At 37.9% G+C, this 122,029-nt stretch overlaps 3 protein-coding genes across 12 annotated transcripts; 1 reads left to right on the forward strand and 2 right to left on the reverse strand.

The window, feature by feature from the left end:
- Window positions 1-17,687: 17,687 nt before the first annotated feature.
- BMAL1 (basic helix-loop-helix ARNT like 1) lies at window positions 17,688-72,909 on the forward strand. Of its 7 annotated transcripts, none has more exons than XM_067296152.1 (19): window positions 17,688-17,698; window positions 45,823-45,915; window positions 46,624-46,771; window positions 49,578-49,598; window positions 50,631-50,669; window positions 50,998-51,039; window positions 52,020-52,177; window positions 54,514-54,593; window positions 55,584-55,676; window positions 56,910-57,027; window positions 58,724-58,873; window positions 59,695-59,941; window positions 64,559-64,665; window positions 65,016-65,166; window positions 65,742-65,830; window positions 67,769-67,877; window positions 69,654-69,747; window positions 71,465-71,567; window positions 72,202-72,909. In XM_067296152.1, exons 3-19 carry the CDS (start codon window positions 46,632-46,634, stop codon window positions 72,360-72,362), a joined length of 1,902 nt encoding a protein of 633 aa, XP_067152253.1. In that variant the 5' UTR covers window positions 17,688-17,698; window positions 45,823-45,915; window positions 46,624-46,631; the 3' UTR covers window positions 72,363-72,909. The 7 variants fall into 7 exon arrangements, with proteins under 7 accessions (XP_067152253.1, XP_067152251.1, XP_067152254.1 ...); XM_067296150.1 differs by lacking the exon at window positions 17,688-17,698 and adding an exon at window positions 17,717-17,736; XM_067296151.1 differs by lacking the exon at window positions 17,688-17,698 and adding an exon at window positions 17,730-17,740.
- A 347-nt stretch (window positions 72,910-73,256) lies between these two features.
- Window positions 73,257-102,424, reverse strand: BTBD10 (BTB domain containing 10). 4 transcript variants are annotated; one of them, XM_067296155.1, is made up of 9 exons: window positions 102,344-102,424; window positions 94,610-94,768; window positions 81,425-81,618; window positions 80,448-80,733; window positions 78,614-78,716; window positions 77,728-77,848; window positions 76,603-76,800; window positions 75,109-75,219; window positions 73,257-74,379 (listed from the first exon to the last, which is right to left on the reverse strand). In XM_067296155.1, the coding sequence occupies exons 2-9, from the start codon at window positions 94,708-94,710 to the stop codon at window positions 74,069-74,071; spliced, it is 1,425 nt and encodes a 474-aa protein (XP_067152256.1). In that variant the 5' UTR covers window positions 94,711-94,768; window positions 102,344-102,424; the 3' UTR covers window positions 73,257-74,068. The 4 variants fall into 4 exon arrangements, with proteins under 4 accessions (XP_067152256.1, XP_067152257.1, XP_067152258.1 ...); XM_067296156.1 differs by having other exon boundaries at window positions 94,610-94,734; window positions 102,344-102,407; XM_067296157.1 differs by lacking the exon at window positions 94,610-94,768.
- Window positions 102,425-107,970: 5,546 nt separating this feature from the next.
- Window positions 107,971-109,154, reverse strand: PTH (parathyroid hormone). The gene is made up of 2 exons (XM_013957858.2): window positions 109,060-109,154; window positions 107,971-108,244 (listed from the first exon to the last, which is right to left on the reverse strand). Exons 1-2 carry the CDS (start codon window positions 109,143-109,145, stop codon window positions 107,971-107,973), a joined length of 360 nt encoding a protein of 119 aa, XP_013813312.1. The 5' UTR covers window positions 109,146-109,154.
- Window positions 109,155-122,029: the final 12,875 nt, after the last annotated feature.

Consider the following 122,029-nt stretch of genomic DNA (forward strand, 5'->3'; position numbering starts at 1 on the left):
CCATGATAGCCTTTTCAACTTTCTTCCCCAGAACTAGGCTGCATGAACAAGCTAGTATCGCAGATTGCTTTGCACAACTGGGTTCTAGCAAGTTCAGAAACTGCTCTAGCAAACAAGAAATTCACACTGATTTTCTACAATAAGCACTGCTAAGGTATACCAGCAACATGGAGGGTCATCTGCTTTCAGGGTGTTAAAGATCACTTGCCCAAGGTGAACAATGAGAATGGAAACTTGTAAACGTATTGCCAAATAACTAGAAGAAAGCTAATACTGTTAAATTTTCCTATAATAAACAAAATTTTTTTACTTCTATTCTTGCTTCTCTGAAAACAACCTGCAAAGGGATCATCTTTGGGTCTCGGCCTCTCACAGCATTGGAGGGTTTCAGCTACGTTCTGGAGTTTTGGTCTCCAGGGCTGGCACCACATCACCTCAGAACTTACGTCATTACCCTGGGCATATTTCAGTAAGTCCCTTTCTAGTAGGTAGCAAAGGATCCTCAAAAAAAAGCAAGCCTATCACCAAAAATACTCAAAATCTTAAAAAGATCTCATGATGAAAATACAGGTAAACCCCCAAAAGTTTGCTTTCCAAAGACTGAGAATACCTGGACAAGTGAAGACAGGTATCAAAGCAGGTTAGAACAAATAAATGTTCTTGTGGGCACCACATAACAAAATTCTTCCAATTGAGAAAGTAAATCTTCTAGTAAAAGGTTTATAAATACTAGAAACAGCTCTTTATATAATCAGGCTTATAGAATGGTGAGAAATTATGCCAAAGAGGGACTTACCCCAAACTGAATAGAGTCAGAAACCCCAAGTCTCACTGATCATCTGAAGCACTCAGAATGATCAACTCTAACCTCCCATCCCCAAGAACAAGTACAATACCTGTCTTTGCTTTGAGAGAAACAGTCTTTGACTTATCTGTGTCAGGACTCTTGCTAGCATAGGCTTAGACAGAAAGACAGAGATGAATTGCCTCCTTTATCCCCTAAAGAATCATGTTGTTAGAAAACATTCTTTGACATGTATAGAGATCAGAAATTCTGATCAGCAAACAGTGAAGATACCACTCTGATGAGGAAAATTTATACTTATACATATAGATTTACAAGCTATTTACAAGTTCTACTGCAGTCAGCAGTAGGACTGAAAAATATTAATAATTTAAGAAACATTTCACACTGATGTAGTTAAAAATTAGGATATTTTAATCAAGTATTGGTGTATTGTGATTTGCTGCACAGTAAGTTTAGAATGAGTTAATTTGCAAGATGCATTTAAATTATAAGGAGATATAATTTTCCCATTCTGGAGGCAGAATTGCTTTTACCATATTCCATTATAATTTATCATGCCAATTTACAGGATTCCAAAATGATTCCATGTTAATTAATTATACATCTACTTCCTACATAAATAAACATTTTCTCTTAAACTAAACTAACTCAATTTAACTATTTTATCTAGGCAACAATGGACTGGAACCTTCTGAGTATCTTGCACTGTAATTCTTACAGATATACCCACAAGCTAGTTTGAACCAGATTGCTCAGATTTCAATAAAAATATAGTCTCAGAAAAATGGAGCTCAACATACCTAATGTGGATCAATACTCGGAGAGATGACCTAGACTGAGCTTTACACTAATGCAGCCACAGTGTTTTTTAAATATGAGACAGCTAGATTACATTTAGCTTAGGTATGGCTACATGAGTTGTAATCACACATTTGACTGCTGCTCAGTCATCAGCTTTGAAAGGAACTAACCTCTCCCTCTTCTGCTCATAGTGTATGTAAGTTGAAGGCACACAGGTGAGTCCAGTCTTCCTTTCTGACAAATACACTGAACAGACAGAGGTACTACTGTTGCAATATATTGGTACAAGAAACATATTCTTTTGGTAGATTTCAAACACTACTGCACCTATAAAAAGGTTGCTAAAAATTGTATCCACGGTGAAGGGAGTAGTAGCCATCAACTTTATGACATATAATCCTTATTAGAAAAAACACCCTAACTTTTATTGGGAGCAATCTAATGCATCCACACTTGGAAGCAGAACTTTGAAACTGGCATAGATACAATCCTGAGATACAAGAGATGCCATTTGTTGGCCTTGGTTAACTCTAGTGAGGTCACACAAATCCTGCGTTGTCATACAGTGTCATTTCATGATTTTGCTTTGCTAGAAGCTTGCCATCAGTGTTCTCAGGGCTGTTGGCAGCACCTGGTCAGCTGCAAACCAGGGCCTTGCTTCAGCTCAGCTACAATTCCAAATGCATTACAGACAAAATAGATCTGTCCTTCACCAAGGACAAGTTCTGGCATTTCCTACTTGCAAGTACCTCCTTCACAAGTTCAACAGGCTTTTAACAGTGTTTCCAAGAACCGCACTGGAGATCATTCAGTCTGATTTAGCAGAATTGGCTGTAAAAATCACCACTGGAGCCCAAACAGGCTGTTAAAAAGTCACCTCTGCAAACTCTGTTCTTTGCCACTATTGTGCTCCCTTCTAGTTCATCTTTCTTTCACTTGGTGGCACTTGTGGCATCCTGCCATAACCTACTCAAGTTCAGATCCACAAATCTCACTCCCTGGATGAGAATACCAGAATTAACTGTCAGATTTGCAGCACTGTCTTGACGTTTCCTATACATAATTATCATTGTTCCACACATATAAGAAGTCATCCAAAAGTCATAATTGCCACCTAAAACATCAATGACACACACGCATTATTTGACAATCTAACACCTGTAACTACATAACAACCAGTTACATTTTTGACCAATGTGAAGCAGCCAGCACAATTACCAGGCTAAAGTTTTATTGCTCTATTTTTCAGTAATTGCTCATTTGTGTACTTGGACTATGTTTCTGCTCAGAAGTGTTTAGATACATTATATAACCATACAACCATCACCTTTCATACATAACATCTAAAGATTATCAGTGTGTCTATGCATCTCACTGGGTTATTGTGAACATTCATTAATATCTATAAGAAATTTTAAAGATGAAGAATGTTGTGTCATTACTATTGTCTATTTTTTAAGTGAATAGATAGCATACAGTACTTTCTTTTTGATCCATTTTTCCTATTAATGTGCTCCTCTCTCCTACAGTGGTACTATTCAAACAAATAGGCATTTTACAGTTTGATATGATGACCACAGAAGCAGCTTATGCCGCTATTCATTTGCTGATTCAGCAATTTTAGTACCTCCAGCCAAAATAAAAGCTCCAAAAGACAAGAAAAGAGGAGGTCCTCTTCTCTTCAGTTAGGAAGATGCTAGTGCCTTTGTGGTACATGCTGACACAATAACTCTACACAGTTAATTACAGAGAGTCCCATTCTCTTTCCCTGGCAGAGCCTTACTCCATTGTTTAACAGGATCACTTCCTGCAATTCTAGTCAATGCTGCTATCAATATACAGAACCTTTTTAGTATATAAGATTTTCTCTTTGCATTAGAGACATTTCTCTGGCTTTCTTTCATCACTCCCTCTCACTCCTCTGCCCTCAGCTAGTCTCCATCTGTTCTATCCAGGGAAGATCCAACCTCTCCTTGTTTCAGAGCTCTTCATTTCAGGAGACCATAACAAATCACAGCTACAGAAGTGTTTCCTTTGTAAAAACTCTCAAACTGCTTTACTCTTATCTAAAGAAAGCCTCCCAGAACAACACTGCTCCTACCAGCAGCCTTCTCCTATTAAGGGTATACCATCTCTTACCTGCTCATAAAAGGCCCAATTCTCTGTCACATAATTTATTGGGAAGAAGCCAGGTTTTGACCAGAGATGAGTTCTGAAACTCAGGAAGGGCTTTCTGTCAGTCTTCTGTTTGAAAGAAACATAAAGTTTTAAGATCTGAAATTCTCAGTCTGATTTTGATGTGTCTACATCTGTGTTCTTTGAAAAGTAATCATGCTTCTCACCTCCATTTTTCATATCTATAAAAACAAATGATAGTATGTATACTAATAATTAATAGTTGCCTGGGATTATGTAATTATAGGATAGGTCTGAACCTCAGTGGTTTGCTCTAAATCCACTGCCTTCAAAATCTACTGCAAAGTTCAGTCAAAATTAAATGGGAAAGAAAAAAAGACTCTCCAGGGTTTTTAAAAGGAACCCATACTTAAAAAATGTGACACAGGTGTAACAGTTGCAGAAGACTTAAGCAAACACTTACTGACTCTAGCTAGAAAATTAACTGAAAAAGTTGATATTGTAATGTTGAAAAAATCTTTTCATTTATATATAGTCTAATTTGTTAATTTTATGCCTCTTACAGCAAAAAAAAAGATATAATAACTCTGCCTTTTGGGACTAATAGAACTCTTGGGACTACTAGTAACCATGGAAATACAAAGAGCTAGTCAGAGTCCAACATCAAACTACCAGAGGTGCTGAGCACCAGAAAATATGATGAATTTGGTACACATGAAAGGTAGCTGATTCTGTACCAACTGCATTAACAACATAGAAAGCAAAGTTCACTAAGTCTTGTAAACGTTTAAAAGTGCACAGCATTTACTATAGCTTCTCATGGAAAACTAAGGAAAATGCCTTTAAAGGTTTATTTGTAAAGCACACAATGGATCTGAACTGGTTTAAAAGCAGAGACAAAATGATGCTGTGAACAGGAATAGTAACAATGTGCATGAAAAGACTAAAAAAGGCCCAGCTGAAGAAGAAGGGTTTTCTCAGACTAAGATTGTAATTATGGAGATAATGCAGCTGATGACCAGAGACATCTGAGTTAGTTTGTATCAAGCATCATCAAGAATGTTTTCTCATCACCTGGAGAAAGCCCCAAATTTAACAGACACAGAAATATTCAAGACAAGCAATCACTCAGTTTATAGTAATAAGGCATGTGTATGTTTAACTGCTGATTCTGTGATAGGCCAAACCCACAAAACACTGTTTAACCAACCACAATTACAGTCCTTAAACATAGGCATCCTCAAAAACAGACATCTTTGAGAAAAGGAAAAACATATACTCCTTGCTGTAATAACCAAGTTATGACCAATGGCAGTAGGAAAATCTTTTCAACAATACATCTCCATATATTACATCTACTTGGAAAAGACAACTACTTATATATATGTAGTAAAAAAATATATACATATATGTGCACATCACTTACACAGTGCTGTGACCCGAAAGAGACAAAATTTTTCAGCGTGATCAGTGGCAAGCTTATGCAATGTGGCCAGACAGATCCTCTCTCACCCTCACAAACCTTAGAATCATTAGATAAACTGATCCAGACCTCCCTCTTCATTTTCCTTTCTCACTTCAGGCCAAAGACACAGTTGGAATCAGAATTCTCTTCCAGTTCCCCCACTTAAGAACTTCAGGAAGGGCCTGACGGACTTCAGGAACGCCAAACTCAGCTCCAAGTCAGCAATATTTATCCTGAAGCATAGTATTTACATTACCAGACTATCAAAATGGCAAAACCACATTTCTCAAACTGAGCTCAGCAGAGACTTGTATATAGGCTGTAAAATCATTTAAAGAAGACATATGAATCTATAAGACTGACATCCTTAAGGAAAACCTGTTCTGGCCTTTTTTTTCTGCAGGTTCTTAGGATTCTGTATATCATGCAAGATATGTCATCATTCCTTTTCCTGGACCAAGAAGGGAATGATAGATTAATTTTGTACACTTTTATGGTAAACATTATTTTCTTGTCGTCTTTGTTCATTTGTCTGTTTGTTTGCTAAGGAAGAAAAGCATAGTCTCTTAGGCCATAAATATATTGCAGATTTCTGTCTGTATGACTATGTTGACCAGGGTTGTAAATAGTTGAGATATCATTTTAATACAATTCTACTGGTAGTTATACTTGCAAAAAAAAAATTAATAAAATGCCTTGGACAAGATTCTGGGAATCCCAGACACAGCATTGTAACACAACACATTATGATTAGGACTAATTGTATGCCAAAAATAAATTAGAGAGACCTTCTGGGCCTACGTTAGCTGCATTGATGAAATATGCATTCTCTGTTTCTCACATTTATGATCTGCTGTTTCATCATACTACCATCTGTTTTCCCCATTTATCACAATTGTTTTTTACGTCTTGATAAAATTTTAAATTTAGTATCTGGTTAGTGTTATCAAGAATGAAGCCACTGTCTGGATAATGTTTTCTTGGAATTCCTTGGTCATCTTATTTGTATCTTCAGTTCTAGAGATACTTGAACTTCAAAAAATCCATTCCATTGAAATCCATTCTTGAAATGAATAATACAGATAGAAAGCTAAGCACTATAGGCTTTCAATAAAATGGATGTTTCTAAATGCCTAAACAATTTTTGAAAATGGAACAGCTTCCTATGCCATTGAAGCACTTTCAGAAATAGTACCCCTCTATCTATTTTGCTGGTACAGTATCTAGCGTACTAGAACCCACTCCTAATGTGAGTTACTACTGCACTATACTGTATTACTGCACTATTGCTTTAATTACTGCACTACTGCACTATTACTGTAATGCTAGTAATATGTTATAAATATTATACAAAAATTATTGTTTATTACAAAATCCAAACGGACTCCATAGGGTTACATGAGATATAATTTACAGCAGAATGCATTCCCAGTGTTCCGAGAGAATTTTGGCTAAACTTTTTATTTCCATCCTGTGTGTCATGAATGAATTTTTTTAGTAGTATTTGGGCACTCACTAATTCAATATTCATTGGAAATATGGAAGGCTATAGACAGGAATGTTCGAACAGAGGCCAAATAATAGAAGTCTGTTTTTTCATTAGTGGCAAAAGCTTTGTATCATCTAATTAATTTAATTATTGATTATCTTAAATGATTATTTGTGGCATTTTAGGACTTTCATCCTCTGAACCTAAAGCTAGTATACAACATCACAAACAAAAAAGACAACATGAAAAGAGAATTAGATGTGTCATAGCAATAGCCTGGCAGAAAGAACATAACAATGATTTGTATTTTTATCCCATGTTTCAGGGGAGAGTCTTGAGAGACTTTAAAAATATTTAAAAAGAGCTTTGAAGCAATACCCTAAGACAAGTAATATTATCCCCATTTAACTACCAATAAACAAAAGGCCAGAGAGACAGATTCAGAAACACATTTAAGTAAATAATTCACACCAAAAAGAAAGGATTTAGTCTGAAGTAACTTACTGAGTTTGTGGTAGTTTTCTCAAAGTCTTCTTCTGTGTCTTAGGCATGAAATCATCCCATAAACTTTAGTGTGAGTAGTGAATATTTGCTTAATAAATAGGAAAGTATGTACTACTAAAATACAAAAGGAACCTAATTGTGCATTGACAAACTAGGAACATTGACAATCTTGTAGCTCTTTTTGAGGACTGCATTTCATTACTTGCTATTAACTTAATTGGCACACTTACAGATACTGTCTCTGGCTTGAACAATAGCTTTGCATCCAATTCCCAACACAACACATGGAAACCTGAAAAAAACCCACAAAAGAACATTTTCTTCTTCCACCTGAAGACCTGATCCAAAAATCTCTTAGAGGAGTCTTTCAATTGACTTAATGAGCTGTAGATCAGATCTCTAAAAATCAGAGACATTAAACTCATGATCTGAACAAGCTGTACGATGAAATGAATATATTTATCCACCTTTACTAATTCTTTCATGCTCTGCATTAATATATACAGAATATATATTTTTTAATTTTTTCATAAAGATTTTGAAGTCATGTAACACTTCATGTACCAACAGCTGATATTAAACCATAAATAATATGTTAGAAAACAGTCATTAAAAACTGGAGTAAAAACAGCCTGATGAAAATAACTGTATTTATAGTGATTATGTTATATTTAAATAAAATTATACCAGGGATGATATAATGCCCTATAGTATTAGATTATTTCTATAATAGCCAGTATTCTTGTATGTGTTATGATATGTTTTTTAAATTATTTTTGCCATAATTGCTAGGTTTTATTTATGACAGGCTTAGCACTTTTAATTCAAAATTAAAAGAATTATGTAGGAAAAGCTTCACATTATTTTTTTGCCATCAGTGTAATTACGTGTGACACAGCATGAGGATTACAGGAACAAACCCAAGGAAATTCAAAATAATTGTCTACAAGCTGCTACTTCCACCTTGGAGTTTGAATTAATTAAAAGATCAAGTTTAAAGTACCAGTAGAAAAGCACCTATCTATAGGATGATTATTCTCTTAATAAAAAGTCAAAGAAGGCTTTTAGGACAGATTTTTTTTTCATAGAATGAAAAGAGTTCTAGGTATCATACTGACTCTGACATGGAGGCAAGCTCCGTTTGGTTCAGCTCTCTGACCCAGAGAGCCACCTGACCACATGCACGCGAAGAACCACTGAGGAGGGTCTTATTCTGTTGAGTGTGGCAAGTTTGCCTGTCATTGAGTAGTGAAGACTTCCCCTATAATCTCACATGTTGCTTCTCAATCTTTGGTCCAAGTGTTGGTCTGTAGGACACCTGAAGATGATACAAATATTTTATATAAATACAGACACCTTCCCACGCATTCAAGCAAAGAAATGGGGGAAAATACAAGTAATAAATGAATATGCAAAGTGTATACTAAATTTCATTAGCTGTAAATGAAGATCATTGAAGTAACTGTGGATAAGAAGTGCAGCTGACCACTGGCATTTTTTGATTAAAAAAAAACAGACAGTTTTTTGTTTGTTTGTTCATTAAAATGTGTTGAAAAGCACTAGTGTAATAAATCCTGGACAAACCTGTAGAACTTAGAGCAAGACATAATCATCTGCTTAGACCCGACCACCTGCACTGCTTTTGGCCTGTGAACTAGCCTGTCGGTCCCTTGATCATCTGGCAACAATGAACATTTCAGTCATGCTCCCTCCACTCACTCTGACTGACTCCATGTCCAAGCTGAGGCTGCATTATTTTATTTCCAGGAAACTTCCACAGGACTGGTTTAAGAACAACACAAATATTATCCAGACTAGTCTTCCTCATCCCTTCTGTGCTTGTCTCTAAACACACATTCATGGATGGGTGGATAGGTCTTTGCTACGTCTAGAATGAAAAATATAATACTTCCCCTTCATGCTCTTTCTGATCCCACTGTGTTGAAGAATATCTTTCCCCCCTTCATTTTGTCTGAGAACTAGGGTTTTTTTCAGAAGTTAAAATAAAAAAAATAATTGCTTCCAAAGAATAAAGAAATAATTTCTATCAGCAAATATAGTTTTATAAAGGTCCTCATTTTAAAGTTTGTGACCAGATATTGATATACGAACATCAGATGGAAATCAAAGAAGTGCAAGATACAATAATAGCTAAAATTTATGCCACTCCCAGTAACACCCACATAATTAACAATCATGTTTCTGAAGTCACTGAAGTGGGTGCAGAGAGGGTGGGACCTGTATCAGATGTGGTAGCTTTGCTTCAATCACAAATTTACTGCAACACAATAAAGTCAAGGTGTACATCTGGAAAGACTCATGGCAAACTTCATTTCATAAGACCTGCACACTCAGAAGCACATATGACAATAAAAAGCAGGCTGGAACTCTGGGCTAGCACTACAAGATCAGTCAGTCCAAATGATCCTGGGGTTGCAACTGTTTGGGTAACTTCAGGAAAAACAAGGAGTGGGTGCAAGTCCAGCATTACTGTGGAGCTTCATGGCTCCAGAAGCGGAGATGACTCCCATGATGCAGAACCTCCTGGACACCACTGATGGAGGAAAAGAGGAGAGAAAAGTGCCCTTCATTAAGTCCTTGGCATTAGAACCCAAGAGGTTGTAGGAATAGTCTTGGTGAGAATCCATTTAGTATATAACATTGGTGCTTATGATTTCAACAACCAAGGTCAGCTAAACATACGACACAAATGAATGCCAGTCCACTAATGTGTGAAATAAAATGTGAAAAGAGAAGTCATTTTTAACCTTACTACTAATCACTACCTTTTGTAGCTAAGATAATTCTACTGAGAATAGGACAAAATTATCCATACAGTACCTGTGCAGTGCGACATTCTGGTACCTCCCAGCTTTGGTTCCCACTCTTCACATGCGCAAGGGCAGAGTTTTTGAGTGTCCAAGTCGGGCAACTACATCAGGGCTCCAGGGCTGGTGAGCCCAGGGACTGCCTAAGAAGATGAAAAAAAATGGGGACAAGCACTGGAAGCTGGCTGAACAGGTAGCTCCACTTCACACTGTGAACAAGGGTCCAATGCCTGCACATAGGCAGTGCCCATATTTTGTCCTCTCTTTTCAATCATCTTTCTCCCACACATCTTTAGGCACAGGTGTCTTTACCCTCTAACATTACTATTCTGTCATCTTTTAGAAAAGACTGGCATTTGGCATTCTCAAAGACAGAAAAGGACTCAGTTCCCTCTTTGTATAAAGAGATAGATGAAGTCTTAGAACTTTATGGCAATAGGCAAATTACTCGTATAACTGCTAGACTCCAGAATTAGGTGGCAACTTGGCAACCATTTCCTACTTATGCAATGTAAATATTTCCAAATGGATCTAAACCATGTACGTAGCTTGTCTTAGTATATAATTAATTAACATACACTGTCTTTTCTGTTATTTGTGCTAGTCACTGGATTTTATCCCTGACACACCTTACTATGGATTCCTTTTAGTTGCCTTTCTCAGGCACCGAAAGAGCACATCCTTTATCTGCATTTTATGGCATATGCTGTATATATAGTTTGATCACATCACAGCAAAACATTACTATGGACTAACTTTAATGCTGCCAATGCACTGACTTTTTTTGACATGAAAAGGACAGAAAACGTACATGGAAAAGACAACATGCTAAGATGGAATATGAGTGACAGAGCACAACTATGAGAAAAGATTTTACATGATTATATTAAGTATCCTTTCGACTGTAAAGATGTCAGTTAATATAAAGCTCTAATGTGCCAGCTGCTGTCCAAATGGCAGTCCCTAGGCTGAGCTGGTCTTAAAATAGAGCAGTTGATGAGTAAAATGGTATCTCTCATACAAACGTCACATTTTATGCACTAAGACTTTGCATTGTCAAATATTCCTGGGGTTGTTCTTTTATCCAAGAAAAATCTGCAGCAGAACAAAAGTATCAAATTGTTTGACTTTTCAGGCTTTAGAGTGCAGTTGTTATTTTCATGCCACACTCATAGAAACTCCCTTCTAGTCTGCTTTGTGATTCATGAGTTTGGCCAAATAACTTTCCTGGCACTCAGAACAAGAGGGAAACCTTTCCTTAGTACTTCCTGTTTTTCTATATAAACTAATAACAAGACGGAGTCCTCACGCCTTTCCCATTTACTACATGCCAGACACACCTTTTGGTCGATATACCTATAAACCCCACAAAAAAGTCTGCTTTTATTCTGTTTTCTAATACCAGATATCTTCTCTGGCAACAAAAAGTTTCTTTCTCTAATATTAACATGTATCAAAACAGTATTAATAGACTACTTAACATTTGTCTGTTGACAATGGAGAAATCAAAGCTCACTGTGAACATAAAAGATGTATTGTTTTTTTTTCTTTAAAAGATAGTTCCTGTTTACAACTAATCACAGCTTTGAAAGAATGTTACCTTAAAACAGTCAGGAGTACAGAAACATGTAATGCTGACGGAAATTACAACCTTTGACATGCATTTACTGCAGGCCTTACTCCAAATGCCTAATGAAATCAGTATTGAAATCAATGAGAGTTCTGACTGCAAGAATTAACTAAAGACTTCAGAATAACTTCTGGTATATTTACAAGATGAAATGCAAAAAAAAAATTCTGTCTCACCGCCATATTACATCTTTTCAATCTGAACATCCTAAAGGAATGGATTCAAATTATACTATCTTTTATTAAGTCCATGGATTGTTAAACAATCCGTTTTTATTAGTTTTATCAACACTAACTGAAAATAGAATCAATCCACTAATTTTTATATATTCCATAGCTTCTTTTCAGAATATGTGTCCCTGGCATTCCCTGTATTTGGAAAATAAATAATATGTTTCATGCAACTGATCTGAAAAAAAGCAAGTGCTGAGCAGCTTACTGAACTCTTTAGAAGGCTGTCAGCAAGGTACTCTACTTCTAATTGTAGCTTTGAGTGTGATTTAGTATGCGGGTGTAACCTTGGCCAACTCATTTAATCTCCATGCCTATTTTTCCAATCTAAAAAGGGGATAATAATACTTCCTTAATTAATACAGCCTCTGAGCGTTAATTAGTTAAAATAACTCTTCAAATATTTAGGTGACACTTTCAGTTCCAGCTATCCCTTTTTCTATGCCTGATTCTGCTTCTTATTTATCCCTTAAAACAGTCAAATCAAGGTTGGTTCAAAACCTTTTCTGATCAGTTCATTACCAAATGGGAAAAGTCTTCTTCTTACTTTCTACCTCACTGATTCTTGTCCTCATTTCAAGTCAAAGCCGCCTAGGTACTGCCTTGTTCTTGACTATTCTGTGGAATGTAGGTTATGGATTTGACAGATTTTGCTTTTCTTATAATGAAGCTTTATTCCAATAATAAAGTAAGCTTTGCCCCACTGAAGTGCTCTTATTCTCCTGAAATGCAGGAACTGATGCCGAACAGAATTTCTTTCAGTGCTTCAAACATACCACTGCTGTAGTGAAGCTGCCACCACTGTCATAAGGAAACAGGATGGATGAGAAACTAAAAGAGCTAGCTATAGAATTTCTTGCTAGTAAGAAAGAATCAGACTACTTCGATTCAAAGATGCAGTGACAATGGACCATACAAAGCTGTTACACCCCCTTCCCAAAAAAGACAGTAAGACTCCACACTGGATCTTTGTTTCCTCAATAAATGATGAAGTCATGTGGCCATCAATTTCAAGAGAATCTTTGGTCAGATGAGACTAATTCTATTTTAACAAAATTCGTAATAGAAATTGTTTTGTAAGGAGGCAAAAATCTTACAGCAACTCACTCTAGGTTTATATATGATGCTTAAACATGGTGTTGAATCTAGATCACTGTAAGAATGGTTATAGTTGTTTTTAAGTATCAACAAAAATGGTAAATAAAACTTTAGTATATACTTTGATAGAATTTTAGAAAACAGGAAATAAAATAGGAAGACAAGCCTCTGATGAAAATTTTTTCTTATTTAAAAAGGCTGTCTTTCTATAGGCTTTAAGATTTTTAATTTAAAGTATTCTATTCAATAAAACATAAATATTTAAAGTTTTTAACTTCAAGTTCAGATACTTCCAGTCTCTGAAAGAAACAACCCTGATGTGGCCATGAAATTAATTCCATACCTTTGTAACAGAGCAAAAAATTTGAAATCACTTTGACCTTTGCTAAGTTTGAATCCAAATAAAGATACAAATGTTTTTTATTGGGCCTTCCATAAAGATTGAAAAAATATTGTAGAAAATTACTTACAATTTCTGGTCTTAATCTCATTTTCCTCATTAGATTCTTCTTCCTTTTCCTGTTACATTGCCAGATACTGGATTGCCAACTCTTGAGAGTTTCTATTGAATCTCAGAATATTAATTGGTGTTCTTAGAGACCACAGGGCTGAAATCAACAGATCATAAAAGAATCTTCTTTCTCTTTTTCCTCAAATGAGCTTCTAGCTCCTGTAACTAAGACAAAGGTTTTAAAGATGAAAAATGGATTTTAAAAATCTCAATAAGAAGCACAGGAAAAAGTCAGTATTTGTTACTTTATATTTAGTCTTAGGATTTGTAATGCTCAAACTTGGAAATACTGTGGCAGGAGTAAGTAAGCAGTTTTTAGTGACAAATGTTTATACAAACAAAATCAGAAAAAAATTACATTCCCCTGCCTTAGGTGTTGTAATATATTAAGAATTTGGAGAACCTTGAAAAGAATGATTAAGCTATTGCTCATTGAGACAAAACTTCTGTCTTAAAGAGGAAGTTTAAACGAGCCATACATGAGTTGTGACAGACTATAATAAACAGATCATCACTGAGAGTTTTTTGGCATCACTTTGCAACCAGTACTGAGCCATAGCATTCTGTTTCTTTGGTTCTTATAACTGAGTTGAAGCACAGCATTACCTTTGTATAAGAGGGTGGGAAATGTGGCTCAGTATGTCTGTTTTTTTTTAAAGTATATACAGAACAAGAAATCCAAGTATTCAAGTTATTAAGTCTTGCTAATTTTCTATGAGCTATAAATTCTCCTGCTGCAGATAAGATCATAGACTGGATGTCACAGTAAATTTCCTAGAGTCAAATGGAGGAAGAGATTGGATAGAAGGGTAAGACAGGCAAGTTATTACTGCAGGTCAAAAGATCTATAAACAAACAGCAGGTGTTTAAAATGTTGTAAAGCAGCTAGATACACATTTAGGTGCTAATATATATAATATGTCTTGGAAGACATTACAAAAATAAATATGTAAAATAATATTTCCAAACAATTTTACAAGAACTCATGCTCCAAAGACTCAGAGATTTGTCTCCTTCTGCATCTCTAATTGGGATCATGAATCATGATTCAGACAAAACACAACTAAAACATCAAAGACATAATTTGGCAGGTTACTTCTGAACTTCTGAATATCTGTTGTTACACAGACATATCGGGGACTGTTTGAAGGCAAAGAAAAATGCTCTCAGTTTTTGGGTTATGGTTTGAGAAACTAGGCTTCTTTTTGTACATGTAATGATACCTAAATACAAAAATTAGATGAAAACTTGCAGATTCTAAAATGAAGCCACTGATATATAGCCTCACTATACCTTAAATAGGATGTATTTAATGGAGATTATACCCACTACTCTTCTTAATACAAAGACAAAAATCTAAGAATAGGGAAGTGATTACTCTAACACTCAAATGTGAAAACAATGAAGAAAATCCATAGGTGGGAATACAGGCTAGTAGTTTCAATAGTCTATTAATAAGTCCAATTTTTGGTACAATCAACACACAGCATACTCTCCTCCTATTTTTAAATAGTAATGTTAAGCCAGAAATTAGTCTAAATTCCAGTGTTTAAGTAGGGTGTAACTATTAATGCATACATCATTAAAGAGGCAGTTAAATTTCTGCTTAAGACCTAGTTTACTATCTTCTCTAAAATAGTATAAATCCTGAAAATTAACCAGGTCAGAGTAGATCGGACAAATCAGAAGCACTTATGCACAGCACCCTGAGCAGAACACACCACCAAGCAGGTCTTTCTAGCATGGTCCACATTTTGTGGTGTGATCTCACCTTCATGTACTCCTTCAAGTACTCCCCTTTAAGAAAAAAGTACCTATCGTACATTTGATCAAGCCTCACCTCTTCTATTTACTTTCTGTGCTTATAAATTGGTAGTAGAAGGGTGAAGCAAACTTTTCTGCCAACAGTAGTAGAATGCAGACCTCATCAAATATCAAACTGTCATTTCTTAACTCTTCAGTGATAAACTTTGCATGCTTAACATTTTAAGGTGTAATAGTCATCTATAAAATGCCTTATTGATGTACAGAGAAAAATTCCCTGCATGGAACTTAAAGATAAAATCTATTTTAAAAAAAGGAATAGAATATGATTGGTAAATATCATCATATGCTGAAAACACAGATTTGATTAACCAGATGCTGTTACTTTCTTTAATATCTCATGAATAGAAACTACAGTATAAAAACAAATCAAAATAATCATTTACTGGGAAATTATGACATATGGCCTGCTAAGCTGCTTTCCTACAGAAATAGCTAAAGATCATTACTCTTGGCATCATTCCCCACCACAGTCACTGGGCTCATTAAAAGAGACAGTATGTGACTGAGTGCATAAGGAAGATTCTTTCTACAGGTGGATAGAAACAATGATGAAAACTACAAAGACTTGTGAGAAAGAAGTAGTCAAGGAGATTTCTCCACCTCCATAACTTCTGCGCACTAAAACAAATTGAAGCAATAACAGCAAAACAGTCCCTGAGAACTGATGCCTTGTCTCCTTTCTTCATGGTATACATTTTCATTTGGTTAATATATGATATGCGATTTACCTTGTTCTGCTGGAACATTGTTCCTTGAGTAGGAATATTGTGATGTGAATAGGAAGTTGGCATCCAGCAGGGGCCACTTGTTGGCTGTGTTGAGTCCCAGATCAGTTAGGTGGAAACTAAACCTTAACGCTGTCATAGGATGAGTTCACATCCTGTGATAGTGGATTAGAACAACCACAACTGCATTGCAACTAGATAATACTGCAATCCACACTTCTCTGGTGATATTAGTAAATATACAACAAATATTTGTGATGTGGCATCCCAAGACAGAAAATGACAACATTAAGACAATGACAATGTGACAATGATAATCTGATGTAGTAATAAAACAATAACATTTGAATGTTTGCATTTGATTGCAACTACTCTCTATGTTCTTGCAACACATCTCCTTGACATGCCAGCATCATCATGTAGATGATGGTTTTCTGACTCAATTATTAGAATACATCTAAGTTCAAACTATAAAATGCTGCAGTGGATGGCTTTACCATGTTCTGTCACTGGCCTTTTTAAATGCTGAATAAAATTATTGCAGCTTACAGTTTCAGTATTAGACAGTCACATTGAGAGATGACTTAGCACTTATGGTAGTAAAACTGATGGCAGCATTGTACATGTGCTTCTGCAACATTCTGAAGGGTGCTGTTAGGCATGAGGTCTCACAAAATATGATATGCAGGTGATGCAACAGCAACTTATTGAAGTCATATCGTATTCAAGAACATATACATGCAATACAGCAACATGAGGCAGATACAACACTGGGACTTGCTAATGCAGGTGGATGACATTGGGAGTGACCTTGCAGTCCGCAGATGCAGCAGAGGCGGTAGAAGGAGCATAGCGTAACAGGACGACCACAGCCACTTCACACTGGAGAAGAGCGAGGGCAGGGAGCCCAGGCCAGCAGAACGAGGTACATGCTTGTCCACCCCAAGCTGGCAGCACTGCCGCTGGCCAGCTGTGAGGAGTCCCTGGCTCCACGAGGTAATGGGAGGCCAGAGGCGGCTCCCCCACACCGGCTGGCACAGACCCTCACTTCACCACTGCAGGGGATGCTGGGCCAGAGGGTGGGGAAGGCAGGCCTAGAACAGGCAGTCACCACGTTGCAGCAAGGCCGCGTGACGTCACGGCAGGCCGCAGTGAGCTTGATGCCTCAGAGGTGACGTCACGGCCCGGGACGATGTCACACAAATGACGTAAAGCCACGGCTGAGTCAGAGCGGCAGCACTGGGGCTGCTGAAGGGAACGAGGGCGACCGGCTGGCACAGTGGCGCGACGCTCCGCCCGCCGCCGCGGGCGCCACCGCGGAGCGCCACAGGAAAAGCAACGGCCAAAACCGCCACACCACGAGAGCCACATCCGGGTCCCCCACGCAACAACCGCCCGCCGCCGCCGCCACCACCACTGCGCACGCGCCTTCCTCCGCCTCTGGGAGGCGGGACTGAAGCTTCCAACAGCCTTTCTGATTGGCTGCCGTCCCGGGGGCGACCGGGGATTAGCCACTGTTTAGGAGGGCGGGCGTTGCCAGCCCGCTGGCCGGCCATTGGTCAGGACCGCCGGGGAGCCGCTCGCCCGTTGGCGGACCGGCGCGTCCGGTCCGGGGCCGGAGGAGGGTGCCATTGGCTGGAAAGTAGGTTAGTGGTGCGACGTTGGGTGGCAAGCCAGGCGGAAAGTAGGTCAGGGACGGGGGCTGCCTGCGCCGGGCGCCGCTGCGAGCGTGCCGCGCGCTGCCGAGGGAGGGCGACCCCCTCCCCCCGCGGGGGCGCGCGAGCCCGCGGTGAGCCGTTAACGGGCGGTGGGCGACCGTTGGGGGGGGCGCGCGCGCGGAGGGGGTGGGCGGCCCGCGCTCCGCGCTGGGGAGGCGGTGGCGTCGCCCCCTGCAGGGTGAGGGGAGGGCAGGGAGCGGCCGGCCCCTCCGCTGCACCCCGGGCCGCCGCCGCCGCCGGCCACCCCCCCCGCCGCGGGAGCTGTGCCCTCCGGCAGGCCACGGGGAGCTACCTGCCCCGGGGGAGGCGGGGGCTGCGGTTTCCCCGGGTGGAGGTGGCCGGGCCCGGGCGGCGGCGGTGCCGGGCAATGTCCCTCGGAGCCGAGACGGGGCGAGGGGGGCGAGCGCAGCGGCCCTGGCGCGTGCTGTCTCGGTGTGGCGGGACCCGGAGAGGACGGAGCGGGCGCCAGCCGCGGCCGTTTGCAGCCGGCCCCGGCCCCTAGGGCAGAGCCGGAGCCGCGGGGTCCTGGCGGCGGCGCCTCCTTGGGAGGAAGGAAGGGGCGGGAACGGGGGTCCCGGAGCTCGGTGGAGGCAGTGCTAGCTCTGCTTCTCCTTCCTATCTCGAGTTCGCCTTGTCTAAGGGTGAGTGTGTGGTAGCTAAGGTAAGTCACTGAGCAACGAGAGGTTGGTTCCCCTTCCCCTGCAGCAAGGATGGGACTCCTCGGCCTCTGTCCCGCAGTTGATCCCTTGCATCTTTTTCAGTCAATCAGGTGCTTTGTGATGAAGCCCGCTTTATGTGGGGCGCAAAGAGTGTGTGTATTTAGCACTTCAACGATGGTGGTGGCTGGGAATTTCTATGGGTTGTGAGTCTGTTGCATGGAGGCCCGTCCTACCTGCAGACGGCTGGAGACACATGGAGAGTCACTGTGGGATTTCTTGCTTCCTAACAGTATAGCCTAGTTAGCTCCTCTCCTTATGAGATGAATGTTTTATGGTTAAGTTAGGGTCCTAAGGCTACCCTGACTGGTGCTGTTTCTTCTCGTCTCTCTGTGTCTGACAGCTGTATGTGTATCTTATGCTGAGAGCGAACATTTTTCTTTGAAAGTGAAAGTAGAATACTGACAACAGTTAAGGTGGCTTCCTAAGATCAGGATTTTGCTTTTTTTTTTTTGGTGAAACAAATTGTGTTTTTCACGGTTGAGGTTTCTGTTATTCCAGTGCTTCAGTTATACCAATTTTATAAACATCTTAGTACCTGAAAATCTTGTTGTAGTATTTTTGCAAGAAGCAAGTGGGTATGTTTGCTTGCTTTTGCAACAAATGTACTATTAGCAGTTTTTAAGTACTCGCTTAGAATCTGGGGTATAAAGGGCCAACTGCAGATAGCTATCATCTTTGTAAATGATTTTGAACTCTAATTTCTTTGCAGAATTCATTCAGGCTTTAAATAAAATTTTTTTCCGAACATTGGTCCTTAAACATTACAAACAAATTAAAAAACAGCTTCATTTTGAATAGGTTAGCATTGAAATAGCCTGTTCTGCCTGTTTAGTATGGATTTTTTCTTTTCTTGAAAGGGTTTTGTAAATGGGAGCAACTGATAATTGCACAGACTGCAGCCAGGTGGGGGGGGGGGGGGAAGAAAGTTGTTTGTTTGCTGTAATTGACTATTAGTACTGGCGAACTGTCTTTGTAAATGATCTAGCAGAAGGCTGAGATTAAACTCTGCCCCCGGAAGAATGTGGATGTTTTGTACTTGCAAGGGTATGCAAATGTAAATAGCTATTTGAGGTGTCAGAAACTGTAGAGCTCTCATATGAATATTTTAAACCAATATTTGCCTATTAAGAGGAAAGCTTTTCCATCTTCTAAGCTTTGTGGTTTTGTATTTCTCATGACCATTCATGACCTTATGCCTAGCTGGGGAAATGGACTGTAAAATAACCCAATAAAATATCATTGTTATTAGATTAATATACTGTTTCATCCTGTATTCTCTTTTACACAGCCTATTTCCGTTGTCTGTCCCCCATCACAGTTTTGGAGGATGGTACCTAGACATGAAGGCCTATGTTTTTCATTTTCTTTTTTTGTGTTCTTAAAGAAAGAAAAGTACATCTAGAGACTACATGGACAAGAAGGGAACACCAGAGAGAACCTAAGAAAAACTGCTTTATTTTGTTCTTCCCTACAAGGTCCTATGGGGGTGTCAGGAGATTAATTTAGCTGTAGGTGGGATTCCACAAAGCCAGAACTGAAGTTAGGGTCTGCTGCCAAGACACCTGCCCTATTTGGAGGCCTTTGCTAAGGCCAGGAAGGTGATGTTTGTAGGGGCAGTTTGTTGGAGATTTTTTTCTCCAGATACTTGTTTTTGAAGATTCTTTTTGTTAGCAGGAAGCCAGGGACAAACATGGAAATAGTGGAGAGTATTATCTTGCTAAAGTAAAGAATAGGATCAAATGAACATTCACAGGGTTTTCTTGGCAGAGCTTATCTATGCACAGTGCTTTAATACTATGTAAGACTATGATGATGGAGCTGAGACCTAATATGATAGCTGCAGGCTGTGTGCTGCAGATGAATAAGACAGTTCTTAAAAGTGAATTGCTATCAAGCACAGTGGAAATACCAAGAGACCTGTAGGTTAATCAATTTAGACAATTACAAAAACACTGGTTTCATGCTCTACTTCAACATTAAGTTGTTTTCAATGCAGACCTAATTGTCTATATGATAACATTTTAATAGGGGCTATAGGAAAATCTGAAGGAATTCATTGTTATTAAGTAACCCAAGCTGAATTTGGCAGATCAGTTAGTGGTGGGGGTGCTTTTTGTTTGTTTTTGTAGTTCTGTAGCTTGTGTGCTTTTCTTTTTTTAACCTTTATCATCAGTTTTGCCCTTAGTTCTGCTTTTGAACAAGGGCATAAAAGTGGTAAAAAGCAGGTAGGTAAATCTCTAAGTATTAGAATGCTTAAAGATCTTGGAAAAGTTAGTTTTCTTCAGTGGAAAATGCTTAATGACATATAATGAATTACTGCAAAGACAAGCCCCAAAAAAATCAAAGAATACTTAGGCTTTCCATGCTGACATTTTAAACATGATTTGAAACTTTCACTTTGGGCTATCATTATACTTAGAAAGCTTCAGGCTAATTTAATCAATTATTACATTGTTTTGTGTTTTTTTTGTTTTGGTTTGTTTTTTGATCAATGTAGTAATTGAGATGATACTGACTGGAACTCAGCATCAGCTGTTGCATTTAATTGTTGAAAGTTCTGCTTGGTTGTCCCAGAGAAGTTAAAGTCTATGTTTTGGAGGTACTTGAAGATGCAAATAAGGTGTTTTGTGGTATTTTCAGAAGCACTTTGCGCGGAGAGAGCTGTGCAAAGTTCAGTCTGGGTCTTTGAGGCATTTTTAGAGCTAGTGTGGGTTTTAGTGGATTAAAAATTAGTCCAGAGGTGTACTCTGCTTGTTGTGTGTGTGCATATATATGGTTGTCTTGCATTGTAATAATAAATATGTTCTAGATTTAGTTAGATTGAATGCACAGTGGTCATTTACGTGGTTTAAGCAACAACAAAACAAACCTGTAAATCTTTGTGTATGGCTGTTGTATACTTCTATGGTATTATGTAGGTTAAACCCAAGACACTGAAACAGAACACAATGATACACTTAAAATGAGGATGCTTCTCTTTTTAAGACTTAGTGTATTGAGTAGTTATTTAGAAAGCCAATTTCAGTTTTCTTTGCAAGGTTTTTTTGTGGGTGGGACGAAGATATGCCAGTTGTGATTATTAAATTGTTTTTACATGTAGGTAATCACTTCAAATATTGTCGAATATTCTGTGATGTATATTTAATTTTACATTGAATATATAGGTGGATAGCTCACTAGTATGAATGGCATATACTACCTGCATTTTTTTTACCTCAATTTGTTGGAAAAAATGCAATAAGGCTACTTATCCAAGGCCCAGACTTCATCTCCTTGGAAACCTGATCTTTTACCAGATGTTGAGAAATGTAATTTCTCTTTTAATCCATTTTGCAGAAGAATGCAGATCAGACATCATTTTCGGGTTTTGGTAGTCTGGAATATTCTTTAACTAAAAAAGTAGTTTGAATTTCATCTTTTGCCCCAAAGAAGATGGATGGTTTCTGTTGCTTTTGGTATTATTTCAGACTTATTTCAACTGTTGCTAAAATTCTTGTGGTAGATGTATAGTTCAGTTCGATAGCTGGATGATAATGTCTCTTTCATGTGTGCAGTGAAGGATCATCCCTGCTCCCCCCCCACAAGGATTCATCTTTCTTTTCTGTGTTCAGATCATGTTTTCTCACCTGCAGTTGCAAAAAGATATTTCTTAGCCAATGCATGCAGAATTTGTAACCTTTTCAGTCTCCTGCCATTTGAGAAGCTGTTATTCAGTGTCTCTGATGTCAGACGCGCTTCTAGGCCAGCTGTTGGTGTCAGAACAACTTGTGACCCTGAGCAGAAGCCATGCTGTAGTTTAGTAGGTTGTTCCTTTGTAGGAATGGTGCCAGCAGGATACTTACAGAGCAAGAAATATCATTCTCAGGAATTAGAATGGTGAAATAATGTGCCACATTTCTCGTGGGCTAAGTTGTTGGTGTTCTCTACTAACTTTTAAAGAAACCCATTGAAATGAATGTAAGCAGTTGAGGGTTTTTTTTTTCACCTTTATTTTGGCAGTGTTTTCCTTGCAAGCATTAGTAGGCTTTATTATTTTCCACAGACAAGCAATTTAGTTGCAGCTTGTGTAAAAGAAATGGTGAACATGTTGTTAAATCCTTAATGGTATTCACTTGATATGGCTACAATGGAAATGTATCTCCCAATGAGCAGTTGCTGTATCAGTGGGGAGGATATGTTTGGCAGTTTCTAAGCAGTGTGTATTGGCATCACATCTCTCAAGTCACTTTAATAGGAAGTCATTTTATAATAATTCATATATGCTGATTCCATTGCAGCTCTTTGCCTTAATTACTTTGTATAGAGCTGGGCCTGTTTAGCTTGGAGAAGAGAAGGCTGAGAGGAGATCTTATCAACGTGTACAAGTATCTGAAGGGAGGGTGTCGAGAGGATGGGACCAGACTCTTTTCAGTGATGCCGAGCGACAGGACGCGAGGCAACAGGCACAAACTGAAACACAGGCAGTTTCATCTGAACATGAGGAAAAACTTTTTCACTGTGAGGGTGACAGAGCACTGGAACAGGTTGCCCAGAGAGGTGGTGGAGTCTCCTTCTCTGGAGATATTCAAAATGCGCCTGGATGCAATCCTGTGCAATGTGCTCTAGGTGACCCTGCTTGAGCAGGGGGGTTGGACTAGATGATCTCCAGAGGTCCCTTCCAACCTCAGCGATTCTGTGATTCTGTGATTCTGTATCAGCTAAAAATACTTTAAGCTAATGGAATCCATGTATTTTAAAGATTTGAAGTAGTTGTGACACAAGAATACTTGGGAAACTGCAAAGTTAGTCTTGCCTGTTTAGGACGATGTAATTTTTGGAGGGATAATGAAGTAAGACTATCAGAGCTCTCAAAAATGAATATGATTCTTGATCTGAATTGCTGTTTATCTTGGAAATTTCCTTATAGGTGGCTTTGCCTTTTCTAGTTTGTCTAACAAAAAAGAACAAGGTCAGAAAAAGTTTGATAGAAATTATTAAGCAATGTTGTAGTGCAGAATATTAATGGAGGGACTGTGAAGCAAGGAGGCAAAGTTACTTCATAGAAAAGCAGGAGAAAAGAGACTTAATATACTTTTAAATTTTTTGGAAGATTTTTTTTTTCCTGTCTTTAAAACCATTTGTTTTACTGTTTCAACTTATGCTGTCTTTTTTTTTTTTTTCTTGGTTTCTTATGAATGGGTTTCTTTTTTTTTTTTTTTTCCCTTGGAACATTATAAAACTTAGGACTTCTGTTCCAGTTTGAAGCAAAAATTTATTTTAAGAAGTAATAGAACTTTTATCGCTCCTGTTGCATATATGCATTGTAATTTTGTTGAAAGCAACAGCAGGATGGCTGTGGATTGAGTTCTATTTTCATTTTGCCCTTTATTCTGGGACCTAACTCTTCTGAGATTCAGACTTTCTGTCACAGTTTGCTTGTTGATGTGTTAGCTCTACTATAACTTTTTTAGGCACTATTTCTTTTGCCCATAGGTTTGATTAGCCTAGTCATTTTTTTTCAAGGATATAATTGGGGTTCAGCATGTAAAAGCAAAAGTCAAATGTTAGTCTTTGAGGCTTTTGTTCAAGTGTGACTTCTGGCCCTCTCTTGCCGCTGTTGAGTTCTTCAGTGTGCAGTTTTGCAGTTTGAAAGCAGTTAATCTGTCTGATTCCTTGTACAGATTTAGTCCTCCATCTCACTCTATCCAGATGTGCATGCACCCACCTGTCCTGGCAAGGTGTCAGGCTGCTCCTTATAGAACTGTGCAGTAGGTATTTACCACTGTGCTTGTCCTGGCTGGCTGCTCCTTTCAGTTGATATCAAAAGGCTTTTCCTCTCCCAGTTCAAGCCCAGCTCACTCTTTTTAGGTTCTCGGATGAGAACGAGTAGGAATCTTTGACAGAGAAACTATTTTTTCCTCTGTTCCCTTTCCCAACATGTGTTGTTGCCAAGGGTATAATTTAATGTAATGCTTGGATTTGGTTTTACAAATTGGTTTGTTATAGATGAAATGAATTAAATGAATAATAAAAAAAAAGTGACTATCATCACTGTGCTCTCAACATACTTAAGGATATTTGTATGTTATACTAGGGACATGGCCTCAGTTCAGAAAACCAGAAAATCACTCAAGTTTCTCTTCAGAAGACTTTAGTATCCAGATTTGTTTGTTTTAAATGACTGTATAAAGCCTCAAAACAGTAGGTAAACTTGCTATCCTTGACTAACCATATATTGTAATTTTAATCTATAGCTAGCTTATTATGGCTTTAAGTTTTGAGAACTCTAACATCTTAAGTTTTAAAATCGAATTGAAGCTTTATGATGTCAAATGCTGTCATAAATTTACATTTACAGAGCCTTCATTTAAAATAACAGTATTTAAGCAGTGTTTAATCTTTTAGTGACCTCTTATGTGAAATTAGGAATTTATAAGTGATGTCTGTTGTGACACTTTCACAGTGCCATTTTCATGTGTGGAAAGCAGTATCTTTGTATGCTAGAAGTTGTGCAAGAGCTTGGAGGTTTTTTTTTTTTTAATTATAAATAGTGTTGTATACTTAAGTTTCTCCTCTTTCTCTTATTTGGAAATACTCTGTGGCTGCTATAACCAAACTAGCTGATGATTACTTCAGTTTATTTTAGAAACCTGTCAAGTCAGTCCAGTGATTTCTGTCACATTAAAACATTAGACTTGCTAGAAGAGCTCCCTGACTGTTGATTATAGAATGACCACAGTACCTGTTGGATATGTTAAATGCTTACCTTGCATTTTGGCTCCGGATACCACAAGTTATTTGTATTTTAGAAGTGAAAGTTCTGCAACTAGATATTCCTGTTTCTAATGAGAGAAATAGAAGCAGTGAGTTTACCCTGATCTATGCTGGATTTGTCTGTTTCATCAGTTTTAGAATTTCTAGGGCTTTATATGATAGGTTTCCCCCCTATCCCTACCCCTCCATGTCTGAGTGATGTGTAGCTTGGTCAGCCTATCTGACTGGGCAGAAGTCTGAAGAAAAAGGGGTATTTCCCTATCTTATCATTAAAAATCTAGTTCAGCCTGTTTAAGATATCCTAGCTGGCAATATGGAGTTCTCAGTTACTGTATTTGGCTATTGTTTGTTGAATGAAGTAACTCCTGTCCTAATTTCTCTGACTTTGCCATGAGACTCTTCCATAACATGCCAGTTTCATCTTCCTAGATGGACTAGTTCTCTATTCATCTTGCTCTAATGTTATTGTCGTCATCAAGTGTAAGATCAGGAAGAACAATATAGAGGAGAACTTCAAAAGAGTAGGCCATTGCAATTTCCTAGAACTCTGCCTGCTCAAAATAAAGGGATATTGTTCTACTCCTTTTCAGATGAGCAGTTATATTCTTTAAATGAAAGTCTTGATTTAGTTGACATGTTTCGCTTGTAAAAAAAGCTACCTCAGTTTTATCCTTCCCTAGATAATTATACTGCGTGTTGGAGTCTTTTGAAGAAATAATCTGAACAAAATACCATTAAAGAAACCCGAGATATACAAGAGTTTCCAAACTTAATCAAACTTAATGTATGAACTAGAAACTGACATACAGCATTCTCTGCCGATCACCTTACCAACTCTGAACAAATTTTGAGAAGTGTGTATGGCTGATGCCAGCATGCAGGTTCTCTGACTGTGTCCCTTACATATATTGTTCCCTCCCGGAATTCTAGTTTGGCTTATGAATTCTTTGAGCTTTTCAAGGATCTGTGTGGAAAATGCTACTGTCTAGGGCAGTATCACCACAGCTGTGGTCAGGCCTTTGGACAGAACAAAAAGTGAAAACCTGCAGACAAAAAGAATTCTCTGTTCTTGGTACCTGATGGTTTGCCCTGTAGTGCCATAGGTGTCCTTAGTAACATCTGCAGACTGCTAGGCATATTTAGACAGTAGTTTTCAAGATTATTTAAGCAGTATTGCTACTGACAAGGTAGCCCCTATCTGCACTCCTGCCCTCCATTCCTGTCCCTGTATACTGTTCCTCTGCTCTGTGCTGGCACATGTGTTTGGGCAAGAGCACTGGATTAGGGAATCTGATTTGGCTCAGGGATAACACCCTCCCCCCCCCCCCGAGATTGATTTCACTTGACTCAGCTCCCTGATAACATGTACTTTGTGGCTTCATAAACACTTGTGCTAATGTATGTTAGGAAACAGCACAGTGGCAGCTCACAGAATGAGTAGCCCTAAGGAGAGGTGGGAGAGGCAGTGAGTGTGAAGACTATGTTTCAGTAGCAGTGCTGCTTTAAATATGTTACACTGCAATCTCAGTGTGGGAGAAGAGGATATATGACAGAATATTTTTGGATAGGCTCTGCTGGGTCACTTCTTCTGTGAATCTACATAAAAAATAACAAATGCTATTTTTGACACAGGTATCCAGAAGCCAAGAAAATAAACAACTTTTTACTTTATCTCTAGAGCTACGAAATAGATGTTTCCAAGTCTTTAATGGCCTGAAAATCCGTTTTCTGTATGGTTGTGATACACACTTTTTTTTTTAAGATTTACTCAATCTTTTTAACTTTATACAGAATATAAATGGAAAGTAAGAAAAGCTTCAAGTAAACTGATAACAAGAGAATCTGTTCCTTCTACTTAAAATAAATTCATGACCACTTTTTTTTTTCCTAGAGCATATTATATTAGTAAGGACCAAATAGTTGCACATCTTGGAGAGAAGCAGGACAAAAAGCCCTTCATGCAACAAAACGGTGAGGAAAAAGTGCCTATTGGTATCTCACTGGAGACCTAATTAGCATTATAAAGTACTGGAGATCTTCTGTCTCTAGATTAACTAGTTATTATTCAGTCTTACAAAGCTTTTGAGGTCCCCCCCCTTGAATGCTTAATTTAGTTTAGGAGAGTTCCAGGTGCTTCTTAGACAAAATAAATGTGCCTTTTAGAACAGGGTTTGCTCAGGCAGGTGGTTGAAACTCTGAATTCATTCATAGTGCTGTAAAACTTTTGTAATCTAGTTCCTTTGGCATTGCTTTCAGATCCATACTTTTTTTTTATAACAAATACTGTGTCTGTCACCTGACTTATCTTCCAGTTTTAGGATAGTTCTGTGGCTTACTACTCCCCTATAACCCTAAACATACTGGAGTGATGGAGTCCCTTGAAAAAAAAAAAAGGAAGATAGTGTTTTCTAAAATTTATCAGTGAGAAATACTCTTCCATTCTTCTGCTTTTTTTTGGGGGGGGGGGTGACTTCAGAAAGTCTAGTAAATGGTCTTTTAACTATCTGACTAAATATATATGTGGTCTGACTCTCTCTCTCTCTCTCTCTCCCCCTCCCCCCCCACTCCTCTGGAAGTGGTTGGTGTGTGGCTTTTTGTTATCCTTTTATCTCAGTTTCATGAGTGTAGGGGTATTTTTTTGTTTTTTGGGGGGAGGGAATGTTTTGGAATGATGATGTGTTGGCAGCTGGATCAGAGAATGATGTTGGTGCAAATTCTGAGGCTTGCCTGTAAAAGCTGACAAGTGGATTTTGGAGAAGCACAGCAAGTAGAGAAAGGAGCTTTCATGGCTTTTCAACTTCTGCAAAACTCTTGATGGGCTAGCAGATTTCTACCTTAAAGAAGAAATGTTAGGGATAAATACAGTTAACTCTAACTTCCCTTTCTAGCAAGCATAATTGCATGTTGCAGTGAAGTACTATAGTTCTCCACCTTCAAATACAACACAGCAGATCCTCTTTAATTCCTCCCTGTGATGTCATTTGGCTGGATCTTTGGCAATAGTATGCAACTTTCTCTTAAATAATTCTTTATGGTGTAGCTCTGTATTTTCCATACATTCTTCCAAAAGTGTGCTCATCGGAATCATTTCTGTGTCTGATCTAATCACTGTCTTCCATTCTTAAAAGGTGTGGTCAGTTATGGCTGTTGGCATCCTGTATTGTTGTTTTCTTCTTGTCTTGGTAGCTTTCTCATTCTCACTTTTCAGTCTGTACACACCAGTCTCTCAGTACAACTGTATTTTGACCTTTCTAATGTGTCGTTCTAATTTAGAACAATAGGTTCCTTAAACCAAGCTTACCTGGATTTTGAATAGCACTCATACAGGCTTTCTTGATTGTACTTGTGTGTATTAGAGATTTGATTTGTTTTAACTCGGGTGTTGATAAATGAGCCTCCCTGAATCACCTTACTGTGGACTGAAACATGCAGAAAACTTATTTTTTTGATGGAGTTGGTTTTAATCTGTTTTTGAATCTCTGAATCAGTTCACTGAGATTAGATAAGGGCCAGTTCTACAGGGGAGTGCATAACCTAAGGATGAGAGTGGGCAGTTAACATCTCTTGGAATCACACCCTCAGTAACAAAGGGTTAAGCATTTAGATTTTCAATTTCTCATCTAATAAGAAAATGTAAGAGATCTCACGTGAATCCTGTAAAGAGATCTATGCTGTACTGTAGAAAATTCATGTAGCCCCATACTAAATAAGCTATTTTACTGATTCATACTCCTTGCGATCCTAAGCAAGAATTAGTCAGTAGCATTGCTTCTGGTGATTTCCACCTGGGTTTGAACTTGGTGTTCAGTATTTTTATTGATTATATAATGGAAGAAGATACCCTAAGTGATGAAAGGACCGAGTGAAGCAAGGTAGTGATGCAGCAGCCTATGCTGCTTGATTAAGTCTTGCTCAAGAAATATACGTGCTGTTTCTAACTAGCTGCTCAGCATAGACAGACATGTATCTATATATCACACTTGCAAGTTAAAGACTGTCTTACAAAGCAAAGTTTGAAATGACTGAGGGGAGGAGGATTTTATTGACTAGCTGTTCCCAGTGCAGTGTTACAAAAAGTTATACAAGTGAATTTTTGGCTTTATAAACAGGAGATGTCAATCTGGATACAAAGGAACTTTAGTCTCTATGTATGATGTTAGTTATGTCAGAATTTTAATACTTTCCTGTACTTCAGAAAACTTTTGTAGAAAACTGAAAATGGGTCAAGGGATGAACTTTGATTTGGAAACACAACCTCACAGTGAGAAATCAAAGAAGTGCAACCAAATGTAGTTAAAGGAAGTAAAAGCAGTTGGATGATTTCATCCTTCAGTTAGTGACCTGATGGAGTAAATAAAATGAGGCTCAGTAGCTGATTAGTATCTTACTCAAATTCAGACTAGAAAAGTTGAAGGTTTAGAACAAGTGGAACTAAGCTCTGGAACAGAAATGGTAGGAGGTTAGTAGATTCTGCAACCCAACAGTTCATGCAGGATATCTTTCTAAAATAAACTTTGGCCTGAATTACAGCATATCACTTTGTTGTATAAAATAGCTGAGGTTGTTTTGTCTCCTGCTGCATAAGAATTGAGTGTACGTGGTCATACAAGGGAACAAATCTGAAAGAATCTTGTATCAGTATTAAGATAAAACTTGTATGCTTTCCTCTAAGCTCCTATGTGCTTAAGCAGTAGAAAGCAAAGGGAGGGACAAACAGCTTTAACCACACTGTGAAGGAGAGCTAGAAAGGCTTATGGCAGAGAGAAGGGGACCATCTATGAAGACTCTTGTAACTCTTCAAAAACCTATTTAAAATTTTAGGAGGTTAAAAAAAAATAAAGGGGATTCTCAAATCTGTTTTCTGTAAGGGATAGGTAAAATGGCATATCTTGAATTTTGTTCATCAATACTAAAAGGCAAAGGAAACCCCACCTTTGGACTGTAATCTCACTAGTTAGTGGGAGCAAAATATAACTCTTCTCTATTTCAAAATAGGAGAATCAAGTTTTAATACCAAGGATTTGGATAAGAACAAAATTTCAAGCACTGATATTTGATGGAGGTGAAAAGGGGGGGGGAAACTTGAGGAGTTGATACCCATTTTCAGGAGAACAAAAATGTAGTGTTTTAACATGAGGATAATGAAAGGAGTTTTATATTTGTCAGTTAGTTTATTCAGGCTAAATATTTTGTTGTTTCAGAATTTATTGAATACCTAAGCTTGTACATCTAGGGTCAAAGAGTTGGTAAATACAGAAGAGGAGACAGAACCCTTGAAGCCAGCTGAACAGGCTTTAGCAGATATCCTTAAAAAACACTTCAGTGGAACACCAGATGAGGTAATGAAACAAAAATATATACAAAAGTGGTAGTAGTTAGTAATAGAGCTGTTCTTTTTTCTCTAGTAAAGTCACGGCAGAATAATGCATTAGATTCTAGAGATCATGTTCCAAAATGAACATTGCAGAAAAATAGGACTCTGGAAAAGTAGAAATATTTCTATCTAGGGATTAGTATATGATCACCTGAAAGAGGGGATTCTTTTCTATTCTATTGTAAGCCTGTTTGTCTGTTTCAGTTTTTTCTCCTGTGTGTTATTCAGTGATAGTTTCCCTATTTGCTGCTTCCTTAGGCCTCTTAAAAAGAGAATTTTGAGTGGTGCTCAATGACATGAAAGTTCAATTACTACTGTAGGCTGTAGATTTCAGGTGAGTGGAGAGATTCTGCACTTATTAACTAAAGTGCTTAGCCTGGTAAAGGACTGGACTCCTATCCTAAATGCTTGCTAATAGCAAGCTTGTGTCTACTGCACTGATTTTTTACATGGTTCCCTGCTCACTGCTGTAGTTTCTAGGTACTGCATAGGGAATTTAGATGTCTAAATCAGATTTTAAATTCCACTTATGAAAGCACTTGCCTGATAATGTATAAATTCTATATTAGGATTCTATAAATTCTATATTAGGCTAGTTTTTCTGATAAGCTAGGCTTTAAAGCTTGCTTTGCTAAACTCAGTTTAACATGTACTGAATTGAAACTTTCCATCTTTTGTTAGGTGATGCTATGCTGATGACTGCAGGTTAGGTGACTTAAACCTGAGGTATCCTAGAAGGGTTTTTTGAGGTTGTTGTGTACTTTACACTTTCACTATGGATATTCTTGAAAGTATGTATGACATTCCTGTAATTAGCAGTTTTCCTTGAATATTTAGAAACTGAGATAATGTTCTCTTGCTAATGTTGAAAGAAGGTAAGAATGATCATTCCCTGCCAGAACGAAGGCCCAATTCCTGTGGAGTCTGTTAGTGACTGCCTAGGGAAGAGTAAGATGAGGGCAAGCATGTGACCTCTCACACTGGCCTCCAGTTATCTTCAGCTCGGGGGCTTCATGAGCCAGATGTGGTAATCCTCAACAGAATTCCTTTCCATGAACTGGTCCTATTTCTTTTGAAACCATAAACTTTTAGCCTTCATGTTACTTGGTAGGGAGTTTCCAAGGCCTGTCACCTGTTGTGTGAAGAGCTGCCGTGTTTTCAATGTGCCTCCTACTAGCTTTTTTTGATGTCCTTAATTCTCACACTGAAAGAGAGAACAATCCTTCTCAGTCCTTACTGTGACTTTTGATAATTTTGTAGACCATGGTATTGCCTGTTTTCTAGGCTGAAGTGTATTAGCTTACTTGATTGTTCCTCATACAGAAGTGATTGCATATCTTGTTCTGTTGAGTGAAATTGGAAAGTTTTCCATTTTCTAATAATCTGAATTGTTGGGCGATATCCAAATCCTCAGTACTGTTCAGGAGCTGTAAATAACTGAGTATTTGTAAGTGGTAACTAAGGGGCTGCATTATTAACATTTGTCACAAGTCTGTTACTTGCAGAAATAGGATCTTCTAAACCTACTTAAACTTTCTGGGGAGGAATGTGAACTGTCTAGTGATCCTTCACAGGTCCTTTGGGATCAGACTGCATAGGTCCTGGAATGTTCTACTTCAGAATAGAACAATGGGTTGGGAAAACTTTTGCTTGCAACAGTTAGATGCCTGCTTTCTCTGTACTGTTTTCATGGGGGTGGGGGGAGGTTTTGTGGGCAGACTTTTGAACCAAACAAGCAATCACAAAAAACGTAGACTTCAGTTTTTACTAAAAGAGTGCTTTTGTGTTTTTTTCTCTGAATGAGTTTTCTTCCTATTTCACCTGTGTTTGGCATTGGAGGGGTTTTTGATCTGTGCGTGTGATGCTCAGTTCTTCCTCACTTGCTGTATTTTATTTCCATTTTTTTGTAACAGTGAAGATGCCTGCATAGCATAAGGCCCTATTAAGTGAATTCTCCATGTTTCCTGCTCACTCTTCTCTCTCTGTGAAGGGACATCTTCATTTGGTAATGTGAGTCTTTGTTCTAAATACAGCAGCAATTTTAAAATGCTTTCAGTTCCAATTATAATGTAAAAGTACACATGCAGACATGATAATTTAAAACAATACTATTCCTATTAAAATAGAAAACATAGATTTAAAATGCTGTCTGAAAAAAATGCATGTGAAGACTTGCATCCAGATGTAATAATCCAGATGGCAGCTGAATGTCACAGGTTTGGAAATTTGGTTCTTGTGAACATCAGCATTAATGTATAAATACACAAAAGAGGAATGTGGTTCATGAGCCATTTCTGTCAAGAGCTTTCCTATTGCTGTAGACCTTTCTTAAGAAAATAAGCTTCTACTACTGCTAAAGCAACAAATAAAGACTGAATAGGAAGCCTCCAGTAGTGTGTCTATAAATTCTTAACTTGTCATTCACAAAAGAATAAATTCCTGAAGCAAAGGAAATGTCACAGCACAGGTGTGGATTAGTAGAAGGGTTTCAGCACACCTTGCTTTGCACAAACCACACAGGAATTTGCATATGAAAATAAATCCTGCTGGAGTGCTGTGATAAAACTGGAAAACAATTTTCACTCTGCACATGCAGTTAAAGGTTATGGCAGGCATGTTCTATCCACTCCCTGCTGTTGAAAGGGATAGTTCTGCTGCTTCCCACCTTCTGGCAACCTCTCACCCCCTTGCTTTGTGCTGGTTCTGAGTATCATCTGACCTTTCTGCAAGATAGTCAGTTTGCTAATCCCATGGAAGACTGTTCTTTCTATCAAGTTAGTACTTAGCCTGATAAACAGGTTGATTCGACACGCTGTGCAGACAGCCTGTGGAGTCTGTGGGAAGTCTGTGCCAGAGTACTGGAAAGGAAATCTGGGGGAAGGGTAATAGTGAAGAGGAAAAAAAAGGCCAGTCAAATGTTATATCAGATGTTGTCTGTAAAATGTTATATCAGATATTCTGTGAAACTTTGCTGTGAGGTTTTTAACAGTATATCATGCTTTTCTGAGCTACACAAATATGACTTTTTCCAAGCCGTATAGTTTTTTTATCAAGGTACTTACTACTCTGGGCATCAACATAAAGGACAGGAAATGTTCTGTATGGTTTCTCCCTGGATTATCCCTTGACTTACTCTACTGACTCTTATTTTGAATGTTGTGATCTATGAAGTCTAAGAAGCGAAACTTTCTAGATGCTGGCATTAGTGAAATGCACCTCATAGGCTACTCCGGGCTTACTGTGTAGATGTACCACATTGCACAGAAATTCCAGTTTATCCAAGTTAGAAAGAAAAATAAATAGCTAGTGCTATGCAGAGGCAGAAGAAGCCAAGAGTATAAGTCATTTATGCATTCAGCATATGGTATGTTGACACTTATACCTTTCTTTTTAATGTCCTGTTAAAGGACTATTTTAATTGTCTTTCTGGTTGCACGGTCATTTCAAACCAACAAAAGTATGATTCAAGTCTTGAAGAAGCTGTTCTGCAGTCCTGCCACCCCGTCCTGTGCCAGAGCAAGCACTGCTGTTTGTTGGATGGCTGAATGGGTAGTTTTCAGCTACAGCAATTCTGCTTATAATGCACTGTATCAGTATTTATGCTGGTCCTAGGGAAGGTTTGGGAACTTGCCCTAGTTCTCAGTCTTTATTATTGCTGTGGTTCATAACTGCTTTAAGTCAATCATTCTGAAGAGCAGAGTAGCAGATAATGCCACAGCATGAGCTGTCATCATTTCGAAATGCTGCCTTTCTCAGTGTTAGCAGTGGATCATTCATTTAAGAGGCGGGGAAGGTATTATTTTTGAAGTATTGAACAATACTGAAAATGGCATGCAGTAACTTTATTTAATGTTTGTGTCTTGCTTAGTATGTTTAATGGAAAACATGCAACTGTTGAATTGCTTCAGTGCCTCAGTTTTTACCAGCTTGATTTGGATAGTCATTGGCAAATAGTATGACTTTAGGAAATCAAACTGTTAAGCTTATAATTTATGTTAATATTTATGGTTGCTTCACAGAAATCAAAGGGACTCCAGATGCAGATCCACTTGCATGAGTTGGGATTTTTACCTTCTTGAAGTTGGAAGTTAGGAAATGAAAATTGTAATCTTCTCCATTTACACATACAAATTTTAAGATATACAGTAGGTATGCTGTCACTGTATGTTCTTCTGCAGTCTTTTTTTGGTTTTGCGGAGTACCTACTCATATACTAAACAGAAAGCTGTGATACCTTTATCTAAAATACAGTGATGTAGTGGGTGGGAGAACAATATTGAAACTGAGCCTCTAACATAGTGCTGAGATGGTTTGAGGGAAGAAATATTGATGTTCATATGAATCTGGTGTGTATGTGTTTGACAGCTAACTTTGTGTAAAGTCCAAAGGAGCTTTTAAAGAAATTGATGGGAAAAATGCGAGAGATGCATGCTGGAGGAAACAACAGAGAGGCAGTTTATTGGTGAATATCTCTTTGTTTCAGGCAAGCTGAGAATATCTTGTTTTTCCCCAAGATAACTTTAGGATCAAAGTGAAGCTGATAGCCTGTCAACTTCTCTTTGTCAGGCTGGCAAAGAGACTGGCAGAGTGTGCTGAGAGCAGGGACAGTTTCTTCCAGGCAGAGGTGGAATTCAGTAGGACCAAAGGAACTGTGCAAGAGCTGGAAACGAAAGGATTAGGTATAAATATAAGCCATGTCTGCACTCCTCTTAATGATGTTTTTGCCCTTTTGTTTCTGTGCTTTCTTCCCTGAAGATATAAACTCTTTGAACTGTTATTTTTTTATTAGTTGTTTTAACTTGTTTAGCAACAGATCTCTGAAAGGTCTCACACATGCCAAATGCAGTTGGGTTTGTTGCAGTCATATGACTGAAAAATGGACTTTACTGTACAGAGAATGTCTAACAGTATTTGGACCAGGTGATCCAACCCAAAGCAAGATGCAGGAAACTAACTTTGGCATCTTAATAGATGCATTTGAGAGGCAAGAAGTGTGTGGTGGTTCAGCCTGGTAAACTGAAAAATGGCAACATATTCCTGAATGCAAAAACAAGAGAAAGTCAAGTGAGGACTTATTACTTAGGCAGGATTAGTCACATCAGTGCTTGAATGCAATGTCTAGTTTTGATGCCTACAATTCTCCAGTATGAGGAGGAGAGAAGGAATTCAAAATAATTAAGAAGAGTTTCTAAATGTTTTGAAACCTTAAAATAGCACATAGCAAATTCAGTAGCTGGAAGCTGGGTAGCCAACTTGGAGTGCAAAAATGGTGCTTTGCCATTAAGAAAAGAATGTTGGCTTGAGTAAAAGCTTGTTCTCACTTGAAATCTTTAAATCAAAACATCCTATTGCAAAATATATTAAAGCACAAACAGAAGTTGTAAGCTTGAGGAAGAAATCCTAGAATGGGTTCCATGGTGTGTTAGAATAAAAGATCAGGCTGGGTAAGTATTAGAGAGGTATCTGACATATAGTTTTGACCTTTGAAGTACATGAGTAAGTGTTTTGCAAGACTAGTATCTCATACAGAGACCCTCTAGAAGACACATTTCTTATAACTTTGTGAGAGGAACTTGCATTCCTGCCATTGAAAGGCAACTTTGGAGATGATGAACTGCAGGAAGAATATTTGCCAAATTGTGAGAATATTGGAGCTTCACTTAGCCACAGTAAGGAAAACTTCAACTTGTCCAGAACACGTCATGGTAATAATATTGTTTGCAATGAACAATCGGGCTTCAGGACACTTATTCTTAAGCCCTAAATTAGATCACATATATTAAATTGTGTGAAACTTAGCTTATCCAGTTTAGATAATTGAAGGATGAGGATATCCTTAAAACTTGTATCTAAAGGATATGCCTGCAAAAAGCAATGCTCATAGGTAGGAGTAAGATGAACTCTTAGAATAGAAAGCTGCATCTTTTTGATTGCATGTGCAAAAGGTAGGCATTCTCAGTTAGATGCACTGATTTGTAAACTTCTACTGTTTGTGTAAACAGGAGGAATGAGTTAAGTAGATTATCCTATTAACCTTTTATGCTTCTCCTGTTCTGGAAATGTCTGTTATTCCAGATTGTGTACAGTTCTCTTAAGGAGTGTGGTAGGGTTTTTTTTGTAATTTCTGCTTTGAAGTTGACTGTTGAATGCTGCACAAGACAAGATATATTGCTTTGACAGATTAGGAGCAATACATACAGTTTGGGAGACTTCACAAAACCATTGCTTCCTCAGTTGAGAGATTTGTTTTTTAAGGGTCCCGATCAAAGCACACTGAAATACATAAGCTCCTACGGAAGTCAACAATATCTTTGGTTAGATTGTTACTTAAGACATATTAATTCTGGATAATAGTTTTGCCCACCTAGTAGGATAGCTTTCCCTCAGTCTTTTATCTCCCAAAAATCTTTTGGATGGCTTGGATTTGATAAAGATTGCATTCTATGGTTGTAAAACAGTGCAGGCTTCACTCACTGGAGGCTGGACCTGGCTTGGAAACTCAGTTTGACAACCAGACTAAGTTTATATTTCAGTAATTTAGGGAGTAGATTTTTATACTTGGACTGTATAGGGATCAGTCATTACTATTAGAATAAAGAATTTTGGTGTTAAAAGAGTAGAATTTGGTGTGCAGCCAAAGGACTTGAAGCTTCTGTTGTCTATTAATTTTAAGTGTTATTCATTTTTTTTTCTGTAATATTGAAAAGCTAATACTTTGTTCCTTCCCATGCATTCAGAAAGTCTTCTGAGGGATTGGAATAAATGAATATTAAACACTACATCTTAACATATAGATTTCTGTGAACTTACTTTACCAGTGTTTAACATTGGTGGTCCCTATTTTTTAATATAATGTATAACTATTTTGTTCTATAACTTACAGAAATTTTGGGGCGCTATGCTGAACAAAATGTCTATACCATTGTCTTAAAGTATTTTTTTGTGAATAATGAAAACACTTCTAATATCAAAGTTCATTTTTCTTCTGAAGGCAATTGTTCTCAAATAACTATAACTTTATTTCCTCCCAGTTTTATCTGTGTCCAGTAAAATCAAACTGGTGATTTTTGATCACCTGGGCCCTGTTAAGTAACGAATCCAAAGTCATGAGGAAGTGTGCTAATTGAGAGTGGATCTTACACTGATATTTACTTATACGTAGGCTTAACTCTGTTTAATTTCTCCTACCCTTTGTAGGAGATTGGCTCTTTTATTGACAGCTTTACTTTTTTGTAAACCTCCTTAAAATCTCCATCTCATTGACATTTGAGATAAAAACTGAAAATTTTTCTAGAATACCTGTGTGGGTCTTAGTGTGTCTGTAAAATGTCATAAGACTCGCAGTGAAATGCCTGCAACAACTCTGAGGCAGCATCCACTTGTCCCTGCTGTCTCAGCTAAGACATCGGATTTGATTACTCTAGTTCTGGCCACTGTGGCTAAGCTTGGTAATTTATTTGATCGCCAATATCATTATACCCAGTATTTAGTGACTGCAGGATCAATACTTGTTGCTTTGAGGCCTGTGCAGAGGCTACAGGTTTGCTTTATGTGTGGGTAACAACCCTCTCTAGTAGGTGTGCTGCAGAAATCCCTTGAAGCCTTCCAAGAAGGGCTGATCCACTTTGTTATTCCTGTGGAAGCAACTCCTGAAAACTTAAGAGTATGTGTATTGGTGGGTTGGTTATTAAAGCAAGCCAAGTTCTTTGATAACAGCAGCATCTTAGTACTAATTTCCAAGAGTGTCTATCACCACCCTTTCACAAAGGTTTGATTAATTCCCGTGTGAGGTTTTCTTTTGATGGCTGCCCAAAAGGAAGTGTTTAAACAGGCCAACATGAGCTTATTTCAAAGGATCAGAGGCCAAAGAGTCTAGTCCTGACTGAAGGAAAGTTTGTAGATGGTATAGCTTTCAATAAGGATTACAAACTAGCAAGCTTTGAAACTCTTAGCTGGGATTCACTGAATAGATTGGCAGACAGATTCCCTTGAGATGTGGGAGGAAATGAAATCCCCTGTAGCTGAGGGTTGAATGGTTAGTCAGGATGCTGCTTCTGATAATGATACAGTCTCCAAATCCAGTGCCCATTCAGTAGAATTTTATGCTAGACTTTTCACTATATCACTAGTGGTACGTATCCCTGGCCCTACAGGGGAAATACCTCATCTGTAGAGTGGACAACCTCTTTTTAGTCTCAAGATTTGATTCCTTGAAGGGGCATGGGTGGGGTTTGGTTTTGTTCCAGTTCTCCCCCCCGCCCCCCCACCATGGTCTGTAATCTCCATCAGCAAGACTGTCGGCCTCAAAACAGGTATTTGTCTGCTTCACTGAGAGAAGAACATGTTAGGTTTTGCTTGCTTGTTTTGTTTTCCTTAAATCTTCTCAGCCCTCTTTGTAGAACCAGCTCCTTTTCCTTTCCTTCCACACTGTCTGAAGCTTCATACTTATACATGCAGACAATACAAAATGGGGAGGAGTGGCTGATAACCAGCTGATTGCATTGCTATTCAGACAGATCTCAACAGGCTGGAGAAATGGGCAAAGAGGAACTTCCTGAAGTTCAGGAAAGGGAAGTGCGGAGTCCTGTGCCTGGGAAGGAATAACCCTATGTACCAGTACAGGCTGGGACTGACCGGCTGGAAAGCAGCTCTGCAGAGAAGGACCTGGGGGGGGTTCCTGGTAGACAAGTTGAATATGAGTCAACAATGTGCCCTGGTGGCAAAGGCAGCCAGCAGCCTTCTGTGCTGCATTAGGTTGCATTAGCTTCTGATCTGCATTAGAGCATTGCCAGCAGGTTGAAGTAGGTGATCCTTCCCCTCTCCTGAGCACTGGTGAGGCCACATCTGGAGTGTTATGTCCAGTGCTGGGCTCCCTGGGACAAGAAGGACATGGATTTAGATTGGAGTCTTCCTCCTGTGAGGAGAGGTGGAGAGAGCTGGGACTTTTGAGCCTTGAAAAGAGAAGGCTTAGGGGGATCTTATCAATGTGGATAAATACCTGATGGGAGGGTGCAAAGGGGGTGGGACCATACTCTTCTCAGTGGTGTCCAGTGACAGGATAAGAGGGAAAAACTGAGATTTTGGAAATTCCACTTGAACATAAGAAAACACTTTTCTACTGTGAGAGTGGCCAAACATTAGAACAGGTTGCTCAGGGAGGTTGTGAAGTCTGTGGAGATATTCAGAACCCCACTGGACCTGGGCAACCTGCTCTAGCTGACCCTGTTTTGAGCAGAGGTATTGGACCAGATGATCTCCAGAGGTCCCTGCCAACCTCAACCATTCTATAGATGCTGTGAAATTGGATTAGGTCAGAATTGGATGATATTTGCCTGTGTGATCATCTTGCCCTCTTTACTCCCTCCCATCAGGTATTTATACACATTGATAAGATTCCCTGAGCCTTCTCTTCATGAGACTGAACAGTCCTAGCTCTCTCAGCCTCTCCTCATATGAGTAATGCTCCAATCCCTCTACAATCTTTGTGGCCCTTCATGGGCCTTACTCCAGCAGGTGCATGGCTCTATTGCCCTGGGGAGCCCAGCCCTGGACACAGCCCTCCAGAAGTGGCCTCACCAGTGCTCAGGAGAGGGGAAATATCACTTACCTACCCACCCACCCTGCTGGTGACACTCTATCTAATGCAGCACAGAAGGCTGTTGGCCTTCTTTGCCATAAGAAGTTCATATTCAACTTGTTGTCCACCAGGAACCCAAGGTCCTTCTCTTCAGAGCTGCTTTCCAGCTGGTCAGTCCCAGCCTGTACTGGTACATGGGGTTATTCCTTCCCAGGGGCAGGACTCTGCGTTTCCCTTTCCTGAACTTTGTGAGGTTTCTCTTTGCCCATTTCTCCAGCCTGTTGAGATCTGTCTGAATAGCAGTACAGTCATCTGGTTATCAGCCACTCCTCTCCATTTTGTATTATCCACAAACTTTCTGAGGTTGCACTCTGTCCTATCATCCAAGTCATTAATGATAATGTTGAACAGTATTGGCCCCTATATCAACCCCTAGGGTGCACCACTAGTGACTGGTCTCTAGCTAGACTTTATGCTGCAAGTCACAACCACTGGAGCATGGAAGTTAAGCCAGTTTGCAGTCCACCTTACTGACCACTTATCCACCCTGCAGCTCTTCAGCTTGTCTATGACAGTGTTATGGGTGTCAAAATCCTTACTAAAACCAAGGTAAACAACATCCACTGCGCACATCCACATTCAAGCAAGCTCATCATCTCATCATAGAAGGCTAGCATATTGCTTAAGCATGATTTTCCCCTTCATAAATCCACACTGACTAATTCCAGTCACCTTCCTGTCCTTCATGTGTCTGGAAATAGTATCCAGGACTAGTTGCTCCATCACCTTCCCAGGGATCAAGGTGAGGCTGACTGGCTTGTAGATTCCTAGATCCTCCTTCTTGCCCTTGAAGATAGGAGTGAAATTTGCTCTCTTCCAGTCCTCAGGAAGGATACCATCTTCCATGCCTGTCTTAGGGAGTTCCTTGCATAAAAATTGCTTTAGTTACCACTTATTTTAGGTTTTTCAAAGAATCAAATAAAAGTTCTTTGCCAAAATAGCTAGGAGTAAAAGCTTTTAGTGCTTTCCCTTGTAAGCAAGGAGAGATGAGAAATGAGGCACCTCCTGAGCTAAAAGTCTAAGTGCTTCTCTAAGCAGGATAACATTCAGAATGTTGTCCTATGGCTCTGTTACCACTTACAGCATTGCATGAGTTTAGAAAACTCCTGTAGGGTGATCCCATGATACGACACATATCTTTTCTCAGAGGCACTAGTGATGAACAAACCTGATTTTGGCAGGGGAGTGCATGCGGGCACTCTATTGAGAAATTGCCTTTAAACTGACTTCCTAGAACTGAAAGATGTTCTTTGTGCCTGTGGAGTTTTTCTTCTGTTCATTGGAGGCCTTTTTTTCCTTAAGTCAAAATGATTCAACTTGTAGCTTTGTGGCTGGTTTAAATTCATGGGATGCTTCCCTTCAGCCTTCTGCTTTTTCCTTAGGAAAGACAGGGAACAGCTGCTTGAACAGTAAGTCACTTCAGCAGTTGAAGGCTGTGGCTCTGCCTTCCACAGAGAAAGGGGTACTTGTGCAGCTCATGTTGTGAGGGTGCCAGATAGCAAGCAGTGACTGATAACACAAGAGGGCAGGAGCCCATTTGATCACTGCTGCTGTGTGTGTGGTTGAGAATGGGGAGGAAGCATGAGCCACTGTTGTTGCTGAGTGCTTGGGTAGGGAAGAGTTCCAATACTCAAATGTGGCTTGTGGTCTGCCAGAGTTTGGCAACCATGGTGTTGAGTGATCGGTAAAAGGATGCCCACAACAAGCAGAGCAGGATAAAATCAGTTCTATGCTCCAGTGGGTACTGTGTATCTAAAACATCTGCATATGAGATGATACTACCCCATGGCATTTTATCTTCTGGGAGTACAGAATAGTCTTGCAAATAATTTCAGGAAGTTCAAGAAATACAAGTATGCCATTAAAACAAAACAGTATCAATATATTGAACAGGATACGGAGTACTCGGACAGCTGCTCCTTTAGTGCTGGAGGCAAAGGAAAATATCACTGCTTTTGTTCAGAGATCTTCCTTTGATTTTTATGGAGTTTTTCCATAATAAAGTTTCTGATATTAAAGAACTGCTTGTCATTTGCAGCATCAATGCCTGCATGTGCCTGTCTGTCCTGAAAGTCTCATAGGGATACTGCGGTCCTTGTGCTGCTGAGCGGAAATCTCCCACTTTTATTGAATGCACCCATATCTGGAGATGTCTACAACACATCTTGGAGAAATATAGATAGTGGAGATAAATAATCTTTACTCTTCTGTTTCTTACTCGTCCATACTGTGTAAATTAACGTCTGAGACAGAATATTGCTATGAAGGGAAGAAAGATTTCCCTTCTAGCTGTCTGTTTTCAATTCAGTCATTACTCATAAGGACAATAAGTATCTCCTCAATTATTTCTTAAGGAAGCCACACCACAGTTTTCCTTTATCGTGAAATAATGCTTTTAGTATATGACACACTTCTGATTCACAAAGTTATGAATTATGTTTCTTTTTAAATAAATTTATGTTGGAAGTAGTTTAATCTTGCCTGGGGGGTGGCTGAAGCTGGTGGTGCTTTCATAAAGAGGTCCAGACTTCCCAGATGGGTGCTTGGCAGACTTAGTTGACCTACTTTAGCTCTGACCTTGATTTGCTCAGAGGTGTTTATGTGCTCGTGATCAGCTTTGCTGCATGATTAAGCTAGTCATGTGACATCTAACAGTTTTTTGTTTTTTAACAGATGAACAATAAGATTTGTGTTTACTGTGTCATTAGCCTCCTTATGGGGGGTTAGAGAAAGACTGAAGGTGAGGGAGGGGAATCCTGAAGGAAGTAGTCCAAACTAGGCTGTGGAGAGACACCATCTGATGCAACACAGTGACAAAATATCATTTAATTCTTACCTACAGGGGAATTTAATCAGGAAGTGACCTACTTGGCATTTTTTCAAGTAGGTTCTTGAAGTATCTTGGCAACAGGCATAGGGTCATAATTGGAAGATTTGGGCTTTGCTTATATCTATGGGTATTTTTTTCTGTGTTACTTTTTGTAGAGGATTTTTTGAGCCATTGAACAACCAGCAGCTTGAGGCTGAAAAGCTACTAAAGTATTTCCTTTTCCAGAATTTTAAGATAGCCTAACAATAAAACAAATTTTGCTGAAATGTTTACTGCTTATTATACTGGGGCATGCTGATGTTCCTCTGATCATTGGGTTGACATTTTTTAACATTAAACCTCATTTCAAGAGACATACATGATTCTTAATTCCCATAATGCTGAAATGTAGGACGTGTGTTAGAACGAGATGAGCATTTGGGCCATTGTGGAGAAGGGGCTAACTCGAAAAGAAATTGAGAGTTCTTTTTTTTTTTTTAATGTAGTTTTGCTCTGTTTACATGACCTAGGCACTTAAAATTGCTGCTTTGAAACTTTAAAGTATATGCTCTTGTTATTTATACAATTTAAAATAGTAGCACAGTTGAATGAATTCTTAATTTATAGAATTTTTCTGTGAAACTGATTTTTAAAGTTATGTTTTGAGGTGAACAGCAAAGCAGTTTTTTGCATGAAAACATACTGATGACTTGTGCAGCCTTTTTTTCCCTTTTTTTCTTCTCATCCCCTTTTCTCATCGTATCCCTTTTTTCCTTCTCTTTCCTTCTAAAACGTTGACTATTGTAGGTACTCTTAAAAAGACTATGTCAAACTTGGGAAAACATTTCTTTTTTTCCAGTGAGTCCCAACCTTCTCTCTGAGGTCTATAAAACTACCTTAAGCAGTAAAATTTGAGCTCAGCAAGTACTCAGGTAGTGGTATATAGTGGTGTTCAGGAGCTTTGGAAAGTTAATGGTGCGTGACTGGGCCAGAAGTTTTGGAAACTGCTCATTTCCAGAGCATGCATTGCACAGTGCCCAGGGTTTTATGATAGATTAGAGGACTGAATTCTGGATGCACAGCACTTAGCATAGAAAAATATCACTGTAGGCAGTTAGGTGTGATAGTACTTTATCACTAAATGCGTAGGCCTTAGGCACAGGCCACTATAAGTGTAGCTGTAACTAACTATTGCGCATTAACTGAGGTTGAAGATAATGTTCTCTTTGCATCTGATAGAGAGACCAAGAAGAGAGAAATGGTCAGTGACTGTGGTTTAACTGGTGTGTTATAAATGAAGGTGTGGTAATCTCATAGACCTCAGTAACTTGATCATATGACTAGATTTGTAGTTGTGCTGCTTTGGGTAAGACGGACAAAGTAGACAACTAGGAAAGGGCTGAAGTAAGAAGAAAATTAGGCCTGATCTACAAGTAACTATATTAGCATGGATGACAGCTGCCTTCTAAAATCAGTTATGATTCTGGATTCAATGAGAACTCATAATTTGATTTAAACTTATATCGATTTAGCTTTTGTCAGTGACCTGGTGCCAACTCTAAACTTGCTGTTACCAGTATGTCCACACATTCAGAAATACCGAACTTTTTGTTTTGATACTGAGAAAAGACCACAGAGAAGTCTGATGAATGGTGAGATGGATGATGAACCCCTCAGCTTAGAAGCTCTGCTTCCGGAAGTACAGGATGATCCTCTGTTCACAAGTTGAAGAAACATGAAGAAAATGATACCCTTGACTTTGGATTTTGTGGGGTTTCTGTTAGTTTATAACTTTTTAACATGTCTTTATACATGATGCAGTAGAATCAGTTGCAACACGTTCACATTGACAGAATGCTAGTTAGACTTGAGAACATCTGAAAGTGTGTGCTGCTGCTCTGCGTACGCAGCATGTTCTGCTCTCGTCGCAGGCTGGAAAGGCAGTAGCAATGCTTGCAGATATATAAACCACAAAACAGTGCTTTCAAATACTTTCAAAAATTTAACCTTTACTAGAGACAGATTGTTAGAACTGTTTTAAGGTCATAGTCTCACACAGTAAGTTTTGCTGAAAAGTATTTCATGACAGAAACCTGGAAGCGAAGGGCATCCATCTGCAAGCTGGCCACTAAGCTTACAGTGTAGTTGGGAGACATAGCTGAGGGCTTGAGTTACAGTATGGTGTGTGGATTTGATTTAAAACTTGAAGCCTGCAGAATAGAACAATAATTTTAACCATCTTTCCTTTGAAAATACCAGCTACTATTACAAAGTAAAATAAAGCAGTAAACCCAGCCCAAATCATCTTACTGCTATGGTTAGCTTAAAAGTGAAGCAGCCAGGAAATGAAAGGATCAGTCTATCTTTCACGCTGTGCAGCCGTTTGACTCTTTCTGGTAGCATCTAAGAGTAAATGCATTCAGATCTGATCGTTGTTTTGTGGAGGGTTTTTATGTGACTAGTTGAAAAGACCAAGGAGTGATAAACAGGTCCCAGAGGGAACTGATGTTGAGGATACCTGTTCTGTTCCAAAGCTGGGTCCTTTGAAGATGCACATCCCATCATCTAACTTTGTTGATAATGGATAAAGCTTCTATACTTTATTAAAGAAAATTAAAATTTGACTGTCAAGTAGAAAACAGAAATTTTATTTTTTGTTAAAGTATCTATTTGCTATTGTAAACTTTGTCTAAAATAGTTGTTCGAGACAAACTTATCTTGAAAGTGATTTTCATGATAGCTGATTTTCTTCCTGTTCAGGTTCTTGGAAATATTTGACTAACAAATTACAAGGCATGAAAATGTTTTAAAGTGATCAACTGCTTCAGGCTGAGCATCAGCTTCTTTCCCTAGGTAAAATTCTTTGTTTCACAGTTGATGCCCTTTAGTAATGGATAAGCTGTTTACTATGTCTCTACAAACAATATAATTAAATGAGCTATTTGCAGTCTAGAGGATTAAAATGTACATCCTTTAGAACAAAAAGCTAATCAAATTCCTTTGCACCTTTAACTAGGCTTCTTAGACCATAGCTGGGTTATTAGGTTTTTATTTGTGGGGACTCTTGTGCTGGTGTTCATTTAACCTGTTTTACTCTGGAAGTATTTTGAACTCTATTTCATGGAATTTAATGGAAGTGGAGCTCGCAAAGTTTATGAACTTTGAGAATATGATCTGCAACTGAAGGAGAGAGACACTCAAATTATTGTCCCCAATAGGCAAAAGGCAAACAGAACTTATCCTTTATGTTGGTTAGCAGCAGTTGGCTGGCCAGTTAACAGTAAACCCAGTTTAGTTCCAGCTCATGTTGACGATTCTGCAAAACATTGTGTTAAGTAATGTGTTTTGAGAATGGTTTGTATGCTGTGTTTAATACAACAGCAGTTGAAAGAAACAGTACTAACCTGTCTCTGTTTTATGACAAAAGCAAATAATGGAATTGTAGTTATTGCAGATATTAAGTATACTAAGCTTGAAATTTGTTTTTTGGTTAAAAATATGTAAATTTCTGATTCTGTTAATGCAGTCTTTTTTTTTTCCTTTTCTTTTTGATAACTTCAGACAAACCAATGGCAGACCAAAGGATGGACATTTCTTCTACAATTAGTGACTTCATGTCACCAGATCCTACTGACTTGATCTCCAGTTCCCTTAGCACTTCAGGAATGGATTGTAATAGGAAAAGGAAAGGAAGCTCTACTGATTATCAGTAAGTTAGATTTCTCTTGATTTAGCACTGTTGAGAAGAGATTATGACAGAACATCATGGTGGGGGGACAATGGAAGTATTTATAGTAATTTTTTTAATAACCTTTTCATGATAACCTGTTGTAAAGGTTTTAATGAAGGAAAAAGTTACTATACACTAATAAGAAAGTTCCTTATTTAATAATAAACATAAAGCCTTCATTTCAGTGCAGCCAGTTTTGAGGGCTATGCAGCTAGTGTCACAATCTGTACCAAGGCTTTTGTGATAAGGGTGAGGAGAGAAATCTTTTACATGGTCAGGAAAGATAAATTAATATAGATGAAATGTACAGTGTGAAGGATGATTATATTGACCATTTACATAGGAAGTAGATAGTCTGACTAGCAGGAAGGAAATTAATCAGTTAAAAAGCAGAAGCAGAACTAGGAATAGTTCCTTCTGTTCACCTATTTTTGCCCTCATCATATGTGTTACAACTTTATAGCGGCTAGCTGCAGGTTAATTTATGGATGGGTCCCATCCATTAATATAGCTATGTAGTCCATTTTTATGTAACATCCATTTTTATGCAACTCTCCACAGATTTTATTGTCATGGGCTATTGGATTGTTGGAAATTCCTTTTGCAGGGAGGGGTATAATTTTTAATCCAGTCTAAGCATAACAATTGAGATTTAGGTTCCCTGTGCAGAGAGCTTCTCTTTAGGATGACTTATGTGCAAAACTTTAGTTACTGTTTAGAGACTATGGACATACTTACTACATACCTATCTTCCATAATATGCATTTAGCCTTCCTGAAAAAAAGATGACTCCCTCTAGTTGAATTGACTACTGCAAAATTCAGTGAACAGCTTCAATCTTACCAACTTCCTCTTCTCTAGAAAGGATTTCTCCATCTTTATTCTTCTGGCTAGGAAGCATTGCTCAAGTCCTCTTTTCCAAAAGACAGCTTGCTCTTGTAAGTTATAATTCTGCCCTTTAGGTTGTGTGTGCATTTTATTAAATATGTGAAAATACTGTTTCCTTAAATCCTAAGTAAAATAAGTTTACAATGGCTGTCTTCTTACTACAGTTCATGTTGTGTTGCAAAGGAAGTGGTGGTTTCAAAAAATTCCTATTTTTGCATAGAACTTAAGATAGACTCCCTTGATTCATCTTTCTGTATGTATGTATCTGTAAATGTTATTCAGAGATGCCACTGTTCAGCTTTTTGCTGCCCATTAACAATCTGTTTCTTTTATAAATTGTTATGAGTGTCCAGCTTTATGCTTCCTTGACCAGTGAAGTTAGTCAAGGAGTAAGGAAGAACCTGACTGTTTTGGTGTTGTTCTCCGTTGACCTCTCAAGTACAAACAAGCTTATTGGTGAGCTGCTCTTTCAGCTCTCCATACCAGCTTCATCTCAATTCTTTCTCCTGCAGCCCCTCAAGGGAAATTCCGGTCCAACCTACTGCTGTCACTTCAGCAAAGGTTATCCGTTCTCCACTACAGTCTGTTCTAGTCACGTGCTGGAATCCAAGACTTTGCACACAGGTCCCTAAACAGCTAGTTCCTTTCTTAGGAATAAAGTTTTAAGTTAAAATAATATATGATAAAAATTAAAACTGACCTGAAGCATTAGTAAGTTACCTGGTGAAAATACCTTTTTTAGGTTTTTCTTTTCGGTTCTTCTAAGGCTAAAGTGAACTTTGTGTCCCAGCAAGCATCCTGTAGCTAAAGATCAGATCAATTTTCATTAGCAACTTGATTGTAAATGAATTTGCACTGAAACAACTAAGAACTGAGATGCCGTATCTACCATGTGATTTACTACAGAGTATAAATCATTCCCTGGGAACAGTAGTTCAGCTACCTATATAAGTGGATAATTGATGCCTCATTTCTGTTTCTAAGTCTTACTCTAGACCTGCATGCTATTTCTTTGTAAGCATCAGAAGTGCTTTGAGCCATTGGCTAATACAGTAACTTGAATGTGCAAATTGAGAGATGAAGAAAACACTTAGCATTATTCAAACTTCTTTAAAAACTAACCACAAAGGTGATTAATTAGAAAGTACAATGAATAATATATGAAAGACTGTTATGTTTATTTTTAAGAATGCTAATGTCTAATATTGAACTGAAATAATGGTAATATGTTAATGACTAACATGAAAAGGATTGTCATAAAACTTCTAAAAAACCACCTAGCCTCTCAATGTGTTAAAGCTCAGTGCTGTTTCAGGCCCCTTTGCAGTCTTGAAGTGATGCCAGCAGTTAATTTGCATGTAGAGGTTCCTTTTATTTTCCTTATGATATGAGGAGGTCTGTATAATTTTCAGAATTAGGATCAGTACTAACTAAGAGAAAATGGTTATCTGTCCTGCTGGGCAGAATCAAAAAACTGAGAAACTTCAGATACGTTTTTTATTCCTGGCTTTGGAGTACTCTGAAATTTCATTTACCTGACCACAAGGGCAATATGTGTAGAGCAGAGATCTTTTTGTTTCTGCAGATGAAACAGTATCATAGTAATTCGCATAATAGTGAAACAACTGTCCTAAATTATGTCTAATGTTTCACATTTAGTGTAATGAACTGTAACAATATCCCATCTTAAAAAGCGGAATTATTCTTTCTGAAAGTAGATCAACTTGAACAAATTTGTCACCTTAAAATATGAACATTCATTGCTATTGTCTTTGTTTTCATTGTGCTTTCATTTCAAATAGAATATAAATTATTAGTTTAAGAAGTTCAGCAAAAATGTAGGTAGTGTTACAACTTCTTATGTAGGGGGTAATGTTTTTTTTTATTATCTTTTCAGACTTGATGGCTTTCCTTTTGAGTAAGTATAAATATTTCAATAATCAGTTTCACTTCAAACTTGAAAAAGATGCTGTGTCTTTTTCCTCATCATTCCCTCCCTTTACCTACAACTTACAGGTACAATTTAAACCAGAATAAGCCAGATTTAAGAATGTCCGTTTAAACACAGTTGTACAGATTTAAATATATCAAAACATTCTCTTCCTAATTCTTTTTGTTAATTCTTTTGTTTAATAGTGCTGTAGTCTTAGGCATCCAAAGTCTTTTACCAGGTACTAATGTGAAGATTTAGGCTTTCCTCTCTTCTTATTTCTGTAGTTATGATTACAAAGTATAAATGTAGTGAGAAGGATCCTTTTTCTTTTTATCACTCGTGCCTCCTTCCTTAGATTTTTTTTTTTCAGGTGTTGAGACAAATCCAAGCCATGCGTCTACACTGAAAAGTTGTACTAATTTAAAATAAGTCTGGTTAGTTTCATACAATCTCCAATCTTGTCCTTCTTCTTGGCCACTTTCAATGTTTAAATATATTATGTGGTCTAGATTATTACTGTCTCCTACCTCCAAATCATCTACCGTTAGGCAAACTAAGCTGTAGAACACACAGACGTTTGCACAAGTTAATTCAGGGCAACTTGTGGATTTTACGGTACCCACTTCGATGACTGCCTATGTTCAAACCTTTAACTGTGGAAAGTGCAAGTTAATTGCCATATTTCTGATGAAGGCATGAAAAATGATATGTCCTTTTTCATTTTTTTTTCTCCAGTTAATTGAAAAACATTTTATAATAGATGATGTCTTTGAACTGCAGCATGTTTTACTGTCAAATACATCAAACTGTGCCATTTGGCTTGCTCTAAAGGAGAAAACCAGTTTAAGAAAATGTTTTAGTATTGCAAAAACCAGAACTTCTCTAGTCCTTCCAAGTTTTCATTTTTGTATTCTTTAAATGTGGCAGGAACACTTTATAATAATTCTATTACAGTTTGATAAGAGCTTTGCTAATCCTGCTTAATTTGTGATAAATTGCTTTATTCTGTTTCTGCAGGGAAGGTATGGACACAGATAAAGATGACCAACATGGAAGGTACTATTGATACAGTCAGTAAATTGTTAGTTCCACTGTACTAACATAGGATCCTGTGTTTAGATATCAGTGTTCAATGTCACTGCAGTCAGGTGCCCCAAACTGTTTTTTTTTTTCCAGGAAAAAGGCGTAATGTTGTTACAGAAATTAAAAAAAAAAAAAAAAGTTTGAGACGCACTGCAATATTGTAAATAATGATCTTTTCTGAGGAATGGTTAAATAAAGAATCAAATAAAATGCTGATTTTTGATGAAGGTCAGTAGGTATGTGAGATGCACTAAAAGAATTGTTTTCAGTACTGTAATTTTGTGATACCATTTCTTAACAGATTGGAGTATACAGACCAACAAGGGAGAATAAAAAATGCAAGGTAATATACCCTTAACAAGTATATTGAAAAGAATTGCTATCTCACCTTTTGCTATATAAGGAATATTTGCATGTGTTTGTTATTCTGAAAATAAATTTTTATAGCTTTGACCTTCTGTTGTTTTTCCATATTTTTACACTAACTTTTTTTTTTTTGCATGAACTGCATATAGTTTTGTGAAAATGCTGATTTGGTAGATAACTTTATTAAAATATGTTTTTAGTCACTTCTGTTAATATTAACATTGAAACTGAAGTCTGCACATATTTCTGGTAATGTTACATTTGTAATCTTGTTTCTTTAAACTCATAGTGGGTCACAAAAGTATTCATAGAGACTCTGTAATATTTGAAGATATAGAACAAAAATAAAATCAGTGTTGATCATCATGTTCCTGGTTAAGCAAGAGCTTAGTTCAGAGGTATCTCAAATACTTTAAATGGAAAACTGTAGGATGTTTAGAAAACTTATATTGCCACAGCAAGAGATAGTTTTAAATCCTTAGTACATTTATATAGTATACTGGTTACAATACTTAATTGAATGCTTTATTCAATTTTTATATACACTGGAATTTGCTTACCTGTGACCTTTGTGACTCCTGTTAGGTTTTGGTGTATGTGCTAAGAAGTATTGGACAGCAGTAGGAAATTCATAAGATAATTTTGTGCTGTCTAATGTATGGTTTCAGAACTGAATATGCGGTGTACAGGGTGACCAACATTATATGTGTTTTCTGGTAAATTAGAGCCATGTGCTGCAGCGTTACCTATTGCTTATAACTGTTACTCACCCAAATAATGAACATTTAATGTCTGGAGAACTCTCTGTATGTGGATGGCCTTGTCATGAGGATAAGAGGGTGACTTAATTGTCAGGGGGAGGTTATTTTGCATTTCTGTTTTTCAAGAGTTGGATTATTTTTTAATGATTTATTTTCTCATGCTTTCTTGTTTTTCCTCACCACCGTACTTGTTTAGGGAGGCTCACAGTCAAATTGAAAAAAGGCGTAGAGATAAAATGAACAGTTTTATAGATGAACTGGCGTCTTTGGTACCAACATGCAACGCTATGTCTCGAAAACTAGATAAACTCACTGTGTTGAGAATGGCAGTCCAGCATATGAAAACATTACGTGGTAAGTTGGTGGGGAGGGAACAATATGGAGTTTCCCCAAAGCCATTAATCTTCTCCCTCTTTCTTGCCTCTGCAAAAAAGGAGTAAGTTAATGCCCTGCAGGAGGACTTTTATTAGCAGGTGATTCTGTTTCATTTATAGGTTACTGCGGCACACCATAGCTCTTGAGATTCCAAAATTTTTCATGAGCTGTAGGCACCTAAGGAGTTTGCAACACTACTTTTGTTTGGTGTAGTTACACTTGTGGAGATTAAAGAACTTTTAACTTGTTAAATTCACCTGAGCTGCTTAAAAATTAGCCATTTTTAAGGTATGGGGGGACTAATGCATATTCTTCTAGCAAATCAAATTGTTAAATTCTGTAGCTTTAAGGGGTTTTTTTTGTTAAATTCTGTAGCTTTAAGGGTTTTTTTTTGTTTGTTTGTTTTAAAGAGTGACGTTAGAAAAGTATCTTACTTCAGTCTCTTGCTAAAGCTGTTGTTTAGGGCTTTTCTGTGTAGAAGAGATGACGTAAGCATGCTGTTCCTTTGCTGGAGCTACTTGTTCTGCTGGAGCCCTTATGTGTGCATCTTGTCTGTGCTGTGGTTCACGATGGAATTCTCTTCAGAACTCCTTTCCTGACTTTCTCACCTGATAGTGCTGTAGTCTTAAGCATCCAGAGCCTTTCATCAGATACAGCCATGAAGATGTAGATTTGGTTACAACATGAAACTGTAATGAGGCTGCCTTTCCTTTTTATCCTCCATGACTCCTTCCTTAGAAACACCTTTGAACTTAGTCAGATGTCATCTTTAGCACTTTTTTTTTTCCTTTTGGAATCCTTAAGAATACCAAATATATCAGAACCTAGAAAAAAAAGGAGTTTGTGTGGGCTAGCAAAGGCTGAGAGACTCAAGTCATGGAAAGACAAATGCTGCAGACTGTACCTTCCAACTCAAGGTGTGGCTTTATGCTATGGCTAGTTTGTTGTAACATGAAGCTACCATTTAAGAGACATGGCCTCCCTTTCCCCTCTGTTTTGCAGATGAGCAACTGCAGGTTCATGATGTGATATCTGATGGGGAGCTTTTTTGTGCGAGCAAAGAATTTTCCATCAAGTCAGGAGGCTGACCTTATTGATCACCATCGCTAGATTCAAGAAAGGCAAAGCAGCTGAGGTGTGCAGGGGAAGGGAACAAAGGGCTTAAGTGGCAGTCCACACTTACCTGTGTAGCACTGAGCAATGCTCTTAGGCAGGCAGTGTGCAAGATTTGTTTGGACAGAAAGTTAGGTTTTAGGTATGAGTAATATTCCTACAGGACTGGCGAGATCTGTTTTCGTACCATTAACACTTTGTGAAAGAGTAAGCAGTACTTTGAGAATTTGATTTGAGTAATTTTAATTGGTTTCTGTTACAAGCACCTGAAAGGAAACTCTTGTGGTTTTGGAAGGGTTGGGATTGTTTTAAATTCTGTATGTCCTAGAACTTTGTCTAAGAGTGAATCAGTTGTTGGATGCAATCTGTGGTGATGATGGAAGCTTAAGCCTCCAGAGAGTATGTCCCTCACAAAGGATAGTGGTGCAGCAAATTTCCAGAAAGAGTCACTTTCCTAGTTCCTATGAGGCCTGGCATATTCCAGCCATATTTATCGTAGCATTTTTTTAAGTTTAACTTTTTTCTGCCACTGTCATTTGGCTAGATTAGTACATAATAACAGTTCAGTGGTTACTAATTTGATTCCCTTTTGTCTTTCTAAAGGAAATTGAATGGGAAGAATTATGCTAGAACAACTAACTGCCTCATTTGTTGATAATTTGGGGAGTTTGATGTCGTTAGATACAGCCTCTGTAATGTTGGGCTTTATGTCTCTGACATGGAATGAGAGAACCAATTTGTAAGCTCTTAACTGATAGTCTGGTTAAGTGACCTTGTCATATTTTACTAGGTTCTAGGAAGAAGAAATAGTTTGAAGGTAGAAATCTTTTTTTATTAATTAATTTCCTACTTTTGACCTCTAATGTTGAGAATAGATCTTCCTAAGTCAAGCACAGCACTCAAGGCAAAAAATATGTTGAGGAACAATTTTTATCTCAGAAGACATTTAATTCAAATTATGACCTACACTTTAGTATGTTTGTGTTTTTAGCAAAAGGGTTTCATCCTTTTCTGGGCCAATACCTGCAAAGTTCATCTAGATAGTAAAAGAGAACAAAAAAAGCAACTTTCATCTTAAGAAACAACTGAAAATAATAACAGTACAAAGAGGAGCCAAAGGAATATTGCTCATTTAAGTGTTTATCGTCAAATTTGTGTATTGCAAACTTAGTAATATATAGGGGATTTTTTTTTTTCTTTAGGTGCTACAAATCCATATACAGAAGCAAACTATAAGCCTGCTTTTTTATCAGATGATGAATTAAAACATCTTATTCTCAGGGTATGTTTCAGCTTTTAATTATGAGATATTAATGGCTGTGAATATAGCTCTCCCAAAGTAAAACACCAGTATTTTTCTACCTTGTACCTCAGCTTAAGAATGTTTTGATTATGGAGGATGACAGACCATTGCGTAAAGTCAATGTGATTTAAAGATGATTAGCATGTCTAAAATTAAGCAAAAGGATTTTAGATGGAGATCTGAGAAGCTCAGATATTTTGATCGTAAAAGCACCACGCTTCCTGATCATCAGAATCTTTGGTTATTTCATGGAATGAACCAAAATTATATACCTTGACATGATTTTCAGCATACAATGATGTAATGAATTTGGTTTATTTGAGGTCACTGATGCAACAGAACTCAGTATGTTTGGCTACTTGCTCTATACTTCTTTTACAGTGCAGAGAGTATATATCACTTGTGTTGGAAGTTAAGCACTTCTAGTAGCTTGCATAATTTGTGAAGCACTGCAGTGATCAGATACAGCATATGCAGGATTGAATTTCTGCAGCATTGTGACTCTAGAGCCATAAAGTTAGGGCCTGATCCTGCATGCTTGTATGTGACTGAAAAATAGTACTTTCTGAATGAGTACTACTTACCTGCAGACACATAAATATTCAGGTTGTGTTTGGTTTCTAAAGGAGCCAATATGAAGTAAATATAGTTAAGGTAATGTTTTAATTTGAAAACAAAAGCATTAGTAAACATAATCATAATATTACAGGACAAGACACGGATTCTTTCTTCCCATAAAAACGATTTTAAATTCTGGGCATGATTCCCAGAAAGATGCCAAAAATATTTGCAAATGCAAAAAAAATTCATTGTAATTTCATATTTTGCTTGTTGACTCAGTTATCTCTATAAATGTTGAGAGAGCTTTCCTGGTCTAAAAATTCTACTGTATATAAAAGGCTTCTAAAGGCTAGAATGATGCAGGGAAGATGTATAACTTAGCAATTTACATTTTTTTTTCCTAATTAGGCAGCAGATGGATTTCTTTTTGTTGTGGGCTGTGACAGAGGAAAGATACTGTTTGTTTCAGAATCTGTCTTCAAGATCCTCAACTACAGTCAGGTATTCTTTTCTATCGTAAATAATGTTAGGCCTTAGAAGATTTGAAAGGCTTTATGTGATTATGCCTTTATTTTGGGGGAGGGAGAGGGGGGTATTCATGTGAATGGTCTATCTTGAAAGGTGATATTTGTTGCAAAAAAATGCTTTCTGATCTCTGCAATGTTGTTAGAAAAAATTGTTCCTGGTTTGAGTTGAATCTAAGGAGGTGAAAATGTACTAACTCTGTTTCACTGGTAGTGACACATTCTCATTAGGGATTTACCATCACACTTGCACAAGTGTTATCTAACTTCGCTTTTAAGTGAACGTTGAAAAATCAGTCTGAGGTTCTTCCAGCAGCTTCACATATGTTCTGGAGAATTTTTCTACTTGGTTATCTTTGTTCTGGTTTTGCTATCCTGCTTAATAATGGATTAAAAACTCATCTAAGATTTGTATTGAGCCAAATATTTGCTATTGGGCAGCAGCACCTGTATCTAAACACTGGAGTATCTTGCATCATTCTTTGTCAAAAATTTTATTTTAAAAGGTTATTTTTGTATATTTCAGTTCTCTTGAGGCTGTCTGGAAAGAGAAAAATGTTAATATTAGTGCTCATTGCCAACATAGGAGTGGGATTTGTCAAGTAAAACTGAAGAAAATAGAAACTATTTCCATGGTGTTATCCATGGATTGACTCCCTCCAAAATACAATCTGAGACGTAATTAGACCAAAGCTAGGTTTTAATACATGCTTAACATAAGGCTTGACTTGCACTATATAATGTGTAAATAAGTCTTCATTTTTTCTGTCATCTGCTATCCTTTTCAACTTAAAAAATTTTTTTTTCCAAGGTTTACTTCAAGCAGCCTTTAGTTTACATATATACTAAATACCTACTAATGACATAAATATTGAAAGAAAATATTCGTTGTTATGATTTTTACTTAAAACATGTAGTATACAAAATGAGACTAAACAGAAGCCAAAATGTTGTTTGTTAATGGACTGAGCATGCTATTTCTGCAAAACATTTACTGAAAATAACTGAATTATTAAATTACTGTGCAACATAGTCATAACTTCAAAACATATAGAGGAAATAAATACATTCCATTAAATCCTGGATTTCAGATGTGTGATGTTCATTGGTCAGACCTATATATAAAAGGATTCTTAATAATGGATGCTAAAATTAGGAAAATATGCAGTACAATTATTTTAATTTTTGACTGAATATTCAATATCCACAGAATGATTTGATTGGTCAAAGCTTATTTGATTACCTTCATCCTAAAGACATTGCCAAAGTGAAGGAACAGCTCTCTTCTTCTGACACTGCACCACGGGAAAGGCTTATAGATGCAAAAAGTGAGTATTTGTGTGTTTTGAAACAGTGTCATGTAGCCAGATACAATGATTCTGAGTATTTACCTAACATCCAGAAGGAGAGAGGAGCTGTTTGGATTACCTGTCATTCCACAAGATTCTTTTCCAGCTAGAAGTACCTCACATATGTCAAGGAAATTCCATCTTAAAGGCAGGGAAAAAAGTACTAAACTGATACCTAAATATGGAAGCTTGTATGTTTGGCATGTACTGCAATATAGATGTATTAGTTTTAATAACTGGCTTCACCTTTGAGGAATCCTTTTTTTCCCAGGCATCAGAGGTAGCAACCAGTGATAATATAGTATGAGCAGAATGGTAGTAGGTAGCACTGGAGACTTGCCTGTATTTTAGCTGCCCAGTATTGGATCTTTCATCTGAAAGAAGCCACCAGCTCGAGGTCAGAAACTGGACTAAGATAGGTCATTCCAGGGTGATGAGCCTAGAGGCTCCTGGTTTCTGGAAAATTTTCCCTGATCTTCAAGTATGCTTATCCAGTGCTATCCCTTTTTTATGTGCCTCTGACAAAGTAAAGGCAAAAGTAAATACCATGAATTTTGGTCTTCCCATCTGCTATGACAGAGACACACACTGAAACATTGGAATCACTGTCTTCCTCTTCATGTTAAATGCCTACAGCGCCCTAGAAGTTTTTGTCCAGGTTTACAGCTGTCCATTTATGTATATCCCCATGCAGAAATGGTTGAGGTGGATAGCAAGCTGTGGAAAAGTTACTGTGTGAGTTAGAACCTCCCTCAGTTCTTGGAGCGCTCTCCACTAGAGCTCCGACTGCATCGTTGACCTTGCTGATACCTGCATTCCTGACACGTGCCAAGTGTCTTCCTGGAGCCCCATACCAGCACTCTGCTGTTGGCTCCCAGAGTTGATGTGCCATTTCGTAATATGTTTCTCCAGTTATGTTCCACAGAGGATTCTAAAAACCTCCTACAAGAATATGATAAAGGTTAGGGCTTATTGTTAGGGCATGGTCATAGGGACTTTTTTCTTTCTGGACAGAGAGACTCCTTACACATAACTGGAGTTCTTGGAGATTTGCAGTCTGTGTGCATATCACTTTCTTCCCCTTCCATCAGAACAATGAAAAAAATCTGATGTATTGAGATACTGCAGTTGAGAGGAACCTGAAATGGCACTGGGCCTGTTCTGCTGTATACATTCCTATGTGCTTTTTGGGTGTTATGATAGAAAACTCTTCCAGTCTGAAGTGAAGGGCTATGGGACTGTTGGGTGACTGTATGTATGAAGTACCACTCTGGTTATGGTAAATAATCACTGTTTTTAATCAATTGATAGTATTCAAAGAAATTAAAATGTTTATTGCAAGATGTGTGAGTATTTTTACAATTTATTTGTAATCTTTGCATTTAGAACCCTTTATTCTCAAGTCAGTGTTTTCACACTAGAAAGTATAATCAGGAACTCTTTAAGTTGATATGGTCAGTTGAATCAGTTGGTATCCTGTTGTTGTTGGGTCATTTAAAGGAAAATCTCAAAAATAGCACTTTTGCTTCTGGGAAGGATGTAACAGTTGGGACATCTGTGCAAGTCCCAGCAAAGTTAAAACATCATACAGTTTGGTTGTATGATGTAATCATTTGTATGGTTAAGATTTTATCTAACAAAGAGAAGGTTTCCTCACTTCCTTTGTTTGCTGCAGCTGGACTCCCAGTTAAAACTGATATAACACCTGGGCCATCACGACTATGTTCTGGAGCAAGACGGTCCTTCTTTTGTAGGATGAAGTGCAATAGACCTTCTGTAAAAATAGAAGACAAGGATTTTCCTTCAACCTGTTCGAAGAAGAAAGGTAACAATTATACATTTTGTCAAATAGAATGACTATCAAGCATTTTTTTTCTACAATTGCTAACGTGCAGTGGTTAAGTTTTTGACACTTACCTACTAGAGTCTATGTTTCCTCTTAAGATATTGCTATATGAACTATATCTAGGTCTGTTACTTTCTCCTCTTCATACTGTTTCCTTTTTTCCAGAGTAGCTCTTACATGTTGTATCAGCATATAAAGCCAAATTCTCCTCTCTCCTTTCTTGAAATTGTTGTGAGCAGTGTGTGCTGCCAGTCTTGCCTGCTCAAGGCGAGGGGAGATGAGTTCTTTCAGATACTGCCTGTACTACCTATCATTGAGTCTTAATCTTCAGCCCTGTATACATTTACCCCTGTGCACCCCAAATGGTGTATTTTCAGCTAACCATATTGTTTGTGTTTTCCCAGGAGCCTCATATTAAGTTGAAAAAAAGTCTTTTTTTTTTTTTTTTAATATACTAATTTCTCCAAACAATCCTTTAGGTTATTTGCATCCCATGCTGAAACAATAAGAGTTGATGCAGTTTCTACATAAAGATTATCAAATGGTCTGAACTATCTGGCATTTCAGTATAAACAATGATTTTGCAGAGGTATATTGTATACTGACTTCTCCAATGCACCGCGATATCACAGGAATACTGAAAAACCATTAGTGAGCAATATCCCAGATTTCCAGGATAAGAGGGGAGGTGCATTTTGTGCATTTTAGCAAAACTGAAAGATGAAGCTCTCCAAAAGCAGTATTGATGACATAAATGAGCTTTACTTTCTTTCTTTCTTTCTTTCTTTTTTTTTAAACAGCAGACCGCAAAAGCTTTTGCACTATCCATAGTACAGGATATTTAAAAAGCTGGCCACCAACAAAAATGGGACTAGATGAAGATAATGAACCAGATAATGAGGGTTGTAATTTAAGTTGTCTTGTTGCAATTGGACGGCTGCATCCCCATGTAGTACCACAACCAGTGAATGGTGAAATCAGGGTGAAACCTACAGAATATGTTTCTCGACATGCAATAGATGGGAAATTTGTTTTTGTAGATCAGAGGTAAGAGTATTTGTAATAACTTCTGCAATAAGTCACTGTCCAACACTGATTTACTGACAGCATAATATATACTTAAAGTAGCGCAAATACTATTCAAAAAAGAAATGTCTGTTCTTTTCAACTTTTTAGTAAATGTTGTCTACAAGTTTTTCTGCTTTTTTCCCCCAATACTCTATTTTGTTGTTTTCCAGCTGTTGTCTACGTACCTTGAAGGATGTATACTACTTAGAAGGGCTCTTTGAAAGGGAATTTTTTAAGTGAGCCTCATCCGTAGGCTTAAGTTTCGTATCCTGGGATCCATGCTTCCACTGGAGAATATTTGGGCACCTGTAAAAGTTGAAAACCATTAATTTATTTCTATGTTGCAGTTTTTTTGTTCATATAAACTTGCACTGTTCATTTGTCATTTGTCTAAGGGAATCTAGAAAAGAGACACTTCTCTGATTTTCTGTGACCCTAATGTTTTGCCATTATGGAGTGCATAGTCTCTGGAGAAGAACTTGCAGGAAAAGAAAAGATGTAGGCATTAATTAGCATAGAGAAACTTCTGGAGAATAATTAGGCATTAATGTTGTACTTGATTTTTCTTGAGCATTTAAAGACTTCATAACTGAACCAATTCCTTATGCTTGCAGTTAAATTAAAAATAATTGGCATATCTCTGGCTTCCTCTAATAATATACTGTATACTTGATGAGGAAAATGGCATGTATTAGCCCTCAGTGTAAAATTATGCTTTCACAAGTAAACTCCATACTAATTTAGCAGCAGTGGAAGAGGGGTGTTATATGCAGAATGCCGTAAAGCGCATCCGTGAGCTGGAAACACATGAGCTACTTTTCATCAGTTGTTATGAGGTGATTACCTGTGCTCATGTTTCTGTTGTGCAGGGAAGGTGATTAGTTGGTTTAATTTATCCATTTGTGCAAGGGGGCACATTGCATTACTATTGAATGAGAGTGTGTGTAGCAGCTATTCCACAGTAACTGTCTGCAAAGTAACTGGGATTTCCTGGGTCCGTGCTCCAAAGTGTAGTGTTCAGTTCACTGGAAGAAATGATCTTGAAAGTTGTCTATGACCTGGCTCACATCCAGTAAAAGTGTTAAGCACATATCTAATATTTTTTATTAAAGCATGACAAGAGTGCTCTTCAAGGTGTCTTCTGATAAACTGTCTCAGCAGGGGATGTATAAAAATACTTCATTACTCACTGAATTGTGTGCATGTATTGACTACAAGTCTAGACTATAAACAAGGGCTTGTAGTGGGATTGTGAACAGCTAGGACCCAAGAGGCCATGTAGGCCATTTTCAGATTTACAATGAAGTGCTACACTATTCTTCGAGTGTGATTGCTTATCCTGTGGTTTTTTTGATGGTTTTAAAGGAAGATACCACAGTTTTTTCAGGCAAGTTGTTTCAGGGAACCACTAACCTCTACCATTGAAAGGCATTCCTAGTAACAGATAAGCTAAATCTGAATCTTCTCTGCTGCAGTTTAAACCCGTTATGACTTGGTGAACAGATGGAGTCTCTTCTTTGTGCTGTGCATCTTTCAGATAGGAAGCATGATTGCAATGAAATAAATCTGTTTGGGGGGGGGGGGTTAAGCTAAATCTTTCCTCAGATGGTGGTTTCTGGCCATTCTTGTAGCTGTTGTCTGGAGTGCCTGCTTCATCCACACCCTTCTTGAACTTTGGTTCTGAAGTTTCCAGGGCTGAGTAGCAGGTTTGTTCTGTGCATCTCATAGGGTGTTCTCCGATAGATACATACTAGTGTGGTGTTCTGCTGTCAGTGACTGAACAAAACTGCCTTATGGTATATTATATTCAATCTCCTTCTGTTGAACTATTTCCTAATTGTTCATCATTCTTTCCAGCAGTGTATTACTTGGCACTTGTCCTTCTTGAATTTCATCCTTTTTTTACATCTTTCTTTTTTTTCTTTAGCTTGCTTCTCCACTTTACAAGATCACTTTGAATTCTGAAGCTATGTGTGATGTTGTCTGCATATTTAATAAACTTAATTTTACTCTCAAATTCACCATCCAGAGTCATTAAAAGTACTGAATGAAGTAAGAAATGGGGTGATTCTTTTTAAAACTCTGTTCAGTGTAGCCTGCCATTTTTACAGTGAATAGTTAAGAAATTATTCTCTGACTGTGGTGGCCCAGCTAGTTAGTACGTGTAGTATCTATAGCAGCTTGGTTTCCTTCCTTGCTTAGTATAATACATTGTAAAACAATGTCAAACTTTGAATTCATTAGGTCTTTTGACATCTGTCATAGTTTGTTACATCATCCACATTCCACAAGACCTGTTTGTCCTTCTGTGAAAGTAAATTAAAAAGGTTTAGCAAGCTGCTTACTGATGCCCATACTGGTTGTTAATCATATATGCCAGGCCTTCAACCCCCACCCCAGTGCCGTTAAGAGGCTTTGCTATTTCAGTTCTTGGAAAAATACTGGAATAAAGTTTAGTCTGTTCCAAGCTCTTCCTTTTTAATGATAGACTCTACATTTTGCTGCTCTTTGGTTTTCCACAGGCTCTCAGGTGTAACTCACCAAAGCAGTCTTACAGCTGTCAGTATTTTAAGTGTCCTGGGATAAAGTTCACCAGACAAAAGCCAGTCTGAAAATTTCTCTCATGTGAATACTTTGTAATGTTTTCTTCTCTGAGGCTGAAGTCTTAGAGTTTTTTGTCAGTGAGGACTAATGATGTAAGCCACCTGATTAGTACTAAAGGCTTTTAAGGGGAAAAATAAAAAAATACCCTGCATTAAAAATCTCTCTTTTTTTTGTCAGTTGTATCTCTTTTTTTGTCCCTCTATGTTCTTATTGTTATTCTTACTCTCACTTTTTAATATGAAATAGTTTCTACATTTTATAATATTTCCTTTGGGCTTTTTTTGAGATTGCAGAAGAGGTGATGATCTAGCTGAGTTGGTTCCTTATTACCCTTCCTATTTCATTTGCATTGGACTAGTTTGGAATTGTGACTTTTATACTGATTTCTTCAAGAAACCATCATTTCTCCTTAAGCGAATTTTCTTCTAAGAGACATACAAAATGAAGTTTACTGCAGGTCATTGGTTTTGTTTGCTGTCCATTCTTCCACTGAGCTAGAGGGTCTCAAACTCTTACCCCTGAGTCATTCAGCCATGTTACTTTCTATCCTGATGTTCTCAAGCAGTTTGCCTAGAGCTTCTGCAGATTTGATTTTGTCCTTCATCCTCTAGTTTTATCTATCTCCTAAATAAAATTGTGTGCATTTCAAGGCATTCCTGGATGTTAATCCTGCTTTGTTGCATTCTCAAATGGTTCCTCCTTTACCAGCAAGTACTGATTTTGCCAGGTGATGGCTGTGCTGCATGCACCACGGTAGCCATCATGAATTGTCCCTCCCCGGATACCTTCAACAAGTCTGTCTTATCCCATGGTCTGGGGGCTGGTGGCAAGCAGACACATCCATAATGTGCAAGGTGACACCAATTCCTATGTCCCTCTTGCCTATCTGTTATTTTTCATGTTTGTATTCTGGTTAGATGAGTTATCCTACTAAATTTGATACAGCTTCTAAATCATAAACAACAGAAGAAACACATCTTGTTTTCCTGTTTTAACGTACAGATCTCCAGGACGTTTAGCCCACCGGCCCATTGTAACTTCTTCCTTGTCAAGAATGGCCCTTTTGCCTTGTGTTGGACCACTGTCTAGCCTATTGTCACTTATCTGCGGTGTTGCTTCACTTTTCCTCTTGAACTTAGTTTAAGGCCTGGGTTACCAAGTTGATGTACAAAGAAGTCTTTTTTCCTAGTTTCTTGAGATGTATTCCATCTTTGCCAACATCTCCTTGAACACTACCTGAGAGTCAGATCAAGAACCCATGTGTCTTTTCCATGTTGCAGATCTCAGGTGTGTTTGGTTCTAAAGTTTTCTGATGAGGAAGCAAATGATTTGGCTTTGTGGCTGTTCTGATGAAATGAAAAGTTGTTCTATTTGCTTTGTGTTCCTGTCTGATTCAAAATAAAGATATACATTAGGTCTCTTAGTGCTTCTTTAGGAAAATTCTGTTTGTTAACCTTTCTTTTTTATGGGTTTGGGTGTTTTTTTGGTTTTTTTTGGGGGGGGGGGGCAGTTCTACTCTAAGTCTTGCAACTGGGAGAAAATGCTCCTGAAACACTAGTTATGCTAAAATTGTGCTGCTATTCAACAGCACCATGGGTACACAAAGGAAAACTGCGGCTCTTCAAACCCAAGGTGTCTGCTTATTTTTAATGGCATCATATGCAGAAGGCTTCATATTACCTTGTGGCTGCTACAAAGTAGTTTTAATCAAGTTTAAATTCTCAGAATTACAATATACCTCCAAAGCTATTTAGAAACTCTTACATCCAGTGGTGATAGGTCAAATACACCACTTGAGGGCTGTTGGTGTTATGTGCTTTTATAATTACCTGAGAATTAAAAAGAAAACAGAGTATTCTTAATGAATTTTTTCCTTGTAAGCTAAAATACCTTTCAGCATTACTTGCAGCTTGCCTAACTTCAGTATGAGTTTTAGTAATCTGTCATTAATATTTCAACTTGAAAAACAATTTTTTTTCCCTCCTCCCCAAGGGCAACAGCCATTCTGGCATACTTACCCCAGGAACTTCTAGGTACTTCGTGTTATGAGTATTTTCATCAAGATGATATAGGACATCTTGCAGAATGTCATAGACAAGGTACAATTATTAATAATTCAATAAAGAAATTTTGTAAAAATATTGGGAAAATAGTGTATTAAGAAAGCCATGGAAACTTGAAAGGATTTGGCTGTCTTTCTGTTTGCAAATGCTTCTGTTCAGAACATTGTTCATCATGAGCTGAATGATATGATTATGTTAGACTTCCATGGATTTTTAATGAATATTTGATCTTTGGTTATGGAGGGGAAAAAAGCTGCAGAAATAGCATTTTTCTCCAGAGGTGAGGGGAGGAATAAGCTGAATTGAGTTTTCCCTGACAAGGATTCTGCTTGTGTAGTTATTGTGCCTATTTGAAACAAGGTTACTCACTTTCTATCTGTCTATAGTTTTGCAGACAAGAGAAAAAATTACAACCAACTGCTACAAGTTTAAAATAAAAGATGGGTCTTTTATTACACTGAGGAGTCGCTGGTTCAGTTTCATGAACCCTTGGACCAAAGAAGTAGAATACATTGTCTCAACAAATACAGTTGTTTCGTAAGTATTTTTCCCTTAACAAATGCATGTAAATGCTGATTGTTTTGCCCTGCCTTAAGCTAAGATTTGACATAAATATGTGCACATCTTCCCGAAGACAGTAAGTATTCTACAGATAGCAGCCAGAATTGCATACTGTGGGGAGGGGAATTAGTTGACTTATGAATTGTAATATAGGCTGGATGGTGCTTATTAAAGTCTTCAAACATATAAATATTTTCTTTCTTTGGGAAAACCTGGGGTTACAGTCCTTGTAGAGATGTATGGGAGATGCATTATTTTTCCTTGAGGATTCTGTACAGGTGCAGTGACTTCACAACAGCATAACTGCTGTAGAGGAGTTCATCTCATGAGAGAAGCAATTTGGGTTTTGCATTGCACGTTTTGAGTTGTAACGTGATGTTTTATTTCTGTTGTTTATCTAGCCTTAATGTCAGTCACAGTGCTTCTTTCACAGAGGTGATAGTGATTCATAAACTACTTAAACCCTGAAGCATTCTGCTCTGTCACAATGGCAGAGAGACTGTTTTGTAGGGTTCTTAATCACTGATTCTTTTAATTCTTGAAATTCACAGCACCAATGTACTTGACAGTGGGGACACAGCCTTTCCACAGCTTGCAGCTTCTCCACATAGTATGGACAGTGTTCTCCAGGCTGGAGAAGGTAACTACTGTACTGTGAGGAAATTATTAGCAGCCTTGCCTTGTTACCAGCTAATCCTGAATGCATAAATTTGCTGCATTTTTCCATTGTGAATTTGTTAAAATCTAAGGAAAAAATATGTTTTAGGACACACAAATGCTAAAGCAGTTCTTGCCCCGATGAACCTAAATCAGCTTTGAATGCAAAATGGTCAGAGAGAGAATGTGAATGAGTCAGACAGAGGAAATAATTATGAACAAGGTTGGAGGAGTGAGTTAGAGGAGAAATGTTTGCCTTCATGGAGGAGTCTATTTGTTATATATGCATAACAAACGTCGTCCCAGAGCAACTTCAAGTTCTGTTGTCAGTGCAGATGTACACTCAGGGTGGATAGATCATAAACATAGTTTGGCTGTTCGCCTTATCACTCCCCCTTTATTTGACTACTTTTTGTCAAGACATGAAGACTGAAATCCAGTAGTTACCACGGGCTTGTTATGGCTTCTGCAGATCACTGAAACATCTTTTATAACTGATGGAGTGTAGCATAATATGGAGCAGAGCTTGATTTAATAATGAAGTGTTACTGGAGCAGGGTAGAAGTGAGGAGGAGTAGGCGGATGCAGTGATAGGCTATGAATGAAGGATTGAGGAGAAGGGATGTTATTAGCACTGAGATTCTTTCCAAAAAGTTGGGAGCCATTGCTTTTAGAGACCCTATTTACTTTACTAGATGTTAGTTTTATCAACTCTGCCTTTACAGGATATTGTGCATGTCTGGAATTATCTCATAAATTGTATACAGTATGCTTAGCAGATCAGTGCAAAAGCTGGGCTTTTCAGCTATCTCTGTTCTGAAAAATGAGGTTCAGTAAGTGAAACTATGAAGGAGGGAGGATGGCAAAGCATGGACAGTTGGCAGTGTGGTAGGAAGAAAAGCTGAGATATAGGTATGGTGATTAGTAATTGAATGTAGAATTACAGAAATGAAGTCGTGTCTGGGGCTTTCACGAATGAAGAAATATAGAACAAACTGTTCTAAAATGGGATGAGCTTATTCATGCTACAGCATAGCCTTTGAAAAGAAATCAGCCATGTGTAATATTGTCATACTGATAGTTCTTGTTCCCAGAAAAGAAATTGAGTGAAGTTTAATTTCAAGTGGTTTTGGCTCAGCTAAGGATTTGATGATCTTCTAGGAGGTGCTGAGCTATCTCACCTCCTGATGGATTTGAGCCATAAAGATTGCAAGGGTTATTATTGTTAAATATGAATTTCTAAAACAAGACAAATGTTCACTATGTATAATCAATGCTACGAGGCTTCCTTGCCCTTTCAGTAGGCGATCCCTTCTTTGTTGTGCCTTGGAATATATTGAGCTCCTTCCAGACAACCTGAAGCACTGTGCAAGTGCCAAATCACATTAAAATAACAGTGAACTTCTAAAGGTTCAGAGCTCACTTTTTCTTTACTTCTGAGATATTTGCAGTAACCTGCAGGGGTTTGATTTATGTTCATCAGGTAACTTGAGTTTATTCCATATTGACTGTGTCTGTGCTGGTAAGTTCTTCGCAAAGAACAAGTGTGTCTGGAGATGAGCCTATTCAGCCACATATTAAAGCAGGTCTAGTAAGCTGTTCTCTACTAAATTTGGGCAAGAGATACTACCAGATGCTTGAAAGAGCCAGATTCTGAAAAGAGTCAGAATATGTTTACCCGAGTCAGAGTATGTATACCTAGTGGCATAGATGTATGTCTAAGAGGTATAGCATAGCCTGGCCCACTGCAAGATGGAGCAGTCCATATATTTGAAGATACTCACCAGTCAGTGGAATTGTATATATTTACAATTCATTTAGTTTTGAGAAGCTGGGGGACCCTTTCATGCTTAAATGCAAGCGCTTTTTTGGAAAAGGGCCGTAAGCTTTTATCTGACCTTAAGATATCTACTTGTTTCAGGTGGCCCCAAAAGGACCCATCCTACTGTCCCTGGAATTCCAGGTGGAACAAGAGCTGGGGCAGGTAAAATAGGGAGGATGATTGCTGAAGAAATCATGGAGATTCACAGGTGAGAGAAAATGCTATAAAGTTAAAGCAAAATCAGTGGCTTTTTTTTTTTTTAAGGAAATTAAGGAAGTCTTTCTTCAAGCTGAAGGTGGAATTATGCAATTGTATTTTATAAGTAGACAGCTACAGGTATCTATACTGAATGTCTGAGGCACAGTGAAAGCATGAAAAAGTTACAGCCTTCCAGTTTTCTACTCTAAAAGGACTAATACTGAAACTTTTTTTTATGGTGATAATTATCTATTTACCAGAAACAGAAAATAAAAAGAGCAACTAACTAAAACCAAATTCCTTTCCATGCTTTTCTTTTCCCATGACTTAAGGGTATAAGTGGAACAACCTCTGAATGCCAAAACTATTGACAATTGCCAAATGTTTGCTTTCCTGTGATCCAGTTTGCTTTGCTTTTAGAGTTTTTAGAATGTAAGTCCAACTTGAGGAGTATTCACACAGCTTATTGACCAAGGATACAATGATTAAGCTAGCTCTGTCTTCCCAGAGGCAGTCTGTCTGGAAACAGCTCTAGTTTAAACACAGTGTGATGTGGTACCCTGCAGTAAGGGTCTGTAGTAACAGCTAGGTGGTTCTCAAAACAGCTGTGTCGCATCTTTCTGTGTGAGCAGCTACTTTCAGGAGGTGTCACTATTAATTTCTACTGACTAAGGATCCCCCTTTCTTCATAAGTTTCCTCTTGGGAACTGTTCCCTGCCCATAAAAGCAGTCCCATCTAGCAAATGTTCAGTGGTATTAACAGTCCTGAACTGCAGTTCAGGAAAAACTTCAGACCCATCTCTCATAGTTTTGTTTCTGCTGCAGGCCAGAGACTACTTATATACTTAGGCAAAAAAAACAGTAAACCTATCACAATAAGGACTGACATTTTTCCTGTCTGTAAACATACTTTTAAGCAACAGGCAGGTTGAACCAAGACTTTAAAACTTCCCATCACTTTTAGTAGCTGTAAAACTCTTAATTAGCTGCAGTGAATGAAGTAGTATAGTTTCCCCCCCCCCATACTTTCCTTTCATTTGAAGACCCTGGGTTAGTTCCAGTCCTCTTTCAGCAGCTGTTACTATTTTCCAAGGCTGCCTTCTGTTCAGCTTTCCCAGGGGAACTCTGCCAAGGATAAGATTCCCATTTCCATTACTGTTCTCTGTAACTATCCCTCCTCCATTTAGTCTGGAGATTTGTTGATTCTACAGTTAATACATTATTCATTATTAAAAGATTGGTATTTGATCAAGCTGAGGAAAATGAAAGTGAAAAATGCTGCTTTGAGGGTTTTTTAATATAAGTTAATTAAATCACGTCTAGCGTATTTCTGTAGCAGTAGCTCACTGAAGGAGTCTAGGTTAGTATGGCTGATGCAGGCCAAATTCTTAGCCGGTAAAAATTGAATCAGTACCCCAAAACTGAGATTAACTTTTTGGTTAAAAAATACCCAGGATCTGTTCCTTGCAGATGCTCTGTGAAGGCTGCACAGCAACAAATAAAGGTGGGAGGAGGTAGAGCTTGCAGACTGAGCAAGCTGGACAATGTACACACAAACTGTTATTGTTAATCTAGCTGCAAATTAAAATGATCTGGCTGCAATTTAAAATGTTGCTGCTGCTAACTTGTGTATCAGTGAAAGGGTGATGAAACTACAGCAGTGAATTCCATGCTTTTAAACACCTTATGCCACCTGATACTAAGGTCAGCATTTGAAACTCCAAGTCTCTGGCACTTGAGTCCAATCAATCACTAGCAAAATCATTCCCTATTTTGTCCATGACAGGATAAGAGGATCATCGCCTTCTAGCTGTGGTTCAAGTCCACTGAATATTACCAGCACACCACCACCTGATACATCATCCCCAGGAGGCAAGAAGGTAAGAACAAGCTTTACAAACAGACTTGCAACAGTAGTGGTAAGCAGTGTGAGATAAAGCTTATAAAATTACATGTGGTGTTGAACTCTGCATGGCTGAAGGAGTCTGTGACAGCAAATCACAACATTCTGGTAGCCCAAATCCCTTTATAGCAGTCCGTACAGTGCAGAAACCAGTAGTTCTTAAACACTGACAGCTTTTGAAATCTGCCCACTCCTAGGTTTTCCCCAATTTTATTTTTTAACTGAGCTGCAAGTAAGTAGCTCGCCTCATGTCTCCTGATCCTCCAAAAACTCTTTCCCACCACATACTGGTGAACATTGGAATTGCTATTGTTTGAGCACTCACCGTACTCACATTAAGTCTAATGAATTACAATGGCTTTACCATACTGCTGCAGCAGAAAATGTGACAATTAGGTGCTTCACTGTGCACTGACAGTTTATTTTTTAAATCAGTACTATGCACCATGCCTTGTCCTAAGACTGCTTGAGCAGCATTCATATAGTGTTATCAACGCTTTAAAAGCACCTAGTATTAGTGTTCAAGTGGTTAAGTGATCTAGCAAATTGCTGCTTATAGTTGTCATATTCAAGGCAAAAAGAGCATTTACCCAAATTCTTATTTTGTGCATTCAAACCCTGCTACAGACTTGCTTTTTTCCCCAGAAACTAACATGGCTATAGATAAGAATTGTTTCATTGGAACATATCATTTACACTAAATATTTTCTTCTATTGGTGGCTTACTTTGTACTTGAAGTAGAACTTGAACTTGTAATAAGTTAAGAGTTGTAATTCTAGGAATAGTCATTTGTGCTCCATCTGCCCTACAATAATTCAGCACCTGCATATATTAAGGGCTACTGTTAACATAGCAGAATTAAGGAAAATGCACATGGTGAGTTGGGTATGTCTAATATGGTGCCCCCTCAATATTCATCCTTATTTAGAAAGCAAACTTGAAAAGCCTTCTACATAGGGACCGTGTAAGTTGTAGCTCAAGTTCCAACTGATGCTGCCTTCAAAGGGAGCTCAGAAGTACTTACCCTATGCTTTCCAGCATACACGCATCTGAGTGATTAAGACTATGGTTCAAATTCAGCTATTTCCTTGCTGCTTAAGAATCTCAGAGATTCTGGAATTTCTGCTTATTGTCCCTGCTATGTTCTTTATACAATCATGTACTTTGGTGTACGCACTGCCACTGTGCTGCTCTGTACCAAAAACAGTTAGACGTAGCATCCAGGAGCAGTGCTCAGCTCATGTAGTCTTTTTCAGTTTTAGGAGTATGATCCCCTCCTATGTGAAGGAGCTCAGTTGACAGTCCTTTACATGCACCATATCTGTAAATTCACATGTTCTCTAGTTAGCTCTAACTACTATCACTTGCAGGTGGATGAGTTAGATTTCTGCATCATCTTTATGAGCACTTTCTAGTATTTTTTCAGAAATTACTTTTAGAAGTTTAGCATGTAGTGCTGACTTTGTATCACCACTGCAAAGGAAGGGATCTGCTATCAATCTGGCATCTGCTTGATGGGCATAATAGAGAGGAAGTAGATCTTAATTTACAACTAGTCTCATTAACTAGACTTTAGATGCTGGGTTTTTTCAGGAAGTCCATCCTCACTGTATTAAAAGGTATCCTGGTATGAGACAATATCTTAAACTGTCATATGACATGTTGCTTTATAGCTTCTGTTTTCTCTTTTAAGATCTTGAATGGCGGCACTTCAGACATTCCTTCAGCTGGGTTACTGTCTGGGCAAATCCAAGATAACTCTGGTTACCCATATTCTGACAACTCCTCTATTCTTGGTAAGCAAGGACATACAATAACTTACCTTGATATCAACTAAACACATGACAACTGTACAGATGACTAACAAGATGATTGCTTTTAGCAGTAGCTTGCTTTTACCATCTGTAGCATTTAGCTGAACAATAAAGCTCATAACTAACTTACCACTTTAAGTTTGCCTAAAAGAGTGGCTACAAGAGTAGCCTGACAATCTGTCTAGGTTGCTTTATATTGTCATTTTAAAAAAAATAGTGGTTGTAAGCCTGTTTTGTCTTGCTGAATAGGTGTGAATTAGGTGAACTCCTCACCTACTTCTTGTGAATGCTTTTAAATAGCTATAGCCAATAAGAAAGGCTAAATTGACTCCTAGGCATTAATCTAGATTATTCTTGTAGTAGAGCACATCATAAGACAGTCCATATCAGGTATACTGGTCACTTCTGAGAAGTGACCTAACCTTTGTACTCTTAACTCCCAGGTATCAACAGTATCCCTGAAACTGTGGCAACCTGGCTCTCAGACATGCTAATACTCACAGAATAGTTCAGCCTGTTCAGCTGTTCTACTTCAAGTCATATGGCATGTGATCATTGCAAATAAGTCATGAAATAAATCTGGACTTGTGATGACTTACTGTATTTATGCTTACAGGGGAAAACTCTCATATAGGCATTGATATGATTGACAACGATCAAGGATCAAGCAGCCCTAGCAATGATGAAGCAGCAATGGCCGTAATAATGAGCCTTCTTGAAGCAGATGCAGGTCTTGGTGGCCCTGTGGATTTCAGTGATTTGCCATGGCCCTTGTAAATGATGCACCTTGCTTCAACATCCAAATATCAAAGTGCATTTATTGGTGGAGTTCTGCAGTCTGTGAAACTTGTTGGATGGAGAAGCTTTTATGTATGAATTTCATAAAAGCCATATCAGAATGCCACTCATCCTACCATGTGTAACTTCAGACAACGTGGAATAACCCGCTACAGTGTTTGTGTGGATTTGGTTAGCTGTGTATAGTTTGCATTACTTGTATATTTTGGATTCTGTTGTTTGAATTTTTTTAAAATCACTGTGCAACTCACTGGCATCAGTGGTAGCTTTTATATGCAAATGACCATTTCAGATGTATGGTGTGTTTTTACACTGCAAAACAGTCCCCATGTGGATATTTCTTATACTAATTGTACCATAAAGCTGTTTATTCTTTCTTGTAAGAATCCTTTACTATAAATATTGTTAAAGTGTAATGTATTAGACAGTTAAATATTTTTAAAATAAATGTTTCCCTTGTTCTAAAATGGAGCATTTACTTTGATAAATAAATTTGATAAAACCCTGCTGAAGGTGCATGCTAGAAGTAGTTGCCTATTTATCATTTTTCTTTCTTTGAGGGGAAAAGGGCAGAAAACAATGCCTCACATACATTGTAATGACAAAATACTGCAAGTGTATTTCTAGAGAAGCTACTACTTGCTTGGTTTCTGAGCTTAAACTACAAAAAAAAAAAAAAACTTGCAAGAGAAAGGCTAGTTAAGGTAGTCTGGTAGTGCCACTGATTTCTCTTTAATATTAAGCAATACTTGTTTTTCCACCCAAAATATTAAGTAACAATATAAGTGTTCTCCAATCACCATAAGGAAAGAAAAGCAGCTACTTTTAAAATTCATCTGTATACTTAATCTTATTCACAATAATTCAAACCAATTAAAATAATGGAAATTTTATTTGAATGAAAAACTTGTTTACAATCATTAATAAATGAAGAATGAACCTTTTCCATTTTCCTATTTCATGACACTTATGAAAAATTTAGTAAATAAATATTTGTGAACGGATTAAGGTAAGGCAAAATTTAAGATAAAGCCCCTATCAGTTGTTCACAACTTTTGAACATGGCTCACGCTGCAAACAAGTGAAAAAAATTCACCAAAGAACTCTGAGTTTAACAAGATGTTAAATGGGTAATTGAATCATGTCCTCAATCCAAAAACCCAGTAGTAGTATTTTTGTGCTCAACCATATACAATAACTTTAAAAGGGTCAATCTAGTCAGAGCAAAACTATTTACAGTTAACACTTTTGATAGAAGCACTTTGTTAGTATTGTGCAACACATTTATAAAAAATGGCTTGAAATTCCATTTATCAACCATTTATAAAGTGCTACTATCAGTTCCAATTCTGCATTCTAGCCCATGTGTAACAATACTGAATGTACACTAGCCACCAACATCCCATTGTTTTTGATGGGCTTAGAGTGAGGACAGTCCAGCATACAAATAACCAATGTCACAAACCTACTGGTAAACAAATACATGTATGTAACTGTAACCGCAGGATGTTATCATCTGTACTCTTTAGAAAACAATCAGATACTCCCTTTGGTCTTTTAAAAGGTCCATACTGCAATATCCTAAACACTGTTACACAATGGAGAAAACTGGAATTGCAGTGTAGTATGAGTTGAGTACAGAGTCACTTTAAAGTAGCATGCTTTTGTTTTAATATGAGTCTACATCAGAGTGCTGGGTTCTGTCCCTCAGTATCCATCTCACTGTTATTAGGTGGAGGATGAATAGGCAGAATATCCAGCTCATCTACTTGGGGGGTAGGATGCATTACCACAAGCTGGTCCTGGGGTATATCTGCTGCCGCTGCTGCCAAATTTGTAATAGATTTGCTTTTCACACACTGAAAGTCAACATGCCGACTCTTTCCTTCCTCCTTCTCCCATGACATCCGAATAAATGGTCTTTGGACGTAGTTGTAAATCACCTCAGGCCTTCCACCCGGTCGCTTTTTCACTTTCTCTTTGTATGTAGGGTAACCTAAGAAACAGCAGATAATAGCAAAAGGTAACATTTCCTGTACTGATTAGTTCAGGCTTTTTTTTTTTTTTTTTTTAAACAAAAAGACAATGTATGAAGGCATAGTGACGATTAGTAATTGTCACCATCAGCATCCTGAATGGTAACAGACACCATTGTGTTCTACTTAATGTTAGCTAAGGTAGGAAAATGCACAGTCAAAAGTTTTAACTACCAACAGAATTGTTAAGAAAGAGGTTACATGCTACAGATAATAACTATGCTTTTAGCATATATTTTAGTGAGAAGCCTCTTCCAAACTTTACAGGCAAAGCTAGTTGCTTCTTCCTTAAACCAAAGCATCAATCTTTTTATAACACTATGATCTGGAAGGCAGGACGTGAGACCTCAGAAGTAGAGAGCAGCATTGCTCTGATCTGTGATTTAAGTTTCCAAGGAAGATCCTAGTGCTCTCTTCCATCTCTCCTTCCTCCCAGCCTAACTTACTCTACAAACAGTCTAAGCAGCTAGATAAATTTTGTAGACCAGCCATGAGCCTGTAAACAGGTTTTCTAGCAGGACCAGTTGCTTATTGGGTACCATTCCCCCCTCTCGCCATTGTATCATCTAGCCTCACTATGATACACAGTATCAGCCCCGATTTCTTCAACTGTGAAGATGATCATAAAGTAGTGAAGTGCAGCGGAGCTCTTTCCCAAAGAGTCAGTTTGTAAGCAAAGTTTTTCTTACCTTCAATGCCCAATCGGATCTTCTTGAGCCCCCTTTCCTTCAGAACCGATTTGGCCACATCTCGATTTTCAATGTATTTGAAGAATCTATACAACTTTGTGCTGTAAATAACTAAAAATACATTTTAATGAGAAAAATTGTATTCAAAGATTAAACTTCTAGTCTTACAACAAAAAGATTTCATAATCTTGTTTCTACTGTTTTGCTTTAATCAAGTATTTTTATTTCAGAAAGAGGGGGAGAGGAAGAGAGACAAAGACAGACTTAAGAACCTCTCAGAATATCCAAGACAGAAATCGGAGAGAAATGGCTGAAGGCACTGTGAAGCTGGTCGGCTGTACAGGTGTTTTTTTTTTTTTTAAATCAGTCTCATCTTTTTTGTACACTTACATTCTAAACTGTTCAAAAATCTAACAGGACAATTCACAGAGCAAACCACATGAAATACTCCCCACCTCAGCTCCACACACACACACACACACACACACACACACACCCCTCAACTCCCCCGACTGAATTTCTGCAGACACTCAGAAACCTCCCCGTTCTGCCTAGCACTGCTTAAGAGAGATCTGAGTTCCTGGACAAATCAGTTTCAGAAAACCCAGACACATGAAGCAGAGCAAGAGGGAATCCTATGAAATTTAGTTGAGATAGCACCTGAAAGGAAGGGATTGGGGCCATTAATCTTGTAAGAAAAGTATTAAACTTAAAAAGGCAAGTATGTGCCTGGCTAATTACTTAGGGTATGAGGAATTTTTAATTCACATTTGAGACATGAAGGTCTGAGAAACCTGAGCCAGCTGTGTTACACCATGTTAGAACAGCCACATTTGATCTGTATTTACATCTCTCCGCTCAGAGGGACAGCTGTATAACTGTAGGTTAGAATCCTTCAAAAATCTAGCAGAACCCCTGCCCCATCTCCCCCGGGAAACTTTTAAGAGGATTTTATGCTACTGGAGTACAAAGAGCATCTCAAGCTCCCACCTCCCCCCTCAAAATCCTGAAATTCAAGTTTTCACATTGGAGAGACGTTTCCAGCTACAAGGATAACACATGTTCAGGGAAGGGCACTCCATTAACAGGTACTTTAACTCATCTATAGACCAAGCTATTACACTTCCAAAATATTAGCAGACACTCATGTTCTGTTTCAAAGCTCTGGTTGCTCTCCCGCAGTAAACAGGACTCCTATCCAACTTTTCTTGTCAAGCTCTTTCAGAAAGTATTTCCTTCCTCTCCCCTCCATTGACTAACAATGCCTTAAAAATAAAGATTAGTTCCTCTTTTCAACCTAAGATTTGAATGTAACATGCAACAGATGCTTAAATGAAGCAAAAGATTAAGCAAACTACCAAAACTAAGGTTTTGTGAAGTATTAGGGATGTTGTAAAGACTTCACTAACAGTGCTCATGAATAAGTTAAAGCAGCATGTTTACTACTACCTTTGCCATAGTGTGGCTCAGTGAAAACCATGAAAATAAGCTTACTTTGTGAATATTCCTCTCCCATTTGTGGAGGATACTCTTCATCCCAGTCAACCACATCATCATCTGTCAGCACAACAATATGGCATTCTCTTTCACCACTTTGAGCACTGGCTACCATCAATGGGAGAATCATTTCTTCTAGGTAGAACTCAAACTGTTTGCGAGCACCATCATTTGACAATTCATGCATGAGAGCACCTGAAATAAAGTTTAGAAGCATAGGCATATTTGAAATCTGGTAAAGAAATGAAAGCAAAAGAAACACAGCAGTTCTCTTTATTTTGTATTATTTACAGCAGACAGCTGTAAATATATTTTTAGCTTATTAGTTTGCATAAGACCAGAACTTTTTCAGATGTTTACCAGAACCACATCAGCAGTTCAAACTGATAGGACTGTCCTGCAGATACTAACATTCTGTTGGGTAGACAGTGTAGTGACTTCAGCAACACTGAGTAGATCTCCTGAATGTTTTACCACTGCTAAACATTTGGTAATTGTGTGCCAGACTCCTCTCAAGCTTCCTAAAAGAAAGCAGCAGCTTAAAAACAAAGCCTCTCAAAACCTTCACAGTATCAGCTGCTAAAACCTTCTGCTAAGGACAAAGCGAACAGACAGCGTGACTCAGCAGGCGACACACTACGAGGCAACAGCACATCACAGCCCGGCTGGTAGAGGCACACACTGGCCCCTGCACCAAGCTCACAGCTGGACTCGCACAGATTGGCTTGCTAGGCAGGCACCGCACTGAACTGCACAAAAGTCAGGAGACAACAGGATCCGAGACATAGGCCAGGTCATTTTAAAACTCTGGCAAAAGCTTTGGCTGCGTTCAGGGAAGGAAAGAGTTGGAGAGATGCTACACACTTGGAAGTGACGCACCAGCACAGCTGTACTGCTTTTGCTAGCAACATAGCTTATTTCTCTTAAGTGAGTAGAATAAATTATCCTCCCCCTCTTCTGCAAAAATACCACTTAATGTTCGTGGTATCTGTACTGCAAATACATCAATAGATTTTAAGTATTCTTCAGAGCTGAGTACAGCAGGGAAATGCATGCTCCTGCTGTTTCATTTCATTATCTCAAATACTATCTTTCACATACTTTAAGAAATTCCATACTTACTGAGATCTCTGCATTTAATAGTACTATACTCAAAGGAGATACAGAGATAGTCACATGCTTCTCTCAGTTCAGGAATAGATATCCCATCAGGACAGCGTATCACTCCAGTCTTGTAGTAATCCTACAGTAATGCCGTAAACAAGAAGCACAATGCACTCTAAAATATTCACTGACAAACATTTAATTGTTTATAAGACTCTCTCCACAATCAGCTCCCCTAAAACCTAAGAGAGCAAAGTATGTGTTAAACTTTTTGAATATTATTGTTCTCAAACAAGTTTCTGAAGTAGCTGCTTTCAGAGCAGTGAGCTCTGGTTAAAATTGCTATTTAAATGACAGCTATTAGTATTGATCATTTTTGTGCATGTATACTATCTTTTATCTGTACATCACCCAGCTTTTGTTATTCTGGTTCTGTCGACAAAGTAGAGCAGCTCTACTTCTTTGTGCAAATATGAAATGTATAAGGGGCCATGTTCTTCTCAGACTGAAATTCGCTTTTCTCCTGTTCCCTGCTGTAAGTTAAAGTACTGTACTTCACCTAATTTCAGTACAAGAGAGGACGAACACATCTGAACTAGGTGGGTGTGCAGATGTACAGGAGAAGGTGAACAGATTTCAGGGAAGCAAAATTTTCATCTGTTCTGTCTCTATGGCTAACATATGCGCATCTTAAAAAAAAAACCCACAAACCTAGGAGTGTTTTCATACTAAGTTGTTTTTTTTTTCTTCCTTCAAAGAACAGTACAAAAGAACAGTATTTATTCCATCCACAAAGTCCAGATATGTAAGTAAGGCTAAAGCAAGAAGTTACATATTTTTTAATACCTATAGTATTTGGTCTAATAGTACTTCCCCCTACCTTTTTTCCTCCATAAAAACTCACCAGAATAGCACGAAACACAGTGGACCCAATTCCTTCAGCAACTTCATACTCTCCTTTTTCATTAGGACGCGTAAAGTTATGTTCTCTGCCTGATCCAAACATCCTATCCAAGAAAATAAGTAATTTAGTTAGAATTCCTTATTATGATTTTTTTGTAAAGCTGAGAAGTAAAATGTCAGAAGTTGTTCTGAAATGGTAGAGGAAAGGAAAGCCTATCCCATCTCGTACGTATGCACAGTGTTCAGTTAATGTTTAGCAACACCACTAGGAAATAGGAAGCAAGGTAATGTAACTGAGGAAAGACTAGTTTTATTCTTCAGCCTTCACCTACCAATATTATTTGATCAAAACAAGAGTTAGACCAGGCCATTTCCTGCCAGTGCTGAAGTTGGGCGGGAGCCCAGAAGACACTTCCTTTGGCACTCGTGTGGTGGATGCAGCACAAAAACAATTTCTTCTGTGAAATTCTGATTATTTAAAAAACACTTGAGGTAATTTGAGAAACACAGCTTAAGTGTTCAAATAGATACAACTCATCTAAACTTAATTTAGTTTAAAAAATTTAGTTAATTTCAAAGTTAAAATATCATTCTGATAGAAGATGCTCATAAATAAGCACAGCATGTGCAGCCTATTTTTTCCAGTTAGGACACATGGAAATTTAGGCTAAGGAGACAACAGATTTAACTTAAACTTTTCTTCATGTCTCAAATCGTATCTACAATATCCCGTTAGACTGCCAGGAAAAAAAAAGAACAGCTTCGAAATGTATCTCAACTACACCCTATGCTTACAAAATATTGCCATCTACTCTTTATGTTTTATTTCACAAACCTGCCCAATGGCAAAACTTTGCTTTCATACACACCACCCAAAAAAAGATACAGCCAGAGTACTGTGCACATTTACAGTGGAGAACAAATTCACTTTTTCCACTTGCTGATTTGACGAGTTTTCTGTCCACTTTAAGCCAAGAAAGAATATAATATTTATGAAAGTGGCAGTCTAATAGGGTACAGGCTTAAGGCAAACAATACATTCCTACTAGAGCTACTTTTACCTCCTAGTACATGCTAGTTAAGCAGTTCTTGCTCAGTGTCCTGTGAACTGGCACTGGGGAAGAGTGGGTTTATAAATAACTTGCACTTTAGAGCAATATTTCCATATTTTTATTAACCTACTTTTGGATTAGCAGAAGATAAAATAAAGTTGTTCTTTGGACCAATCCCCAAGGGCAGAATAACTCAGCAACACAAAGAAATCTAGTGCGTTACCCAGCACCACTTACTCTGAGGGTGAACATGAAAAAGGAGACTATTTCACCACATAGCTTCACACTTCCATTTGACATTCCCTTGTTCAAAAGGCATTTCAGAAGACAAATTTGCTGAGCTTGAATGTTGTTAGGGTAGGCCCATTATGCAAAAATAAAAAGTTCCTTCAAGGTTCTCCTCCTTGCTAGTTTGAAAGAGACTAGCTATACTCACTACTCCGTTTTACAAAGCAGCTAGCTTTAAAAACAGGAGATAGCATGGGGAAGACTGAATACAGAAGCAATGCTCAAAAAGATAGAAGGAAACGAATATGTCACGAAATGTTCATTTATTTAGGAACTCTTTTGCCTCTAGGTAATAGATATCTACTGGCATCTCTGCCAAATACAGAGAAGAACTTGTATCTGATTTTTACTTTAAAGACCTTTATAAAGTGATAATATTAAACATTAACAGATCAGCTGTAGTAAGATAAGTTCAACAGCTATTTAAATACAGTTCTTAAATGAAGTGTTTATGACTCTCTTCTACAGTCAGAGATTAAAAAAAAAGATACAAACCTGCCCAACATTGTATTAGGCTGTGCAGTAAAGATAGAAGGATCTACAACAAATCTAGTGTTGTCCACTATGAGTGTTACTCGTTCAGATGTTCTCACATTCCGAGCTCCCTCTTTTCCATTTTCATACACAAATACCATTTCCCCACCAGCCTTGCAGCTCCCATCTGAACTTGACTGGCTACTGTTTCTGCTGCTGTTCCCCATGCTGACAGCGGAACCATTCGGGGAAGTCTTCTGAGGACGAGGGCTGCTTGGTCGAGATGAACTGTGATCTTTTTCTCGATCTTGTAGGGGAGGAGGTGAAGGGAGAAAAATGTGAAACAAAATTAAGATTTACATGAGTTCTGCGCAACTTATTTCTTTCCAGAAACAAGACGTGGCAACTTGATAAATTACAGACAAACTCAATTAAAGATATTCTATTAATAACAATAATAAAAAACCCTACAAAATTAACAATTGTATAGGACATCCCAAAGTTTCTACTACTTAGACAAAGCCACCTTGTCTTCCCAAAGCCATTACAAGAATAACTTAGCATTCCATTTTTGAAAAAGTGGCTCAGCATAATATAGGAGCTATGCATCAAAGATCCTGTGTTTAGTGCTGTAGGTCAAAGCGACTGCCCAAGTTTTTGCTTAAAAAAAAAAAAAAAAAAAAAAAAGCTTTTTTTCTAGATCTGTATTTCTATATAAACTAAACGCTGTCAAGTAAGGGGAAGTATTTAGTCAATTCTGTTCTCAGAAGAATTTAATTGCTCTTGTGATTTGAATGAAATAAGAACATCACATGAGAGTACAGCCTACGGACTGAAGGAAAAAAAATTGACGACCTGGCAAAAAAGGTTACTCCCAGGTCAGAGAGCACATTAGAAGTCTGTATCCTGCACCATCAACAAAAAGAATGCTTTTTACTTTATCCTTTTAACAAAATAGTAAGTTTTTAATCCTGAAAGGCTATAGACTCTGAACACACCAGAGTGATATTGTCTTGTTGGTGAAGTAACATTCCTGATGCATGGAGTGAGCTGAGATTCTGCTCTTTCATGGGATGAGTCACGAGATCTGTCACTTGATCTTCGTCTGTCCCTCGATCTCTCATGTCCACCACTAGCACCATGAAGGCTCATTTTTGTACAGTCTAGTCCTTTAGCAATACGAGATGAGGTACTAAAAAGAGAAATAAGTGTTCAGCATTTCAAAGTTTCATAAACATTGTACATTTAAATTTTAAAGGCATTTACAATTTATGCTCCACATACATGGTTTGAAGATGAACATTATCCACCTCCATTTTCTTTATTTTATTTATGTTTATATTAACAAACATGAACTATGATTTGGAACATTAAATAGCTAGATAGCAAGAAATACCTGTTTATTTCTGTGTGATCTACAGAAACATTGCTTAATCAGCCTGCCCATGAACCTGAATTCACAGAAATCCCTTCCAGAACCAGTAAGCCAAATACAACCGAGCATTTTACTCTGACTCTTAATGTGATGTTAAGTGTTCTAATCAAACCCAGAAATTAAGGGATAGGGGTCATTTTTTCCAATAAAGGTTTTCCAAAACAGGTTTTCTCAGAGTATAGGCTTCCAGTACTCACTTGGCTTTTATTGCAACTTGCCCTTTAAAAAGGTCAGCCTTAAGCTTGTTAATGCATCGAGATGCACCAGTCGAGTCTGCATCTGTGCATTCTTTTTTTAATTTCCAGTTCCTCTTAGAAGAGCCAATAGTAAGAGATCACAACCCAGAGAGCAAACATATTAGCTATACCATTAAAGCTATGACCTACAACACTGTCAGTAACAAGCTGGTCATTTGTTCTAAACCAGCAAAATTTAATGCAACAGTTTTAGACATTTTTAGATTAAGTCATGTTATATTTCTTAATTTAAGATACTGATTTTATTTTGGAATTAATTATTAAACCTACCAACAAGACATCTTAGTTCAAGGTCCAGCACTTTCAGAAACTAAAAATTAAATATCAACTTCAAAAGCTATAGTAACGAATTTGAGCAAAAATACTTATGTCTTTATACTGTTCAAAATAGGTATCTGAGGACAGCATAGACGCATTTGTCTGCTTGAATCCCCATGGAATTCCCACATCAGGTCCTTTGCTACTTGCCTTTTGAGCACAGGCATGACAACACTCCTCATTTACAAGGTAAAAGGTTAACTAAAGAACATTTTTAAAACCCCAAGTACTAGATTACTGAGACGGAAGTGTGGACACCTACAAGATCTGACAGGTACAGAAGGATCATTATTTCCCACTTGTTTGTGACCAAGAAACAGGGCCACAATGACCCACTTGCTTACAGCTTGTGAATCCAACAACTTACCCAAGAGACCTTAAAAATGTCTGCTAGGAATACTATATGATTCAAGAGCACAAAGATGTAAGAATAATGGCCTAGATAGGAACAGCACAGCAAATTTTAAGAGCATGAACTGTACAAGCAAGTTGCACAGAATGTCCTCTGTTTTGCTCAGAAGAAAAAAAAAAATTTTTTTTAAATCAAGGCTATTCTAAGAAGTGAACATCTAGTATGACATGTTTTAGCTTCACTGTTTCAGCTTCAGGTATCAGTGACTGATACAAGAGGAGGAGTTTAAATCAGAACAAAACAGGCTATTATAGACCTTATGATACAGTTTACATTGGTGCTAAAATTGGCACAAAATGGATATTAGCACGCAAAGGATAAGAAATATGCCTCTCAGCTAAGGGATGCAAGTTTCTGCCCACCCCAGCTGGGTGAGGGAAGAGGCTCACAACTGATAAAGCAGAATTTTGGTGCAGAGAGAATCTACTGCAATACTGTTTCCTGCCAAGCTGAAAGTATGCTGCAATAAGACATGCATCTTCTAGATGTGAAGTCAGCCAGAGATCTATTGAATAAAGTAAAACAACTGCAAGAAGCCTTGCCTATGGCTGGAAGTGCTCAGACTTACAGTCCAAGAATTAAACCAGTCTCATTAAAAGGCAATAGTATACTCCACAAAACATCCAATGCTATTTTGAATGTATAAAGATATGTAACACTTCAGCATGGCTAACATGTCTCTTTACTTGTTTTACTTCTCTATTATAAAGAGATATGTTCTGTATTATGAAAACGAAACCCACAAAAATTTGCCAGATTGAGATCCTCAACATCCCTTTCATGAACATCAACAATTCAGAAAAAACTTTGACCTTTTCTTACATATATATACTGATGCATACAGAAGATAACCATGTTAATAGGTATGAAATGTGCCCACGAACTAGAGGAAGTGATGGTTTGCAGCCTATGATTAAAACTTAACTTGCAACCAAAGTTTGAGCCCTGCTTACAGATGATAGTCATCATCTGCATATCATCCAGTATAATCAGAGAGATGATACTAACAGCTAAACTTAAGAAAAAAAAAAAGGTCACAAACTTAAAAAAAAAAAAATCCTATCTCATCTGCCCTTAACTGTTTTATATTTGCACATCATGGTATAACCATCCCACAAGGAGAGGGGAAAAAGGAGTACTCAAACACATACCTAGCAGTCTGGAGACAAATTATCTCAGCAAACCCTAATAAAACCACATGATCGGGTCTCTGTCAATGAAGCATTTTGATCCTACCCCCAGGTAATATTTTTAACCACGCAGTGAGAAACCATGGTTTTTGCAGGTGCCCTATTTCATAGTATCAAAATTATGATTCCCTATTTCTCAATAACCAAAGCACTCTAGTTTCTTTAAATAAAGAAAATGTACTAAAAAATGAAATGGAACTTCTGTAAGGATTTGCAAGCATATCACATATTTTGGCAGAGCAGACGTGAATTACCCTTTAACGGAGAAGAAGCCAATTAAAATGCAACTCTCGATACCAGAAGACTATCTAAAGCCACATTACCTTCTAAGCAGTGATTCAGAGTTCACACTGAAGGAGGGCGAGCCCTGGTTAATAATCTCTTCATAGGAGTAGAGAAAAACAGGTGCTACAGGAAGTTGCACTGACTCAGCTGGCATCAGCCTTAGTCATTTCGGAAGAGATGCCAGGCGTGTTTAGCTCTTAATGTTCCAGCTACTTTTTCCCACTATGGGAACTGGGCTACTTTTGCCTTGGTAAGGACAAGGAGCAACCAAGGTGGGGGACAAGAGGGCATAGGCGCGTGCAGAATACCTTTCCTTCTCTGGCCAGCTGCAGCCAGCCCCTTGGAGCGGGGCCACGTGAACTAGTAGCTCAGCATGCAGCACTGCTAAGGAGGCAGAGACCTCCAGGTGGAGGAGGACAGGAACTTTAAATATTAAAATCAATTTGTTTCTGAAGCTAAATTAGTAAATAATTTGAAAGAGGAGCTGTTCAAATTGCAACTGGAGACACCATTCATTTGTTCTACTTCTACATTGTACCTTCCTACAGGTTAATGCTGCGAGATAGGCACATTACCTATTAGCCAGAAAAACAACACACAAAATGCAAGATATCTGAGAATTCAAGCAGTCTGGCTTGAGACAGCACCATCTGAATCACGAATCTTCCCTCATTTTAATTACAGCCATTTAAAATGTCAATCTTAAGTCTCATCATTGTTGAATCACAAAGCACAAAAAATGTAAATGCATTTCTTTGAACCGTTGGATATATACCTGACCAAATCTGAAGTTCCATTTGTTCTGTAGCATATGTACTCAGACGAAATACCACTACTGAAATGCAACTCTGTTTTACAATAAGCAAGACAACTAAAACTGAAAAGGGTTTAAACCTGAACAAAGAGAAAATACAAAGAGAGGTGGGACCTAGCAGGTCAATAGAAACATTTACTGGCATTACCCTGCAATATTTGACTCTGAAAACTGTGTTACTGGGCTACTGTATAAGTTGGTCTGAAAAGGAGCCTCAATCCTACACCTGTGGCCAATATTACATATGAAAGAAGAGCTATGACTTGGATTTTACTGTAAAGAGGCTTCAGAAAAAGTTGCAAGTGTTCAGAGAAAATGAAGACACCAGAACTACTTAATGAATTTAAATTTTTGATAGAGGTACTTGTTAATAATATCTTTTTTTCCTCCTAACAAAGTTTTTTTTGGGGGGGGAGGGGGGGGGTGAAGGAAATGCAGAAACCCTTTGCTTTACACCACTAATCTAAGCCTTATTATGAGTCATTTAATTTCACTCATTAATAGCTTAGACCAAAATATTCACTCCCTCTCCTATAACATAGGTTTAAATTAATGATTTCTTAAGCTATTAGCAAAGACTTTGTAGTGCATTTTGTTCATCAAGGCTTAACTTTTGTCCAAATTGGGACTTAACTACAAAACGATCCAAAATGATGCGGATAAGCCAAACTGGCCTCCCCCAGGGAGTTCTGCAGTTGTGTCAATGCAACTCACCTACCCTGATGACAAAGTGCCCGACAAAAGCACAGCAGCCCTACTTGCAAAAACAGGGAAACTGTCAGTAAGTGCTAGGGCTTACAAAAGCGTTACGCAGACCAGATAAAACAGCAGTGTTTTTTCAAACAGCAGCAAACTACTGATAGTTAAAAGTGCCAGGAAGCCACTGGTCTTCCACGGCACCTGGCTGTCGCACTATATTAATCTGTAACTTCAGCCTACAACAATCAATGATGCTCTCAGCACATCGCATTACTTTAAGCCTCCAAAAAAGTCATTATAGTTTCCGATCACTAACTCACTCTAAAAAGAAGTATTTGCAATTTGGAGCTTTGAATTAATTTCCCAGTTGATGATTAACAGCTATAAATTGCACTGGTGAAGGTATAGGCAATGACTGAGACACAAAAGCAGCATATAAGCAAAATTCTTCTCCTGGGCGCTTAACATTGTGTTTAATTTAGAACTATAAAAGCAAAAAAACATTTTAAATCCACACTCTCACTTTCTCATTCACTAAAGCTGGACCAAAAAATAAAATAAAATAAATAAAAAGGTAGACTAGCTAACACTCAAAAGTTTATAAAGAGAGAAGAGTGTCTTGCTTTATCCTCTTTTTTCCCTATAGGAAAAAAGATGAATAGTGGTGTATTTAGACAATCTCCATAAATTCAATATATTGTTCTTTCCTGGCTCCAGAGGAACACTGGCACACTATCACTGCACCCATGCAAGACCTTTAGGGTCAGTAAGTGACAGAATTTATTTTCTTCCTCAACTGCTGCTAAAGGAAGCTCTGCTTTTGCAAAAAGAGAAAAGAGGCATTTTCTTTAAAAGCATCTGTCACACAAGCAAAACCAAATAAGCTCAAAGCTTTATTTAAGCAAAACTGCTTACTATAAAGTAAAGGAGGAAGAGTACCATCAAAATGGCAGGCTTGTCATACTGGTATGCTTTGTATTTCTGCAGTCAGGCAAGAGGGTTTTTTTTTTTTTTTTTAAAGAAGAAACACCATAAAAGCAATTTAATGATGCTTTTGAGTCATCTGTTGAGGGTTTCCCTTTGTCTTTATACAAAACAACATATTGCTTTGAATATATTACTAATGATTAAAAGAAGTCATTAAACTGAATTAATTCTGCCACCAAAACAATTGTCATGTATTCCAATACATAAAGTTCATGTACATCTTACTTAACACTGCCAATTAACATACTTGTTTTACAAAACTGCCTCTTATCTGCACAGAATTATGGTGGTAAACCAATACACTTATTGTCAGGGAAAAAAAAAACCCATAAAACCGTAGCTAAATGCAAGGGACACAGCAATGAAATATTAACACAGACTTTCATTCATTTTTCCCCCCTTACCTTCTAAACTTTTATTAACTAACTCCTCTTAACATACAAACTTAGATCCAGTCCTTTCCTAGGACACTTGCATTCACATAATCAGCACTTGCATAAAAGGGACATAGAACCTTAAAGATACACACTAAGTTACAGCAGCATTTCTGTGAGGCTTAAAAAAAAAAAAAAAAAAAATCCACTCCGCTCATGCTACTATGACTTAACACAATGAGAATGCTTATGCCCTTCTTCCTCCCCCTGAAGCCTGCTCTTTGTCAGCGGACATTTCAATTGACCAGGATACACAAAGGACAGTACTTCTCCTTTTACTCATTCTTCTCCTAAATACTGTCCACAGATTATTCCTGTTAACAGATACGCACCTTCCTCTTGTATCTATCAGGGAAGAAACACAAAAGCATGGAAATAATTTTGAAATCAGAGCACAAAGGAATTCTGTTCCTTCCAAGAAGGCAGCTTTGGAAGCCAGATCAGCATCCTTTGGCATTACTTAAGTTCAGCATATTTGATATTTCCATCATCTCATCAGTAGTTCACTGCACCATCAGCCAGCCTTACTTTTTCCTCTATCATCTTCCCCCTCAAGGATAAGAGGATTGTAGCTATACAGTCCATTAAGTGTTCAAAGACGCAAACCCCTCTAGATATTAATTCAATTCATTTTCTCTCAGTCACTGACTCAGCCATGCGTAGTGCAGTCCTGACGTCTGACCTCGCAGCCTCCTGTGAGCTGAATTCATACTTGCCGTTCCCCCATCTCTAGGCAGCCATTGGGTACCGCGACTGACAGGCAGGGCGAGGAGCGTGCGAGAGGAGAGCTGCTCGCTACGCTGCCAAGTACCATCTGCGGAGCTATTTCTAGTCCTGCCAGCTTGTCGGATTTCTGCACACAAACACCGCATCTGAAAAGGGTATTGCTAACTGTCCCTTGTCACACATCTCATTTGCTTTTATAGACATTCAAATCCATGCAAGTTTCGGGGGACATTTAATCTGTTACTGTAAAGTCTCCCAGAATCAATATTTAATATGAATTCACCTTTCGCTAAGTTCATAAGCGGGTACGGCAATAGCCTTTTGAGAATGAGACAGCACAGCCTCCATTTTTGGACTAAAAACATCCCTTTTCCAGCAAGCCTATGCTAGACAAAAGCATGCACACCTTTAGAGGTAAAATGTACTACACTTGGTGACAACCTAAATGTAGTTCACCAACTCCTGATACATCACATCTTCACATCCATAGGTCATCAAATGCTTGATAACAAGTCAAGTCTGCTGAGCACAAATAGAGTAAAAGCAACACAGCAGATTACTGTTTCTATCCGGATAAACTCCTCTAAGGTTCTTTTTCCCCTTTGGAGAAGGATAAATAAATATTATGCTACAGCATTTTTAAAATGATTCTTTTTAAAATGTCTGTAGGCTGTTAAAAGAGTCTCAATGCATTGGAGGAATAGTTGAAAAGTAGGTTAGGTATCATAATAGATAAAAATCAAGATGTGAGAAGCAGTAGAGTGAAAATGGAAATATGAAAGTTGAAGGAATAAAGGGAGGTTGTTCAGAAAAGGCCTGCTGTTACAAAGAAGTCATCAAGAAAAGAAAGAAACTTCTGATTAGAAAGGCAGGAGAGCACCAGCATTCCAGACGGAGGAATCAGTTCTTTAGACACTGAAGGAGAATTTCTGCTCACACAATTTCAGTTACCTGAGCCAGTGAATTTCCTCCTGTTTTAGGGTTTTGTGGGGGCTCACACAACCCTCCCTACACCCCACCCCCTATTCTACCGGAACAACCATCACAATCTTTATATGCCTTTTGTTCGCTCCAAGATAAGCCATGGAAGCCACCCTACAAGAAGTATGATAAAAAGCTGTCTGCCTCAAACATTTATTTATTTATTTATTAATAGAAGAGTCAAACAGCAGCAAGAAAAAGTACAACTGTAGCCAGGTTCTTTCAGCACCGATTCACTATACGGAGTCTTTTCTCCATAGCAGAATTAGCACGCTTTGTTCTCCTTTGCTCCAATTTCAGGTAGAAAGTATGCGCCTTGGATAGCCTAGCTCCAAATTCCCACACAGCTACCTGTCAGGCTAGGACATGCATCTGCCAAGATCTTGTAAAGGCACAGTCCAGCAGCCCTGCTTTACTTAGGCTGCAAAATCTCCAATAAAAAGGCCCTTAGAAAGTATTCTTTCCCTCTGCTTAAACTGGGGAGTACTACAGGATTTTCCTTCAGCTCGGCATGGCAGTTTTGGTGAAATTCTGCTCTGAAGCTCTGAAATTCTTAACCACATAATTTTGCATTTCAGCAGGTCCTCTCAGCTGTAATACATTTCTTAGTAATTCTGTTCCATTTCAGGAAGGAAACAATAAAAAAAATCCTGCAAGTCTTCAGTTGCCAAAGGTATTTTTCAAGGAGCAAAGAGTTAATCTTTAGGTAGATTTACATTCAAACCCCACCTCTTCTGTCAAACTACCCAAATACATGATCTCCATACAAGGATACTGGTTGCCTTTATTTATATACCAGCAATTCCTCCTCCATTTTCAAAGAGAGCCATTACACAAAAATCAAAGTTTCAAAGAGGTAGAAAAAATTTCTTCTTGGGAAGTCCCTCCACCTATTAAAAAAAAATCAGCTTCAGAAGTTCAAATTCAAAAGAATCAAGCCCAAACACTTACTGAACCTGAATCTAGCCATTAGTTTCTGCTCTCAGAGCAGAAAGGATCAGACAACAATTGCAGAGGACAGCTGTCCTTAAAAGTTCTAGGGATGTATCTGAGCATGAGTTTCATTTCTTTAGTGCTTAGTGACTTAATTAAAAGACAGGGTCTGATCAAGCTCTGCATGACTTTGAAGTCCACTAAAATTAACATCTGAAGGTATTTAGAGAGCATCATTTGTGTGCTGGAGAAGTTCAAGAGAATTTAGTCAGACCTTCTGCACAGAAGGCCACCAAGTTTTCCTTTTCAGCAATGTTTGCAAGCTGCCTTCTCAGAAGGAAAAAACAAACAAACAAACAAAAAAAAAACAGAAAACCCACACACTTAAAAACACCACTGTTTAAGACCACTCTACCTTAGGTACCTTACAAGAGACTAGTAGACAAATTTCTGAAAATCACGACCTTGATTGCAACCCATTTTTCTAGATTCCAAGAACACTTCCTCCCAGTCCATCTCAGCTTCTCCCAAGGTTTTTATATGATGGTGCAAATAAAAAGCTAAATAAAGAGATCTTGATTTATCAGTACCAGGTTGCAATTAAGAGCAGGTATGTTTGCAGTTACCATAAAGTAGAAGATGCATGGCAGCTTTTTCACGAGCTATGACTGGTGATAACAGGCCTAATTGCTTTAGTGTCACGTACTGTGCAGGCCTGTCCCACTCTATAAAATGTTCAATTGCAGAAACCCAATTTACAAGAGGAGAAAAAAAATTCTTCCTGCACTGGAAGACAGGTTATACGTTCTGCTATCATTATAGGGATAAGGAAGGGAGTCTTGCAGGGATGCTTCATGTGCTTAAAAACACTGAGGCAAGCAGAACTTCAATTCATGACCCATAAATGCATCCTCCCAGCACACAATATTAGAAAAAATCTTAATCTTCAGCATCTACACAATAACTTGTCATCTGTGGGAAACTTTTCAAAAAGGTTCAAGATTTTCAAAGACTCAAAAGTCATGAAAACAGAATCAAGGCACAGATGCATTTTGTTCATTAATGCAGTAGGGCAGAAAGGATTTTGAATCTAACATCGGCTAAACAGAATGAACAAACAAGGAACTATCAAATGAGACTCTAGAACAGGCATGGAGAAATCCAGAACAAATTATAAGAGGCAAGTTTAAGCCAAAAAATTCTTCACCACAACTTCAGAGAAAGCACTTAGTGCAACAAAATTAGAATGAAAGTCTTCCAACAACAACAAACAAAAACTACAGCACTATAGAGAAGCTACACGTGGGAAGCTAATAAGCAATGAAAAATTAAATGGGAAATACATAACAGCAATACTTACTAAAGCAAACGTTAATTCAGAGACTATTTCTTTGAACCTTAGTCACCCTGTAGTCAACATTTGATTCCCAAAAGTTGTCTTCTGTCTTAATCAGATACTTAAATAAAAAGCATCTCAATGACTTCCATAATAGCTTTGACAAACAGGACTGTTTGTATCATTAGTTATAGCCAGCTTTAAGATTAAACAATTTCATCCCATCAGGCTCTTTAGATTCATAGTGGGGATCATCTGGATTACGTTTTTAGTCCTCATTTTCTGCATCTCTCCCTTCTGTTTATTCAGAGCTCTGTTACATTGCCCATCTCAGAACACTGAAGAAAAAAGAGGTGAGAAAACAATAGTACAACTTGCCAGAGGTTTCGAAAATTGGGGCTGATATCCTCAAAACTAGAAAGATAACCTGTATAACTGTTTAATACAAATACCTTAGATAGTTTTGCCACAAGTCCTTAGCACAGTAGCACATTGAAGGGAACAGGATTCTATAGCTGTCCTTGCTGCCACATAAACCTTGCACACAGCTGGATGGCTCACAGTCCTAGATTATGCTTTCTATGAGCCTAGCAAGTTAAAAAAACTATATTAAGAATGTTAAGGCTGGTGGATTAAGCACTCCAGAGCATCAAGAAGTGACAGACTAACCATCAGTCTTAAATTTTACTCCCTTGTTGAGATGAATTATAAAGTACTGATTTCACTATTATATTTTGCAAACCTATTTTCTCTTATAATAATAGGGCATATTTTGAAAGTGCAGGACAAATAAGACTGCAATGCTCAAACCTTAAGAGAAAGCAGTTCTGTTCAAGTTCTACCCTTAAAATTTAGGCCCCCCAAAGCATTTTTCTAACCCTGCAGTTTTCACACAGATTTTCATTTCTCTTGAGAAAAAGTGTCAATTAAGTCAGAAGCAATATTAATATGCCTATATTCAGCCACCCAAAACCAAATTATTTAGTTCAGACTTTTGAATAAAGTGCACTATTTTCCAATAATTTTATTCTTTGAAGTAATGAAGTATCTTAAAGGAACAAGATTACAAAACATTTTTCCTTAATCTATTCATTACTCTATTATGACCTCAAATTATTAGCTGGATTCTCATTCACAAAGCTTTCCAAAAATGTGTCTACATTATCTGAAACAAAACAAAGACAAACAAACAAAAAAAACCCCCCACACCAGATGTTAGTTTGAGTACTATTCCTCCATAAAATGCATTATTTTGGAAACATGGATTGCATTTTGCTAGAAATTCATCTAATTTAGCTTATACATGCCTTATTCCAAAGGCATATATTTCATATGTTGTCATGAGTGAACCATTAATTCATGTCTTCTGAAGCGATCAACCACAGCCTGTCTTTCTGAAAGGCACAGGCTACAGACTTTCTGAACTTAACTCCTATCCGAATCAAATAGTCTTTTTCAGAAAGCCACACAGCTTTTTATTTAAATATTTCCCCAAAATAGATAATGCAACACAAACCTCACATGGTAAGCCATGTGTACTGATTTTCTAGATGAGATTTATTTAGTTTCAGCTTCCAGCTATTATATTTTGTCACAAATTTGCCTGCTGACTAAAGATCATCATATTGCCGTTTCCCGCATAGATCTTTACAGACTGATCAAGTCATCACTTAACCTTTAAATTTTTCATGCCTCACAAGGTATTTAAGAACTCACATATTTTCAGAATCCTTTCAAATCAAAATTCTTCCCTGAACCACTGATACCAGGCTTCCAATAATTTCACCATGCATCCAATAGCTGCATTAGCCCTTTTGATCATATGTTTTACTGTGCGCTCATGTTCAACTGACTACCCACTGAGTTCTTTACAGTGCCAACACTACCACCGATAGAGTTTATGCAGTCTACAAGAACAGCCTACATTCTTTGTTCCAAAATATATAACTTCATGTTTAGTCACATTAAAAATGCACGATTGCTTGCACCCAGTTTATAAGCTACTCAGATCACACGTTATTGAGTCCTTTTTATTATTTAACACTCCATGAGGAGTCATCAACATCAATATCAGCTCTAGATTTTCCTCCAGATCACCAATCATGGGAGGTGGCACAGGATCAGGGACAAACTGCTTGAACGAGACTCAGCAATGAATCGCCCATTTACAATTACACTTTGATCCCTGACAGTGAACAGTCCTTAGCTCGCATACTCTGTCCTATTACTTCTATCTTGTTCATTTACTGATACTGCACTACAAAGACCCTAAAGAAGACCACTTAGAAGACACTGTCATCTTAATATCAAGATTGACTGTACAAAGTTATATTCCATAAGACTATGCTGATTAGCAGTAGCAGCTCCCTCATCAAGTCTATGTTAACCATACCACTTATTCACTGTGAAGGTAACATCACAAATAAGCCTATAATTACACGGATGTCCCTGCAAGCCTTTTGATTCTCAGCACATTCTTTTTTCATGCCCTCTTAGATGTCTCACAATGATTCAAGTTTTAATGACAGGAAAAAACCCACAACATTAATCATCCATAGAAAGCTTTGGGCAATACTTGAGTCCAGTTTAGCCGAATCTACACAATAAAAACATCTGAATTTAGAAACTGTTGTTGAATGTGCTGCTTGGTTCTCCTTCTATCATCTTACAGGTGAGAAAACATAAATCAGTAAAAATTTTAGCTGGCTAACAGGAATATTTTTAGTTATACTTAGCCTTTATAAAGGACCACAGTACTTGAAAAATACATACTTACTTTGATGCTTATGCATACTTTCAGCAACATGCTTCCTCACATACATTTGCTAGGTAACCAACTGCTTTGCTTAGATCATATTTTTAATAATGTTTGCTGAAAACACCCTAGTTAATTTCTTAATGTCTTCAAATCAAGCATTTAGAAAACATTCTCACAGTGGGGGAAGCAAGGGGAAAGCAATATCTGACATGCAGCTTTAGAAAGAAAGTGCCCTAGAGAGTGAAACTTGCATGCAAGGAACAAGTTGCATATATTTTAAGTATACTATCTAACAGAGAAGGCCAAGTGACTAGAAAATGATTAACAGGAAGTAATTCCTGGTAACCACTCCAAAAATATTCAGAGACTCAACTGGTACCTTGATATACACAAAAGGCATTTACAAAAAACCCACCCACCCACTGTAAAACAAATGTAAGCACAGATTAGGAAGGCTAATAAGTAAGGTTAGAAAATATCTTTAAAACCAATTAACTAGTATTCCTTTTAACAAGAACTATAAGATTTATGACAGGACTTGCCACAACCAGATACAGTAGTCTTTAGAATGGATTTTACTGTAGTTTTGAGATGCAATAGATTGTACATAGCACCTACCTTGAATGTTTATAAAGTTTACGAGGTCTATTATGCAATTTCCGATCCCAATTCTCTGGATCACTGGAGTTACTGTCATAAGGATGAGGCCGTCCTGCCATTCCACTGCAAGCTTCCTCACACTACTGCTCTGAAAAGCACACATGCAGCACTCACAACCTACATCAAGAGAGCAGTGTTGACCTTTAAATCATGCCATTCAAAAAGAAAAAAAAAAGACAGATGCAAAATTTAAGGTGTTGTTGGTTAGTTTGTTTAAAAAAAAAAAAAGATTACAGAAACTAGGATATTCTGAAGCACAACTTCTAAATTACACCACAATAATCTACCCATTTCGCTGATACCTGCGCTAAAAAAAGGTTGTTATAAGAAATACAGTTCTATACATGTTGGCAAACAATTTCAATTTTGCCATAATTAACTCCACAGACCAATTGTTCTGTCCAAACAGAAAAGTCACTAGTTATAAAACACAAGACAAACATCATAATTTTCTTTTAAATATATAAACTTAATTCAAAGAATTAAGTAAAAAGACAAGCTGTAGAAGAAAGACTAATGCAGTTTTATAATTTGAATGACTGCCCAATAGGAAAACAAAGTTAAGATTAATAAACAATTATATCAGAGTTCTTATTCCAAAAGAGAATCAATAGCAGTCCTTAGAAACACTGAATCCAGTTCAGTTCCACTGGATTCTGCAGAATAGGCAAATGTATTTCATAAAAAAGCAAATAACATTATAAGCCTTTCCTTGTTTAGCCTGGGAACCAACATTAAGTTAAACTCCCACTAAAATTCATTCATAGATAAGATAACTTGTGACTTTGAATAGAGACAGCCAATCCTAAATAACTGGCATTAAATTATACCTAGAAGTGACACGTCTGTCAAAATAGTTGTGTAATTTGGAATGACCTGGTTATAAAAATGAAAGGTAGCCATAGCAAGTGAACAGCTGATAACACTAGAATCTGGGAAATTTAGTAAAAGTAACTGAAAGAAAGCCTATGTTTCTCTAAAATTTAAAGGTAAGTATTTTGCAAATGTCATTTTCTCTCCCTGCCCCTTATAGTTAGCATGTTTCTATTACATTCTACAGGACTTACTAAAAAGGAGTATCAAAAGAATTCAGATTTCTGTTGTTTTTAAACAGATGTTTTTAAAACAAGGTAGTTTCTCAGATAAAAAGACCTTCTAGCCACACAGCATGGAGATAAACTCTAACAAATTCAGATACTCTTAGTTAAATTTAGACCCCAAACTGTTATTACAGGGGAAAGGTAGAGAACAAGCTTCTTAAAAATTTGTCAGTTACAGATGTGCTTTTCTTCACATTCAATTCTAACAAAGAAAATAGGTTTTATACAATATTTCCTAGAACGATTTTGCTTTTGCAGCTAAAATGGATAGCTGTAAACAGATTGTCTATAGTGTGCACTGTAAATCCCTTATGCTCTTGTATGACCAACATCAAGATACTTGCTTAACCTTCTGACTTCAGCACCATTCACATGCAGAACACTGAACAGCTGCTTAAAGTTTTATAATGTTAAATTTTCAGCATCTTGCAAACTCTACCACAGGGTCTGGGGGTATTTTTTTGTTATGGTTTCTATAATTAAACACACTTTGATTGGAAGATTAATAAGATCATATGTCCATATAAAGTGAGGAGAGGAAAACACACTATGTAAAACTACAGCAAATACTCAACTTTCTCATGCAAAAAAGCAAAATTCCCTGACAAGTATTTCATTCTGTATTACCTGGAAATTACCTGGTTACCAAAACATGATCAATGTGCAATGATATTACATAAACTTAGAAAGTCATAGGTTTTACACATATTTATCAAGTGTGTTTAGATGCTGAACAAGGAGAAACCTACAATCTACTTCAGAACAGAAAAAGTACTTTAAGGAGACAAGGGGAAGGAAGGTTGGTTTACAGATCCAGTAGTGAATTACTTCAGCAGCAGTCATCCAGAACTTAAGTGCAACATGACATACCATTTTCATATACAAGTAATACAAAAAAATAAAGGCCCGTTTATCCTGAATTGAAACAAATTGGGTTCATTAGATTGAGTCACTCAAGCAAGATACAAGCAGTAAAATTAGTTGTGTAGCAACAGTGTAGTGTAGAACAAAAAGCAGAGAGCAGCATTCTCCAAATGGAACTACACGATTAGAGTTCTGCAATTACACTTGTCTGCCTAGTTAACAACTCTCAGCTTTTGACTAATGCAAGGTACCTGGTAAGACTCCCTTAAGGGCTGAAGCACCACCATGACAGGCTTATTTAGCACCATATATACAAGCACTCCTATTCAATCGTTTTTGCTTGTTTGTTTCCTGAAATCCCCTCTTCCTTTAAAAAGAAACTAAAAGATTTATGAACACCTCATCCTTTCATATCTTGACCAAAACAGAAGCCTTTTAAATAGATTGTCATCCAGCAGCTAGTACTTACTCACGTCATTAAAGTAAAAACATTAGCATTTGATTTTAGCTTTCACACTAGAAAGAGTGGTAGGAGAGGCTGGTATTGTGAGAACTGCAGCTGAAAGGACAATTTAAAGTCACTTTCTTCAATTGTCTCATGCTTTCTGCCTTCCCGCATCTTTTATTTAATGAAAATTACAAATTCAACATGAGGCTATAGTTTCTCTGTACACTTCAAAGAAAAAGATTTCTTTAAGTAGGAGTAGTTCCTCAATCTGCTTTGCTATGCAGCCACACGCTTAGGTCCTTACAAACAAGGAATGACACAGAAGGACAGAAATGAGGAGCATTCCCTTTTTCCAGCTTAAAGCACAGCAGAGTTTCATTAATGAAGTACTAAACCAGCACACAATTGACAACTGGAGCACAGTTATGAAAACAAGATAAACAATTCGCAAGTGTCCAAAGCCACATTTTATGAAACTTCTAATATAATTCCCAAGTGTGTCACACTATGAACTTGCAAAGGGGGGGGGGGGGACGACACACAACTTTTCTCCATTCAACAGGATCTTAACATATAACACATCTCTAAGAAACAACTTGCTGTACTACAGCCAGTTTTTTTCTTGACCATCATCAATAGCACTTTTGAGCATTAGCCCTGATAAAACTGAATGTGTTCTTAAACTACTGTTTATAAAAAACAAATGTATTTATCAATTTTATTCTAGGTTTTAACAACCCCCTAAGACAATAAATAACAGAAAAGTGTCATTAAAATAACTGAAGATAGTTACTTTATTAAGGTTACACAGCATTTGCTAATTGAAGATTTATAAGTAGTACTGCTGATTAGTTTTTAACATTTCCACAACTCCACCTTCTTATGCAACAGAAAAAAAGATGATTCAACTGTGGTTGAAATGATTTCTATACATGGATCCAGAACCATGGGCAACGTAGGTAACTTTTACTAACAAGAGTGTTCTTTGCAGAATATTCTGACCTTGGGGGTAAAACAAAACAAAGTAGTGTAAGAGGACATGGCCCCAAATATCATTCAGTGACTTTCATGAATTCAAGGAACTTCATCTGAAACACTGGTAAAGATAAAAGGGCACTGGGAGCACATTTGAAAAAAACAAAAACAAAAACAAGAAAACCCCACACATCCAAAAATGCTCTGTAGAACACAAACCACTTGTCATACTGGCTAAATTTATTGCCATTATAACTAGCTAATAAGAAATTCCTCAGGTGCAAAGAAGGATTTCTTAATCCTCTGCATAAAGCCGATATTCCAGAAAATTAGCACAGGGAACAATTCTGTAAAAGACTACAGACTTTCTTTTTTAAAGCTTTTGACACAGACAGCTAGAACACTTCAGATTTGGTAAAATACCCTCCAACATTAACTTGAAGCTGGAATCTTCACTAATTTATGAAAGCAGCAGACTATTGAAACACATTAGAACTGTAGAGAAACATCCTGTGGGTCCAGCAAGCTAATCGTTTATAGGGTGGAGCCACCCATGGCATTCCAAAATACAATAATTAATGTGTTTACACCACTACTTGAGGACCTCATGAAAGGATATACATATCATATACTAACTTTTGATAGCTGTAGAACAGATTATGTTAAGTAACATTTAAAGTATATTCAGTTCTGGGCTACGACAAAATCCAATGCACAAGTGATGCACAGATGGAGCAAGAGTTAGACAATATCAGATGCTGTATAGAAATGGACATATACTTTCGTGAGATGCGTGGCCAATTTTTCATCTGTGATTTAAAATAACTGCAAGTAAAAATAGTGTTCTTTGGAAGCTCTTCAGGAGAAGAGTAAAGCTAGTATCAACCTATATCAATATATTTCAAGCCAACTCAATACACTGGATTTTATTGAGTATACCTGTGAGGCTGAAAAGCTCTGGTGTTTTACTATAAAGGATGATTAAAGCCCTGAAGTTTTAAGGCAGAGGCCCAAGAAGTTGTCTTCTGGACACCAGCTCATCAGGTGGAACAAAGAACTGACTGTTCCAGCTAGTCAGTACAGAAGATCACATTCAATAATTAATACACGGTGCCCAGATTTGAGCATTGGTCAGAAGAGTGTTTTAAAGTAGGACAGGTCCCAAAAGCTCATTTGCTCTAACCAGTTCAGTCGGTGAAATGCGCTGTAAAGCTGACCAAGGATAATCAGAAAGACCCAATAGACAAGTAACCAGGCAGGACAAAATGTGGCATCAGTTAGCTATGACAGAGTTCTGAAACTCCAAGCTTCAGATTATTCAGACTTTCCCGTCACGAGTGACAGTCTGCTGTTCACTGCCTCTAGTCATTAAAACACAAAAACAACAAGAATAACTTAAAGTAATACTTACTGGAAAAGCAAGCACACTGATATTACATACTAATTAAGAAATACAGTTCAAAGTACACATGCTAATAATGCAAACACCATATACCGTGGAAATACACACCTGCCAAGTGTGTTTCTTGCAGACTAGTGCAGACATGAGCCCTAATATAGCCATATAAAGTAGCTTTATGAATTAACATAATTGAAATGTTATCAAACTGACGCTTATCAAAGCACAGCCAAGAAACATCCATTGTGATACACTACTAACATTAAGCTAGTAGGTCAGGATGAAAGCTTCTCTTAATGAAGAAGCAAAAACTGGTAGAAGCAATCATGTGAAGTTGATAATATTCTTATTTCTATGGCAGTATGAATAACACATCCAATGACTGCCTTGCAAGCTTTAACTTTACAATTCCTAAAAGGAATATGATTGTAAAACATGCATCTGACAGAGGAAGCCTAAAAAGCAAAAGCCAGATGATTTTCTTTCCCCTGCATTAGGATTCAATGCATTTAATCAGCCTAGGTCTACTCATTAAAAGCTCAGTGGATTGAGTGGATTCTCCCACACAAAACCAGAGTCTAGGGTACCACTGGGAGATGAAAAGGAGGAGAACCTAATTTCTTGACACTACTATTAGCCCAATCACCTGTGGCCCACCAACATAAACTAGAAAGCAAACAGACACAGAGCTTCATGACACTCAGCATCAGTGACAAGATGAAGACCATGAAAGAGAACACTAAGCAGATTTTTTCTTTTGTCCAAAAAGCTGAAGTAGCAGCCACCCCTTGATTGTACCCAGCAGTAACAATGCATCTCGGTGAGCAAGAAAGCTCCAAATGAATTTTCACATTTTATACAAATTCTAAATTAGTATTCAACTGTGTATATATTTTAAAGACATACCTTTACTGATAAGCAACAGCTCTAAACTAAGATTTAAGCAACACTGTTATGGAAAGTTGTGCTGAAAGATACTAGCACATAGTGAGATTGATTTCTGTGTAAATATACAGGAGGAAATAGCCCCATCCTCAAGTGTACGATATAGGAATGCATACAAATTAGAACAAAGTGACAGAAAAACCAATGGTGATGACATTTGTGATGAAATTAATAAGCATCATCATCAGCATATCAACTGCTTAGCGATTTTCACGTGCCATGGTGCCTAAAAGGAAAAGAAGGCTCGAAGAAGGAAACCAGTGAGTGCTAAGGAGAGCCACCTTGCATCATTTTCTTTTCTAATCCTCCATCTCCCTGGTACTAACACTCTGGGTGAAAGCACAAATTTTATGTGCTGAAAAATTTGACATTAAAAAAACAGTCCAATATAAGATCATAGACAAGGTGGAAGTCAATGATGATTACAGGCAGGACATAATAGACCACGAAGAGCTTTTGAGACAGAAGAGGCACAAACCAAGACACAATATTAACAGCCCTTTGGCAGAAGATGCGAGTGTGGCAAAAAAATAAATAAATTAATTAATTAAAAATATATATATATATATATCTGTGATGTTTAACAAGAAAGAGAGCTAGTCAAAGACTAACACACAATAACATATCTGTAAAAAAAATAATAATAATACAGAGAGACAGTCTTCCTTAACTATACAGAAAGATGAACCATGTCCTTTTGACTGTACTTGTGTTCAAGCTATAGGAGTTCAAGTTACCTGCATAAGATGATGTAGAGACAGATTTTTAGTTCAGACAAAAGTATCAGGTTAAGAACTGTGAATCAGTGTGAAGATGATAACTTGAATTCTATTTCTGGATCATCTAATTCAATAGCAAAACATGAAAAGTAAAAGGGGATCTTCCCAGGGAAAGGATCTCCAAAGCTGAAGCAACAGCAGGGATAAGGGCTTTTTAAACGAATCACTGAAGATGACTCATGAAAAAAGAAAAAAAGCAAACAAAAACAAAGAGAACAGAAGACACTCAAAGGGCTGCTGAAAAGTCAGGTTTTAAGCAGATAGTTGAATTTGTAGAAGTCAGCCAACAGTCAAGAAAAAAAAAAAATACAGTGCTTGTCTACTACTTTGGACAGAGAAGCCTGACAAGTGGTGACAGAAACAAACCTGGAAAAGGTCTAAGATGGAGCTGGATCCAAATTCTGAGTGAAAAGAGATTGAGTAACACATTTGTTTAGTTTGGGGATAAAAAGGAGAAAAGAGCAGAAGCAATAGCTAGAAACAAAACTGAGTTTAAGAATAGTTATTAATGATAGGAAACTGTAATACATAATCACACTGTAAGAGAACTATCACACAAAGAATAGATGTTTCTCTGAAAAAATAAACAAACAAGGTTATCTGGAAAAAAAGTTATATAAAGGCATTTAACACATTATGAAATCATTTGAGTAGGTACATCATTGCTTAAGGATTATGCAAAATAAACCTGCTCAGAAATTATATGATAGCTGTCTGTCAGTCCTGAGCAGCAATATTGTTTTTGCACAGCCCTCACACGAACAGCAGGTTTCATTGGTTAACATTCTAAGAATAAAATTGATAATTTAAATAGTGTTCAGCCTATTCGCACTATGTGAAACAGAATTATAAACGCACAGGGATATGAAGAACCTATTAGCATATATTTCTATAAGGCTCCGAAAGCGAAAAAGCTTCGGAATATTCCTTATCTGAGGCCACGGCGCTGGCAGAAGCGAGGCCCGCGGAGAGCTGCAACGGCTGAACGCCTGTCGGGCCAGCAAAGCACCCGCCCGGCCCCGCAGAGGCGGCGAGGGCCGCCCGCGCCGGCAGCACCGCACCGCACCGCGCCGCCACCCACGGCCGCCACCGCCGAGCCTCAGCGGCCGCCCCCGACACCGAGCGCGGCTCCGCGCGGCCCGACGAGCCGGCTGCGGCTGCCGCCCCGCGCCCGGCACTCACCCGCGCGGCGCCGCGGCCGGAGCCACCGCCAACCACCGCTACCGGCTCCTGCACCTAGGCCCGGCAACCGCCGCCGCCGCCGCCGCCTCTCGCGAGAGCCGCGGCCGCGCGCGGGGGAGGAGGCGACGGCGCCTAGATCTCACGAGACTTGAGGGGGAGGGGGGCGGGGCGCGCGGGTGCGCGGCGCGGCGCCGGGCGACGCCGTTGCTAGGGGCTGTCCCGCCGCTCCGAGGCGGCCGTTGCCACGGCGACGGCGGCGTCCCGGGCCTGCCTGAGGGGGCCGCCGCCGCCGGGAGGCCGCGCCGCCGGGCGGCCCCGGCCCCGGCCCCGGCCCCGGCCGGGCGCCCCCGCAGCGTGCGCGGCCGAACGGGGCGGCGAGGACGCAGGCCTGAGGCGCTGGAGGGCGAGCGCCTCCCGCCGGCGTGACGAGCGGCGCCACCCGGCCGCCTCCCGCCGCAGAGAGGTAAAGAGGTGGGAAGGACAGGAAAGATGCTCCAGCTTCCCCTCAGGAGCTACCCCGAGGGGCTGGTGACCGGACGGCTGCTTCTCTGCTGGAGCGCTCAGCTCCAGCCTCGTCCGAGCACTGTAGTTTATAGGACTGTATAGCCCTCGAGATTACATAGGGGCTACGTAATCTGCAGTCTATTTGGGAATATAATATAATAGCAGATGTAGCTATCGCTCCATAGCTCCCTGCACAGCTATTACATGTCCCACATCACAGACAACTTCCATTGCAGGTACTAAAGTGTCGCAGTTGTGTAAATGGCCGAGCCCTGTGCACTCCTTTTTGGGAGAGAATGGACTGATACTGAGCCCTAGCTGTATTCAGGTCAAAAGGAAACATTTATATCTTTTCTAAAGGTATTCTCTATATCATCGTTATTAAATATAGGCAGAGCTTGACTTTCAGGTCTGTAGAACTCTAGACAGTAAGTACGTTCAAGCAAATTGGCATTAGTGGAGAGTATGGAAGGAGAAAGAGAAAGAGCAAATCTGTGCCCAAACATTTGAATATTGATCTATTTCCCTTTGTGCATTGTGAGAAGCCAGTTCTGTTGCACAGTGGATATTCTGGGGCAGGCTTACGGTGGAGATCAGCCACCTTCTATGGGGATTTTTTATGTGAGAACCTCATAAAATGCTTTTGTAAGCCACTGTTGGACCATACCTCCCAGGGAAAGCATGTAGGCAAGAGGAAACATGAATCTATACCCTACTGATGAGTCTCTTCACCTCAAACAGGGTTCTGATTAAAAATCAATGCAGAAAATACACGAACAACATTGGAAACAGTAATATTATGGGTTGCACTTCTGAATTTAAGTGCTTAAATTGCACAAGCTGGGTTTTGGGAGTTCTTTTTCTGGAAGCTGAAACTATTTCTAGCTGATTGTTACTCTTGGAAATCTAAGAGAAGAGGATAGAGCATAAGGGGAAAGGAAAAGAAAAAAGAAGAGGGAAATATCTGAATACAAACAAATATAAATGCCAAAGCCTCCTTTAGACACAGTCATGCACATCTTAACTATTGTTTAAGTGATTAATTGTAATACAACTAGTAGAGTAATACAGGCAAAGTAATATTGATGATGGGGATGGGAACATTGCAGAAACATGAATGACAATCCAAGTTCAGGCATCATCAGATTTGAAGATGCATTGCTGTCATTTGTTTTAAAAAGGATAGTATCAAACAGGTGGAGAAAGTTGACAAACTGGCTACAAAATTCCAGAGATTGGAATTCTGTAACCTATGCCTGCTGTGCACTTCTTACATATCTTACCAATCATCCCCCTTATTTGGAGTCACTTACATATTAATCTAAAGTTTCAGTGACTGTACACCTTTGGCCTTGCCCAATGCATTAGCACATCTGACTGCTTCAGGCAGGGAATCTTAAATAAACCAAGTCGTTTACCTTATGTAAGGCAGGGGTGGTGGAGGGCAGGAAAGAGGGTAAAGGAACAAGGATTTGTCTCTTTACAATACTAAATGGCCTATGAAAGCCAGAAGGCCATATTACTACTATATGCAGCAACATGTGAATCCATTAAATTAACTCTCTCTTTTCCTTTTGTTACCAATAGTCACAGAGGTAAATCACACAGTTCTAGAAATCCACCAGTAGAACAATGATGTGCCAACACAGCCCGTACAAAAGCAGTTTGAATGCACTAACTAGGCAAGGCATCAAATGTTACATGCTGTTTAACTGTAATTGAGCAAAACTTAGCAGCAGTATTTACAGCAGCCAAAGTCAGAAGCAATTAAGAAAACCAAATCAACAGCAGTTAAATGACTAGCAGTAGGTTTTACCTACAGATCTTACAATTTGTCTATTTTAATTATTAGTTTTCTTGATTTTGGCTTTCTTAATTTACATGTTTTTTAAAGCATGCTGCTGTTTTACTTACCCTGAAGATGGATGCTGATATTAGTGCTTGCTGTTTCAATGATGAGTCATGAATGAGAAACATGATTATATTTCTTTTTACTGACAATATTATACAAGTAAGTGTTTACAATAGGTATACATCTGCACAGGCTAGGTCTTCACGGGCCAAAAGCCCTTCTCAGACTAGGAAACAAGGGTTTCTGCCTTTCAAAGACACATGTGCATGGACACTGCAGTCTTCAGGGAGGAAAGAAGCCTTCTAGAGACACTGCAGAAGCCCATGTTTGGAAGGCTGATCCTGTGCATGCGAAGCAATGTGGACTTAATACCTTCTTAGGTTTTTCTAACCTTATTTCACTGTAACAAGAGACATAAGAAGTCTCAACTGGCAGTCATAGATATGTCTGAGTCAATTGTGAAGTGCAGGCTCTGTGTTTACATTGCTTACATCAAAGTGCTCACCCTGGCATAGACTTAAGGCAGGTTCCAGTGCATCCTTGGGAAAAAAGCTTGAGCACACTCATGCCTGAGTCTCCTTAATGTGTTTTGAATGACAATGGCTGGAGATGAGATTTTGGTTCATACTAGCTGAAAGCTCCATATTCAGCCACGTGGAAGCTCAATTCTTTGCCTCCGTTACCCTGTCCTCTTAGAAAGATAGGTATACAGTACTGCTTACCTCTCCATACTGTTAATTCTTCCATATATCTTTATCATACCTCTTGTTATGTTTCTTTTCTGACTGCTATTATTACCATTTATCATCATATACAAGTGTTTCAGTGGCCCTGTTCTTTCTCATCATCCTCTTCCCAGTCTCCTTAATCTGTGAGACAGACATGACCAAAGTTGCACATGTTAGTCCAGGTGAGGATGAATCATTGCATTATATTATATAATGTATTATAATATCTTTGATAACATCCTCTGCCCCACTCTTAACATTTTATTGTTTGGCTGCTGCTACACACTGATCAGAGGTTTATGCTGAAAATAGGAAAGCCATACCAAATCTCTTTTTCTAAATAATTAGTGTTAATAATGAATTAAATTCAAATTACATCTTTTTCCTAATGGGCATTACCTAGCACTAATTTGTCTGCCACTGTGCTGTCTTAAGCCCTTCTGAAGAGTCATACTGTACATGGGCAAAGTGACCACGGGTTTAGCCATGAATGAAACAATGCTGAGCATAGTTTGTCTGTGGCCATATTGCTAGCTAAATCATGTCCAGTGGTGCTTCATCTGTCTTTGATGCTCAAGCCCTTTGTCAGCAATGAGTATCTTTCCAAGTGTACAGAAATTTAAAATATTTATATGTGTGTTTCATCTACTGGATAGTTGAAGATTAGGAAGAACAAAAAGGAATCCTTTAGCTAACAGAGTTGTTTGTTTAGATCCAGAGGAAGAGCTTATGAATTCGGCACTTGAAGGTTATATAGTTTCTGCAACTGTGTCATTATTGAAGGGGACATAAATGGATTTACACTAGATGATCACCTTTGGTTTTAACCACCAGTATGATTCTGTGACAAAAGGAAAAATAAAAATTGCATTCATCGTTATTTTAGTATCTATTGCCGTTTTACGCTTATTAAACCATTTTATTTTGCCCAGGCTAAATTATATCAGTATAGTAACAAGTCAGTCAGTTATTATGCTTTAAAATAATGTCCAAGAGCTTTGGTCCACTTTATTTGGTAATACATAAGTGAGACAGGTACAAAAATGCAATGTTATTCCTTTAAGTTAGCACAAACATCTGATAAAAGAATAAATAGAAAGTGCACTTTAAGGCCTCGATCCTACAAACAGACACATGACGTGGAATCCTTGCCTGCATGTGGGGCACACAAATGTGCACAGGCATATCATCTACTTGCAGCATCAGGGCCTTTACATTAGTAAAAGTATAGCCAAGATTATGAACTACAGTTCACTAGTTACAAGTACCTTTCTAGCCTCCAGCAGATTGCATTTATATTTGTAATTTTTTATGAGTTTTTCACTAGGTTTCCCAGAGTGTGCTAGACATCACACAAACAAATAAGAAGGAATCTGGGAACGTGCATATAGACACTTTAGCTTTGAGCAGCAATTCATCTAAGATTTGAGCTCTGGCAATGGCCTGTTTGGAGGAAACCACCATTAATCCTACTGAGAAAATGTCCTTGTTATTCAGAAATGGTTGAGGGTTCTAAGCACATATCTGTATATACCATTCAAAATAGTTTCGTATTTGCTGTTCTCTTTTTTTAAAATATTATTGTTATTTTCATAATGGATTTTTTTTCTATCCATACCTATGTCCCATTCTTTCTGTATCCTGTTTAGAGTTTTTGTATATTATAGCTTATGGTTCCCCTCCATGGTGTTATTTTTTACAGGTCAATGGTTCTCATCCCAGAGACCTGACAAGCTAAAATTTGTTTTAAAAGTCCTGTGACAATTTAAACAAAAAAATGAGTATCTTTATTTATGAGAGAACCATTTCTGCAATTAATTATAGATTGTCATATTTCAGAAGAGGAGAGGGTAATCAAACCTTCCTTTCATTTCAGTATTTTGCTAAATTTCATTCTTATATCTCTTACAGAACTTATTTTAATTCTATCCCATTTGACTTTAATCTTAAGCTTTGCCTTCCTACTTTCATTTCTTATGTTTGCTCTCTTTTATCTTAAATTGATATCTTGCAGCTTTTGCTATGTAATTAAAGTTCACATGGTTTTTGGCTGTCTTCTGAAAATAAATGTGAATTTAGATTTACATGTTTTCATTAGTAAAAAGATAAACAGTTTAACACTAGGCAAAATGGTGCCCTATTCTGGGGACAGGTTCTGCTGCCTTTATTCATTTTTCATTAGCAGTTCAAGTAGACATAGATATTACATACAAGTGTTCTCCATATAAGAGCGGTAGAACTGGTCTTAAATGATTTTTCAACCTTCTTGGTTTTTTTTATTTTATTTTATGTTTGAAATTGAAATTTTTAAGATGCATTAGCCATTTGAAAGGTACCCAGAAATTAGCAGTAACGGTCATGGGTGGGCTGCCATTACCTTTTATTATTTGGTTGTGAAATACCTAACTCAATGGGGCTACAATCTTGAATGGAGCCTTTAATCCTTATTGTAATTTGAATAAATAATAATAAAACGCCCTACTTGATCAGTGATCTACAGACACGTGCTTACTTGGACAGACATAATGCTCTGGCTCTTTTCATTATGGCTTTGTTTTGAAGAGTACATCCATGTAAGCTTTGTCCAGATCCATGGATTTCTTCTGCATTGTTGCTCGCAAATGCTCAGGGAGCAGCCTCCTACTTCTCATCTCCTCCAAGACAATATCATCCTTGTTTCGAGGCCTCTGGGTCCTAGCATCCTCAAGGGCACTGTGCACGTCCTGCAGTTTCATCTGAAGCCAGTCCTGTCTCTCCACAGTGTGCCGATGCTCTCCAAGATTATGCATTAATTGCATCTCACTCACTGATCTTTTCCTGTACAAAAGGAAAGCAAAGATAGAGACTCATCATGGCCCTCCTTGAATTCTTGGTCTTCACACAAAAAACAGGTTTGGAAACTCTTGGAAGGTACTGCAATACGGAGCTGTAGAACCTATCTTTCTAATTTATAAGGGATAGAGTGACATCTGGAGAAGAGAAGAAGGGTGGATGGTGATTTGTTAATGGTAATGGATTTATTAGTGAGAAGACAGCAAAAAATGTGAAGTAATTCTGTTTTGTAACAATGTTGTTTGGCTACAATAAGTTTATCACTTATTTTAGCTGTTGTAGTTGAGCTCAGGGCTTACATGATAATAGGTAACATTAATAAAATTATGGCACTTATTCAGAGGTAGTTTTCTGTGAACACTATAGCTTAGGAAGCATGATTTCCTGTGGATTTGTGTCTCAAGGCTAACTGATGTTAGTGTCTAAGCAAGTGTGAGTTCCAGCTAAAGATTCTCCTAAAACTGGTGCTTTTATAAAGACGCTCTCCTGTGTAGACCCCCAAGTGTCTAGCAAGGGATGCAACTTATCCAGCTAGGGAAATGCTTATATGATTTTTCTTCCTGTACTCAGCTGCCTATTTTTCAAAAAATGCATAAGAACCAGGTGTATTTGAGATCTCTACTGTTATACATAAAGACAGAATTGGGCCAGTTTGGCTTGATGTGGCCAATGGGTTCCAAAGTGGGGATAGAAAGACTCACACACATATAAACTTCTATGCAGACAGAAAAATTGACCATTTTCTCACGAACAGCTAAAATCATCCTCCAAACTTCAGAAGTGTATGACAGTGTACTTACATCATTGGTCGTCCATCTGACTTCGTAAAAAAACAAATGGCATATAAAATGATTGCAGTCTTGGCCAGATTTTTTATAGAATTCATTTCGCCTATAAAGATAGAAATGAATACATATGTAAATGTGTATTTCAAATAATTTCTGTTTAGTTAACTCAAAAGAAATTTAGTTTAGAAAAAAAGATAAAGACATCAGAAAAGTAACATTGAAAAATATTTTTCTCGTGAAATGTGTTAGAGCAAGGAATGTAACTGTAGACTTTATTTCTAATACTAATTTTGTGAACAGCTTACTGTAAATTCTTAGGCAAGTCTTAAGAACTTCTGTCAGCCTCAGTTGCCCTGCATCATCAACATATCAGTACCCATCACTTTGATACTAGGGTGCAAAACACCATGTCACTCCAATAAAGTTATTAGTATTTAGAAATCATTTATACTTGATATGCTCCAAGTGTGTTGAAATACTTGTATATAGCTATGCAGGTGAATTTTTTTTTCTTTTATCTATTTCTTGTGTGTCACTGAGTTGCACATTCTCTAGCATGAAGAACTTGACACTGTTCTTCACAGTTCTTGCATAGTGGCATAACTCTACTGAGTTATGTTATTCCCCACTGAATTACATAAGAGAAATCAGAACTGAGCCTCCCATTTTTTCAGGGTTAATACTGCATTGCCAGTGTTAATTCTACTCTGCTTAGTATATCATCAGCAAAACTGTCACCTGGGATATACTTGAAGAGTACTTAGTGCTGATGATGCTACAACAAGCAGAAATAAAAATGTCCAAATTTCAATTTCCAATTTGGATTTTCAGTATTGACAGCCAGAAAAGGCATCTTTTTGTTATAACTTAAGCAATTTGTGACAGAATAACTGAGACATAATAAATATAGAACTCCACAGCGCTATTTTTGCAGTATTTTCTACAGATTTACTCTAGGTCAGAAAAGCATTTACTACACAATATCTTGCATGAGAATATGGTTATGCTCCTAGCAGTCCATCTAACTCAGTATTATGAATTCCGTTGGATTCACTTAAGATATTTCTAACTCACTCTCTCAGATTTCTTCATTTCACAAATCTGGTTCAGATGATAGAATAGTTTGATCTTACTTATATTTGTTTTATGTTTAAGATAGTCAGAAAAGAAGCTAAAGTAAAAACTGAGTAATGAATCAATGATAAAATCAGTCTTCTAGAGAACTTGGAAGTAAAAAAGTATACTTACCAGACACTACCTTAAACAGATTTCTGGTTTGGGTATGTCAGCAGCTGACTGTCCCTTGATGTCAAGTATATTTAAAGACTACTGAATTGGTCTAGTGGACCCCTTAAATGTTACTTTAAAATAGAGCTTCTAAGTAACTTAGAAGCCCTTTTATTGTCTCAGTTGATGTCACTCTCAACACACACCCTCCTGACCCTCATGTACCCACCCTCAGATGCTTTTGTTAATTGGGCATTTACAGAGAAAAGAAAGATCTCAGCAAAAAGAAAGTATTCTGGGTAACTGTGAAGAAGTTGGACTTTTAAATTCAGATTCCCTATTATGCATAGCTTTGTGCACCAGCTAACATAATCTCTGAAGCTGTAAAGATTTTCAGAGAAAGCTTTGTCATGTTAAATGCAGACAGGTAGAGCCTAAGATTATGCAGTGGGGTTAGTGATCTACAAATGCAAGCTTAAAACAAAATATTGAAAAGCTAATATTTGTAATAGCTGCAGGAAGTGAGAGTAGTCATTTTAGATCAGATACTAGGTTTCTTTGAGAAAGAATATGCCGGAGAAGGGCAGAAACCCCAAAGTGATAGAGGATCATTTCCAAGGTGTTTTTAATGCATAGCTGGTTATACTAAAAAGTTTTTAAAATATAGTGCTAGACTCTCACTGTCCTGTCATATATGCCTATGAATATCCCTGAATTACTCGAACGAGCCAGATATAATGGAGGCATTTGAAGAGGCTGTGATATAAATTAGTGCTTGGAAAAGAAAGATAGAACTCTTTGCCTACATTCTAAGAAATTAAATATGTGTAAATCAGCAATCCTTCCCCTATGTATGAAGAAAGAGTATTTTTGGCTGTCAGGTACTTTTCCTATATTACATGTTTCATCTGGGTTCCGGCATGTTTCTCCAGAAAAAAAAAGTTTACTTCTGCACACTTTAGTACACTATTGGAAGCTATCATTGCTTTATCAGAAGCACTGTTTAGATTATGCTGTATACCTGTAGTATTTAATAAAGAGATAAAAGATATGTTTTATAATATTCATTTACCCGGGCAGTATTCTCATGGGGAAGAGAAAGGGAATGAAAGAATATTATAACCAGAGGCTCCGTAAAGCTCTAAAATGAGCTCATGGTTCTCTCAGTAAACAGTAAACTAAGAAGTAAAGGAACTACTCACTTAAATGATTTCAAGAAAAAAGGATAGAGATGGTTTCCTGTGTGATACAGTCAGTTGTCACTGTGCTTCCACCTACACACAGAGAAAACTTACAGAGGTTTATGGGGCCGGTATGTTTTGCTAGGAGATTTGTATCTGATCTGGCTGCTAGCAATACTAACTTAAAGGCTTTAATAAATAAAAATGTATGAGGGACATGGAATGCCAGGAAAGGATTTGAAAAATCTCTACACAATTGGTAACGAAAGGCACCATTTTTTAGATTAAACCATAATAAACATACACAAAACCTTCAAAGCAAGGCCTCAAGGCAGTGTTCTTGCAAAGGGCTGGCAGCCATTTGGAACCTCTAGCGTGTAACAGCAAAGCCTTAATTAAAGGCTAAGCATTATAAACTCTAGTGTCTGTATACAAAAAAAAAGATGTTTTCATATAAACCAAGAGCAACTAATAGCAAAAATTGGCAATAAACCATTAGCAGTGATTGCAAAATGAGTATTAGCAGACCTGGGTTGCAGAGGTTATTCTTTTATTGTAGTTGCATTCCTGACAACTCACATGTAAATCCTGAAGAGAGACCCCATTCTAGGGATTTGAATAAAATTGAGATAGAGAAAACCCGAGAGTATGATCTTGTAATTCTAAATACTCTGCTGGCTTCGTACAAATATCGTCTGTTACAGTAGCTGCCCTTAAAAAAGATGTAATTTTAGCTAGCTTATTTGCTGCATATCTAGTCTTTATGACAATGGTGAAATAGGATTTCTTATTCAATGTCATTTTTATTCAAAGGTACTAAATTGGTTGCTCCTTAAATGTCAAACAAAGATTGCTAAACTTGAAACGTGAAAGACATTTTTGTGTGTGGAAAAATATGGAAGACAAATTAGAACTGTGCTATTTGCCTCAGATGAGAGAACATGCAAAAAAATAAGAAAAATATGAAATATATACCCCAATATTTGTCAACTAAAAGGGCTTATGATAGTAATTATATAAAGATTTAAATTAGAGTTCAAAATTGGCATAGTTTCTTTGTATACACAGAAAAAAGTTACTTACTTGTTTTGGATTATTACCCCTGATATCCAGAAGTGTTATTATTTGAAAATACAGCTGCTAATACCTTATCCGGTGTGTGTCATCTGTATTTGCTGAACATGGCATATCAAGCGTGGGAATGACAGATAATGGACCAAATGAATGTCATTCTTTTATGAAATACTGTAATTGTGAACATTTTTCTTCAAACACAATGTATCCACTGTCTAATGGTCAGTAGAAAATAGTATTGAGCTTTTTTAGAAGATGCTTAAAAAAGATGGAGGTTCATGTTCAGATTCAAATTTTTCTCTTTCTTAAGCATCCTTTTAACAAATCCAGATCCCTTTTGGGCGGTACTTAATGGAACAGCAGAACCCAGGAAACCAGTGCCAACCCCTGCTGAAACGCTGTTAGGTAGGAGGCTTAAAACCAGACTACCCAAATATGTATTCAGAAATGTTATAAAGGAGGTATATAAACCCTTATGAAACAATGAAAAAAAAATATTATTTGCACTACGAAAAAAACATCTCATGAGCCTTTGTATGTGTAAGACTAGGTATATAAATACAATGGCAAAATATGAGTGAAAAAAACCAAGTTTCTTATGAAAATATCCTCTGCCAGTGAGGTGCCCACAAAAGAGGACAGACCTATAGGGGTCAATTTTTGTTTCTCTGAGAACAGGAGGAAGAAAAACAGAGTGGATTCTGAGTTTCTGTAATTCTGAGATTCTGAAAACTGCAGGCGATGAATGAGCCAATGCATCAAACAGTGGGAACGACTGAATAGAACAGTCCAGAAGCTATAAGCCATTAGATGTTTCAGGTAGCTACCAGACAAAGGAGACTGATTCAGAGATCGATTGCAAACAGTTGGTTTATATGCTGCATTATCAATACTGAATTTTCTTTTCCTTTGGAAGAGGGAAAGGTGAGAATGGGTAACTTTTTATGAGACTTGGGTTGAAATATAATAATGCTTGGAAGATTCTGGTTCAAGGTTGTGATTACTTCTTCAAGTATGTCAGTCAACTGTCTCAGGCTAGAGAGAGTTCTCAATCATCGTCAAAAACAAAGAATGCTATACTTGAAGTGAGACAATATAGCGATATACTCCAGATTGCATTATGATAATAGCTAATTTATGACATCAGGCATTATAGTTGTAGGCACCAAACAAGGGAATGGCACTTGTGAAGGAGAGGGCAGAAAAACTGAAAATGCTGGAATCATAGTGTGGGAGAGAAGAGCTGACCACAGCCTTTTCCTCTGAAAAGCCTTTTCCTTGATCAGTCATAGAAATACTCTTCCCTGACCTTCCCTTATAGATTGAGTAGGTACTTTAATCAACTGTGCATGAAAAAATCTCTGTGCTGCTTTGTTTGCAGGAGGCGTGCCACCTTGCTTTGAATTTGTGCCATTGAATGTAATCGGACTCCAGGGCTGAAAACAAGTGGGAAGCAATTAGACAGATTTTACAGACAGGTAGGTGAACAGTGGCTGCAATTCTGAAAATACTGAATTCTGTACAACCTCCTTCTCATACTCTATCCATTTTGCCAGGAAAAAGGATTATACTGCATCTCAAAACTAAACACATCCTGAGGTACATTACTGGATTATGGTTAGATGATACAGTACTTCCTAGTATTATACCCTAAGTGACTAGAGCATATTTTTCACGAATTAATTGTATAATCTGGTGTATTAATATTCCTGTAGAGCTCTTAATCCTCTAAATTTGAGTTAAGGTTTAAGTTCTGAAGTCAGATTATTTCTGTGTTATTTACAAAATCAGGCTTTTGCCACTTTGCTTATTTCAGCGGGCAGTTCCAGATAAAATGCATTCTAACCAGAACTGTAGCTAACAGAGTATTAGTAGGTCATTGAGCAAGGGAACAAAGTAATTGGTGACACACTGGATGACTGGTGAGGCAACCTTTCTAAATGTGTGCAAGGAATATTTCTGCCTTGACACAATGAAGATCCAAAGTGACACTCAGTAAACTCTTCAGATCTTCATTTGATTGACAAGATTTGTGGCTTGTCAAATACCACAGCAGCGTGTTTGGTAATTTATGTAAGTAATGTGGGGTATCCTCAGGTGTTCATTGGCTTCCTGCAACTAGATGAAGCTTCTATCACATGCCAGTTTCCAATTAGATGGAAAACTACAAATGGCCTTATATGAAAATCAAAAGATAGCATAACACAGTTTCAGTTTATGCCCAATCCGCTTGATACAATGCATTTTTAGCAGCTACTGGTAAATGTGAGTTTGGAAACAATTGCTTGCCAGTATATCTTTCTTCAGTTATGTAACATCCCTCATCTGAGAATCACAATGTTCATGAATCTCCTTGATTTCTTTGTGAGAAAAATAAATATTGGTGTTGTTTCTTTATGTTTTATGGACATTTAGGGAAAGACAGGTTAAATACAAACATCACTGAGAAGATCAGAGAGAAAACAAAAGCTGGTAGATTCTAATCCCAATCACCTGACTTTAAGTACACTTGCTTACATAGTTAGATAAACTAGACACTGTAATGATAACTGTGATCCAGATTATTTCTAGAGTTTTCAGTGATTAAATGAATCACATATGGTGTCTAAATGGACACCTGTTATTCTTTTTTTTTTTTTTTTGCCCTGAATTTAACATATCCAGGTTATAAGATAACAAAGATATCCTGCTTATCATGGATTTTCTCTCATGACCTATCATGGACATGCCATGTTTTGATGATATGATCATGAATGTATGAGTGTTTGCTCTCTGCATGCCACCCTACACCTTGGCTGCATAGAGTTTCATATAGCATTACATGGCTGTTTTGAAGCCTAAATGGAGAGCCCTGCTTACCTCATCTCTCTCTCATGAGAAGAATCTGAAGCTTGATGAAACAGCCCAGAACAGCCTGGAGGAATGCTACAATGGCTGTTAAGGAAAGTCATGAAGATGAGGTACATCTTATTCTCCACAGAGACATTTTTCAGTGGTCAGTAACAATAATGCTATTTTGTATCAGAAACAATAAGAAAAGCCTTGTTTATTTTCAACACGTACATACTGACACATTTTTAAAGAATGGGTGGGTGTTATGAATTGTGGACTTGATGTGTAAATGTTCATAGAATTGTATATGAAAATATAGATGTTACTTCAGATTTTAAAGTTCTGTTAAATTATTTTACAATCAATGATTGCTCAGTGGAATATTAGCCCTCATGACACTGAAACTCCATATTGTCAATGTTTTGCTGAATACATTGCTATAATGAACAATACAGTGTCTTATAAATGCATTTATGACCTTCTTCAGTAGATAGCAGGCTGGTATAGTACACAAAACCGCTGTTGGATCATCAGAGTTTTGGGGTTGAAATATATATATACACGCACACACATATGTTCATCTATAGGTCAGAATGTGTACTGGCCTATTACTTGCTCTGAATGCTTTGTGCAGGCTTGAGTTCTCTTTTAACATGAAATGCAGTGGTAGCTCTAATGAGGGATCATGTTCTTTTTTTGTCATCCTTGAAACTGACATGGAATCCCTCACCAGCCACCCAAAGAGACGAGTTTGAGGTGTACAAGTAATCCCAGGGGGAAATGCCTGTAACACGGGGGACAGCAGTGAGTCTAAAATCTTCCCCTTTTTCCAGGATTAAGCACCTCACTCAAGACTTCAGAATTCAGGAACTTTTTCCTGAGAATATATCTGCACACTTAGGCACAGGCACATACAGTCTATAAAACTCATTATTTTAAAAACAATTAATGCATCTACTAGCAAAGGTTTAAGTAGTTAAATATCAGTAATTATTTCATCCTAAAGGTGAGCTGGGGAGCAGCAGATACCTGCAAGTATCTGGTTTGACCTAACAAAACCAGTGTAAGAGTGAATGTGCTAATTTTGCATAAAATAGTCTTACAAGACGCAGGATGATACAGGATAGAACAAAGAAGGTCTGCATGTTTTATACAGGCAACCACATATTTTCCTGTTCTTTCTACTGAAAAGACATTTCAAGTTCATATTCCCATATTTTTTGCAGTCACTGCAGATGAGCAGATAATCTCCAAGTAAGCAATCTGGAGCTTGATGAAATCTCATGGGAATGACAAGTTCAGATTACAAACAAATGATGACATTTCAGACCTTTCCTTCAATTCTCTGAAGGCCCTGAAAAAATCAGAGTTCATAGTATGTTAGTTGAAAAACATGAAAAATAAATAGCTTGCAAAAATCATTGTTTTGCTTATATTACAAAAGAAACTATTGTAATAGTTGCTGTGCAAACATGGAATAAGATGCAGAGCCTCCAATAATGGTGTTACTAAGGACAAAAAAATATGTTGTATTTTATATAGAGCTTTTCATTATTTGAGATATAATTATGGCAAATGAAATGCTTTGTTATGCACAGAAGACCTTGTCCCAGAAACAAAATTAAATAAATGAAAGCTTCTAGATACGAGACTTATTACAGATTAAATCACTTACTAGTTATATATTCTCACCTGAAGTTTCTTCAAATACTCTGTTAATATATTTGTATATTTAGTTGTAATAGATCCTATTTTCTGAAGGGGTAATATTTTTTCTGCCTTTTACCACACTTATTTGATCCATCCTTTTCTCTAATTTAGCCTGATTATTAATACTTGTCAACATCATGTTCTTGAATTAATATTTTTCTTTTACAGAACTCAAAACATTTTAAGTACAGTTAATTTGCTTTGTATTACTTCCATATTGAACATGAATTTTCTCAAAACTCATTTTTTTCTTCAATCTTCCAAAAATATCAATATTAGAATGAAATTCTTATAGTAATTCTCATAATATAATACATCAACAAGTCTAGCACCTTCTATGCCATTTGAGCATCAATCACTTTCTGTTCTGCTTTTTACTTGATTCTTCTCTGTGGTCTGATTTGACAGTGTGGTCTATGATAAAATTCACTTTATGGTAAGATGTGTGGGTCTCAGTGGCTAACAATTATTTGCTTTTGTTTCTATGTTTCTCTCAGTCTCTTTGTTGAGCCAGTGAGATTCAAAAGAGGAAAAAGATGTCTTTTGGCTCCGTAGATCATCATTCTTGCCTTTTCTAGTGGGACTTTTGACAGAGGAGAGCATTATTACTAACTGTAGTGGTAGTTTTTGTGAATCAGATTGTACTAGTCCAAAGTAATCTAACTCAGTATGCCTCTTTTAGATCTTGTAGCTTCTTTCTTGCCGACATCCATATTTCTCCTCTCTCATCAAGCTGTACAGACTACCTCATTTTTAAATTTTTATTACTGAATTGTTTAGTTTTCAACTTAGTCTCTGCTGAAATCTGTTCCTAAGCTGCTTCTCTTCCTCCATATGAAATTCAAACTCCTCATCTTAATTTTCTAGGCTTTTTGCAAAAGGCCTAGATATCCACTGTTGTGCACCACACATTGCCATTTTAACCAGTGCATTTTGGGCTAGGATACTAACAAATCAAAATTTTCTTAGCTTGCACTGTGCATAAATGGCAATATAGAGTGCTACGTGGTGAAGGACCTAATCCTATATTTCTGCCCTCATTTTCTACTACCCTCTGTTTTACACTATGATCTCCCTATCTCATAGCATAGTCTAGAGGAGGTAAGGACTAACCAATTCCCTCTTTGGCTCTTCTTCACTTGCTGAGTAGCCTAAGCAAGCCACTTCATCTTTCCATGCTTCGGGGTCCTTAATAAAAGGGTCATCCCTATAGAGTCCTGTCCCTAACGTGATTTTTTTTTGTGCTGACCCCTATGTTAGGAACAGGCTTTCCTCCATGAGCCAAATAACTTTCCTTCTTTTCACTCCTTTGCCCTCTTATTACTGCTCATTATCCAGTTCTATTCCCTTGAATGTTTTTCAATATTTAAGTAAAAATAACAATGAGTATATATAGACAAATATATTAAACAATAGCAGAATCCATAAGAAGCAGCCCAAACATATTTTGTCCTACTGTATACCATTTCTTCCCTTTCTGTAAGTTGTCTGATTCTGTATGGCTCCATGATTGTGAACTCTTCAGCTATAGACCACATTTTGTGATGAATTCTTATGCACATTTACCATCCTGTAGCAGTATCAATGGGCTTTCACAGTGATCCTACAAATGCATCTTAAAAACACACACAGAGAGTCCATGTAAAGGAAGGATTCTGACCCATCATCCTAGCGGTCCTCTGAAATTAAAGACAGAAGAATAATTTAGTCAACCACTGTATTAGTTCTCCCAAGATTAGTGCCCTTTCGCCTCTCCCAGGCATTGTGAAACTCCTCTAAAAGGAGTCTCCGGTACCTCTGTCGTACAAATGACCTCAAAAACAGTACAAAAGTACAGTCAGAAGCTAACAGGAAATTGGACGTACTAATGTGCAAACAGATTCTGAGGCAATAGTAGCATCCTAGACCCCTCAAAAATCTCTTTTTATCTAGGAGTTTCATGAATGCCTGTGAAAGTATAAATTTCCTAAGGTGTATGGAGGAGGTGGCTCGAGCTAACAGTTTGTTTTTGTTGCATGCTAGCATCTGTGCTCTAACTGTAGGAATGGAGTCCATAAATAACCCAGCCCAGTTACCTTTTTCAGAACTTCAGGGATGGCTAATCCCAAAAATAGATGAATTACATAACTCAGTTCTCTAAACATACCCATTCACTCTGCAAACTAGGTTCTTTGCACACCGCTTTAAAATGAGTGCATCCCTCTAGCTTACAGCTAATACTCACTGGAGAAGTTGTGCAGCTGACATAGTTGTACTCAGTCAGAGGAGCAATGCTAATTTTCAGCATCTAAGGGTTTAGACTTTGGCTGCAGATGTTTGTTAAAATTAATGTAAGAAGAGGAGTAGATTTGAAATATCAGACTCTAATGAAGTTTCTAAAGTTAAATTAGGTAGGGCCAAACAGGCATGCTTTTGTATGCACCAGGCAGGATGCACATGGCTGAATTATATGAGGGGGAGCAAATATTCAGTCTGAATCATGCACATTTGCAACACTGTCCTTGAAATTAAGGTCACAACAGAAGCTAGAGAAGTGTTTCTTCCTCTGGAAACAATAGTATTTAAGAAACACTTAACACTAAAAGGAAGATCTCATTCTAGAGTTATGAAATCTGTTTTTAAAGGAGCAACTGCATACAAATCTGCAGACCTAGCGTATAATAAGTGGAAATGTCTTCCCTGGATCAAACGCTAACTCTTTAAAACTCTACTAAGGTCCTTTTACTGTGAATTGTGTACCAGAAGTATTTTTGCATATGGCATACTAGAATACCACAGGAGTCTTTAATGCACACAATTAACGTCCCGTTATTGTCTTCTCAAGCTGAGCAGTAACATACCTCACTGCCACAGTGTCTCAGCAGCCGAACAGTGTAGAGAAAGGATACTGCATTGGAATGGGCAAATCTGAATACATGCGTGCTCAATACGACCTCATCACATTAGGAGTGTACTTAGAGAAATCATATCCTTCCAGAAAAGTGTGCTGTACAGCTGTGTTATCATTAATGCCAGAACAGGTATCTTGCTCGTTTTCCAGAAGTGCGAGAAAAGGTAATTCTCATACCATCTCTGAGGGAAGAATTACTTTATCCATTTTACAGATGGGTGAATGGAAGTAGAAAAAATTATGTCTAAAAATTGCAGAGCTGAAATCTACCTATAATGATAGGAAATATCAATGCAAGGCCCCTGCATCACTGCATATAAGTGGAGATACATGCCCATAAAAGTGGTCCACACTATATAATGATCTGACTGCAAGGACCAAAAGCCAAGCTGCAGTTTGGAATGTGAGGTCCTGCTCTCCAGCCAGCAGTGCAGAGCGCAGGGCTGCCGCTCTATTGCTGGCCTATTATGTAACGGTATACGCTCTCTTCTCCGTAAGTGATCCAACTCCTGCAGGAGGCACATATTTCCCACTTTACTAGGGCTGCAATCTCATCTTTTTTTCCCAGTTTTGAGATTCACAGAGGTATTACACAAAATGTACAGACTTTTTTAAGCTTCTCAAGTTGAATGTTATTCAATTTTCACTCTATTTATGTGTCATGTTTTGAGCTTTCCAGACATACTCATTTTCTTTCCATCAACCTTCCCTATTTTATCCATCTTCTGTTGTGGTTCTCTCCTGGGTTTTTATTCCTAATTTAAAATCGGTCATATGAGCAGTAAGGCAAACTATCTAACATATTTTTGAAGAAATATGAATACATATTTTTCTGCTTAATTTATAGCTCTATTCTCTTGAAGCACAAAGTAAAAGCTCTTTGCAAAAATATAAACACTGAATGGAATGACTGTCATTCTTTGGATTTCTGGGAAGCCTCACACTGACAGCTGTTGTTGCTGGTGCCAATCCCACCTCCATGTAATAAAACACTTCTCTCTATTATCTCACTGCACAAGTATGATAAATACTTTGTTACAGGTGTTTACTTGCATCCTAGTCCATCTGTGACAGTGAAACGCAGGTGCTAACAAGTCACTCAGCTTCTGTGGCTGCGTTGTAAATAGCATTAGACTAACCAAGTGATCATATCACACATCAATAGTTCTCATCACCAAACATCTTACATTTGTCATTTCTGAGTACAGACTGTGAAACAATACAAAGGGCTTTTCAAATTCCTCCATGTTCTGAAGAGATTACTGTCCATGTAACATTTTTAACAGAAGAAGAAGCAGCTTTTAATTATCTCCTGTTTCATAGAATCATTTGCATTGGAAGAGACCTCAGAGGTCATCTAGTCCAACTTCAACAGTGATTTCAGACCAAGCTGATCAGGGTTTTATCCAGTCGGGTCTTGAAAACCTCCAAGGGTGGAGATTTCATAAGATCTCTGAGCAATCTGTTTCTATGCTTAGTTATCCTTACAGTGAGAACTTTTTCTTCCTTTAGCTAGTCAGAATCTCCCATTTCATTTTGTAACTATTGCCTCTCATTCACTCACAATGCACCTCAGTAAAAAATCTGGCTCTGTCTTCTTGGCAACCTTCTCATAGGTACAGAAAAGCTCGTGTTACATCATCCCTAAGCCTTTTCCAGGTTGAGCAAGCCCGGTTCCCTCAGCTTTTCCTCCTGAGACAAGTGTTCCAGCCTCCTGACCATCGTGGTGGGCCTCTGCTGGACTTGCTCAACTTGATCATCTTTCTTGTACTGAGAGCCCCAAAACTGGACACAGTATTCCAGATGCAGTCTAATGAGTGCTGAGTAATAGAGGATAAACACTTCTCCCGATCTGCTGGCTATGCTGCTATTGATACAGCCCAGGATGCTGTTAGTCTTCATTGTGGCCAGGGCACACTGCTGAATCATGTTTAGCTCACTGTCCGCCAGGATCCCGAGGTCCTTTTCAGCAGAGTTGCTCTCCAGCCAGTCTCCAGCCTTTACTATTGCAAGGAAAACTAACTCTTAAGTCCTTCTGAATGGCAACCCTGCCTTTGAGCTATCGACT

Source organism: Apteryx mantelli, chromosome 4 (assembly GCF_036417845.1).
Source record: "Apteryx mantelli isolate bAptMan1 chromosome 4, bAptMan1.hap1, whole genome shotgun sequence".
NCBI classification, from domain to species: Eukaryota; Metazoa; Chordata; class Aves; order Apterygiformes; family Apterygidae; genus Apteryx; species Apteryx mantelli.

Excerpts from the sequence above, each read along its gene's own strand:
- BMAL1 (XM_067296152.1), top strand. The coding sequence starts at position 46,632 with ATGGCAGACCAAAGGATGGACATTTCTTCTACAATTAGTGACTTCATG. Across the intron at positions 55,677-56,909 it reads AGATCCTCAACTACAGTCAG|AATGATTTGATTGGTCAAAG; the intron begins GTATTCTTTTCT and ends CAATATCCACAG. Across the intron at positions 71,568-72,201 it reads TGACAACTCCTCTATTCTTG|GGGAAAACTCTCATATAGGC; the intron begins GTAAGCAAGGAC and ends TTATGCTTACAG.
- BTBD10 (XM_067296155.1), bottom strand. The coding sequence starts at position 94,710 with ATGGCAGGACGGCCTCATCCTTATGACAGTAACTCCAGTGATCCAGAG. Across the intron at positions 80,734-81,424 it reads AACAAGACAATATCACTCTG|ATCGAGAAAAAGATCACAGT; the intron begins GTGTGTTCAGAG and ends CTCCCCTACAAG. Across the intron at positions 76,801-77,727 it reads TATTAAATGCAGAGATCTCA|GTGCTCTCATGCATGAATTG; the intron begins GTAAGTATGGAA and ends ACTTTATTTCAG.
- PTH (XM_013957858.2), bottom strand. The coding sequence starts at position 109,145 with ATGAATTCTATAAAAAATCTGGCCAAGACTGCAATCATTTTATATGCC. Across the intron at positions 108,245-109,059 it reads TCAGATGGACGACCAATGAT|GAAAAGATCAGTGAGTGAGA; the intron begins GTAAGTACACTG and ends CCTTTTGTACAG.